General features: G+C 34.2%; 3 protein-coding genes across 4 annotated transcripts in view; 1 reads left to right on the top strand and 2 right to left on the bottom strand.

Moving 5' to 3' along the window:
• Positions 1–18,810, top strand: part of LOC145663210 (glutamyl aminopeptidase-like) — a 133,571-nt gene extending 114,761 nt beyond the window's left edge. For both annotated transcript variants that reach the window (XM_081729564.1, XM_081729565.1), the window contains exons 12-15: positions 5,183–5,458; positions 6,376–6,489; positions 10,918–11,026; positions 14,569–18,810. In XM_081729564.1, the coding sequence (XP_081585690.1) occupies positions 5,183–5,458; positions 6,376–6,489; positions 10,918–11,026; positions 14,569–14,802 (733 nt within the window). In that variant the 3' untranslated portion in view covers positions 14,803–18,810. The remainder of the gene's footprint in view (positions 1–5,182; positions 5,459–6,375; positions 6,490–10,917; positions 11,027–14,568) is intronic.
• A 7,316-nt stretch (positions 18,811–26,126) lies between these two features.
• LOC145663209 (glutamyl aminopeptidase-like) lies at positions 26,127–125,409 on the bottom strand. The gene is made up of 28 exons (XM_081729563.1): positions 125,282–125,409; positions 116,401–116,571; positions 114,044–114,159; positions 112,645–112,779; positions 109,514–109,818; positions 103,354–103,439; positions 98,043–98,170; positions 96,958–97,161; positions 95,937–96,016; positions 91,920–92,195; positions 88,947–89,060; positions 80,931–81,039; positions 77,716–77,896; positions 76,470–76,797; positions 72,023–72,167; positions 70,784–71,042; positions 66,543–66,713; positions 64,138–64,235; positions 58,938–59,072; positions 54,007–54,308; positions 51,557–51,642; positions 48,145–48,284; positions 43,392–43,601; positions 40,936–41,015; positions 37,847–38,122; positions 33,675–33,788; positions 31,907–32,015; positions 26,127–28,521 (listed from the first exon to the last, which is right to left on the bottom strand). The coding sequence occupies exons 2-28, from the start codon at positions 116,567–116,569 to the stop codon at positions 28,075–28,077; spliced, it is 4,803 nt and encodes a 1,600-aa protein (XP_081585689.1). The 5' UTR covers positions 116,570–116,571; positions 125,282–125,409; the 3' UTR covers positions 26,127–28,074.
• Positions 125,262–134,931, bottom strand: LOC145661929 (endoplasmic reticulum aminopeptidase 1-like). The gene is made up of 3 exons (XM_081727278.1): positions 134,422–134,931; positions 127,442–127,586; positions 125,262–125,540 (listed from the first exon to the last, which is right to left on the bottom strand). The coding sequence occupies exons 1-3, from the start codon at positions 134,916–134,918 to the stop codon at positions 125,262–125,264; spliced, it is 921 nt and encodes a 306-aa protein (XP_081583404.1). The 5' UTR covers positions 134,919–134,931.
• Positions 134,932–144,179: the final 9,248 nt, after the last annotated feature.

Below are 144,179 nucleotides of genomic sequence, written 5' to 3'. Positions count from 1 at the left end.
AACATTCGTCGTTGGTATCGCCAATATGAAGAGACAGAATGGTTGTGCAAAGGTAAGAGTCAAAGTCGGCCTTGCACTTCCCATGAAATGGCGGAATTTAGCTATCGTTTATGTGTTGTTCGTGCTGCTGGTGGTGGACACGTGGAGCATTTGTAATAGAATAACCACAAACTTGAAGATTTTGTTAGTATTTTGGTATTCATCCCATTTTTGTAGTATGTTATTATCAATACATATGAACTTTTCAAGTCAGATCATTCTTTTTGAAATACTCTGTACAATGTTTTCAAATATAAATTTATCTATATGTTATAAAAATAATAAAACACTGTTTGTATTTAATAAGTATTACATTTAAGAAGGAAACTCAGTCCGCATACATAATATTGACGACTGCGTAGCAAAACCTATAATCAAACTATGAATCAAATTAAAAATAAATATATTCGTCCTCTCCTCCAGTCTAACGTTGCTATAAATTGTAATCTTTTGCAACAATATTATTAACCTCTTACAGTGATACCAAATTGTGACAACTGTGTGGCAAATAGTTATATAAACATTGTTTTTCTTCTTTTTAACAAGACGGTGCAATTTCCCACAGCTCGCCAGAATCTGGACTTATTGCATGAAAAGTTCCCCGGACACATTCTGTCTAGAAATACTGATGTGAATTGGCCGCCCAGATCATGTTATCTCTCCCCCTGGACTATTTCTTATGGGTTTTTCTCAAATCTTAGGTCTATGGGAATAAGCCACGAACAATTCATGAACTGAAAAGGAACGTTGAACCTACCATTTGGGATTGCGCAATATGCGTGAAGTTGGATCCTCAGAATCCATTCCACCTGCAAAGCAGAGAAGAACTTTTGAACAATGTTATCTTTAAAACATAATGCTATTCATTGCTTCTCCTAATAAAGTAAAAAATATATATCACGTATAGTTTTTATTGTATCTAATTTTAAAGCACTGTTGTTCTTATTGAGAAATCTAGTACAACAAAATTGTACCATATTGAGAAATCTATATAGTACAACAGAATTGTATCATATTGAGAAATCTATATAGTACAACAGAATTGTACCATATTGAGAAATCTAGTACAACAAAATTGTACCATATTGAGAAGTCTAGTACAACAGAATTGTATCATATTGAGAAATCTATATAGTACAACAGAATTGTACCATATTGAGAAATCTAGTACAACAAAATTGTACCATATTGAGAAATCTATATAGTACAACAGAATTGTATCATATTGAGAAATCTAGTACAACAAAATTGTACCATATTGAGAAATCTAGTACAACAAAATTGTACCATATTGAAAAATCTATATAATACAACAGAATTGTATCATATTGAGAAATCTATATAGTACAACAGAATTGTACCATATTGAGAAATCTAGTACAACAAAATTGTACCATATTGAGAAGTCTAGTACAACAGAATTGTATCATATTGAGAAATCTATATAGTACAACAGAATTGTACCATATTGAGAAATCTAGTACAACAAAATTGTACCATATTGAGAAGTCTAGTACAACAGAATTGTATCATATTGAGAAATCTATATAGTACAACAGAATTGTACCATATTGAGAAATCTAGTACAACAAAATTGCACCATATTGAGAAATCTATATAGTACAACAGAATTGTATCATATTGAGAAATCTATATAGTACAACAAAATTGTACCATATTGAGAAATCTAGTACAACAAAATTGTACCATATTGAGAAATCTATATAGTACAACAGAATTGTATCATATTGAGAAATCTATATAGTACAACAGAATTGTACCATATTGAGAAATCTAGTACAACAAAATTGTACCATATTGAGAAATTTATATAGTACAACAGAATTGTACCATACTGAGAAATCTAGTACAATAAAATTGTACCATAACATAATTGTACCATAGTGAGAAATTTATATGCTACAACAGAAATGTACCATATTGAGAAATCTAGTACAACAAAATTGTACCATATTGAGAAGTCTAGTACAACAGAATTGTACCATGTTGAGCAATCTAGTACAACAGAATTGTACGATGTTGAGAAATCTAGTACAACAGAATTATACCATATTGAGAAATTTATATAGTACAACAGAATTGTACAATACTGAGAAATCTAGTACAATAAAATTGTACCATAACATAATTGTACCATAGTGAGAAATCTATATACTACAACAGAAATATACCATATTGAGAAATCTAGTACAACAAAATTGTACCATATTGAGATGTCTAGTACAACAGAATTGTACCATGTTGAGAAATCTAGTACAACAGAATTGTACCATGTTGAGAAATCTAGTACAACAAAATTATACCATATTGAGAAATCTATAGAGTACAACAGAATTGTACCACATTAAGAAATCTAGTACAACAGAATTGTACTATATTGAGAAATCTAGTACAACAGAATTGTACCATATTGAAAAATATAGTACAACAGAAATGTACCATATTGAGAAATCTAGTACAACAAAATTGTACCATATTGAGAAATCTATATAGTACAACAGAATTGTACCATATTGAGAAATCTAGTACAACAAAATTGTACCATATTGAGAAATTTATATAGTACAACAGAATTGTACCATACTGAGAAATCTAGTACAATAAAATTGTACCATAACATAATTGTACCATAGTGAGAAATCTATATAGTACAACAGAATTGTACCATATTGAGAAATCTAGTACAACAAAATTGTACCATATTGAGAAGTCTAGTACAACAGAATTGTACCATGTTGAGAAATCTAGTACAACAGAATTGTACCATGTTGAGAAATCTAGTACAACAGAATTATACCATATTGAGAAATCTATAGAGTACAACAGAATTGTACCATACTGAGAAATCTAGTACAATAAAATTGTACCATAACATAATTGTACCATAGTGAGAAATGTATATAGTACAACAGAATTGTACCATATTGAGAAATCTACTACAACAAAATTGTACCTTAACATAATTGTACCACAGTGAGAAATCTATATACTACAACAGAAATGTACCATATTGAGAAATCTAGTACAACAAAATTGTACCATATTGAGAAATTTATATAGTACAACAGAATTGTACCATACTGAGAAATCTAGTACAATAAAATTGTACCATAACATAATTGTACCATAGTGAGAAATCTATATACTACAACAGAATTGTACCATGTTGAGAAATCTAGTACAACAAAATTGTACCATATTGAGAAGTCTAGTACAACAGAATTGTACCATGTTGAGAAATCTAGTACAACAGAATTGTACCATGTTGAGAAATCTAGTACAACAGAATTATACCATATTGAGAAATCTTTAGAGTACAACAGAATTGTACCATACTGAGAAATCTAGTACAATAAAATTGTACCATAACATAATTGTACCATAGTGAGAAATCTATATAGTACAACAGAATTGTACCATATTGAGAAATCTGGTACAACAAAATTGTACCTTAACATAATTGTACCACAGTGAGAAATCTATATACTACAACAGAAATGTACCATATTGAGAAATCTAGTACAACAAAATTGTACCATATTGAGAAATTTATATAGTACAACAGAATTGTACCATACTGAGAAATCTAGTACAATAAAATTGTACCATAACGTAATTGTACCATAGTGAGAAATTTATATGCTACAACAGAAATGTACCATATTGAGAAATCTAGTACAACAAAATTGTACCATATTGAGAAGTCTAGTACAACAGAATTGTACCATGTTGAGAAATCTAGTACAACAAAATTGTACGATGTTGAGAAATCTAGTACAACAGAGTTATACCTTATTGAGAAATTTATATAGTACAACAGAATTGTACCATACTGAGAAATCTAGTACAATAAAATTGTACCATAACATAATTGTACCATAGTGAGAAATCTATATACTACAACAGAAATGTACCATATTGAGAAATCTAGTACAACAAAATTGTACCATATTGAGAAGTCTAGTACAACAGAATTGTACCATGTTGAGAAATCTAGTACAACAGAATTATACCATATTGAGAAATCTATAGAGTACAACAGAATTGTACCACATTAAGAAATCTAGTACAACAGAATTGTACTATATTGAGAAATCTAGTACAACAGAATTGTACCATATTGAAAAATATAGTACAACAGGAATGTACCATATTGAGAAATCTAGTACAACAAAATTGTACCATATTGAGAAATCTATATAGTACAACAGAATTGTACCATATTGAGAAATCTAGTACAACAAAATTGTACCATATTGAGAAATTTATATAGTACAACAGAATTGTGCCATACTGAGAAATCTAGTACAATAAAATTGTACCATAACATAATTGTACCATAGTGAGAAATCTATATAGTACAACAGAATTGTACCATATTGAGAAATCTAGTACAACAAAATTGTACCTTAACATAATTGTACCATAGTGAGAAATCTATATACTACAACAGAAATGTACCATATTGAGAAATCTAGTACAACAAAATTGTACCATATTGAGAAGTCTAGTACAACAGAATTGTACCATGTTGAGAAATCTAGTACAACAGAATTGTACTATGTTGAGAAATCTAGTACAACAGAATTATACCATATTGAGAAATGTATACAGTACAACAGAATTGTACCACATTAAGAAATCTAGTACAACGGAATTGTACTATATTGAGAAATCTAGTACAACAGAATTGTACCATATTGAAAAATATAGTACAACAGAAATGTACTATATTGAGAAATCTAGTACAACAAAATTGTACCATTTTGAGAAATCTATAGAGTACAACAGAATTGTACCACATTAAGAAATCTAGTACAACAGAATTGTATTATATTGAGAAATCTAGTACAACACAATTGTATCATATTGAGAAATATAGTACAAAAGAATTGTACCAAATATAAAGACCATACTTCTGATTTCTCGTTAGTGGCTATGGAATTCTATTGTATTGTATCTGTTGTATTCTTGAGCAATAAGTAAAAAATTAATGCTGAAATCTGTATTTTTGCATTTCATGTAATTTTTAAATCTTACTTTCGTATGTATAGAGGTCTACTAATGATCCAAAATATATTATGTATATTTCTCTTTGTAAAATTAGCTTTATTGTTTCCAGGCTTCTTCGAATGACTGTTGTAGACCTCGCGTGCTACTCTGAGATTCCTGAGTGTCTGCAAGAGGCTGGAAATCGGTTTAAACAATGGCTTGATAAGAACGAAAAGCCAACACCTAATCTCCGTTCTCTCGTCTACAAATACGGAATGAATACTGCTGGCAACCGCGAGTACTGGGACAAGGCCTGGCAAGTTTACCTAAACGAGACTAACCCTCAAGAAAAGGTAAAACTACTCCAAGGATTGGCATGGACGAAAGACACCTCTCTTTTAGAAAGGTAAAATTGGAATTACAGTATATGATTTCCTTTATTTCTATATAATTTTGATTTCGATACCAGTGTACTGTGTTTACAGTAAAAGTAATTTGTTAGTAATGAAAATATTGGTAATATAAATCGGATAGCTTTAGTATCATCAAGGTTGCAAAATTTTAACTTGAAAGAACTTCGCATCCAAACTTCTTGGAATTGTTTTATTCTTAGGCCACACATAAAAATGTTTTCACTTTTCTGAAAAGTTTGGTGATTAAGTTATTTGGTTGCATTTTCAGTTAAAATTCTTTAACCTTCACATTAACACTTGACAATGATTAGCAATTACAACTATAACTTTTATAAATATGTATATGTTGATATAGACAACAGTCCGTATCGTATGATAGCCATTTCTTCTATGGCCAGACCTGAGCATTTAACTTGTTAAGTTTTGTGGACAGACATGTATAAACTTGTTTTTCTAGACAGTTCTGATATAATATGTAAAGAATCCATTAATAGTGGATGTATTCTCAATTATAAAGAAGGAGTTTTGTGAAAAATAAAAAAGGTAAATGCAGAAAGTCTTCGGAAAATAAATCAGTTTAAGTATATTTTATCTTGAATGTTATTATTGAATATTTAGTGAGTAAACTACGTTTTAATTAGTTCCACAAATTATAAAGAACTTAGGATAATGTATAGATGTGGTAGAATTGAAATTATAAAGTTTGAAAACTGAACTACAAATAAGTTTCGTAATTGTATTAGCTTTAATATGTGTTTCTTTCGCATGATTTCAAATTAAAAGTGATTAATTAGTTCACATTTTTTTCAGCTCTAAGGACATACTACTATATACCATATACAAAATTAGCTGTTAACCATTGCATCCTCAAAGGCAGACCTGTATCTAATTTCCTAATATTTTTCTCTAGGTACATCGAGTACAGCAAAGATACTAATAACGTAAGATCACAAGATTTCTTCAATGTGTGGCAATATATAGCCTCAAACCCAGCTGGAACTCAACTTGTATGGAATACTGTCAAGTAAGTACAGTACCTTGCTATATACAATTATATTTTCTCAGACAAACTAAGAGACTAAAATTAACTTACAATAGACTTCCGAGTATCCGACTTAGTTTTCTTTTGTGGTATTAAATGAGGAAGGCAAAACGTTGCATTGGCAACATTGGCATTGAAACGGACGTCTGATATGATCCTCCTACGTGTTGTGTGCAAAATACAAGTTGTGAAAGGAAAGATCAGCGTTCTGCTCCTTGTTCATTGTTTCGTCAGTGTGTAGCGGACCTCAATACTGTATGCTTGCCGCTGTTCCTGATTATAACTGTACAGTACTGTTTTCGTAAATTGTTCTTAGGATATACTTAATGTTAATAAAGAAATGAGTTCATAAAACTCCGGCCAATCCGATCTGCCCTTCCGCCACATTAGGTCAGATACTCGGAATCTACTGTATTTGTGTGAAATTGAAGATTAAGGCTATGCTGGAAAGGAATTAAGGAGTACTATGCATGTCAGCATTAGATGTGGGAAACAAAATGCGATAGGTCCCTGGTTCGATCCAGGTCATGTGAGTTTGTGGAGGAAACATGGTATCAATGGGTTTTCTCGAGGTTTTCCTTTTCTCCCCACATTCCCATCCCACTAATTCTTTCATAATCATTCACTTCCGTAATTCTTCATCTCTTCTACCATACAGAACATAACCGTGAGATGTTAAATTTGGGATCTCACTTCATCTTTTCTTAATTCAATTTAATTGTTGCTGATTTAAGCTTTAAAGTGAAAGGTAAACAACATTAGCGAAAATGATATAAGTTAGTGATACATCAGGCATGTTCGGAAAGCAAGGTCCATTTTGAAAGAAAATACTAAAAGCGGTGGTGTTGAAACGAAACAATGCGTACTTGCCGCACACTGGCGGGATGTTTCGTTGAGGAAGGTTTAGACAAGTTGATCACCGACTCTGAGAAGTGTTTGAACATTGATGGAAACTATGTCGATAAATAGTTTAAGGTGGGTTCTTTCATCTAAAAATAAATTTAGCTTGAACAAATCTGTTTTAGTATTTTTTTTTTTCAAAACGGTACTTACTCATACTTGCACAGGAAACGAATTGTTTCTTGTTTCCACGACTTCATTCATTTGTAATGCTAATAAAATCAATAAAAAAAGAAAATGAAAAGATGAAAAATGAAATCTTTGAGTTTTACATCCCACGGTTATGCTGGTTAAGCTAAAGGAGACGGTGATGATGAGTAATGAATGAAATGGTGGAATGAAGAAAGTGAAAGGAAACGGGAGAACTCCGAGAAAACCCACGCATACTACATGTTTCAGAATATATGTTTCAAAATACATGTTTCAGAATCCTGCGGTACTCACGCAACAATTTTTATAGAGGAAGTTTGATTAAGGCCATATAATTTGAAGTACACACCAACTACCAGTAAAAACTGTTGTGGAAGTACCGCAGGATTCTGAAACATGGATATTTGGATAGGGCACATACTAGTTCTTCAGTGAAGTCTTGACCCGACCATGGTAGGCCCCAAAGTTTTGGAGCTATGAACCTTTAAAGTTCATTTTAACATGTTTTCGGTAGCCTATAACTCCGAAAGGAAGCTTTTGTGCACCCAAGTTGGTCTATACTTTTTGTCTTATTTTGGTGTCAGGAATCACATCCCAAACGTAGTCGGTGTTGTTTTGAAACATCCTGTATATAACAACAGTAACTAAGAAAATAAATTAGTCTAGTCACGTGATAGTATTGCAGATCGAAAGTAGTGAGATTTAAGTGTAGATACATGAAATTAACTTGAAGAGTTGGTATATAAGAGTAAAACAGGGAAAAAGCACATCCCTGCTCATTGATACGAGGTGCATCCAGAAAGCAACTTTCCCTCGCGTCCTATAGCTAGGAAATCGTATGTTGCGCGAAAAAACTGCATTTATGTGAAGGAGTAAGTCCTAGCATGGCGCATGCGCCAGTGGAACTTCCCTAGTACTCTCAGTAGCGGTGTGTCAGTAGTTGAAGATGGACGCTCCTAACCCAGCTCCAGCCTTGTGTGAAGTGCAAGCAATGATAAAGTTTTTGAATGCACAGGGCATAGCGCCGATTGAAATCAATTGTCAGCTGTGTCAGGTCTATGGTCGTAACTCCATGAGCAAGCAGATGGTGCGTTGCTGGTGTAGACTATTTGCAGCAGAACGCCCAAATATGCATGACGAGAAGCGCAGTGGGAGGCCAACCGTCATCACAGATGACCTTGTGGACCTTGTTCGGGAACGCATCATGGAGAATCGTCGCTTCATAATAACGGAACCCAGCGGTCAGTGCCTACAGATTTCCCGGTCCTTATTGCATACCGTTGTCACGGAACGCCAGTTGTTCAAGAAGTTGTGTACCACGTGGGCGCTGAAGCAGCTGATTCCAGAACACAAAGCAAGGCGCATGGGGTCAGCATTGACATTTGTGCAGCGATACCACAATGAGGAAGAAGAGTTTCTGGACCGGATCATCACAGGTGATGAAACATAGGTTTCTTACAGGACTAGGACTTCACACGCGGCGGGAGCTGGAATAGGAAGGTCCATCTTCTACCACTGCCACGACGCTACGGAGAGCACGAGGGAAGTTTCGCTGGCGTATGTGCCATGCTAGGACCTTACTCTCTCACGTGCACGCAGTCGCTTCGTGCAACAAACGATTTCATAGCTATGGGAAGTTACTTTCTGGATGCCCCTCGTATGTAAGCTTATCTTCAACAGAATTACTCGATTTCACGTTTTAATATATTATAATAAACGGTAATAATGGAAATAAAAAATAAATCAAAAATAATAATAAAAATAGGTATATGAGTAACTTAATAAGTGGAGTAGAATGTGTCGTCACAGATTATTAATCATGAATGAAATCTGCGGCTGTAAGATGTAATATAAATGTCTTCCCATCTCTTTCCGAGAGCCATGGAAGAGTCTACGGGAAGGTCTTTCGTGATCGAATGTAATGTGATGTGTGTGTATTCTGTGATAGATAAGTGAGTGCTTAAGCGTTGCAAGAACATCGATAATTGTTAAACGCTATTGCTAACATAGTATTTTGCTTTGTTATAACATGACATATATATTTAATATTTTTCACAATTTATTTTTGATAAGTTGTTTTCGTTCCATATATTTCTAGCATGTTTCTTTTGTAGTAGATGATTATCTTATTCGTTGCTTGCTATACTAAATAGTTTTACATCATCAGCACATATTTCGATCTTTTTGGATTGCAATTTTCCCGATGTCTTCATCACAAATAAAGAATCAGCTAATACTTATCAGCTAATCCTAGCGGCCCGTTACTAATTGCTGACGATTGTAAATTATATAAACAAATATGCTTCCATGACACGATTGCCCTGCAGGAAGACATAAATTACCTTGTAGACCGGTGTGAAATGTGGCAATTGAAACTTAACAGCAAGAAATGTGACAGTATTACAATTACTCTGAAAAAGTCTCCTGTTCCCTCTAAATACCATATTAACGATTCCCCTATAACACATTCTGCCAGTCATAATGATCTTGGTGTCATCTTTGATTTGAAACTCTCGTTCTCTGACCACATCTCCTCAATAGTTAAGAAATCAATGCATATGTTGCGGCTTCTTTACCGATTCACTGAACTACGTACTGTGGCATCATTAACAACATTCTATAAAACTCTAATAGCGCCCAAGAATACTGCTCTCCCATATGGGCCACGGCCACACCTACACATCTCTCTAGACTTGATTCTATTCTTAATTTGTTTATTGCAATAGTACGTTTTCGTGTTCCTGCACTTCGAATGTAGCTAAGGAGGAACTATTGCGACATCTTAATATCCAGACTCCGGAAGTATGCAGAAATAACTCTGATCTGAAATTTTTCCATAAGGTAATTAATGGGAACTTGAGATCGGAAACCCTTCTTCAAGAACTATCCTTACGTGTCCCTTTCCACAAAACCCAGAATACCCATCTATTCCATCTTGCCTGCCCTAGGTTGGCAATTATACAGAGGTATCTTTCCCACTATTATACAGAGGTATAGAATATCGAACTATAATAATCATCTAACAACTGATGCGGGCATTTTCTCGAGTTACCCGGTGTTTGACAGATCAATTAAACGCATGCTGCCCAAATAATATTACTTTTGTACTCTTTGTCGACATTATTGGTTTTATTGTTGTTGATATATATCGCTATTTTTATCTTTGTTTCTTTTTCCCTGCTTGTTAACATTTCATGTAAAATGGCAAAATTATGTTGAATCTGCGAATTTGTTCAATAAATAAATAAATAAATAAAAAGAAGGGATGATAAGAAAATGATAAAACAATTCATTAATGGTAATTCTGAACACAGTGTTATTTATAGAGTGATGAAATGGAGATTTTTTGTGATATTTCAGGTCTAATTGGGAGTACTTAGTGAACAGATTTACCCTCAACGAGCGCTATTTAGGTCGAATGATTCCCAGCATCACTAAAACCTTCAACACTCAAGAGCAATTAGATGATGTAAGTTGAAAATAGTGGATAACGTTCATATTTTTAATGTTAGTTTTATTCTAATTTGTATGTACGTTTTATTAGGATAATCTAAGTTACAAATTATTCCATGAAATTTTTTAGTGTTAGATCATAGTCTGTACAGACAACCTTAAAGTGTTTGATAGAGGAAATACTGGATCACTTTGTTGTTATGTGAAACGTCGTAAGGAAAGAAACGTAATATTTTTTATTTGAAGTCAATACAATAATAATAATAATAATAATAATAATAATAATAATAATAATAATAATAATAATAATAAACTTTATTTCGGTGCTGCTAACAGATTCTAGCCACAAATACAGCACTTTGTGAAAAACAATGTACAATAATTTACAGCAGACCAAAATATATTATACAAAGTCCGCCACAAAAATGTAAACACCGTTTAAGAAAAAAACTCTCTCTCTCTCTCTCTCTGTCTATATATATATATATTTCTTAATCACATTTAATAATTGTTCAAACATGTGTTACAAACCTTCAAGTAAGCATATGTTTACATTAGATGTTCAAAATGGTGGCCAAACACCTAATAGAACGACGAGCGGTTTCTGTAGCTACAGCGGTCAATGTATGAATGGAGACTGATGCACATGCCTCTGTAATCTTTTGGTGAAGGTTCTCGAGCATGCGCGGCTTACTTTGATACACTTCATCTTTCACAGTTTATGAGTGTGTAGCCCCCCTCACTCCCATTCCATTTTAAATTTTCCCGTTTTCTTTGGCTGAATTGGAATGAGGCTTCATGTACCGTACGTCGACGCAAACTGTGTTCTAGTTTTATCTTTTTCTATGAGTTGGCAGTCCTGTGAGTGGTGACTTGTGCTTTCTGTTCACCGAACAAAAGGAATGTGATGTGGCCGCGATGCTACAAAGAAATAGTACCACAGAATCGGAAACAATCTAGAAATACTTTTATTATTTTTAGTATTTTAATTATTTTATTTTAATAAAAAACACATTTAATCCTTTCTAATATATATATTCGTTGTCAAAAACACTCACAGATTTTTTAAAAATATTTTCTCTGGCGTGACTGGCGCAATCTCACTGACGCCAGAAGGACAGCGCGGGAGACCACGGTGTGTGTGTGCAAATGGACGTCGTAGTGAAGAGAAGAGGTATACGACACAGCACAAAAATCCAATGTTAATTTAACAATCTTTTGCGAAATTGTATTAATATAAGTAAGAGTGAACTGCAGAAGTTATGTTATTTTGTTATTCACGCAAGTTACAGTGAAGTTCTACGAAAATGATACAAAACGCTTTAACTTAGCTCAAACTAAGTACGAGCACACCGTTTCAGTTTCGTGCTAACGTTGTTCAGACCTAAATAATAAGTCTAATGTTGAATTTCACTCGTGTTTATGATAAAGAAATGTAGGTAAAACGAGAGATCAATTTATTTTATAGATTGTTAACCAGTGGAACCATAAGTAAGTACATGGCCAACTACACAGCTGGATAATGAAAATTGAAACTGACCTGAAAAACAGGACATCCCTTCGAAGAAAAATGGGAAGAAAATTCCAAAGAACTGCCCTCCAATATCTCTACTGACCCCCCTTTTTTTTTCTGAAATCTCCAAAACCCAAGTACGTGTGTAAATTGGTGTTTTGTTAAATAATCTGCCGGCTTCGTCGTTACAGTATAAAATTCAAGTTTTCAAAATCCTTTTTTTATTTTTTTTATTCTCCAATAAAATTCATGGGCTTGTATTTAATATGGTAAATGACAAAAGAAAATTCTAAAATATAAAACTTACAAAGGTATCGAATTAAAACATTGAAGTAAGTATGTATGCTGTATGTATAATACTTGGGTTTAAGTAAATCAATATCATACATGTATTATGTTTCAGTTGCTTCATACCAGTTTCTTACGCAAATCACTACTGGAACGGTAAGAATATTTATTTGGTGTAAAAATTGTACGGATGTGTATCGGGCGTGTCACTGAGTGTGGGTACGCGCATAAACTAACTTGGATCGAACCCATCTTAATCAATAATTATGTGCAATTCTTCCCACAATCTCTAACCACTACTGTACAGAAAAAAATCTTATACTCCATTCCATCATTCAGACTCATTACAAATGGAAACACTCAGTGTCTGAATGAAATAACTATACTCAGTAAAATCACAATACAGGCGTACCGAACAAGACACAAACCCTACCGGTCATAAAAATGGCTATCCCGAACAGGAACAGGACCCTTCCGGTCATAAGTTCCCTACAAGAAGAAGTCCATGGGGATAAGATCTGGCGAACGAGAAGGGAACTCAATGAGCCATCTGCTCGAACGTCAAGAGTACACCTGCCATTTTCTAATCTCACTAACCGTGCTGATAGTACCGACATCTGTTGAGCGAAAAACCGTACTACAACATAATTTTAACTGAAAACAATTGACAATGCTGACATCTGTTGGGCGAAAAGCCATACTACAACATACTTAAATTTCAGAACAATTGTCAATGCCAGTATCCTGATACAGGATGACAAACGGTGTATATCTTTCTGGTGGACCCTGTATTATAGTATATACCTAGGTAATAAATACAATAATACAAAATAAAAATTTAAAATCTTGTCAAATAAGCAGGTAAGGCCCTTGTCATAAGATTAAAATATTTAAATTTACAAGATTCAAGCTTTTTTTAAAAAAAATATATTAAAATGAAAATAGACATTTTTTAATAAAGCGTTTCCCAAAGAATGTAAATTAAAATTGTATTTAATTTTCATGTAAAAGACTTAATCAATATTTCTTAAAATTAAAAATCCGGCAAAGAGAAATTCAAGATCACTTTAGTGCCATATTTATAACAAAAGAAATGATTAAAGAAAAATTTTAGGAATGATAGAAAAGTTGATCTAAAGATTAGGATCTTGACCAAGAATTTTAGGAATGATAAAAAATGCATCAAAAGTTGTGATCTTCGCCAATAATTAGTTTTTGAATCGGGAGCCACAAAATTTTTGAACGGATCCTAAATTCGTATTTTCTACGGAACAAGTACGTCATACTAAGTTAAGTGGTAATTTGGGTGTGGCTACACTATATGTAGTTTTCCAGATATAAAGCCTACAAGAAAATTTTTGATTGAAATATATTGGATCCTTTGAGCCAAAAAAATATACTGCAGATATATAATGAGAATAAAATCAAGATTAACAGATAATTAGTCAATTATCATAATAATAATATAAGTAGCTTTTAATCTTGGCTTGTACAAAATTAAATGGCTTCTCAAACTTGAAGCCATAAGAACAAGAAAAGACTCCTCTAAATTTTTCCTGACCCTATAAATTATGACATGTTGGTTCAAGAGATACAGTATGCCCCTGAACGTTATTTTCCCCTCTCTCTCCCGCCCGTTAGTTAGCTACTGGCTCTATGGGTTCTTGAATATCTCTACTCATTTGATACCCTAAAGAAGAACTCAGTATGCGCAAAGTTATTTATATTTATATTGCTTTTTCTTTACTTTCTTTCAGATGGAAGCTTTCTTTAATGAATATCCCGATGCGGGCGCAGGGAAGACAGCCAGAGAACAAGCCAAGGAAACAGTTAAGAATAACATCAACTGGCTGAAGAGAAACGGAGGAGTTGTAAGAAGTTGGTTCGACAGCAAACAGACATCAGGAGTTGGCCATATTGTGGCCAATGTTAATCTCTCTCTTCTCTGTATCTTTTTTTCAGCTACACTTTTGTCTAGATTTTTAAATTGAGAACAATTCGCGAAACCACGGTTTCTAAGGATTTCACAGATCCCATCAGAAAAGTTTTAAATGTGTGTGTGTTTTTATCTACAGTTGCACGGACATACACATAATTGAAGCAGGTAATTTTGAAAGCTCATCTTAAAACTAAACACAATTATTATGTGCAATCTAGATAGTATACATGGGGTATATAAGACCCCAGCAAAGTTACACAGACGATGCATGCGCATCCGTGAAGGTAAGACGTTACGTACTTACAATTTTACATTTCTCTCTAAGTTGTTACTGGTACCAGACGTGCTGGTCTCAGAGCTCATGTGCCGTCCGTGTAATTCTTTACTTGGGTCTTATAGACCTCACTTACTGTTTATGGTTAAAAATTAAATCAAGTTATTAATTCAAAGATAATGGTGAAAGTATATGACTTGTTAATTTCTTCATTGACAATCACAACAAAAATGGTGGCTATAACCCAACAAAACACAGATTAAGAGTGTTAAGACTCCCAAAGCACACAAAGAGCAACACACTATGCTAGTCTTAGTTTTAATATTATTATCTTACGGCAGTTTGTTAAATTTTATTGCATATTGTTGAAATACTTCAAAAAAGTAAAAGATAATATTGTTAGTATTTGCCAATTACCATAATATATTGTAGATAGCACTCACAAAGCACTATAATCTATTGCATGGACAGCACTGCCAACAAGCGTCTCGTTAGATGAAAAATTAAAGAAAGAGCCGAGTTTTCATTTCACCAATGCTTCTTATACGTGAATTCAATGAAGTTCAAAGAATGAGAAATGTGCGACTGGACCCGAATCTCTTGATTACAGTTCTGGCTGCGCAATAACTCCTACGTTACTCAGTGTGCTCCCTAACCAGCTCTAAGTTTACTCTTGAGGTCGGTTCTCAGTTTTTCAAACTACATGGATACTCCTGTTGTATTTGGACAATACAATGTGTCTATTAATGAGCACCAATAATTAGGTATTATATGGTAAATAGAGGGAACAGCTATAGACCATATTTTCTTCTTTCAATCTGAATTCAGTGGGTTGGCATGCAATCCATGTGATCCGTATGGTTGAACACTGGTCTCAGGAATCAGAATGTATGACTGATCGAGAACGGATTGAGTACCGTACCAGCACGGCACGCCGTAGAACACGGTTCAATTCCTGATCCAGTCACACTTTTTCACTTCTTTCATTTGATCAAAAGATCGTATTGTTGCGAAGTACGGCCATAGGTTGATGGTGATCCCATATACTCTGCTGATGTGGTGTTCTATAACAAGGAACGTATTAAACATCTTGTCCTACAATAGAGTTTAGGGGGCCGCGGTGGCTCAGTATTAGAACGTTCACCTCTGGTGCATGGAGTGCCTGGTTCGATCCCAGCTCGCGCCTAGTGAATTTTGTGGTGGACAAACACCGTGTGTGTAGATTCTCTCGGTGTTCTCCCATTTCCTCCCACTTTCTTCATTCCACCATTTCATTCATTACTCATCATCACCGTCTCCTTTAGCCTAGTCGGCATAACTGTGGGACGTAAGTCTTAGGCCATTTGAGAAAGCGTTACCCCCTATAGTGTACGCGGCCAAGGTGGCCATTCAGTAATTTTACTTTCACCAGAGGTATAAATCATACTGTGACCCAGTCAGGGTTCCCGGGTCTTTTTGCCAGGTCCAGGTATGTAATAGCAGAGTTCCAATACTCTGCACAAACCATCTTCCAAGCAGCTGTTTCTTGCTACAATCCCTTTGCCTGGCAACACGTCTTTCCTTTTTTTTCCCTTCCTTTTGAAATCTTTTAAACAGCATGCGGTCTCGAGCCGACGTTTTCTCCGCGTTTTTATTGCTTTCACGATTGTGATTAGCCATCTACATTTAAATACATGGTCAGCGTATTCCAAGCGTACGCATGAGCAATAAATACGCTTTGCGATCGCCTCAAATAGCCGGGTACTAAGACTTAAAGATTTCTTTTCATTTCAATAGATTTTAGTGTTGTGTGAGTATTAGAATGTTACGGCGTAAATTTCTATTACTATCCTTTAGTTTTTAGCAGTATTTCAAGGAAATGTGAAAATACACTATAACAATTCAATTTCAGTTCTAGATGTTGTTCTTCTGTACCGAATGTGTTATTCCATTTCTTATTCACATATTCCATACATACGTGCTGCATTGCTTAATGTTCAGTTTATACATTGACCAATTCAAACATTTGTCTAGGGAAAAAAAGAGAATATAAGTAAATACTGCTACAATATACGATACATATTTGTTTATGAAAAATCTAATCTTGCTTATATAATAAGTTGTTATTATATCTGAAATAGAAATTATGTAAAGACGGATTTTCATGAAATCATTCATTACGTTATTTGCTTGTGATGTGACTGAATAGCCAATTGAGAAAGCTGTTTAAGTACGGTTCTACGTGCAACACAACTTTCTGTTGGCATAGATATCTCAGGCAACGAACGGAACGAACGCTTGCATGAAAATCCGACCTAATATTTGTAATATTTCCTGTATAACAATCACGAAGTATGTTCCCTTCCTCAGTCAATAAGGCTGTGTTACAGTGCTGAAACGTTATATTTATATATCGCGTTTTTTAAAATATAACATTGTATGTATTTTTATGTCTTGACTCAATAATATTCACATATTGAACGAAAAAAGACACGACAATGTAATTGTTGGAAATGTGTTATGAATTAAATATGAAATAAATTATCTCGGCAGATATTGAATAATATCTTTTCACGCTTTTCGAGAAGATATCAATACACGAAATAGATTTTGGTCGCTGAACTTCCATAAATATATGTAGAATCTAGTGTTACTTTTATTTTCTCATAAAACTGAAAGAATTTAATGTGATAAGAAACTTGTAATTAACTAATGGTTAAACAATAAATATAAACTATTCACCAATACGATGAGAAATGTATCCAGGTGCTAAGCGAATTGTCAACCGCTACAACTTTTCTAGTACAACTCTGTACTTTTTATCGGATAGACATCAAGTTAACAGTGAACATTATCTAATATATGTATATGTAAAGAGAAACAGAAAATATTGGGGAAAACATAATTTGCCATAAATTTATAAGAAACCAGTTGGAAATGCTCCAAGAACATTGCCAGAACGAACTTTAAAAGAATTATTTTTTCTTATTAACTTCTACAGGCTTTATATCAATTGTTCTATGTACTTTATTATTATACTCATTAAATAATTCTTGTAATATATCTATACATTCATAATTTCCTTGAGTACTATTTGTTTCCACATGTTTTGTTTAAGGGTTCTGTTAAAATGTTCTAAGATATGTTTTACGAAGACATGGGACCACAATTGAAAATATCATAACAAAATATCATGTTTCTATGACTTACGGTTCCGGAGATATGGTTCCTTAAATCTCCCGAAATCTGAACTTTTTGCGTCAATATCTGGGGAACGGTGGCCAGTTGGACAATGACCACTGGTTACTATTTGGTACCAAAATGTTCACCACCCTCTTAAGTATTGATCAACACCAATATCATCTCTCTATGACTTACGGTTCCCTAGATATGGCTCCTTAAATCTCCCGAAATCAGAACTTTTTTAGCCAATATCTCAAGAACAGTAAGAGTGACGCGAAAAATTCCATTACTTTTTCAGATAGTTTTTGATACTCTATCGAATGGAGGGCTCCAAATTGAAAAATTCGCAAATAACAGATACACACACACAGAGAGACATAGAGAATTCGGTAATGAGCTTTTTAAGTTCGTTGATAAAGTTATTTATTTGTCCCTTTTCGAAAATGCTGGGCTATGAGATTATACAAAATTAAGGCATGCATTTACAAAATAATTGTAAAAGTTTGTTGCTCTTTTAAGAAAATTCTCTGTTGCGAAAATAATATACACATCTGATTCTTCATATTATTGAAGAGAATTTTGATCATTAATGTTAAATTGGGTTATTAAGATACCTTGACTATTCGTATAAGATAATAGCTCTTTAAAAAAAAAAGTGAGCGACCATTTTCTTTTAAACACAAGTAAGCAATATATGTACATTTGTTAGGATTGAGTAACTTTAAAGATTTTAATGTTATTGGTATTAATAATATAATTTTGTCGAAAACGCTGGGCTTCCTGTCACTGATTATACCTGAACATGTATACCAGAGATTGTTTCTATCACTAAAGAACAAAAGGTTTTTTTATTGTATTCATATTGTTTTATTTTTGATTATTAAATTATAGCATGAACAATGTTGAAATAAATTTCATATAAATATTTTGAGTAAATCTTCGGTTATTATTTGGACTTCTTTTACCATACCATACCATATAATAATCACTTAGGAAGGAGATATTAATCAAGAAATGTATAGTATACGAGATACATGTCAAAAAGGGCCAATATTTTTTACAAGGGATTGGCAACACTGATGAAGTAGAGCATGCTCAAGACCATGCCCTAGCATTCTGTTCTTGAAACGAGGACAGAATTCTCCTCCTCCTAAGTTCCATAGATTTCACCTCTTTGCACATTTCCTTATATTTTCGCACTCTATCTAATTCTTCTATATCCTCACATTTTCTTTTGTAAAACCCTCCCTTGTTCTGTCTGTTTCCGTTCGCAACTCGTTGTTTAACTTCCTGTACATCTTTCTGCCTTCTTCTGTATCTGCTTAGAAACATGCACGCCTGTGATCATTCCGGCAGAATTTACAGCTGTTTCAGGCAAATCCTGAATATTTATATGCCAAATATTGTAATTATAAATAAAGCATGGGGCCACAACTTCCAACAAAGATATATAATAAACAAGCCCTTTCTTTTCAACACCAAAGAACGCAAAGGTACTGGAAAAGTAATTACGTATATTCCAGGAGATTTCAGAAGAATTTTCTAGCCTTGCTAAAGATCAAACTGTGATTGTGCAAGAATATATTTCAATTTTGGAGAAATTTTGATCTGCAATCTAGGAAAAATAGGGAGAAATGTTGACGAAAGATGTATTGTTTAATGCTGAGAATGTGTTCACTCATGTCTCTGCTGTTGAAATGATCAAAGTTCATGAGCATGGCTTTGAATTTGCTTCCGAAGTTCTCTATTCTGCAGATCTTGCCCCCTTTATCTATTTTTTTTTTTTTCGATACTGAAACACAATTTATTGGAAATAGGTTTTCACGTATGCTGAGGTTATGAAGTCTGTAGAGACCTTTTGAACATACAGGAAGACAGGTTCTACCCTCAGTAAACGCAGCATTAATTGCAGTTAATTAGTATTAAGTAGTAAGAAACTTGTTACCAAACACGACATATAAGTGTAATATGATCTAGTTTTCAGTCAGTCCTCGTATTATATTTAAAGTTCAAAATAGCACATTGTAGCACAAATGAAAGTTCAGTATAACTTTTGCAGAACTCATGCAATCAAGTAGTGTAATCTGTAGCTTTGCACATCAAAGAGAGAAAGAACGAACGGAAGATTTATGGAAGCTTTAAATTAAATATAGTCAAATGGGAATGGCGCTGTAATGAATTAGTTAAAATTGTGTTTTACATTAACCGAAAGTTGAGATGTTGTTGATCCAAGATTTTGAAAACATAACATTGCACTGCACAGTTATTCTTAATGGATGCTGAGTCAAAAATATATACAAGACAAATTCCTAATGTCGCAGAAAATTATTAATTTACAGTCAATATATTACTCGTATGTTACTTTGTTACATTACGACATAACCAATTGTGTTATTTTTTTTAAAATAATTTTAGTTCTACAGCAGTAAATACACGTTAGGTTCTATAAGAGTTTGTAAGGAACATGATCTGTAATGTACATTTCTTTCATTTCAGACACTAATTTTTAAAAAAACACTCAGTTTAACGTCCCACGATTAGCCCTTTAGGCTAGAGGAGACGGATGATTAAGGCAAGTGAATAATGACGGAAGAATTGGTGGAATGAGAATCTGAGAGGAAATAGGAGAACCCTGAGAAAACCCACGGACACGATGTTGTCCACCACAAACATACTTTGCTGGGTATTGAACCAGGGATCCTAGCACCATACGTAAGTGTTCTACCATTGAGAAAACGAGCCCCACTTCCTAATACAAGCAGTAAAATAACTAACTAAAGCTAAATCAATACGATTGAGAAGGTATTATTCAAAAAATGAAATGAAATCTTTGAGTTTTACGTCCCACGATTATGCCGGAAAGGCTAAAGGAGACGGTGATGATAAGTAATGAATGAAATGGTGGAATGAAGAAAGTGGGAGGAAACGGGAGAACCCCGTGGAAACCCATGCACACGGTGTTTGTCCACCACAAAGTTCACTTGGCGGGGGCTGGGATCGAACCCGGGACTCCAAGCACCAGAAGTGAACACTATCACTGAGTCACCGTGGCCCCAAGGTATTGTTCAACTAAACATTAAATATCTTTTTATATGTTTTATATTTATAGAACAGCTGCACTTCCTTTTTTATTGACTTTTTAATTACTAACAGCGAGAATAGCATTTCCGAAGTCTTGCCGTAGTTGACTTTGAACGCTTTGTTTACAAATCTTATTAAATAATGCTTCTTCCATTGCCATATTTAAACACTAATACAGAGTAACAACAAATTTCTTTTCAGGAGCTTTGTACGATATCCTTCCCCTCCTTTTTTAAATAATAAACTAAAATAATTGCGTGACATGGCATATATCTGTAACTTAGTATGGTATAGCATACAACTTACAATAACTTGCATGATTGAATTTTTAAAATATGTTTCGCCAATTGAAACATATGAGTGCATAAAACATGCATGTACGTGTATATATAATTTTTACAATTCAATACCTTTTTTATATATAATTTTTTCAGTACAATTTTTAGAGATGTTGCTGAGTACTTGAAATTATATGCCCGTAGCGAAACTGGCTCTATAAACATTATTGCGTAAGTACCTTAGGATTCTGAAACATGTATTTTTGGATAGAGCATATGTTAGTTCCTAAGTGAACTCTTGGCCCGACAACGGTAGGTTCCACAGTATTGGAGCTATGGACCTTTAAAGTTCATTTTTGCATGTTTTCGGCAACCTATAACTCCGAAATGACAGATTTCTGCACCCAGGTTGGTACATATTTTTGTCTTATCTTGGTGTCAGGAATCATCTCTGAAACGTTGTCGGTGTTGTTTTGAAACACCCTATATATATATATATTGATTTGCCTTTGTTCTAGTCTATGGTGGTTCGGTAGGTATACGCTCGACTGTTCTGAAAAATATAGCTTATATTCAACTCCCATATGTGTTCGTTCTTTCATAAATTTAAAGTGAATACCATGTATTATAAAAATATTAGATGATTATAGGCCGTGTATACCCCATTACATCCCTGGTTCTAGTGTATGGTAAATAACAATACAGTACATCGGTGACGAAGTAACGCCATCTAGGATTTCTTTGTGAAACAGATATAGTGGACTTACTGGTACTGATGAATAAACAATGCAGTGGAATGCGAGAATTGGCCTTGCCGAAAAGATTACGAATTCCATAAACAGTTGCAGAATTTTACATTAATTGCTACCGCTACATTCGGATGCACACACTTATCATATAAGCATTTGTATAACCGCTTAAATACTAAATATAATATGTTTCATACCAAGGATTTGTTACTGAAAAGTTCAATACTCTAGCGGGAGTCCCTCAAGGATCTAATCTAGGTCTCCTGTTGTTTCTTCTTGTTATTAATGATATTCCTCTGTGCATTAAAACTTCTCAAGTTCTTCTTTGTGCCGACGATCTTAAATTATACTCCAAAGTAAGTTGAATTGACGACTGCGTGAATCTTCAACAGGAACTAGAGAGAGTTCAAATATGGTGTGATAAGAATAAATTAGTCCTGAATGTGTCCAAATGTAAAATCTGTATCTTTCACGAGGAAAGAAATCCAATTAACTTTACCTATACAATAAGTGTCACTTCCTTGTCTACCCCAAATACTATCAAAGATCTAGGCGTTATGCTTGAAAGCAAACTAACCTTTGCTCAACACATTGGCGTGATAGCGAGTAGTGCATATAGAAACATAGGTTTAATTTATAGGATAGGACAGAATTTCTACAAAGAATCACATTTATAAGGTTATATTTTTCGTAAGAGAAGTTAAAATTAGAATACTGTCGCACTATTTGGGCACCAAATGTCATTAAATACTCTGATGCAGTAGAAAATATACAGTTCATATTTTTAAAATTCTTGCATACAAGAAAACCCGTTTCTATCCAAAGTTTATCCCATATGAAGACAGTAACGAACTTTAGTTTTCAAACATTAGAAAAAAGGAGATGGATTTTTGATTTGTTGTTCTTACATAAATTATTAAACGGTAAAGTTGATTGTCCAGAATTAGTTTCAGAAGTATTATTACGTGTCCCAACAGGTAAGACTAAAACAGCAAACACTGGGACATTCTATTGTAGAAAAGCAAGAACTAACATATTACATAAGTCACCTGTGTGGAGAATGTGAGCTTCATATAACGAAATAATTAGATTTCATGTAGTAGCATAGTGTTAGTATGTCCGAAAACAAGTTCAAAACAATTGTCAGGCAGTAACTTCAGCATAATTAAACGACGTATATTTGTGTATGTATAACAATTTATGTATAATACAGAAGGTCGGTCCACATTTATGGAAACGGTTTTGTGTCCTCTACGCTAGGGCGTAAAGCCGTATTTCCACCAGCGGTTGTGCTTGATATGACGACCCTGGCTATAAACTATAGCACGACACCGAAGTTTCCATTCGAGCAGGCTTCTGTTCAGAGAAATTTGACCAAATTTAGACCACTCCTACTTGCAAACTTTCCACAAGCCAGTCAATGTGTGTGGGCGACGTAAGGAAATCGCTCGCTTCAAACACCCGAAAGCACAGAAGTCCATTGGTGCAGCGTCGGGAGACTTGACAGGGATGTTTGAATATGGGATAGCATGGATTCCAGTTTCACGCGCTTTACGTGCCATGTATGCCACAGTTGTTCGAGCCGTGTGGCTGGCTGCTTTGTCTTGATGAATGAAGACTTTCGACACAGCACCATATAACGACGGAATATGCTGAAGGTATAATGGATCAAGGACGTGTTGTTGATAGTATGCTGCGTTAATTTTTACATTTCGTGCAACTCTATGCAGGAGAAGTTTTCCTTTATAGTAAAAAACTTGCAACCAACATGAAGCCACGGGGAAAACTTTCGCGGCACGTGCGAACCCAATTGGCATGATCCTTGGCATCCTTTGGATGATAGTAAATGGCTCGAACTCGCTTGGAGTTTGACAAATAGATTCAAACCTCGTCTAACGTGACCACATATATCCATTTGTCGCCCGCTAAATATCGTTCATAGAGCCGTTTGCGATGGACCCTGCGTTCCCGGATGTGTTTGGCTGTCAGTGTGTACACATGTCTTATGCTTCACTTGCAGGCGTAAATCCTAGCTGATTATCCTCTGCACAGTTGATTTGGATCTTATAACACTCCTGGCAATATCACTTTGTGTCGGCGGATTCTCCTGAATCACCAACTTCTGCACTTGTCGAACCACGTCCATTGTATGTTTGGGACGGGGGTATTGTTTTCGGGCCACTGTGCGCACACCCGCTTCCTGTGGCTGTACCTTTTTGTTGCGTTTGAGTACATTGGCAATACCCTTTTTTGAAACGGTGAAACCCTTGAACGAACACTGTTTCACAATTGCACTGTAGCTGTATCCGATGTCGGAAAGAGCGGTGATGTACCCCCTCCCAGAATGGGGTCACTTTTGGAGGCATTTTACACTCGGAGCGCTTTACTTTCTGCTACCGAATTCTCCACACAACTGGTTTCTGATTGCTCTGCTTTGCTTACTGTCTGTCCGATTGTAGTACCCCTGGCGGACGTTCCACTTCGTTCCCATAAATGTGGATCGACCTTCTGTAATGTATGTTAAATAATTATGTACACGACACTATAACTGGGCATTAAGCCTGTTGTATTGTCCTTATGAAATAAATAAATAATCTTATCACACCATCTCTTTTATCATATGAATGCAAAACAGTCAGGTATTTAAGGAAGGAAATTCATAATTGTGCATCAGATACACACGGTAAAAATGAAATCCAAAATCATTCTTTAAAAACTGTGGTGTGTGAAACACGCAATGTTACAATGTTCAAATACACTAAATTTGTAGCTAAGTACGTAAATTTGATGAGAAATTATTTTAATATGATACTATTTTATTATATTACATATTATTATTATATAATACTGAGAAATTACTTTAAGCCTTAACTGTGCTGGTGGGGTATTTAAATACCCCACGGCCTCTCTTCAGCAACGTACATTTTCTCGTTGTAGGCAGATACATTGTTGTTCAATGTAATTCGAAGGAAAGTATTTACAAGGAACATCATTGGTACGTTTGACCTGATTATGTGTACTATATCTGCAACTACTGCGCGCAATAAAACTACCTAGGTATTACTACAAGATTTATAGTGTAATATTAATGTGGGGTTTTCAGATACCCCACAAGCAAACAAACGTGACTTTTTTACCAGTACAATTAAGGGTTAATATCCAGACTTCGGAAGTACGCAGAAATAACTCTCTTCTGAAATTTCTCCATAAAATAATTAATGGGAACTTGAGATCGGAAACCTTTCTTCAAGAACTATCCTTACGTGTCCCTTTCCGCAAAACAAGGAATACCCACCTATTCCATCTTGAATGCCGTAGGTTGGCAATTACACAGAGGTCTCTTTTTCACAGAATATCGAACTATTATAATCTATGTACTTTCTGAACAAAAATTAAAAAAAAATGTGAAGTTCACGTGTGAGATTAACAGGTAAAAACAATCGCCAGCAAAAATGGATACCAGCCTAAATGAATTTATTTTCTGAAAATCTTAGTAGTAAGGGGGTCGATTCTAATAGTTTACTGTAAGGTAGAAAAAATCATGTTCTTTATAGAACAAACAAATTTATACAGTCTAAGACAAAAAAAAATTACATGACTTATATATTTTCTTTTATGGATGACGGTATTCGCGTATTGTCTGTATTTAACGTTACTGAGAAAATAAATTGTACAATCCACTATCCACTTCCGCTAGCGACTTATAATATTCTATAGAATAATACAACGAAAAAATTTAACATATTTTTATTTTCCAAAACTTTAATTTAAAGTACAATCATCAGCTATGAAGTAAACTCAACATTCCATCGTCTAAAGTCTTTCATATTTGGTAACTTTTAGGTGTAGAGTTTCAAGTGAGGAATTGCTTGGAAAAGGTAAGTTTCGTATACTTTCTTCGAAACATTCGCTTGAAAACAGAAAAATTGGTCGTCTTTTAATTCTACCATTGCAGCAACACTACAGCTAATTCCCGTAACCAAATCGTACAGAAAACTTTATCTGGGCTAACTAATGCCATGTGCACTCAGATTTAATAGAACTAACTTTAAAGCATTTATATACAATACATCATCCACACATCAACAATAAACTGCTGAGGGAGTACATATGCACCTTCTATACTCAACATGTTAATATTCTTGCTAAATAATATAAGATTCAAAAGATAGCCTTTTTGTAATCGAGCATAGCTTTATCATATGGAATTGATTTATAATAGTATTTTAAATCATAAAATAACATTTCAGTTAAATGTTACATTTAGCATCAAGAGCAGCTTGTTTTCAAAATATACTATATCAACTTTGGGAATTTTTTCAGGAAATAGAAAACACAATTATGATAATTAAATTTTACTGTAGAATGGTGATTCAATTTTATTTAGGTAGAATATTTTATAATTTATTTTACTGATATATAGTTCGGTGCATACATGTACTTTGTACTTTTTAATAAAATATTTAAAATTATAGGAATTATGGATATAATACCTTTTGGGTTTATATGTGAATATAGTATATTTTGGTATACTAAATACAATGGATATAGTATTTTTCGAAATTAAAATTATAGAAGACAGTAATACAAGATTATATTTGTAAAATACCTACTAAATAGTACACTAAAACCATACACTCTGACATTATTCTTTATATTTGCTTCCCAGAGCTCAGAATTTTGGTGTCGTTTCCGTGAATGTTCTGGTGGTGTTTCAGTACGACAGTCTCATGTGTCTTGATCACTACATTCTCCTTCTGCACTCGATAACATTACGATATTTATTAAACTAGCTTCAAACAACAAACGCATTACAGAAACAACTTGAAAAGCGTCATGTTTGAGGGAAACTAACGTGCAAAACTAGTTAAAAACTAGCATTGCTAGCAGTAAGAGTGACATCAACAATGATCTTAACAATAATGTTTACTGCAATGTTGTAGCGACGTTGCCAAATGTGATGTTGTCAAATGAAAGCATGTATCCTTTCAGTACAATTTACAAATGAAAACATATATTTCCTACTCAGAATACTTAAAAAGGAGCCTAAAAGAACTGGTTGGCTGTTTTAGTTGGATATAGTACATTTTGCCATGAAAAGGAAGACATAGGTATTAAGACAATATTGGATACAGTACGTTATGGAATGAAGGAAGGATATAGTATGTTTTAAAAGAATAACTTCTGGATATAGTACATTGGAAAAAATGTGTCTCTAAAGTTCGTTTTTTAACACGGTTTCAAAGCGTTTAGGCACAAATTATCACCATATTTATGGAGAAGTACCATTAACTTTTCTGTTCCCAATAAAATTTCAAATTCTGAAAATAATGGATATAGTACCTTTTGGAAACAAGCTCTTCTAATTTACTACTAATAGTATCTTTAAGAATGGCTTTAGTCAACATTTTAGTCAACTTCCTATGTTCAATACTAATTTGTAGATTGTCGGTCAGTGTTGGCTAAAAGAATCAACAAAGGAAAACATTAGAATTAATTTACGTATTAGATTGTAAACGGGAATATATCATGAAGGTGTGTGTATGTGTGCGTCACTAACTTCATAACGTGACTCATGAATAACCTAAATTGTGCTGATATTTATAATTGAGCTTTTTCTTTACAAAATTAACATCAAAAAATAATGTTTTGAGTGGAATTACTTCCTACACTGAAATTCAAAATATATTTCTTCTGCATCTCGTATATGCACAAGAGATTAGTCATTGTAGTTCTAAGCTTATTTTATTAATCTGAAATCATGGTTTAGAATTAATATACTAAATATTGAATAGAAAATGAATAATGCATTGGAACACAATGATCGTTGTTAATACACTTTGTATCCAATTGGACGATGCACCATTGCCGTCTGTCGTAGTCTCTGTAGCTGGAGTAGTGGAGGTTGTTGTGGGAGAAGTTGTTGTTGTGGTGGTGGAAGTTGTTGTTGTGGGAGAAGTTGTTGTTGTGGTGGTGGAAGTTGTTGTTGTAGGAGAAGTTGTTGTTGTGGTGGTGGAAGTTGTTGTTGTGGGAGAAGTTGTTGTTGTGGTGGTGGAAGTTGTAGTAGTAGTAGTGATTGGTTGGAATCCTACAGTCCTCAACCATTCATAAATCTTGTCATGGTGAATCTCCCTCCATTTCATGTTATTCTCAACTTTCTCCAAAGCCTGTTTTCTGGCTGATTCACCAGCTCCTGCTTCGGGATATTTCGAAAAGAACTGTCTCATCTGAAAGTGACAAGAATTATCATAAATTTGGATAAAACGAAGGAGCATACGTAAATTGTTAAATAAATAGAAAATATCATTTAATTGTAATTAAAAGTGGCCTCGCATAGTTTAGTCGCTAACGCTCTCGCCTTAGGTAGGAGTGGTTCTAGATTCGTTCCTGGCGGGACACTCGGTCGAAAAGTGTAAAACGCTTTTTCAAGCCAGTTACCCTGAATGAGGGTTTCCTGAGTTTTCCTCATTCACACCAGGCTAATGCTGGGGTGGTACCTAACGTATAGGTCCCAGGCCGCTTCCTTCCTTCCCCAACCCTTTCTTCCTTCCCATTCCCCAGATTGTGTGCTCGCTGAGAGACATCATCCCTCATACGTGACGGGCTAAATGGCCTTAGATGCCGAAAGCCCAGAAATCTAAATCCTAAATCCTGTAACTGCTTAAATAGCATGAAAAATAAAAGATTAGTTATCAATATCGTTCTTGTAAAAATTCGCATTATTGAAGTAAACATAAGCTAGCTTCTTCCATACGGTAAAACATGAACTTGTGTGTCTGTATGTCTGTTCCAGATCATTTTCGTAATATTAATCTGGTTTTAGTTAAGTTTCGCATTTAATGTTTTTTTTTTTTTTTTTTTTTGAAACGTGATGTCACCGTCATAGCCGTGATATTCCCATCCTTAAATAACCACATTAACATTAACATAATGGATAGTGAAAGTGAATTTTTGACGTCTAAAAAACATCAGCTTCAGAAGTAATTAATTGTTCTTGTAGTGGACTAAACGGGATATTCCCCCTTTAAGGCACTAAAATAACTCATAATTGAATATTAGCTGAAAAATAAAGCAGATTATATTTATCAATTCCCTCTATTAAAAAACTTTTTTCTATATGTCAAAAGTAATGAGTAAATAAGTATTTTAGAGAGTTGAGCACCTGGCGGATTACCTTCGCTCGTGTGGCCGACACGAAACATTTAACAAGGAAAAAGTGATTTTGACGAAAATGTGATTTTTTAGTACAGTTAGAAATAATCCTCAAAAGTGTACTATTGCAGTTCATAATATTTATAACAGATAGTGAACATATACTATTATATCGGGTTCTGAAATAATGGCGATAACGTAAATAGCCATATTGTAAGAGACTTCGAAAGATGAACTGTTTAGTGAACATAGGTCGGGCAATTTCTCCTTCAAAAGTTATAAGCTAGCGAATATGACGGAAAATAAACTTTTAAGCTCCATGGCTCGAGAACTATGGAAACTATCGTAATCTCCCAAGGAACTAGAATGCGCTCTACCTAAATATTCATGTTTCAGAAATCATTTTTAAATCACATCTTCATTAAAATTACCATTTATTCTTAATTAGTATTTAAAAGTGTCTCCCGGTACTCCAACTTCCTCTATAAAATTCGATGCGCGTTTATCACAGAATTCTGAAACATGGATATTTATATAAAGCGTATACTAGTTTTTGTGTAATTCGTTGGCCCGATTACGGTAGATTTCATAATTCTCGAGCTATGCAGCTTTTAAAGTTTACTTTCTGTCATTTTGGCAGCTTTCGACTTTGGAACAAGGCAGTTTCCGCCCTATGTTTACTAGGCGTCTGTCTCTTCCTTCAGGTCCCCTACAAGATGCCTATATAATATCCAGAGGATAGTGATTTTTACTTAGCTTATGTTGGAAAGTCGGTTTTTATAAGAGTTGTCAAAGCACAGACACAATAGATAGACAGATAGACACTCAAATTCATGCTGAATCGTATGGCAGAAGCTCACATATACTGGTTTCTAATGATCAAATTCTCTTACTTGGACATCTATAATTTGAACAATTTTTGAAGGAACCACGGGTAAATTAATGGTTCTCAAATTGTAAGGTTCCAATGTTCATTGAATATGGTTGTACATAGTAAAATGATACCTCTAAGATGAAGAAATTGGGATCATATATTATTATTATTATTATTATTATTATTATTATTATTATTATTATTATTATTATTATTATTATTATTATTATTATTATTTTCCCTTCTAACACTTTTTCTTTGTACCTTCTTTCTAAAATTGTTTATTTCCGATTGTATCGCTACTAGTATTGTTCATGTCTTCATGATATAGAATTTAATTCTCATAATCGGTTTCCTCACCTTAACTCTATTTTCATTGTTTATTTTCCTGAACTTTTGTCTGTCGGATTTAACATTACATCTTTTTCGTAACAAAATTCATATTATTTCTATGACTTTTACTTTTTTTTTTTACAGAAATTATCACAATATATAAATTATATTTAACAGGAATTTTAGGAATGATAAAAAAATGGACCAAAAGATAGTGATCTTGGCCAAGAGTTTTAGGAATGATACATCGAAATAGATCAAATCGAAATAGATCGAGTTTTAGGAATGATACATCGAAAAAAATACATCGAAAGATTGCGATCTTGGCCAATAATTAGTTTTTGGATCAGGGGTTACAAATTTTTGAACTACTCCTAATTTTTTTTTTTTTTTAACGGAATAAGCACATCATACTGAGTTAAATGATAGTTTGGGTTTGGCTACACTATATGTAGTTCTCCAATAAGACGTACAATAAGTTTTTGGATTGAAATATATTGGATCTTTTGATGTATTTTTGGATCAAAGGTCACAAAATATTTGAACGGCCTCTAAATCAATTTTCCATATTTTTTTGCGGAATACGTACATCATACTGAGTTAAGTGATAGTTTGGATTTCGCTACACTGTATGTAGTTTCCCAGATATAAGCCATACAAGAAAATTTTCGCCTGAAATTTATTGGATCTTTTGATCCAAAAAGCTAATTATATCACCTGTTATAAAATGTGATGGTAGCACCTGTTATAAAGGATAAAACGTACAAAATCTCAAGTGAGTTTCTACTGAAGTATTAAATGTATTAAGCTCTTCAATACTCGAATATTTTCACTGATCAAATCTACCAGTGTCATTCGGCTAGAAGAGATATTGAGGAAGATGTAAACAAAAAAAATAGTGGAATAACTTTTTCGACGTTAATATAAGAATCGTTTAAGATACGTGTCGTTTATTATTACTTACTGAGTCTCAGTGTTTATTTATAATGCCATACTACTTTGATTAAAATTTTCAAGAAAAGATCTTTGCATAAGTACAGTACTCTTCGCCCAATAAATACATAATTAAAACAGAATGAATATGTAAGAAAAAATTATGGTTGTTTTTATTTGAAAGAATATTATCTGTATTTTTAGTATTATTCTACGAAACATTACCTAAGTTAAGGCATGTTTGTAAGAAGTTAGAAGCTATTATGTGGTCACGAAAAGTTTAAATGTATTTATAGCGAAAGACGCCACTAATAACTTACCTCTTGGAGCTTATCTTCCGTTGAGAAACCGGAAGTAACTTGTACAATGAGTCTTCCTAAATAACGGTCGTTCAGCGTGTATCTCTCCACTAATTTCTCCCAATTCTCCCTGTTGATTGGATAATTTCATTAATATATACAAATGTATATTATAATTTTATATTATATTAATGGACTTATAGACCTATGTATTATATATCTTTAGAAATTTCCGACCTTAAATATCTATATCCTAGCAAATAACGTGACTCAATCGGGAAACACGTTGTCTCCACATCACCAACTCTCATTGGATTACTTCTGATTTTCTAGATCAGTCACACAGCTTTCCAATTGCCACAAGATACCAGAAGACGACCATGACAATTATATATTTAACTAAGTGATGAAGTACCAGGCGTTAACGAGGGTAAAATATAAGAAATTGTAGCTTTTTATATAGCAGTTCATATGTTCTATTTGTGGCGTAAATTTTTAACCTCCTTTTTAGGAGATGCATTTTAATCAATGTGCCATGACAAAAACCTAGTTTAAGCTAAGTACTAATATGTTAAAAAAAAATAACAATTTTATGCATTTCAGTCGTTTCCTGTGATGATTAGAAAGACAACGTCGATTTGAATGTGGATATAAAAATGCCTCCTTTGCCCCTTAGAAGCAGAATTTTTGAAAATGCTGGAACACGTTTCCAATTATTTTAAGTAGTTTATATACCGCGTTTCATCTCTTTAAATTGAGAGATCCCCGAGATGCTCAATTTTTTACGTATATTTTGAACTTGAGAGATACGCATTTTAATCAAAGAGACACGATAAAAATAAATTACGAAGTATTATGTTCAAAATCTCACTTCAAACAGTTCAGTCCTTTTCCGTCATAATAATATAGTACAATGCCCTTTCCTCGCACGGAAAGAATAACGTTTATGGAAACTACTTGACAAGAATACTTGAAGTTTCCTCTTCCCCCTCAGGACGTGTATAAGAGCTTCTAAGTAGCCTACGGTCCCGCTCGGGGTAGATATTAACTGTTTCCAAAGTCAATTTCAAACGGTTCATCGGTGTAGACTACTATATGGGACGAACAAGGAAACATTCAGCTTCATATAAGATAGTAATGATAACAATTTCTATTTTTATATCTAAATATTCTATATTAAATTAGTAAGAAGTAACTCTTTAATAACTAAACTGCAGGTCTACTAAATAAATTAAAGAAAAAGTCATGTATTAAAAAAAATAAAACCACTAAAAGCTGAAAAAGAAAGGACAATAGCTGCTCCTTATAAATATCTTAACAAACAAAGGTTAAAAATAATAGTTCTACACAAAAATTAGACAGTATTGATGATATTGGAGTTGAGTTGATTTTGAGTTTAACATCCGGTTCAGCAGCGTAGCTATATGAGACGTGGACCTACTGGTTAACGTGGAATCCGAACCATATGCGCTCCCGCCGGGAATTGAACCCGGGTCTCCCACGCCAAAGGCGCGTATGCTAACCGCTTAGCCACAAATAATTCTTAATATGGTCTGACATTCAAAGCAATCAACAAAACTAATTATGAACTATCTGTCAGTTACTGGAAGTATTTTTTTTTCAATATTGCTCATAATCTAAACACTACTTTCTTCAGCAGTTAGTTAATGTCCCAAAGTGTTTATTTTATTACAAATAAAAATGATCAAGAATTCATTGGTACCAATCAGATGTAAAGTGTGAGAAATAATTTTTTGTTTCTAGAACAAGAAAAAACAGTAGCATTCACCTGACATAACTCCAAACAAGCTCTGTTCCCTCTGAATTGGAAGCAATATACGAGAGTACGTTGAAGTAGTCCTGCGTTTTAATATTGTTTGGATCGAAAGCAAGCTCAATGAACCTAGAGAAGAAAGGAGAATTAATTAAATGAAACTGATAGCATTAAATGCTTCCTTTTGAAATGTTCATAATTCATTTTCAATAAAAATGTTTTTATATTATCTTACAATACAATTTCCGATGATCTCATATTGAAAATAATAAATAAATAATAGTAACCATTATAAGTATATTTTGTTAAATAATTTAATTCTTCATACTGTAAAGTGATTTAACGTTTTAACATTTTAAATTTGAATCTAAAAGTTTCATGAATATAGTATAACATGATAACATTATTTCTTTTCCTTACTTTAATTCCTATTTAAAGTCGAGACGAAAGTCAAGTTTAAAGAAAACAAGTACATCTATAAATAAATTGAGCCATGACAAACAAAAGCAAGTCTTAAAATCTAGATTTATATATACAGGGTGTTTCAAGTTGAGTTGATTTTGAGTTTAACGTCTCGTTCAGCTGCGAGGCTATATGAGACGTGGACCTACTGATTAAAGTGGAATCCGAACCACATGAGCTCCCACCGGGAATCGAACCCCCTGGTCTCTCACGCCAAAGATGCGTACACAAACCGCTTACCCACGAAGGAGCTCCAGGGTGTTTCAAACCAACACCGATAACGTTTGGAAGGTGATTCCTGACACCAAGATAAGATAAAATGTATAGACCAAACTGGGTGCACAAATGCTTCCTTTCGGAGTTATAGGCTATCGAAAACATGCAAAAATGAAGTTTAAAGGTCCATAGCTCCAAAACTATGGGACCTAATGTAGTCGGGTCAAGACTTCACTTAGGAAATAATATATGCACTATCCAAAAATACATGTTTCTGAATTCTAAAGTATTCACGCAACAATTTTTATAGAGATATTTTTCTACGGGCATATAATTTGAGATACTCACGGTAAGTTCCATAGTATTGGATCTATGGACCATTAAACTTCATTTTTTTCATGTTTTCGGTAGTCTATAACTCCGAAGGGAAGTATTTGTGCACCCAGGTTGGTTTATACTTTCTATCTTATTTTGGTGTCAGGGATCACCTCCCAAGCGTTGACGGTGTTGTTTTGAAACATCCTTAATATACAATATTACCATATTTACAGATACTTTAATTTGTATTAAAATGATTTTCAAAGTTAAAAATATCAACATCTGACAATAAACTATTATACAATGATACCTGCCTGAAATATAAGGAACGCAATATAATTGCTAGTCTGAGTGTTACATATGTTAGTAGCGTATAACTGCGAGTAAGGCGGGAAGGTAGATGAAAATTGTGGACGGAGACCAATAATTCGGAGTTAATTTTCCCATTGATAATTTTATGGAGAAGCAGCAAGTCTGCAATTATGCGTCGAGTAAATGGAGTCTGAATATTAAGTTTGTTTAGAAGCTCTGTTTTATTAAGACTACGCACTGAAAGAACTCTGTTTGACAATAGCAAGAAAAAATAGTTAAGAACAGAATCAAAACAAGATAAGTTTGAAGCACAGGCCATACTCCATGTCGTTGAGCAATATTCAATTTTAGGAGATACAAAAGCTTTGTAGAAAATACTGAGCGATTTAAGATCGTGAATTTCAGTAAATCTGTAAAGAATACCCAGTATTCTCGTAGCACTCTTCACAGTAAGGATGATGTGATCAGCGAATGTAAGTTTCTCATCGAATAATACTCCGAGATCTTTATGTGTCGTAACTCTTTCGATAGGACTGTTATTAATACAATAACTGTGATAAATTTTATTTTTCTTCAAAGAAATACTAAAAGTGCAACATTTTTTGGGGTTTAGTTTTAAATTCCAAGTCGCACACCAGTTAGTAAATTTAGCAGGAATTTGTTGAAGTCGTAGAGCATCATCTATGGTAGATATTTTATGGAAAATTTTACAATCGTCAGCAAAAAGAAGAATGTTCGTAGAAGGTAAAGATAGGAAGGAAGGGAGATCTTCTATGTAAAAAACAGAAGTGGTCCTAGAACACTACCCTGGGGAACTCCAGAAGGAACTGGGACAAATTTGGATGATGCATCTGGCCGAACAAAACGTTGCATACGATCAGTGAAATAATCCTGTACCAGATACAGGAATTTGACATGAAGATTAAATTTGTTGGATAGCTTTTAAAGAAGCAGATGGATGTCAATTTTATCGAACACTTTGGAGAAATCTAAGTATATTACGTTCAGTTGGGAAGTTTCTGAAACACAGTTTATATCATGTATAAGAAATTCTGATAAGTTGGTGAGGCATGATTCCTGTTGCAGTGTCTATGAACTTGTGAAGTCTGTCCTTAATGATTTTCTCGCAAAGAATTTACAACGGAGAAAGAAGAGAAATCGGTCTATAGGAACGTACATCAGATTTAGTGCCAAATTTATGAATTGGGATAATGTTAGCCTGTTTCCAAAGGTGGGGAAAAAAGCCTCCTGTAAAACATCTATTAAATAAAAAGGATAAGCAATTAGCGCTGCTGTATTGCGAAGGAAGATTGTATACATATTGTCATGTCCAAGAGCACGATGGTCAGGTAGAGATAGATGTGACTTGACTTTAAATTTCACTCTAGAAGTTCGTGCATGTAGTATAACATGATGACATTATTTATTTATTTTTTTTTAACTTTAATTTCTATTTAAAGTCGAGACGAAAGTCAAGTTTAAAGAAAAGAAGTTTATCTATAAGTAAATTGAGCTAAAAAAAAAAAGAAAGAAAATCTAGATTTATATATCGTAAACTGGGTTACTTGGAGAGCTTTTTTTTTTCTTTTTTATACTACCCTTTGTTATTTATTGCAACTAATTTTTCTTACTCTTGTGATGTTTCTAGGGCTTAGTCCATGTTACCCTTTCATGCAGTCATAACAAAATTTTACTGAGACTGAAACCTCCCAGGAGCCAAAATGTCCTATTTCCAAATAGCCTTGCTTTTGGGGCTACTTGGCAAATATATGTTTTTTTCATAATAGTAAGAGTTGTGTGAAAGATTGGGCTACTTGGAAAGAACCACTTGCAAGATCACACTTTTCTGAGAAGATTGATATGCAACATGCCTATGTTTCTTTCGTAGTAATGTGTTCCTAGACTGTTTTGAATAACAAAAAAAGATACTTTTAGTTTGCACAACCTTTCAGTTAAACACAATAAATTGTTGAAACAATCTAAACTAACTACAGTGGTAAGCTTGTCTTCCTCAAGGCCTACAGAACCAGTAAAACTTTTTGGGGCAATATGCTTTTATAAACGGTAGTTTTTCAAACAATGCAAGGGAAATTTTGGCAAATGCCAATACATGCATAAGCTCTTGAGACTTCATTAAGGCACTAAAACATGCCCTACATAATTTTATTAAATTTATGTATGCCTTACATTGGTTTACAAAATTAGCTGGTACCATTTTAACAAATGTACATTTACGTTAACTCTTTGCAAAAATATCGTATGGTACTGTTATAATAATAATAACGTAATACAGTACGATACAGACAAAAATTCACATATTGAAATTCTTTGCTACAAAGTCATATGCAAAAACAACTTGTTCTCTGCGGTTGTAGGTAGGTTCAGGCAAAACTTCAATAATGTCATCGTTGTCTATCCCCCGATCAATATCATCATCTTTAGTAGAAAATCGGAAGGAAATAAAAAAAAATGGCCACAGATTGTCCCAGAAAGGAAGTGGAAATGTAAAATTAATTCTTCTCCTTAGGAAACTTCTAAAATCTATGATATTTAACATAACCAAATAAAAATCACTTCCAAAAATCACCACGGAAACACAGGAATAATTTACAGAAAAATCAGAAAAAACAAAAAAAGTATCAATTGCTGTGAGAATTTTTAGACCAATCACAGCCATAAATAAGACACAGCATTTATGACCATCCATATTGTTTCTTTTAGGTGTATACTTTTCATTGGTCTGGAAGAAAACGAGGCATCTGTTATAGTTCTCTCATTATTATACGATATAACACAAAAATGTCAGTTTTCCAAATAACCCCAGATTTTTCAAGTAACCTCAGTTTACGGTATATATTAAGAATGTCTTCTCTACTTACCTAGTTAAAACCTTAGGATCTTTGATTTTAGCTAAACCTTGCAACAGTTTCGTTTTCTCTTGAGCATTGTTCTCTTTTAGATATAAATCCCACATTTTGTCCCAAACACTTTCATTGCCCACTGTCTGCATGCCATAATTGTACACTAAAGAACGGAGATTAGGTTTCGGTTTGCTTCCTCCGTTGATCCATGTTTCAAACTGCTTCGAAGCCTGTTGCAGGCAGTCTTCATTGTCCGATACACATGCGAGGCCTGCAACCGTCACTCTCAGGCGTCTGTAAAACAAGATTTACATTTGTTGTTACGCAGATGATATGTTATTAATTTACAATTAACCTTTTTAGATGCGAGTCTTTGTTGGCGATTTTTGAGTGATTTTTCGATTAATATTGTAGCTTTATTCTGAATTATTTAATTGCATCGGTTCATCTGAACCGATTGTTAAAATTTCTCAGGCTTTTTTAAGCGATTCTTAAAACTATCTCTCCCTCCACCTGTAGATCCACTACTTTTGAAAAAAAAATCTCTATATTTTTGAGAATCTAGTACATACTTTTTCCTTTCCACCTTTGAAAGATACAAATAAAGGATGCTGCAGTTGGCAAAAGGAGCTTCAATTTTCTACATCTTACGAATGAACAAACAGTTCTGTCGATGTGCTGACACAGCTTTGTTCCTGTAACGTATCTTGTTTCCTATTAGAAAAAAATGCATTTGCTAAAGAAAACATATGCGAAATGGTACCCTTAATACACTTCTGTTCTGGCAGTCATATAGGAGTAGGTGCTATGTTTCAATAGCCAAGGAAATGTCTATTTTAGTCAGTAGGAAGTTTGGCATCAAATTGAAATTGGCTTCGGACGAGAAATTTGCTGTTACGAAATTGACACTATGTTACAGCTCTGCATATCATTTGTGACCAGTGGTTTTCCCATAACGAGGATCTCTTCTTTAATTATAGGCCTATCCTAACTTCGTGAGTTTTGCCGGTGAAATGTCAATATAAGCACGCTGGATGATTTAATTCTGGTCACGTTACTAATATGTTTGGAATAAATAATAATAATAGACAAATACATAATAATATCAAACTCTTGCCCGAATCACGTTCTAGGAGTGAACCAAAAAAGAACATGATGGGCTCAGGCACTTCGTGATGCATCGTAACATTTATTTTTACTTCTGCCAAATATTCCATACATAGAGTCACAAACAACAACAAACTGGCCCTTTATAGGGTCAGGTTGCGGGTTTGCCCGTGATTTGAAAATGGGTTCGTACTTCTCGTACCAAGAGCTTTCAGACGATGTATAGTTTTTTTCCCAGGTAGTTGGCCTCGGTATGGAATCATCCCCTAGTAAGTAAATTACTAAAAATAAAAATTTCCAACTTTAGAGTGGTTTTATAGGGAACTGAAAAATCTTTCCCATGTTACTTATATGGAACATCTACACTCCAAAATGTTTAGGCACTTTCGGCAGGATTGGAATGATGAAATTTGGCATGATTGTAGCCTTCCGGGACTAATCTACAGGAAAATTTCCAAAAGTGAATATTTTTAGTTTCTAAGGGGTCTAAAGGAGGATGAAGAAATTCCCATGTTTCAATTGGGCGTTTTCTTGGGATACAAAATCTTATCTTTTAGACAGTTGAAATAGAAAAAGAAACTTGAAATTCCGCAGAATTTGGGGATTTAAGAGGTACGAGGCAAACGCGGCAGTCTGGGATCGGAGCCCCAGCTAGCCTTATTATAAAAGCAAGACTAATCAGTCTTTTATCACGCTCATGATAGCTCACAATCAGGTTACTTTTATCTAAAACCATACCAAGTGGGTTTCAAAGAAAATTTTGTTGTACTACTATACATTAAACATAACAAAATCTTATAGGGTCCACGGTGGCTTAGGTGTAGAGCGCTCACTCCTTGTTCATTTGGTCCATGATTCAATCTCAGCTCTTGCCAAGTGAACTTTGTGGTGGACAAATACAGTGTGTATGGGTTGTCCCACTTTCTTTATTCCACTATTATTATCTATGTCATTGTCACCGTCTTTTTAGTTTCGGTGCATAATCATAGGACTTTTAACTTTAAAATCTTATCAATAAATTCAGAATTTCCTCACTTTTGCTCCTCCAAATTATTTCATTATAGATTGTTGTAAAAATTATATTAAAACGCTTGGTTGGCAACACTGACGAACTAAGGTAGTTGGGAGAGGAATACGTTCACAATATATTTCCTCTAGTGACGAATGATGTTTATTCCACGTTTCATGGATATACATCGAGTGGTACAGAAACAATCTGCCACATTGTATTTACAATTAGTTGGCAACACTGATCAAATGGGTACGTCTGGGTGCAAAGTGATATTATCAAACTCTTGCCCGAATCATGTTTTAGCAATGAGTCAAAAGGGAACATGATGGGCTCAGGCACTTACGCGTGATGCATCGTAACATTCAATTTTACTTTTGTCGAATATGCCATACATAGAGTCACAAACACCAACAAATTGGCCCCTTATAGTGTCAGGTTGCGGGTTTGCCCGTGATTTGAAAACGATATCGTGTTTCTCATGGCAAGAGCTTTCAGACGATATATAGATTTTCCCCAGATACTTGGGCCTGTTATGGAATCATCCCTAGTTAGATACCGTTAACGAAAACGTACAAACATACAGAATTTCAAGTTTTTATTCCAATTCCAAATACCTAAAATATGAGATTATAGGTTTAAAGGTTTAAAAAAGCCCATTTAAATAATATGAGGAATTTCTTCATTCCCCCTTTAGTTCCCTTAAAAATTATATATATATATATATATATATATATATATATATATATATATATATATATATATATATTGATATTCACTTTTGGCAATTTTCCTGTGGGTTAGCCCAGGAAAACTACAATCTTGCCAAATTTCATCTTTCCACGTCAATCAAAAATATTCCCTTATTTTATGTCAGTCAGTTCTTGTAGTTTTATATACAGTATAGTTAGAACTATTAGAAGTTATCACGAAGAAGGAATGAACAAAGTCTATATATATCTGAAAATAGGTATTAGTTGCTATAACTTACTTTGTCAGGTGATCATCCTCAGCTCCTTCATTGAATGTGACCAAATTGTAGACAGGGGTTACCAACTGTCCCACGTACTCCTAACAGAGAAGAAGAGAAATGTGTATGTAAAATGTATATCACTAACTTCTTGTATGGAATTGAATAATGTCAAACTTTCATCGGAAAGATATTCTGAATTCCTTTTGATGGTAATTTCGTCAATCAACAAGAGGAAATAAAATAATATCAACATAAGATGAGATTATTTATTTATTTACCGTTAATAAAATATTGTAATAGACAAGGTAAATACTTAAATAAGCGTATGCATTACCGCTCTTCACAATTATGGTATGACGAGTGCATACCCATTTAATATATCATAAATATTGTAGAATTTAAGATGTTCAATTACTTTCTACTCTTACTTGTAAAGATGTATTCTTAAAATTCTGTATACACACACTTATCTATTGGGTACTTTTTTCAAAACAGAAACATTCAATATAAATCCTAATATCGTTAATACTATTGGGCAGCAAGGTAACATTTTAGACAAAGATCTTAAGATAAGCTGTCACGGGCTATATTTCGTGACCATTCTATATACACCTGGGTTCTTGATTCAATTCTCATTAACTTTATTGGAAACAAAATTTTATAATTTCTTTCTTTGTTCTACATATGCATTGCTTATAGGAACAACAATCTTAATGTTTGATTGCTATTTCCTTTAAATTGTCCAATTTACCTCCAAGGAGTGAGTGATTCAAGGAGAGAGGAAATAGAGAGATAACGGTTGGTTGACTAATGCATTCTAGTTTCATCCAAACCTGGAAATTATATAAACACTTCGTTTTCTTCCTCACGCAAAGGCATCGGATGACTAGTCAAGAAAACACAAACAACAAACAACTCAAGGTTATGTTGCACGACCAGTGCATACGTGACCTAGTTTGCAAGAAACAGGACATTGGCTCGATATGAATCAAGTAATGCCACAATTCAGGAAATGTCAGTATGATAATGTCATAAAGTTTGGGATAGGAGTGATGTGATGCTTCCGATCAAGTGAGATACCATCTCCCGAATATCCGATTTCTCCCTCTCCCTCCTTAGACAATCACTTATTTTGATTGTTGAAGAAAACAGATTCCGGATAAGCAATTGCGTATGTCTCTTGTCCTATCTTTCTTCCCTCCTCACACTGACACGTGAAGAGGAGACTCATCCTTGTTCTCGAAAAATCCAGAATATCACACCACCACATGCGTCACCAATGACGGAGTCGGGCATAATAAAATGACCAAACCCGTGAAACATAGTGTGAGATAGTTGAGTGCGATTGAAAGTATAGTGTTCGTCAAGTGTCAACACCTTGTACGAAGCCTAACATCAGTTTTCAGGTAAATATGTTTCTGTTTTAAGTTTTTTTTTTTTCTTTCGGCAGGCAGCCTCGGAACAAATTCAATATGGCAAAGTTTTAGTGGAGAACTCTCAACTAAAATCATTATCTTTCAAATGTTAGAATAACTTAACTCTTTAATTGATTGGAAATGATTGCAATTAATATCTGTCAGTGTAATTGGTAATTTTGATTTTTATTGTATTCTGTTATAACTTAAACTTGAAGACAGACAAGATGTCATAATTTGTCAAGGCTTTCAAAATATTGTCTCAGTACTCCTCTGATATATTCTGAGTTTTGCAAACTATGTTTTCTTGTTTCTCTTTTCTTGTTATCTTTATTTTATTTTAATAAATTGTATATTGTTAAATGAAGAAGGAGAGTTCTTCCTTTATACTAGATCTAAACCCATCCTTTCTAGGATAGCAGTGTAGGGTACAACTAGATGGGTGTATCTTGATCCCTATATCCCTAGACACAATTTGACCTGTAGTATCTCATGTTTTTCTGCCTTCTGGTCGGGAAAACAGAGCCGTGAAAAAGCGAAAAAGCTAAATGGCTTAAAGATGGATGTTCAGAGGAAAGGAATACAATTTATCTTGTCATAGGAAAAGATACAATGCAACATGATTTCTATGTCAATGAATGTTTAGCTTCCTTGAGCTATTAACTAGTTACTTCATGTCCTAATGATCACAAGTTTATTGGTTTCCTTTAGGATAAGGTGTGTGATCATTAGAACATGAAATAACTAGTTTATAGCTCTAGAAAACTTATACATAATACTCTGGAAACCTTCTCCTCTTTCACGCATTGAGATCAGTTTTTTCCAGGCATGTTTTTTGGGGGCACTGCTCCGGAGCTCTGAGAGTGTCCCCCGGAGAAGACCAAAATAATACGTCTATAATGCAATAATAAATAGAATTGTATCGCAGTGCCTCCCCGGAATGCTAAGGGTGCCCCCCCAGAATTTTTTTTTTTTTTTTCTGAAAGAACTACTGATTGAGATTAAACGCAGATATGATTTAGAGAAAATCTAAGAAGAGTTGCATCCATTTTCACTTACCTTCAAAAGAGTGTGACTCTCTTCAGAAATACTTTGTAATCGTGTAAGCAACGCATTGAACTTGTTGGCAGCTGTTGCCCACGGAACGTATTCTTGTTCAATTTGAAGATAGTGTGTGACGTTCAGAGCGATGTCGAAGTCCAGTTGTCGAGCCTCAGCGAGACTCCAGGAGTCGTCAATCAAGCTAGCACGATCAGCTGGACCAAAGATCTGATTCAAAATAGAATGCACTTAATAGTGTAGACACATATATTTACCAATAGATGATAGGGTACATCTTAAATTACTAAAATAATAAAGCTTACCTTAGCACGCGTGGTCCTATTTCATTTTAGTTTTATGTTAATATTTCGACTCACTTGGGAGTCATATTTGCCACCATTTGAAATGCCTTAAGGATGGAACTCCTATAATACCATCATTGACTGCTTATGTAAGTTCTATAAGGAAAATGAACCCCGAATTTTCGGATATACGAGATTTATATATATCCCACTTTTAGACTTTACTTGCAATTATTATCCGTCCACTAAGATACAAATCAAGAATTGCTATCTATTATAATGGCTTTTGCGACAAATTTTATTTCTTAATACGGAATAGTTTTGGAATTGGGGAGCCAAAATCAGGTAAGATCACCATGTTTACAGGAGAAATGAGTTGATGTTATGCAAGGGTAATTACTAAGTACTAACATATTAACCTAACGTAACCTAATCTAAACTAACCTAGCCTAAACAATCAAAAACACAGAAAATACAGGAAGAAAATACAAATTTTAAGAAAAGAATTCTGGACCCCCAAATCCAAAGAATTCTAATCTAACCTAACCTTTAGTAGCTCCAACTAACCTAAACTGATCTAATCTAATCTAAACTATCAAAAAATACAGAAAATATAGCAGGAAAGGACAAAATTTAAGCAAAATATTCTGACCCCCAAATCCAAAAATATGCCATTTTTATTTGTCAATTTTCATACAAGTTCTCATGCATAGTACTGGTATATTCACTGTTAATAAAAGAAATTTAATATATTTACAAGTATGTACAAATTCTTTTGTTTTGTTTTGTTTTAAATATTCCTCTCATACTAGTTCAAGAATCTGAAAATAAAAATCAAAGTCAACATTCAACATCGTGTGGATCACTGTAGCCAGATCAAAATATTTTCAACTTAAATTGTGATAAGCCTTGAATTTGGTAATTTTAAAAGTTCCTGAAAATGAACCTGTGAAACTCTATATCATGAAAATAGAACTCTTAAATTTAATTTATATTTTTCTTTTGATTTGATATTATACAATTCCAACTATGATCAAGATTTTTGCTATCTAAGTTGAGTTTTGGGTTTTTTGACCTAATAAAAAATTATTCCAAAACATTTCTTTCAGTGAAGCAAGAATGTTGTACCTCCACTTTTTCAATTTTCAATTCTGACTCCTGTGGATGTCTTGATAAGCCTGAAGTGGAGGTGTCTTCTCTTCTTGCATCTCTTATGTTCTTTAACTTTTGTAGAGATATTTCTTTAAATCATTCCTATGTAGCATTCATTACCAATGCATGTCGCAGCGTAAAATTCCTGGAAGAGCCAATTTCCCTCTACAGTATTTTTTGCAAGAGAGATGGATAATGGATTTTCAAAGCTACGGTAGTTGAGGATCCTGGTACGATGGTGGACAGTTATGTAGCAGAGTTTTATACTCACCTTTAAAATATATTTTATACTTTTTGAACAAATTTATTTTAGACTTTATGGGCCTTATGCAGAGTCGTTTTGAAGGGTGATTAGTGCCATACTAAAGAGTTCGACTAGCATAATTTTCCTGCAGTAGTCAGGTCTTTAGTATGACGCTAATGTTACGTCAAAACGACTCTGCATAAGGCGGTACATGTTTTGCTACGATTTTTTATAATATGGAGTTTAAGTAAAATATAGCAAACGCAAGTACAAGGATATCTTATAACAATTTAAGTATTTGCACATATCGCTCGAAAACAGCAATCTCGGATCTATGCCTATGCCACTTCAGTTACAGTATGTGCTGTAACTACTACAAAAAAAATTAACAACTTAATATAATTAAACTTTAATACAGGCTGCTTGGACTTAAGTCTGCAATCATGTCGTTACACCTCATGGTGTAACAAATGGAAATGGAAATGGAAAACGTTACAGAATTGTTTGTTTATTTCGCTGAGAATTGAAATTCTCTCTCTCATCACAATTAATCGTTGATTGTAATGAATTTCATATTAGAAATAGAACTTTGTACGCGTTATTTTAGTTGTTAACGAGAATATTAAATTTTCTGTTGTGAGAAGATATAGTAAAATGTATATGGATTATTAGATTGTCTTTCCAAAATCCAGGATGATTGCATTACGAAACCCTTCGCAGTTGTATATGTAACATCTTGTCCCAATATAGAAGTAGTTCCATCTTTTGCCAGTAATTATGCCATCTGAATTATCATTAAATATTATTATAATTGATATATTGTTCGAAGCACAGCAATAGTGTTCCTATAGACAATAGTTCCACGAGTAGTACACAGGGACAATGATGCTGATGAATATACAGACTTTGTCTGTAATTGAGAGAGAGAGAGAGGGTGCAATTTATAAATAATACTATGATTACTAGATTATTAAGAATTTATATGAGAATGCTGAATTAATGTCTACATGTTTGGCTATGTACGGAAACTGTGTTGTCTTTGTGTTGTGTGAATCTTCACTAATCAGATGGTATATTAAGCATATTGTTTACGTAGTTTTGCATCAACAGTTTGTAATTCCTTTAGAAGTCATGTTCGTCTTGTTGAGGTTCCTGTTGTGCCTTTCTTAGGGGTTCTCGCTCGTTGCCCACTATCCTACAATCCTGCCTTATACATTCTCGCACGTCTTTCAAGCATGTTTCTGCTAAAAAGCTTACGTAACATCTCAAAGAAATCGTAGCGAAGGCATACCGTACAAGAAAAGCTTTAGACGACGAAAGGCAACGCATGGCAAACAAACACCTTTCTCATAGAAATCAATAAATTAAGAATTAGATGTGATATTGGTGTTTAGAAATCTTGAGCCGTGAAGGTCTTCAGTTTAGTGTCATGTAATTGTATTATTTCGATAGTTGCTTTCTAAAACTTTATCACCTAGACGACAATAATCTCATTTATACAGGGGAAGCCAAAATGATGGGCCTGATTTCAGAAATTTATTCTGTGAAATACAATAAACACATGTTATTGTGAGACATGCGCTTTGAAAGGTTAATATTCAAAGTTTAGTTTCCACGCAGTCTTTCCATTTTCTAACGCTAGGAGTCAGCAGCGAGCAGTTAAGGAAACGGGCGTTCCTGTTTGCTCTCTGTTTGCTTGATTACCTTGTAAACAAGTCTGTGATTAGTGTGCAATGGCATTTCCGTATGAAATATCAGAGAGATCCACCTACGGGGAAGGTCATTTATAAGTGGTCCAACAACATTGGACGAGTTGCGTGCCCGCATCACAGCAGCCATTACTGATATTGAGTTCAACATGCTACAAAAGATATGACAGGAGATAGACAATCAGTTTCATGTGAGTGCGCTGATATAGAACATTTGTGGGAGATAGACAATCAGTTTCATGTGTGTGCGCTGATATAGAACATTTGTGGGAGATAGACAATCAGTATCATGTGTGTGCGCTGATATAGAACATTTGTGGGAGATAGACAATCAGTTTCATGTGTGTGCGCTGATATAGAACATTTGTGGGAGATAGACAATCAGTTTCATGTGTGTGCGCTGATATAGAACATTTGTGGGAGATAGACAATCAGTTTCATGTGTGTGTGCTGATATAGAACATTTGTGGGAGATAGACAATCAGTTTCATGTGTGTGTGCTGCTATAGAAAATTTGTGGGAAGTAGACAATCAGTTTCATATGTGTGCGCTGATATAGAACATTTGTGGGAGATAGACAATCAGTTTCATGTGTGTGCGCTGATATAGAACATTTGTGGGAGATAGACAATCAGTTTCATGTATGTGCGCTGATATAGAACATTTGTGGGAGATAGACAATCAGTTTCATGTATGTGCGCTGATATAGAACATTTGTGAGAGATAGACAATCAGTTTCATGTGTATGCGCTGATATAGAACATTTGTGGGAGATAGACAATCAGTTTCATGTTTGTGCGCTGATATAGAATATTTGTGGGAGATAGACAATCAGTTTCATGAGTGTGCGCTGATATAGAACATTTGTGGGAGATAGACAATCAGTTTCATGAGTGTGCGCTGATATAGAACATTTGTGGGAGATAGACAATCAGTTTCATGTGTGTGCGCTGATATAGAACATTTGTGGGAGATAGACAATCAGTTTCATGTGTGTGTGCTGCTATAGAAAATTTGTGGGAAGTAGACAATCAGTTTCATATGTGTGCGCTGATATAGAACATTTGTGGGAGATAGACAATCAGTTTCATGTGTGTGCGCTGATATAGAACATTTGTGGGAGATAGACAATCAGTTTCATGTGTGTGCGCTGATATAGAACATTTGTGCTTGAAGAAAACTTTGACAGGTTACCTCTCTTAGCACATGTTTCACAATAACATAGATTTCTCAGAATAACTTTCTGATATTGGGTCCGCCATTTTGACTTGCTCTGTATATATGTTATTTGCTGAATTTGATTCTTGAAGAACTCAAAGAGTCATATCTTGTAATGCGTTGAGATGGAATATTAATGTACTTACATTATGTCTAGGCCTAGGGGCATGAATGCCTTTCAGTTCATTGGTTAGCAGCTCCCAGAGATCGGGGGAGTAGTTAACTCTATAGAAGCCAACTTGATGACTGTTGCCTTTGATCCAAGGTTCGTTGGATTCAATATCAGCTATAAAGAACGAACAAAATAAAGCTGTTAAAGGGGTAAATCACTTGATAGTTAAATATAATAAAAGTAAGCTTGTATCTAAAGTAAACTTTTATCCAATTTAATTAAAATTATTTGTATATAAAAAAAAATAAGTGTTTGTAAGCCTCCATAATTAAATTTTACTGCATATTTCTAGAAAAAAATGAAAGCAAGGTAAAATTAGGTTAATAACAGAGATATATTATAGAATTATTTTCCAAACAAAAGGACTGAACTTGTGATTCCAGTATGTATAATATAGTAGAAATGAATTATCTGTAGTAGATATGGGAAGCTTTGTTCATTTGTGAAATTTATCTCCATCTTTCAGTGGAGCCTTTAGAAGGTAGGCTGGGTAGGAACGAGCCTACTCAAAAATTTTTAAAAATACATAAACGTTGAAAGATACAATAAAGAGTAAATATATTTTCCACTATTTATATTAATGGTAAATAATTACTTAACAAATAGCATCAACCACTACTGTAAAAGTAATTTCCTACTGTCATTAATCAATCAAATGTGTATATATATCCATAAGTGAGGAAGCGGGTCTACCAAAAATTAAAATCCTAAAGCCGTCCCTGCATCGTTTTAAATCAGTTACAAGAGTTGTTCAAAACTATTTAATTTCGTTGATTTAGTTTCTGACAAGATAAAGTTTGAAGTTTTCCAGTTAAGAACGTGTTCGTTGGCCGAAGAAAGCAAGAGGTTGCAACGGCATGGTGCTGGAAACATCAATAACAAAACATGTAAATTTTAGATAAAAAAAAAGGGGGGAACCAAATCAGGGTTCACACTTCTTCAGCTATTAGCGATATGTTTTATCTTTTACTGTTTGCTACGAAAGCAAGAGGGAAGAGCTTTTCAATTGGAAAGTACTCAAGACAACAGGAAGATTTCATCTTCACTAGCAGACGATGCTTTTGTCCTATTTGAGCACGCCTGAATGTCCTTCTAGAGAAGTTACACATAAAGGAAACAGAGACTACCTCATTTAGTTCAACAAACAAAATTATTGATTTGCGAATAATACCTTCTCTAATTTGAAGATAATTATCATGTCTCTTCTTTTCATATAAATCATTATTCTTTTTTGGACTTAATTTTATTAAATGTTGTTTTGGTTTACATTATTTAATTTTCATCTTAATTAAAATGTTTGTTCCTCATTCTTTTCTGCTTTACTTTCTGTCCATATCTCCACGTTAGTGCCTTCAATAAGAGTAGATCCAATGACGAATAATTTACATTAGTGTGAAATATTGAAGTTTAACTAGTTATAATCCCAACACAATTATCCTAGAAGTAAATCAATTAGGTCTTTTGCTTTTAGTACATGTGAAAAGTTGGTCAAAGTCGCACAATAGTGTTCGACATTAAAGTTTTGTCCTGATTCCTTGAAGCCAAGCATAATTAGTTCATGGCAATGAAAGAAAATGGTAACCATGATTTTTCCTGTAGACTCTTGTGAATTAAATTTCTTGGAGGGGAGTTCAGCGGTGACCTTGTGTTAGTGTCAACATCTCTTGTAGTGTTGTGGAGAAGAGGAAGTGATTAAAGTGAAAAGCGTTCATCTTACATTTAACATCCACATCCACATTTACTCATAAACACATATACTTTCATCCACAACTATTCTTTTCATCTATATTTAATTTATTTTCACTTTTTTCAACTTTTGCACCCTGATCAACTGGGTAGCTGGCCCTCTTCGTCCCGCTGAACCTCCTTCCCGATTTTGACTTTGATACTTCCCTACTATGGCAATTTTATACTTCTCCCGATGTTGACATACTACACACTTCTTTCACGATTATACTGAATTTATTTTTTTAAAACTTATTTCAAGTTTTAAGAATATAAATCAAGCAATTCGACTCTCAAGTCGGCCAATAATTGCAAATGGCGGCGTCCGCCATTTGTAAATTTTTATACAAATCTATATAAATAATTCATTTCTACACAAATAATTCAGTATTTCTACATTTGTAGCACATACAACCTTAGTTGTTGGTGCATCAAATAATTAAACACCATTAATGGTGATGAAGACAAGACAAGACAAGAATTTCTTGGAGTGTGAGGATGAAGGACGTTTCCATTGCATATTGGAAGATTTTGGATTTGGTTCGAAATAGTAGCACTAGGATTCATTCGCAGGAACAATATGCAACAAGTAGTCATTTTTCTATAACTGGTACAGCGACAATTTTACTCTAAATACATAATAGTAACTTCTTATATTTTCATTATATAATACGATAGTAAGATGCTTTGACTTTAGATTTTTAAAGTAAGGAATGAAGATTTTAATGTTGAAGAAAAATACTATTTCAATGAATTTATTTTTTAAAGTGGATTTACATAATTCACAGAAAAACTTAATTTTATCAAATCGCTTGTATTCGCAAGTTACTGTATTTATAAAACATAATGGTTCTAAGTAAAAATAAAATGTATCATATCTATAATGTTTAGTAAGAACTTCAGTCATTGTTTTTAATCTATTTTTTCTCTTACATTACATAAATATTAAAAATTGGAATAAATAACAAAGGAGTCTTAATGAAGCAATTTTTCATAAAACATCTTTCTACCATTAACACACACACATACACACAGATATATATATATATATATATTGTCCTAAGTTCATTATTTCAGAATTTCTGGAACTAATTAAAACGTAGTTTACTCACTAAATGTTCAATAATAACACTCAAGATAAAATATATTTAAGTTTATGTATTTTTCGATTTTCTGCATTTATCTTTCTATTTTTACAAAATTCCTTCTTTACGTATTATATCAGAACTATCTAGAAAAATATGTTTATACCTATCTGGTCACAAAACTTAACACGTTAAATGTTCAGGTCTGGCCATAAGAAAAATTATCATACGATATCACAGGATACGGACTGTTGTCCATATCATCATACAGTATATATATTTATAAATGTTATCGTTATAACCGAAAGAAATATTCCTCACATCCTCTAACAAATATAAGATATAATTAAAATCCACGTTCTATTTGTCTTTCAGCACTACAAATCCAGTTGTCAATTTATCCATAAAATATTCTGAAAAAATTATTACTACTTATCGTGCAAGTTGAAGCGTTATCGTGGTGTTGATTGAGATATCTCTACAGACCATTTATTCATGAGGAATAATAAAAAGACGAAATAAAGCAAGAAAATGTTTTATTCTACTTTACTTGCAGCAGTAGGTATTTTGACATACCTGTTTTCCCGGCATTCAACCACATGAATTGTGGTACTGCTGTTTGACTTCTTGTATAATAATTAAAAGGAATTTCCCACTGATACCTGTCAATGAAAATAATAATAGTAAAAATATTATTCTTCAATAACGGAACAAGCTATACTTACGATAAATGTTTCGTAATGATAATGAAACTTGGGTAACAATATTTACTGTTAATGAATACATATTTTTAACCTTTCTACGACCGTCAGAGAGTTGAACGAAATCCTAGACTCTCACATTGGAAGCGCTGGTGACCCCTCTAATTATCACAAAGTCATTATTTATGCATCGTTGCAAAGCTTATAAAACACAGATTACAAGAGGTAATAGACCCTATTTGTGTAATTTCCACCCTATTTGTAGAAGAAGAAGAAGAAACAAAAAATGTAATTTGCATCAAAAACTGAGACAAAAAATTAGCTAAATTTGCCCCCCCCCCCATATAAACAACGAGTACACATGCAGGGTATTACCATGTAGTGGATTATTTTATTGCTTCATATACCAATTTTTATGAGCGTACCCTCAAGAGGCGGGAATATCCCCCAGAAAATCCTGAATCAAAAAATACCAAAAACACAAACTTTACCCTCCCCCCATCCGCCGTGGTATACCTCCACATACATAAAATACATATCAGCGGAAAGCTTCATTTTTCAGGAACACACTGATACCAAGATTATCTTCCTAACTTAATCAGAGGTTCAGCTATTCATGTTTAAAGCCTTCACGCAACGATTGCGTCAATGAGCGTTTAAAGTGAACAATGTTGATTAAATTCGCCAACTTTAATTTATTTTCTGTTTGCTTTGAAACGAATTCGAATTTTAATTGTTTGATTTTACTGATTTCTTTTTCAGGTTTAGTTAAATGTCCGTTGATTTTTCACAATAAACTTGCATTACATAGAAATTTAATACTTGTATTATGCACATTAGATTTCATTATTAGTAGAGGCACGAGTTTTTCGCAATGTGCGATAAAACGAAATGCGTCAGAATTAAGTAATTTTCAGTTTCTTGACATTTTATGATATTCTATATGTATTTTCATTGGTTTCCGTTGCGCGATAAAAAGCGAAATTGGCAGTTTTGCGCGAAATTTCTAACAATACGCGATATAACGCGAAATTTTAAAAATACATTTTCATTACTTTAAAAACGCTAGTTTTCTGCTGATGGAACGGTAGAACGTGGCATGAACTGTGCATTTTAAGTGATTAGGACACGACTATAGGGAACATGTTGCCCGTTAGCTATTACCATCGCAGCTGGATGGGGAGTTCCGAAGTGATGATTGTTTGAAGTTTGTTGTAAATGCACTTACATATGTATGGCTTCCAACAAGCAATGCCAATTGTGAGAGACTTTTTTCCAAGTATGAAAAGTGAGAAACATACAACAATGAAGGAGGAAAATGTGGAAACATGTAACATGCTTATATTTAATGCTTAAATGCAACTTGTGCCTATGTGTTTTCAAAAGTCAGCAAAACTTTCCTACTCATAGTAAGTTGAGTTACTGATTTTCCTTCAGTTTGATTTAAAAACTATAATTTTCCACAAGTGAAATTTACAATACTAAGTGAAATATTCAGCGTGTTTTGTTTTTAGGTAATTAATGTTTTATTTCCATAGTGATCAATGAATAAAAGGAACAATTGTAAAAATGTTAGGAAATATCTTTTCCACAACGGTTACAAAATGAGAAACTTTATTTGGAAAATGCGACAAAATGCGAAATATGAAAAGCGAAACGCGAAATTTTTAAATTCTTAGTGCGAAAAACTTGTGCCCCTAATTATTAGATATAACAGTATTATATATATTCCACAAAGTAAAGGACATTCACAGGAATTGTTGAATTTAATTTAAATACTTTTACTCAGCACAAAGATTTCAATCTATTTAAGAAAAAAAACTGCTTGATTTACTCGAAAATAATTTGTGTTGCCAATACTGCTCAACCTATTTCTTGAATTTGAATTTGTCATCGATTGTGGAAAAAGCTCCAAGACATGCGTCCAAGAACTCTAAACCATGCGTCAAATTCCGTAGGGCTAGCGGGGATCGAATTTGCTAAACCCTAGTTCCGTTTATATTATTAATAAACTTTCCTGTCTGACAGTACATGAACGATTATGGTCAGCCAGATGGCTTTTAGTTTGGTGATGATGTGATTGGGCAGTGGTTCCATTACGTTATTTCTAGCTTTACCTTTTCATTTAAGTATCCTCATCCGCAATTGCCTCACTTTATTGGGTTAATACCAAAAGAATCAGCGTCTCCACCGAAAATCGAACTCAGAACTAGTCGGTTAACCATTCGATAGCACGTGAGAACTTGATTATTAATAAATAATAGATAAATATTGATAAGTAAGACAGAGAATAGCAAAGTAAGTATTGAAAGCAAAAGTCGTTACCTATAGGGTGACTCATTATTGTCATATTCTCCACCTCTGAGATCAGCCACAAATCTCTTCTGTTCGAGATGAAATCCGTTCTCTGTTTTGTGGATGTTAACTACTGGATAGCCCATCTGTTTTGTCCAGGTGTCCATAATATTAGTGATATTGTACTCAGTTCCTACAACGTTCTGAAGGCTGTCCCACAAGTCCTGGGTCTCAGCATTCTTAAAAGAATATTTGGTAAGGAACTGCTTAAGGCCTTGACGGAACTTCTCTTCTCCCATAAAATTCTCAAGCATTCGAATTACAGATGCACCCTATATAATAAGAAATAACAGAAAGGAATAATATTAACTTTTACTTAATTGAGGTAAGGTTTCTCGGTAGCGTGATATTTATAGGTTGAGCATGGATGAAGCATGGATGATTAATGAAAGGCTATGTTTATGAAAGAATATTTAGAACAAAATGTGGAGGGAAATCGGAGGACCCCGAGAAAACTCATGGAGCGAGACGTGAGCGCTCTACCACTGACCACCCTCAGTTCATTAAAGTAAGCAGTTTCTGTCAGCATAGCAAGAAAGGGAGTTGCATGTCCGGCCTTTCTCTTGAAGCAAAATATTAGGTAGTTTAACTATTACTCGAAATGGAAAAATATACAGTAAAACTTGTCTTTAGCGGAATCGAACACAACTCACAAAAATTTCCGTTAGTTATAAGTTTCCGGTTACAGAAGGTATACTTATGCAAAAAAAAAAAAAAAAAAAAAAAAAAAGTGCATGCATATAATGGACATACTGAGATAAATAAGTTACTGTACGTATCTTGATCAATTTCCAGTATTTATTTCTACTATGAATTAGTACACGCAAAACTTACAATGAACAGAAAAATACTGTACAACATACGTTAACTTAATTTTTCCAATAGTCAAGGAGCGTTTTCTATATACATCGCATATCAGTGTCATTTAGACGTAAGGCAAATGTTTCAGTTCCTTTAAACTTGTGGCAGATTCTTTATAAGTCTTTAGACTACACCTACCTTCCAACTCAATGCCTTATTCGGGGGAGCGGTGGCTCAGTGGCAGAGCGTTCACCTTCGGTGCTTGCGGTCCCTGGTTCGATCCCAGCTCGCGCCGTGTGAACTTTGTGGTGGACAAACATCGTGCTCGTGGGTTTTATCGGGGTTTTCCCGTTTCCTCCCACTTTCTTCATTCCACCATTTCATTCATCTCTCTACTTCACCGGCTCCTTTAGCCTAACCGGCATAATCGTGGGACGTAAAACTTAAAGATTTCATTTCATTTTCAATGTCTTATTTCGCGTCTTCCTCTTCTTTTATATTTTCGGATAATTCTCAATTAAAGCATGTATAGTATATCCGTCGTGTCTGCTTCAGTTTGCACATTACTGTCTATTCTGCTAAAAATACATCTAACCTATCATAGGATGTCCAAAAACTTTCTAAATTTTGCACTCCGAAACTTGAAATTTTCCGTTAAAAAGCTTATTTTGATTTCGCTGTCCGCGTAATACAGTTTCTGTTTAATGAAGTAAAATTAACACGATTTTTTCCAGTAAATTTACGGGACCGTGAAATATTTCCGTTCAATACAAGTTTTCGTTTAATAAAGAGTGCGTTGAAGGCAGGTTTTACTGTATATGAGAATCAAGTTTTAAATACGTATTGTTCCCCTATATAGTATTACGAAACTGTAAGTTTAATCCAGATTCCAGCTAATACATGTTTCAGAACCGACCCTTCATATATACTACGTTTTTTGTTTGCGCCTTCATCATAATTTGAAATTTCAATATTGGTATGCACAAAAAGCAAAATATATCCTGTAAATGTATATAATTCTTCGAAATGTTCGAATATATTGCTTCTTAAGTCATATGCGATTTAGGAAAAAAAATACTAATTTTATACAGTTACAAGTACACCTAGTAAATGGTATGTGAAACTTCACATCAAAATGTCTGTAAATTTTGAAATTTTGAGATTTATAACCGTTTATGATACTTAGAAATTCATATAGGAATGATACAACATATACTGTAATGATATGCAGAAATATTACACAATTAATTATTCGGAAAAGTGCAGGAATTCCTATCAGAGAACTCCCAAATTATGAGTAATAAGTAACTTTTTTCTTGTCATATATATTTTATTATATTCAGTTCCAGTGTACATTAACTTAGATCCCAGGAACATGTAAAATAGAGCGGAAGTGAGACACAATGTAGAAAATCGAAATAAAGATTCAGGTTAATAGATGACATTCTAAAATAAATGTATTAGTAACTTTAAAAATAGATCTGACACCAGCAAATAAAACTTAAGGTATTACGAAGTAATTTCGATCATAAACTGCATTTCAATATCAATAAATGTATTGCAGTAACTTTTTCAAGATAAAATAGTCCCACTTATTTTGATTATAAGATTAATAACTTAAAAGATGCCAAGAGGTAAATTATTTGAGAATTCTCATCAATAATAGGATGCCTTTTAATGTACATGTAGAAAAAGTATGTAATGATGATTTTAAGGTTTTAGGATTCACAATAAGGAACAGCAGAGATTTTCACAATGTTCATGTTTTAATAACTGTATTTAACACCCTTGTTAGAAGTCGACTTGATTATGCTTCTACAGTTTGGGCTCCTTATTACGAAAACTATATTAACAAGTTTGAAGGTATCCAAAATAAATTTGAGATATCTGTATTATAAGGTTTTTAATGTTAATTCTTAAGAAGCAAAGGTACCGTACTAAATTCTTCTGAGTATTTTTGATTCGCAGCTAAGTTTCCTTTACAAGTTAGTAAATGGAATTGTCGACAGTTCAGAATGTCTAAGACTATTGAATTTTAATACAAAATAAAAAAAAAAAAATAAGAAATCGGTTACCTTTTATTTTCAACAGATCTCAAACTCTGACACATTTAAACTCGTCTATTACAAGAGTTTGTCGATTATACAACAAGCTAATACAGGAGAATGTCGACTTAGATTTTGCTATACCTTATTCACTCTATGAAAAAATTTTTAAAAATAATTATTGATTATAAGAGATTTTTAATTCGAAACCGACATTGATTGTAGTGTTTTGAAATTAAAAGAGTATTTCTATTACGTGTGCTTTTTGACAGAAATCTTATTTAAACATTTATATTTTGGGTATTTATATTCTTGTTATGTTCTGTTTGCTTTACTGTCATTTGTATCATGAAGGGCTGGGTTTATAGTCTTTACAAGGATCTATTTGTATATTTCTATATATTGTTGGAGGAGTTATTACAAATATCTCTTACTTGTGTTTTCTCATGTTTGTATTGTTAATTGTATGTTTATTTTTAATTTTCTCTCTCTCTTGTTGTGTGTCTTAATATTTATAAAGCTTGTAATTATGTAAGCCTACTGTAAACAGAAATATTCTTTTCTTGTAATAGGTATCCAATAAATAAATAAACAAATAAATAAATAAATTACATACATAATAACGTATCATTTTGATCTTCAATAGATTATCCTAGTTTTTAAAAATTACAAAAAGAAAGTCACAAAATGATAGACTAGGCTAAGAGATTACCACTTTCTACGTAGTTTTTCTCTTCTTTAATGTGTTTTCGATTTTTTGATAAAGTATTATGGAGGATTAATAGTTCATATTAATATTAATAGTTGTAATAGTACATTATTGATGCAATAGAAGCTGAGAAAAGTAGGCTTAACCTTTCAAATTCATATGGCTTCCGAAAATACTGAAACTCTTCTTTTAATATGTTTTTATAAAAAGCGAATAACTGTATATAATGTTGGGAGAGCAAAGTAAAATAAACAGTTAACAAAAAATTGGCTACTTACCAATGGATCCTCCCTTGAAAAATTTAAAGATTTTGACGTTTCGGAACTCTCAGCTGGTTCCTTCCTCAGTGGCAAGGTAAAAAGGATTAAAACGGAAAGAAGATAAAAGGGGTAAAACCAGGAATACATGTGAGTGGTATGTATTCTTGGTTTTACTCATTTTATCTTCTTTCCGTTTTAATCCTTTTCACCTTGCCACTGAGGAAGGAACCAGCTGAGAGTTCCGAAACGTCAAAATCTTTAAATTTTTCAAGGGAGGATCCATTGGTAAGTAGCCAATTTTTTGTTAATTTTGAATATCCCCCCATGCGCCCATGTAATTATAATAAACATATAATAAACAGCGTTGTACTTGAATGAAGATTATTTCTGTTGGAGCGACAAGTCTTCATGTAAAAGGATACCATCCAAAGTTTGTATTGTCTTTCGTTTCATAAGATTACATAAAGGATTTCATGGCTTTGAGATTACAAGATGGCGTGAACGCACGGAATAGAACTTGAACGTACGACTCGGACTATTCACTAAGAAACAAATATATCCCCCATGAAAGATAGTATAATTCAATGCAATTACTCACATATGTAGAATATAAAATTATGTAATTTTGCGTTTTGAAGTAACATTAAAGATGTTACTGGAATCCATGATGAGGACTTATTGAAAAGGTTCGAGTATTGGATTTTGTGGAAAGATCAGGAAATAGGATCTTGCAGTAGATAGAAGTGTATAAAAATATTCTTCAAAATGATTATAAAGTTTAATAATAATGCTTCATGAGTACTTATTTTAGGCCTATCTTTCAAAAGACAGCTGCACAATACTTGTATATATCCTTTAAATACAAAGCATATCGATTAATATATCTTCTCTACTATTTGATGATCTATGCCTTTTATCATCTACTAAACAACTGCTTTAAAGAAACAGATAGTATCGTAGAATATTAAATATATAGTTAATAAACTCAAAATTTCTTAAAATAATGTTAGAAACGATAGACAACAGTAGACAAAGTCATTAAAAATTCAGTTTCTGTAGAGACTTTTCTAATAGTCCTTTACTCACTTTGCTATATGAAATTGTATCGAAGAGTTCTGAGATCTCGTCTGGGTGAGAAACTGGTTGGAGAATAGGATGAGATGTAAGCGATGCATCAAGTTCCAGGACATTGTGCAAATCCGAAGTTAGAAATTGATCCATCTGAAATCAAAAGCAAAATTATTAATATTGTATATATTAATGAAATTTTAGAAGTCAGTTAACGACAAGCACATCAAATTTATTAAAAGATTATCTTGTATATTGAAGTAATTTGAAGTAATTACTTTCTGGAGAGATGAAGAGAAAATATTAAAATTTACAAGTTAAGAATAAGCTGATAGTATTTCAAGCTTTTTCTTAAACACATAATTATGTTCCACATTTTATTCATGTTTACTTCATTTTAAAATGATTTTTATTATGAACAAATATCTAGAACATTCATTTTATTTTGTAATGATCTTAAAGAAATGCATTTTGTTTCATTTCTGCGTTTTTTTTTTTTTTTTTTCATTTTACGTTACAATGGACTCTTCATTCACGTTTGAACCTCATCTATGGGAACTGCTGTAATAACGTACTCTCATATACTTTCCTTATACGTCACGATAATGCTCCAGTCAATGAGAGTACAATGTACAGACGAAATGAGTAAAAGTTCGTATGATATGAGGTTTCGGAGACTTCGTTTTACGCCTGGGTTTTAGACCCGTCGGCGGACTTCGTATGAGAAGCAGGAAGAATGACGCAGCAGTGTTCAAGATGGATACGATGAAGTGAGACCTGAGTAACTTTTGAACTCAAATATTTACGAACATTTTTTCTTTTTCTTTTTTTTAGCGTTTGTGTATGTAGAATCTTATACAGGGTCTTTCAAAACAACACCGACAACGTTTGGGAGGTGATTCCTGACACCAAGATAAGACGAAAAGTATAGACCAACCTGGTAGACGAAAAGTATAAACAATATCCATGTTTCAGAATCCTGCGGTACTTCCGCAACAATTTTTATAGAGGTAGTTGGTCAGTACTTCAAATTATATGCCCGTAGCCAAACTGCCTCCATAAAAATTGTTGCGTGAGTACCTTAGGATTCTGAAATATATTTTTGGATGGCGCACATATTAGTTCCTAAGTGAAGTCTTGACCCGTCTATGGTAGGTCTCACAATTTTGGAGCTATGGACTTTTAAAGTTGATTATTTCATGTTTTCGGCAGCCTATAACTCCGAAAGGAAGCATTTGTACACCCAAATTGGTCTATACTTTTTGTCTTATCTTGGTGTCAGGAGTAACACCCTCTATATAAAAGTATACAATACATTGAATTGAATCATATATGTAATTTCTTTTCAATATTTTCCTCGGGATCATCATGTGCATAGTTCGCTTGGTATAAGTTTGTTTATACTATGTTCCCTATAAGAGAATCGAATTGCTGAAGTATATTGCTTTGAATATAACTCCTAATATTGTGGTTGTATATGGTAAAATTGGTTTATGGTGAATATAACTTCTAATATTGTGGTTTATTGTGGTTGTTTATGGTGAAGTTGAAATAAAACTTCGTTTTGTTTTAATCACATCACAATTTGCATTGCTAACAGCGGTTGTGTGTCGACAGGTTTATATGCGTTCTGGTTATTATTGCAAAGCTGTCAATGCGCGGGCACTGGACGGATTCCAAGTTCGATTCCCGATCTTGGTTATTATGTTAGTATCCTTTGCCATCCGCAGTAATCATAATAATGTTTATGCCTGTAATGTTTTAAATTAACAACTCAATTATTCCGACTTCTACTTGTAGCAAAGTTCAATCTTTCTGTAAAAGTAAATATTTGTTTGGATCTGCCTGTAGTAGAGACTCACCTTAATCACAAATAAATATACGAATATCATTGTGTCGGATCTGAACTACAGAATATAATGAGATTATAAGTATAGAGAGTAAAACTATAAAGTACAAAAATACCAAAAATAGCTGTGGAAAGAAGTTCAATTAAATTTGATATTATTGCATGCTTAGATCATTTACATGATACTAACTAACTCCATGGCCTATAGAACTCGGAGGTTGAATGCCGCGTTCACAAAAGCTCTCCATTGACTTCTGTTCTTAGCCAACAAGATCCAGTTTATACTTCGTATTCATATTTCTGCAAGATTCATCTTAATATTTTCCTCCCATCTCCACCTAGGTCTTTCTAATGGTCGTTTTCCGGTTGGATTTCCAGTTGAAACTTTGAAAGCATTTCTACTTTCTTCCATTCTGGCTACATGACCTGCTCACCTGGGCCTCCTAGATTTGATGACCCTAACAATGTTGGGTAAACCGTATAGATTATGTAAACCGTATAAACCGTATAAGTTATGTAGTTCCTCGCTATGAAGATTCTGCCATTCACCATTTCCGTTCCTCTTGGGTCCGAATATTCGTCTTAGGATCTTGTCCTCAAACATTTTCAGTCTGCGTTCTTCCCTCAGAGTAAGCGACCATGATTCCCAACCATACAGCACAACAGGCATGATTATCGTTTTATATATTTTAAGCTTCAAATTCCGCAACAGAATTCGCGACGACAAGAGATTTTGAATCGAATAATAACACGAATTTCCTGCTTTTAGTTGACATTTAATTTCTTCGTGAATATGATTTTCGTCTGTTAATATTGATCCTAGATATTTAAAAGTATTCACTTTGTCGAAAGTATTATTTTATATTTTAACACATCCATAATTTGCAGTATTACGAATTTCATGTGTTTAGTTTTCTCTGCATTTACTTCTAAACCCATGTTCCTGCAAGCGTTTAACACAATGCTTACATGATAATGGATTTGTAAAATTTCATATATAATTATATGTCACTGTAGCTACAATTACACAACTCAACAATATCATGAAAATAATTTTCCAGGAAAGTTTGAGCAGTTTCTTAAGTTTAAGAATATTTTCCTCATATTTCCCACAGTAGGTAACATGTTATATGTTACTTACAGTTGTAAGTTGAAATGCGTGTCTGTTTTCATGATAATTTTTATTTAACATTGTTTGTTTTAAGAAAAGCAGCAAATCTATTACCTGAAATATTTCATGTCTGCTAATATAACAGATCCAAAAGTAATGATAACGAATATGTAATACAACGGCTATGATTCAAAATTATATCTATTTTTCTACATAGTCTACTAACAAGTCGATATATTTAGTCCATATTTTCTCTAAACCCTGAATATTCTTAGAAAAAGATCTTTGTCTTGACTCTCCCAAAATGTTTCCACAACGGCCATCAATTTCGCTATCAAGTTCAAATTTCTTCCCCCCTCAGCTTTCCCTTGAGCTTGGAAAAGAGGTAAAAGTCATGGGACTAGGTTTGGAGAATATGGCGGGTGTGCGAGCAGTTCGAATCTTGTTTCCCGGATGATACTTAATGACAACTCTCAATTCGTTTTTTCCCATTTTTGTGTTATTACCTCGAATGTTCGTATTCAAATGAATATATATATATAGGGTGTCCGAGAAGTCCTTCCCTGATTACAGAAATTGATAACTCAGGCTAGAAATAAGATATAAATATGAAACTGGTGTTGAATTGTTTACAAACTATAAAAGTTTTGGTCACATCAGTACACTTCCACATGAGCACCCTTGGTAGCACGTAGCACATCTAGGCGATATTCAATTTCCAACCACACATTAGCCAACATCACTGGAGGGATCGATGCAACGACTGTGGTTATTCGTTGCTGCAGGGTTTCAAGATCTGGTACACGTGTTCGGTAGACCTAACACAGACAAAAACTTTTATAGTTTGTAAACAATTCAACACCAGTTTCATATTTCTATCTTATTTCTAGCCTGAGTTATCAATTTCTGTAATCAGGGAAGGACTTCTCGGACACCCTGTATATTTTACAAGGAACTATTGAGGGTATAGAGAAGCAAAATTATTTTATTTAACTTTTATACATATTCCGATAGTCATTACTTTTGAATCATTCGTCATATAGCCCACTAGACGAGTGAAGTTACATCAATACCTAAAGGGAAAACCTTACGTAATGTTCCAATTCTTGTGAGCCGCCACTTCAATTAAATAAATCTCCTAAATTTTTGATTAAATATAAAATAATGGGAATCAGAAACTCCAACTGGAAAGTTTTCAATATAAAAACAGAAAGAAGAAAAAAGAAGGAATGAAAGAAACCTGTATTATGTATTATTATTGTAGTACTGTTACCAGTATTTTGTTTGTTAATGGCAGACATACTCATGAATGAGAAACACAAGCAATAGAATGATGTAGTGGATAAAAACCAGGTTATCTACAATTAAAACATTTTAGTACGTAGATTCAAATTATCTACAGTTAAAACATTTTAGTACATAGATTCAAGTTATCTACAGTTAAAAGATTTTAGTACGTCGATTCAGGATATCTGCAGTTAAAACATTTTAGTACGTAGATTCAGGATATCTGCAGTTAAAACACTTTAGTACGTAGATTCAGGATATCTACAGTTAAAACATTTTAGTACGTAGATTCAAGTTATCCACAGTTAAAACATTTTAGTAGGTAGATTCAGGTTATCTAGTTAAAACATTTTAGTACGTAGATTCAGGTTATCTATAGTTAAAATATTTTAGTACTTGGATTCAACTTATCTTCAATTAAAATATTTTAGTACGTAGATTCAGGTTATCTACAGTTAAAACATTTTAGTACGTAGATTAAGGTTATCTATAGTTAAAATATTTTAGTACGTGAATTCAACTTATCTTCAATTAAAATATTTTAGTACGTAGATTCAGATTATCTCAGTTAAAATATTTTAGTACATAGATTCAAGTTATCTACAGTTAAAACATTTTAGTACGTAGATTCAAGTTATCTACAATTAAAACATTGTAGTACGTAGATTCTATTTTTCAATTGAAAGTATTTTATTGTTAGAAAGTATTTCAATATAAGACCAAAATGTATGGAAAATGTTTTCTATAATCACGGATCAGTTCTGTTTACTTTATAAACTTCGAATTAATATAATTTATCATTACATCACAAAATCCTTTCGTAAGGATGTAAACAGTTTTACCATGTTCCAAAATGTATGGGAAATGTTTCCTATAGTCACAGATCAGTTGTGTTTACTTTATGAACTTCGAATTAATATAATTTATCATTACATCACAAAATCTTTTCGTCAGGATGTAAAAAGTCTTACCATGTTCCAATCGGGGTGTGCGCTGTTAACTCCTTTGTATTCTATGTAACTGGCAAATCCTTCATTAAGCCACAAATCCTGCCACCATGATAATGTCACTGTTTCAATAGAAATAAAATACAATATAATATCAATATCAGTTGTTATACATAAATCACGGATACCATACCATAAATAAATGCTGTAACTTGTGCATTATTTATGAACAGGTATCGCTGAACTAATCATAATTGTATTTAGTAAATTGCTCACTATAGTGACTTCAAGAGCGTATTGAATATTTATTTAAATTTTTCATACTTATCGTCATGTTCCCTGAAGAAGTGCAACGTCTACAATATTTAAAAATACTACTTAGTTTTCCTTCTTCTGACAGGAAGGATTGCGTCGTTTCTTATATGTTCCTATTTCTTACATACATGATGGTGCAAAATCCCGTTTACAACGCTTGGGAGAAGAATCTACACATGAAAACAAACAAACAAAAAAGCGTGGGACGTTAAACTTAAAGATTTCATTTCATTTTCATTTTCGGAAAATCAATAAATATCTATAGAAAATAACGAATTTCATAATAATGTTTCCCATTGTCCTGATTTAAACTACTTGCTGAGCAAAACAATAAAGTGTCTGATGAAGCTAAGTGGATAGTTGGCGAAATTGTTACACGTTAATATTTTTTACAATAAACGTATTGTTTTGCTTAGCGAGTAGTTGAAATCAGATTTAAGTCTGTTAAAACAAAGCTTCTACAATGGAAAATATTACAGGGAATAAAAAAATTAAGAGAATAATTATTAACGTGTAACAGTTTCATCAACTATCTAGATAGTGTCTGATGAAGCTAAGTGGATAGTTGGCGAAATTGTTACACGTTAATATTTTTTACAATAAACGTATTGTTTTGCTTAGCGAGTAGTTGAAATCAGATTTAAGTCTGTTAAAACAAAGCTTCTACAATGGAAAATATTACAGGGAATAAAAAAATTAAGAGAATAATTATTAACGTGTAACAGTTTCGTCAACTATCTAGATAGTGTCTGATGAAGCTAAGTGGATAGTTGGCGAAATTGTTACACGTTAATATTTTTTACAATAAACGTATTGTTTTGCTTAGCGAGTAGTTGAAATCAGATTTAAGTCTGTTAAAACAAAGCTTCTACAATGGAAAATATTACAGGGAATAAAAAAATTAAGAGAATAATTATTAACGTGTAACAGTTTCGTCAACTATCTAGATAGTGTCTGATGAAGCTAAGTGGATAGTTGGCGAAATTGTTACACGTTAATATTTTTTACAATAAACGTATTGTTTTGCTTAGCGAGTAGTTGAAATCAGATTTAAGTCTGTTAAAACAAAGCTTCTACAATGGAAAATATTACAGGGAATAAAAAAATTAAGAGAATAATTATTAACGTGTAACAGTTTCGTCAACTATCTAGATAGAGTCTGATGAAGCTAAGTGGATAGTTGGCGAAATTGTTACACGTTAATATTTTTTACCATAAACGTATTGTTTTGCTCAGCAAATAGTTTAAATCAAATTTGCGAATTTCATTATTTCTTTTTTATATATTTTTATTTATTTATATATTTATTACTCTAATAAATTATGAGAAAATGCTAATTCTTTCCACCGGTTTCAAATACCATAAAACGTTAATTGCCAGTTGTATTAAGTTATTCAATTATCATTATATATATATACTGGCGGATCCAAGGGGGGGATATAGGGGCTATAGCCCCCCTTCCTTGACGCTCAGGTATACACTGGATAAAATGGGCTTCAATCCTGCTTTACACTGGATAAAACGACAAAATATGGTTTAGCCCCTCCCTTGATCATATCCTGGATCCGCCCCTGTGTATATATATATATACACCATATATATAAGAATTGAACAATATGCAGTTTCTTTCTTGTTACGCCATTGTATTATAAAAGAAAAAACGTTTCCTCATCATGATGTTAATGCTACTCCATACATTATCGTTTGGAGCGTATTTTCAATATTTCAAACAAAAATAGATAAAATTTTATAATTAATACTTCGTAGTAAAAAGTTTACAATCTAAAATTAGATATTTCCAAGAAGCTTTCTCATCATTGAACAGTTCGTATATAAGTTATGAATTTTCGTGTCGTATTTCCAAAAAGTCACGTTCTATATGCTTCTTTTCAGTAACATATTCTTCAACTGCCTGTTCTCCAACTTAGAGAAAAAGTAGATTAGTGCGAAATCAAGGTTAAAATGTACTAAAATTTATATAACTAGAAATAAATGAAACTATTCAATGGTTATTTTCTATAGTAACTTCGCTCGTTACCAAAAGGAATGTAAACTTCTCCTGAATTCTTTACTCATCTTTTCTAGTAAATAAAAATAAAAATATATGTACTCACTCAAGTTTCCGAACCACATATGAGCCAATTCGTGTCCGATAACAGCAGCTACACTCTGTTGATTAGCAGAAGAACTTGTTTCTGGATCGTATATAAGATTCGATTCCCGGTAAGTGATAAGTCCCCAGTTTTCCATTGCTCCGGCTCTAAAGTCAGGTACAGCAATCATATCTAAAGAAAAAAATATCAATGTGTTAAGATATAACCGCAGTAGCAAGTTCTATTTTTATAGATTATAACAAATGAGATGTGCTGTCTTGTTCGAAAAGTCATGGCCACCTACTTCTTCTTACAACCGTAAGTACAAAAATTCAATATTTTCTCATAAATTAAAGATCTTAAACAGCTAAAGAAGACACATTTCTTTGATGTGTATCCGTTAATAACTATATAAGAAAAGTATTCTTTTTCTTTAATTAGTGTATGGCATAAATTGAATTCTGTATGTTGCGGTCGCTATATTTAGATGCAAAGCTTAACTAATCTATTGGAACTTCACTGATTACGTTTTGATGGTTAATACGAAAAAAAATCTAATAGCCCCCTCACGGGAAAATTAAAATATTGCTAATTTTACAGTAATTATGTGATATCTACAAATAGATAAAAGATAATCGAAAAGTGGAAAAAGAGCTCGCTAGACGATATTATTTTACATGAGATACCATTATCACGACTCACTTATCTGCTTTCGATTTACAACCATTTAGAAAATTGGCATTTATTTTCCCGTTTATAAATGGCTGCAAACGAAAGTCTACTAATGACTCGTGATAACGGTATCTCATGTAAAATAATCTTGTCGAGCGCGCTCTTGTTTCAAAATCCTAAGCGCGACTTCTAAGCTCAGATATCCTAACGTTTCTATTTGTTCTCGTTTTGTCTGAGCTATTTAGGCTGAGAAGTGGAGGCTGCACAATACTACTATGGAAGGTACCTAATCACGAAGTTACATATTTTTAAATCGGTGAATTTTAAATGCATTCTTTCTAGTGTTCGAAGTGGAAAAAAACCAGAGGCGGTATGTTTTATTACGATTTTGACTCGACATACCGGTTATCTAAATGTTGAAATACAGTGAGTTTAGTTGTTACTTAAAAGATAGCATTTCTATTTACATAATGACTGAAAACCATTGGAGAGCTTCTCTATTGTTATGGGGGGACATGGAGAGACTTTGATCCCCGCCAACAACTTTCTGGAAAAACAAAATTAAAAAAGTGCCCCCTTATGTTATATTATAGAGAATTATACACAAAAATGATCAAAAACCGAGTTTTCGTATTAACAATTTGCTGCGAAAAATTTTTCGCATCCCCCACTTGACTGAGGAATATTCCAAACCCCCGGAAGAGCGCCCCTACAGCAGACAATTCCTAAATCCGACCATGTTCTTAACCGACGTTTATATGCATTAAGGCAAGAAGACACACACACACACACACATAAGAAATTAACAATTCAATATGGCACATCAAAATATAAACTAGATGAAGTTCTTTCAAGACATCTTATTTTGAAAACAAAAGGTAGGAAAAAGATAACAAAAATGTCGGTGTTGTCAACTTAGAAATTATTTCTGCATAAGAAATAAAATATTTTTACGTCATATTTAATATATTCGTCAATTACTGTGTATAAAAATGGATTTAATATAGATATTTAACATCTACTCTCCAGTGACGTTGTATCTTAATTACTGAAAAACCAGAGGCGGTATGCCTTCGTCACTAAAATACCAGAGGTGGTATGGCATAATTAAGATACACCTCACGTCTCACTTCTACCACTGATTATTTCGATATAATGTCTATTTATACTGCATCATGATTAACAATCTTCAGCATTAACTAACTCAAACTGATATTAAAACATATTAGTGACATTGATACCTACAACAGGGGAAATGAAAATGAACTTGCTATTCTAAAATATGCCATTACAGCCTACCAAACGAGAGCCAAATATAAGAATAGTCTTCCATAATATCCTTCGAACCAATAGAAGAAGCATAAGTTCTAAATAAACTTTCAATAGCAACTAACGAACTACGCATTACAACATTTATTTTGCTCTGTGAGTGCATTTCATGAGTTGGAGGGTGCACAGACCATGAAGCAAGATCAGCTGCCAAAATATAGACAGTTTTCCACCAAACTATCTCTTATCGAAGACATCCGGATTACTGAACTCGCCACGGATCCGACTTCACGAACGTACAGAAATAAAAACATTTTTAAATACATAAGATATTCATTAAATAAATGTTAAACTTGAGGTTTATTTACGTATAAAATAATGTTGGAAGCATGTAAAGGCAAATATTAAAACCAATAATTTGTTTTTGTTTATTTTAATTATTTTGCTTTTCACTTTGCAATAGTAAGCTTTTGAAAAATCTGGGAAGTTAAAATGGCGCTGGATCCGACTTTTCTCTGTTAATGTTGTTTTCAATAACATTATTCCTTACTACTACTACTACTACTACTACTACTACTACTACTACTACTACTACTACTACCACTACCACCACTACTACTACTACTACTACTACTACTACTACCATCTCCCGTCTGATAAAATATCAGCGAAAGTACTTATTTTGATTAATTTATTTATATTTATTCTTCTTATAATGACTCTATCTGATTAGGTTTAACACTATCCATCACAACTCTGAAACTCAATTGATGATTAAAGAACTTTCTGACCAGAGTAGTAAATTATTTATTATACCCAAAATGATGTGTAAAAGTTTCAACAACTTGACTTTGTCTTCCTCAGAAATTCAATCTGAGGAAGACAACGTTAAGTTGTTGAAACTGTTACACACTATTTTTATCTTTAAAAAATAGTCTGGTAAGAAAGTACTAGGGTAAATCAATAAGTAAATGCAATATTTTTCTATTTTTTTTTTCAGGTTGGTTCTACGGCATTGTGTGTTCACCAGACACTAGATGTTACCGTTGGCTTCGTCTGTGGTAGGTTGCAGCGTTATCACACCAGTCCACTTTGCGCTGTTGTGAAACAAATATGCCGCGCCACTCTCTGTGTACACCATTTTTTGTAGTCTGAAGATGTAACCCCAGAGCGGAAATTCATAGAAGACGGAGACAATGTGTTGCCACAGTGAAGTGTTTACCAGTGAATTGAATAGATCAAAAGTGGTCAAACGAGCGTGAAGGATGAGGATTGAGCAGGGTGACAAGAACTGATGACATTATTGAACGAATTCGTTCCTTGTTTCTGAATAATAGACGAGTGACTGTTGATGAAGTGGAAACCCATTTGCAGATTAGTCATGGTTTTGCATATGACATCATGCATAACAGGCTCAACTTTCACAAAATCTATGCGAGACGGCTTCCGAAAAAACTCGATGAAGAGCACAAGCGAAACCGGGTGAGAACCTGTCAGCACCTACTGGACCGTTATACGAAAGAAAGTGAAGCGTTTCTCAGGCGAATCATTACTGGAGACGAAAGGTGGATTCATCACTTTCAACAAGAAAGCCAACACGAGAGCATGAAATGGAAGCACCCCAGATTTTCCGTCAAGAAGAAATTCAAGAGCCATCCTTCTGCAAAGAAAGTGATGCTCACATTGTTTTGGGACTGACAAGGGCCAATCCTGGAACATTACCTGAAAAAAGGGTCAAATAAGCAGTAGAAGAAACAGTGATATGCTGGTAACCAAGTTGAAAACTGCAATTCATAATAAACGCAGAGGTCGATTGTCGGAAGTCGTTCTTGTAATGCATGGTAATGTGCGTCCACATACAGTCGCCCACACTGCTCACACTCTTCAGACGCTGCATTTCGATATTACTATTACGCTGCATTTCGATATTACGTATTTCGCTGCATTTCGTTGGAGCATCCTGCATAGAGTCCCGATTTCATTCCATCGGATTATCATCTGTTTGGTACTCTTAAAGATGCTCTCAGAGGCCGTCAATTCAGCTTCGATCAACAGGTGAAGGAAGCAGTGCATTTGTGGCTTGCTGCGCAACCAAAAACCTTTTTTGCAGAGAGTATCGGAAAACTTTTGCAACGGTGGACTAGGTGCATTTAAAAGTAGGGAGAATATGTTGAAAAATGGTGTAAGTAAAAACATTATACTCTTGTGGTAATAGATTAAAAAATGATTGCAGATACTTATTGACTTATCTTCGTATTTGAATCACTGGTTAAATTTTTAAATTTAGCAGAAGGGAAGAATATAATTTTTCAATGACTCACCTAGTTTTGGCAATGGATAGGGAATTCCAAAATAATCAATGTAGTAATTGACAATATTGACTCCAGTTTCAAGTGCGTACTGCATATGTTCCACATGCTGCTTCGATGAGAAAACTTTAAACGGTAAATTATTGCTGAACTGTGAGCTTTTGCTCTCGAAATCACAAACAATAAAACAAGCGAGGTATGTTGGCATCTGGACACTCGTTGAAAACTGAACTTCCGATAGTCCTTCGGCTGGATTATTTTCCTTTTCATCCTAAAACAGAAAACAAATATTTTCAGAAATATCCTATACAAGAAAATATTATTCATGGTTTTAGTCACAGCCATAAATAAAAGTTGAGCATTGACCTTTCCTTCAGAAGCTTTGTACTTTTAACCAAGTAGAATTGCAGCAAACAAAATTGTACAAACTTTCTCCTTTCCTTTTGAAGCCATATATATAAACAGTGACGTAACTACAATAGAGCGAGTAGAGCACTTGCTCCAGAGCACAAGGGCGAAAAAAAAAATAAATAAATAAATAAAAGAATACGGAAAACTGTTCCTTATGCAAAGCACGTTTGAAAACAATTTAAAAGGTACGCTATGACTATTAGCAGTTCATTGGCAACAGCCGATACCGGCAACAGCCGGATCCAGGAATTTTGGAGAAGAGGTACAGGTCTGAAAAATAAACTTGAGACATTTTTCGATATTTGGTTCTCTAACTAAAAATGTGAACTGCAGCACTTCATAATACGTATCTATCTCCGCCCTTCTGGAGGCGGCATTGAAAAAAGCCATGTTGTTCAATCATCTATAACGAACCATATACATAAAAAACAAGAATCGGGCAAAGTATGTATTGTATTATTATTGTATTATTTTATTTTATTATTATCGTTATTTTTTATTAAATTGGAATAAATACTATTATTAATTTAATTTCCTATAAACATAATTTATATTAAGTATGTAATGATAACTTAGGAAATAGATAAGTAAAAACTTTAGGTTTCTTGATAAAAATAACTTTGTATACTGTTAGTATATATATAACGCAGCAGCTGAAATGCATGGGGCTGGGCGAGTATGAGTAAATCGATGATCGATCGCAGTAAAACTAGTTACGCCAATGTATATAAAGTTTAAAAAATGTAAAAATTCCGGAGTTTCTTAGATCATAAGCACTTCATTTGAACTGACTTATAACTCACCTTGTATTTCAAAAATTTTCTTTTGTGGTAAACTTACTTTGATATTCATATTAGATAAAGCGATGTATTCATTCGTAGGTCTAACCAAGGTCACAGTGAAGTTTGATTTAAAACTAGGTTCATCGAAACAAGGGAAGGCACGCCTGGCATCCGTTGGCTGGAACTGTGTTGTTGCTATGTATCTATCCAAAAGAAAGTAAAGTGCAATTCAGTTAGTAACCTTAGAAACATAATTATAGATATTTCACCATAAGTTTCAGATAGGAAGTACACTGATAGCCCAGTTTACATTCTTATTTTTAGTTTTAGTTTTTATTTATTTTATTTATTTTTTTATTAGGCTTTGCTTATTTGGGAGTTAAATCACATTTACATTAGAATACTTTTAGATTTGATGAAGAAATTAGAAGTATTCATTGATAAAGACGAAAATAAATACAATACAATTATTGCATCTATTTGAAAAATAACAATAACGCAATCCGAGCACAATTGCCAGGCAGTTTCAGCACGCAGAAATACACTGTTGCTTTCCCTTGGAGTAAGGCTTCTAATTATAATGTATATATATATATATATATATATATATATATATATATATATATATTTGCGTAATATTATATAAAGGTGGGGATACCGTAGTCTAGTGGTTAGAGGTTGGACTCATGTCTGCGTGGTCCCGGGTTCGATTCCTGGCTAATGCTTCCCAATTTTCGGCGTCCACCAAGCGTCGTGGAGCAACCTGGGAAGTCACGTGGATGAAAGACGTGACGGTCACTAGATATAGAAAGTTTCCGATACGACGGCGACGCAGCGCACTGACCACGTCGCTAGGTTGGATATAGTTCAGCCGGTTGCTGGCAGATGGCGTTGGAGCGGTTCATGCCCTCAAATGGTCTGTTACACCAAGTGGCAGTATTACAGGGTGTCTACTAAAATCCCAAAATGAAATTTCGTGATTTTTTCGTGACCTTTTCTTTCCCAAACCGTAAAATTTAGTAACATTCTCAAGAGCGAATTTGGGTGCGAATTGGGCCAAATTTTCACGCATGCAATAGAAGCGTGTTTTGCTTGCGATTTGGTAGCGTCTAAAGCCGAAAATAGACACTTTTTGGTGGTGACGTTTGACGTTTTATAGAACAAAATTTTCCAGTTTATACTTATATTTGCACAGAGAAAAAAAATCGTGCCCTAAAAGCTAAATTTCGTGAGTTTTTCCTGACTTTCGTGACTGTTTTCTGATTTCGTGACTTTCGTGACCGATAGGCACCCTGTATTATATAAAGGTTCATTTGCATTAATTTCGTATTACATGTCATATATATCCATTCAAACATTATACTTTGTTTTACTTTGTTGTCTTTCTGTGCAGCATGTTAGGTTAGGTTATGTGGGATTAGCAAGTTACTAAGATTCAAATGTGTTACGTTAGTGCTACATTTCATTCACAAAACTGTATTTTCTATTATTTTATGTTTCTTTTAGTAAAGTGAGTTACCTAAGCTTACTTTAGAATATGTAGTTAATTAGTTACTTTAAAAAAATAAAAAAAGATCAAATCAGTATATCAATTCTTAGGTAAAATTCTACATTTCTCGGATACGTAAAACACAAGTAAATCTTTGATGTGTTACGTCAATACAAATTACAGATAAAACGTCGAGTGCTTATAAAATAGAAACAGTTGCAAATAAAATGAAACGAAATGTGAAATAGATAAACCAGAGGGTATATCGAACAGAGAAGTCTACTTACCCATGAATCTCATTATTATAAAATCCCAGGGAGTCACCCAAAAATTTTAAAAGACGTCATTAAAAATATCATGTAAAATCAAATCAGTTTTGTGGCAGAACGTTTTTTGTGTGAGTCATTGTTAGTGAAATGGTCGCCATTTAATTGTGGATTCAGATAAAATTCGCAAATGGTGGTATACAAGAAAACAAAAGTTGTTTGTTTTCAGTTATCCTTTCAATGATGTATTGAATTGCGTACATACTACAGTGAGAACTCCCTTAACGGACATCTCTATAATACGGACAGATTTTTTTTTTTTTTTTTTTTTTGTCCCGGCAAAAATATATCTTACAGAACAAAACCCTCCCTTTTACGAACACTTTCAGATACGGACGCGGACAGTTCTTTTTTTCCTCAAACGTTTCAATAACCTCTTCATAATGGACAGGAATTATTCTCAGTTCTGCGATATATTACAGTAGACAGAAAAGTCTTTTCCGCACAAGTCTATCTATCATGAGTCTAGACCTGGTGAACCATCGAACAGAACAGCTTCAAGCTGAACTTGACTTTTTTTTTCCGCAACAAACTGCTTTCTAGTGGAAATCCTAGAAAACCTTCAATAACACTCATGTAGGGTCAGTCGTAAGGCCAAGAATTTTATGCGAAATATCTTCCCTTCCCTAACAAATTTAGTCCTTTTTCCTCTGGGCCTTGCATCTTTCCCGACAATTTCATAGATAACAAAACAAACATTGTTTTACATTTTCAACGAACAGTGTTTCCTCTCTTACTTTATTTGTGGAAAAGCAACATTTTTCTTATGATACTAGAACAAGTCTGGGTTGGAGTTTTCCTGGCTTCCTTTTTCACTTTTTCTAAGAGGATATTCTTTGTGATTGGGACTGGGTCAATAAACATATGCACTACCAATAACTTGCCTTTTCATCCATTTCGCCAACGAAGATACCGCGCCAGTACACAAACACACACGTTCCTTCCGCAACCGTACTGAGGGTTCTCAGAGGACACTTGCTAATAAGTTTTATTACCCTTGTAGAGGAAAAAGCATGACTTTTTCGCTAAACAAAAGAGTTTAGGCGATTGCAGTATACGAATATATTAATATATCCCCCAGTAATAATTATTTAGTACATATTTGAATTACGCGAAGGGATGAAGGAGAAATTCTCTTCTGTTAAATAATGAGTATTTTCATATTGAATTTTACATATTTACGCTCATGTACTTACTGTATATTACTACATACAATTACAGTTGTGAAAAATTAATTTCTGTAACCTCTCTGTAACGGATACCCTTCAGTAACGGACAAAAATTCATGTCCCATTGGTGTCTGTTATTCAGAGGTTTCACTGTATTTACAGTTTTCGGGTGATCCCCGGGACCATATGATAGGGAACCTTGCAGGACAAGCACAGCACACCATTTGATGCACCTTCTGACATTTCCTATCCCATTTTTCGTCTCACCCTTTTGTCTCCAACCGTTTCTGATATATATGCGCTGGACGTTTTATCTGAAACACTGATAGTTTGTGCGTACTAATGCTCGGTCGAATATATATGATAAAAATATTTGTTATTTAATGCTTGGTTGAATACATGTGATAAAAATATGTGTTATTTAACGCTTACAATACTAATGCTTGGTCGAATATATGTGATAAAAATATTTGTTATTTAATGCTTACAATACTAATGCTTGGTCGAATATATGTGATAAAAATATTTGTTATTTAATGCTTACAATACTAATGCTTGGTCGATTATATGTGATAAAAATATTTGTTATTTAATGCTTACAATACTAATGCTTGGTCGAATATATGTGATAAAAATATTTGTTATTTAATGCTTACAATACTAATGCTTGGTCGAATATATGTGATAAAAATATTTGTTATTTAATGCTTACAATACTAATGCTTGGTCGAATATATATGATAAAAATATTTATTATTTAATGCTCACAATACTAATGCTTGGTCGAATATATATGATAAAAATGTTTGTTATTTAATGCTTGGTTGAATACATGTGATAAAAATATTTGTTATTTAATGCTCACAATACTAATGCTTGGTCGAATATATGTGATAAAAATATTTGTTATTTAATGCTTACAATACTAATGCTTGGTCGAATATATGTGATAAAAATATTTGTTATTTAATGCTTACAATACTAATGCTTGGTCGATTATATGTGATAAAAATATTTGTTATTTAATGCTTACAATACTAATGCTTGGTCGAATATATGTGATAAAAATATTTGTTATTTAATGCTTACAATACTAATGCTTGGTCGAATATATGTGATAAAAATATTTGTTATTTAATGCTTACAATACTAATGCTTGGTCGAATATATATGATAAAAATATTTATTATTTAATGCTCACAATACTAATGCTTGGTCGAATATATATGATAAAAATGTTTGTTATTTAATGCTTGGTTGAATACATGTGATAAAAATATTTGTTATTTAATGCTCACAATACTAATGCTTGGTCGAATATATGTGATAAAAATATTTGTTATTTAATGCTTACAATATTGTGTAAATGTCATCAACGTGCTCTTTTCAGTAAGGACTGTTCTTTGTTTATATTATTGGTCTAAGTAACTTTATTTAAAATTTCTACATGTTTTATGCAACGAACATTTAAGAAACCCGTAACCTATTGTAACACAGATGCTAAGAAAGGACAGATAATACCTTGTGTTTCCATTTTCATCCTTGTATTCGCTTCTGTAGATGCTGACAATTCGACCAGTGAGGTTTCCGCTAAATTCAAAGTGTAAAGTATATTTTCCAGGTGAAATGATCTTCGATTTTGGTTTGACAATTTGGAACTCGTGTTTTGGGTATTCGCGTGAGCTGATGGCTATTTCTCCATTCTCATTAGTCAGTCTGCTTCCTGATATTCTTAGATCTTTTGCATGGACGGCGAGGAATGATCTCTGACTTCTCACATCCAAAGAAATGTCCACACTTCCTTTAAAGCTTCCAGCTTCGATGTCAGGGTGCAAGTATATCGCGTATTCTGTCAATGAAAATAAAAGACTTAGTATATCAAATCGACGAGTATGACACTGCAATTAGAATTAGTGTGACATACGGACTGAGACGTTCGTCGTCAGTTATTAAGATTAAATTGTATTATGAAATATCAAAATTATTTATATTATACAGGGTGACCCAAAAGTAGGTATAAAGTCGTAGTACTGCCATAACTTGTTTATAATTTCTTTTCTCGTTTTCTTTTCAGCTACCTTGATTCCTCGAACGATGGATGTTAACTTGAATAAAGATTGAAGAAAATGGATTATTAAAGACTATGGGAAAAGTGAAAATACTCACCATGTTCATACCTCATCAAGAAACGAATTTAACGCTCTGAGTCAGCACGTTTTACAATTTATCGCATCAATTAAAAAGTGCAAATTTAAAAATGCAATTAAGAAAAAACAGATTTAGTGGTTAATACACCGAATGCCTCAAGACCGCAATGACAGAGGATAATAAAGTGAAAGTTGCACTGACATTTGTCAACAGCCCAAAAAAGGTTTTCATATCTAGAACGTCGTTACAATGCTCAATGCGTAAATTGAACTTGAAGTTTGTTTCGTAATGTGTGCCGCAGCCTTCTGGGTAGACTTAATAATGTTGCAGTGTTGATGGAGGGCACTTCGAAAACTTGTGTGAATGAAAATTGTGATTAAAATTAAAATTTAGGTGCCACTGTATACCTACTTTTGGGCCACCCTGTATAACAAAATGTAATTTTCACGAAGTAAGAGACATTTCATTTCAAAGAAAAGAGAAAAATACTTCCTCATAGAAGGTAAGATTTAAAAACAAAGATGGCGCATGTTTTCTGCACCGTTAACAGTGACCTAATCATCTGAACTAAACAAGCACAGTGAAAAGTAAAAACACAGCATCCACCTCCTAATTATACCTAGTGGTACGGTGTCTGTGGGAAGTCTGTAATTAATTCTCCAATGGTTCTTCAACCAAGCGTCAATTATTCCTTGGTGGTTCTGCAACCACTGAATGTTGTTTCGGATTTGTTCCTCTGCCTGCTTACGCGATGAAGCTCCTGCTCCGGCTTCCGTATTCGCAGCGAAAAAGTCTTGTAGCTGAAATAAATTATAATTATTTATTATTCTCTAAACCTTACACTTTCAGTTCTTCTCATACATATTAACAAATTCTTCAAGTATAGTTCCGTGTGCATCTTGGTTGAAGTCTAATTTGGATGCTAATATGCACAATCTAAATTTGCATCTACAGTACTGGCCTGTGAGCTAAAACTGTGGTAGGTTCTACATTACGTTGCTGTTTCTGAATATTCCAACATCAAAGAAGATATGTGAAATTTATACCAAATATCCACTACATTACTATACAGGAATGATTACAATTTCAAACCTTTACACCTATAACCACGGTGAATCATTATGGTGTGAAGTATCGATGTGCCGCAAATAGAATCGCTAAACTTCGTAATATCGAATTAAATAAGTGTTCGATATGTTCCGCCTTCCTTGCTGTTCCTATAAGTGTCGAGAAACCTTATCCCATACATGTTTGATAGGACAGGACAGAAAACCAGCGATATCCCCCTCCCTTCCTCCAAGAAGAATTGCATATTTCGAGATATATATATGTGATCGGGCAATGTCGTGCTGAAATATGCGTCCGATTGTCTGAAAGGTGGGTAGTACCTAAGCCGTTGGAACTTCTTTAACATAACGGTCACTGGAGAAGTTACCTTGAGTGCCCAGCAACCGAGATCACGTGTTGTGCCCAATGGTGCCCACACATTATACCTATCGTTCGAGCTCTATGACGTTCGACAACACGCTGGAAGATCATGCGACCACGATAGCGGTTATCACTGTAGAACAAGTCGAAGTTGGACTCCTTCTAAAACACGAGTTCTCCACTCAATGACTCCAACGATGGTGTTCACATACTCGCTGTGTCTAGAAGCATTTGTGGTTCTGGATCAGTGAAAGCCGGAAGAAAGGCAGTCCAGCGTTTATGAGATGCATCGAGAGGCCATTGCAGACAAACTCAAAGTCAACATTGCAAAAATAGAGTATCAATCTGAGCTTCAAATAATTTCAAGCATTTGCTGTCACCTTCTGAACAACGAAGTTTACAGTTTTCCTAACTTTTTCATAGAGTGCGTCCATGTCAGTTTTGCCATTCAACTATGTATATATATACATTTATAACTTTACATGCTACTTTCAGTGTGTTATTCATTAATACACAAAACATTTTTTTAAAAGACACAATAAGTAAAGTATAGAACGGATCAAGATTATTCTTACGCTATGGAGAGAAAAACTCCCCAATCTTTTCCATTATGAAACGACAATTTCGAGCAGAATCTCAGAATGCATCACCTCTTTTCAACAATGTTGAGGGGCAGCATTCAAAATTAAATTCAGGGATGAAAGTTGTCTGTACACAAGTCCTTGGTCCAGGATTTAAAAAAAAAAAAAAAAAAAAAAACTGTAAATTACGTTAGAGAAATTACTGTAAATTACTATACGAGTAAGCTGGTTAGTTGATTTGATAGGAATTTAGCACCTCTTTCAGCAGCGAGGCTCTTTGGTCCTACTGCTTGAAGTGAGATCCGAAACACCTGACTTCCCAATGGGAATGGAACCCAATTCTCCTGCGCCACAGTCGCGTGCCCTAACAATATACCCACAAGAGACTATACGAGCAACTCTAGAACTCGCTTTAAGTATGGCATATTCTTCCGAGAGACTGATGTGTAAACCTTTCAGGCTTTCTTGCATCAGCAATAGTGATAAATACATTATTCTTCTACGTTGAAATGGAATAGAGATGTGAAACTGCCGGTTTCGCAGACTTGCTCATCTTTATTCACAAAGCATATTTCCATCTTTCTGGAAAGATAAATCGGTATAAGGTTCCCATCTGGTCACTGAAAATTCGCATGAAGTCAATCAGCATGAAGCCAACTCAGCTAAAATGAATGTCTTCTGCGTAATTTCAAAAACAAGGTGTATTGGCCATTTCTGTTTGAAGAACCCACCGTCAACAAAATAGATTGCGTGAATATGTTTAAAGCTGGCAGATGCTACAGTTCAGTGGAGACAGTAATGATTGATCTTTCAACAAAACGATTATCTGGCTCATTGTTATAAAAATGTGCGATGGGTCTGAATCGAAATTAACCATGAAGCTGGAAACGACGTACAGGACAAGAAGATGTCTCATTAATGCAGTGTCCACCGCGTTCCCCCGTAACTTTCTATTCTGAGGATTTGGGAAAGATATTGTCTATATACCTGCGCGGCCGGCCTATCTTTAGATCTCCCTCGTAGCTTAATGGGTGGTTAGCGTCCTTAGGAATGGGATATCCGGGTTCGATTCCCGACTGGAGCTCATGTGATTCGGATTCCAAGTTAAGCTGTAGGTCCACGTTTTATATAGTCTCGTTGCTGAAAAAGACCCTAAACTGAAAATCAAATCAAATTAGAACTCGTTAATCTTTGAGATTACTGCACCAGTATTATCGCTCTGGTCAGGCGTGATCTGCTGGCACGACACACATATATGTGATAATCTAGTTTTTCGAAATGTAGACAGTTTTGCAGAATTATATGTCATATTTTATTCGGACATGTCTACTTTCTTCTTCTGGATAAATGTGTCCTAATGAATTTTTAAAATAGAGTAGTATGTTCGAGTTTTAAAAAATCAAAATAAAGGTATTTATTAGTAATTACAAGTAATTTCCTAAGTGAGTGTTTAAAGGAATAGTACTCTCTTTGCTTTGAGGTTAATACTGGTGAAAACGTCATACGACTTCATTTGTCTTATCTTTCTCTTTGGCATTGTTAGCATTAAGTTGAGCTTATCTCCTTGTAGCGTTTTGATTAAATACCAGTACGTATTTGAAATGAGGATTCCTGTTTTTAGCTGTAAGAAGTTTGGCAACCTTACACTTAAGCATCCGTAAAATATGAAACAGAAACTTGGTAAAAGGATAACAGAAATAAAAGAAAGATTCTTGATCTATGAATAACTCGATATTTCTACACAACTCAATATACGTTTAACTTCTGCAACATTCAATCATTTTTGTGACTTTGAACTTGTTCCTTGAATTAATTATAAACTTACTTGTTTTAACCTTTGTTCCGTTGAGAACGTTGCTGTAATCTGCGGAATGAGTAGTCCCAGGTAACGGTTTTCCAGCGTAAATCGACCTACCAGGTACTCCCACTGCTCCCTTTAAGTTTAAGAAAGCAAAAATAAATAAATAAATAAATAAATAAATAAATAAATAAATAAATGTAGGGTTGAATAAAAATTATTGACAACACGTAGCATCTCTAAAATGAACTAATAACTTTTCCCGTCTTCTTCTTATAGATTCTAAACTCTCGATACAACTACTCTACTTCTACAACAACTACTACTACCACTAGCATTATTATTATTATTATTATTATTATTATTATTATTATTATTATTATTATTATTATTATTATTATTATTATTATTATTATTATTATACGTAGTAGTAGCAGTATACATTTACGTCTTAATTGTTGGGTCTCTTTTTGAAGTATATGCAAGATTTTGGAAATAATGTTGAACACTTAATAGCATTTTGTAGGTGTTAAATGGCTTAAACCCAAAAGTTCTCATACTTCATGTTTTCTCAGTTATTTATAAACGTAACTAAATAATAAATAAATAAATAAATAAATAAATAAATAAGTGGAATTGACGACTTTATCACATTTAGAAAAGTTGACGCTGCATATCTGACATATTTTGTTTTACATATACTAAAGCCTTATATATATCTATCTATATCTATATCTATATCTATATCTATATCTATATCTATATCTATATCTATATCTATATCTATATCTATATCTATATCTATATCTATATACAGAGCGTTCAAAAAGTCTCTATACACCTGAATCGTATGCAAGCATGTTTGGAGGCTCATGGGGAACATTTCCAACATTTGCTGTGAAAATGTGTGTGTATATGCTACGCCCTGTACATAGTGCTTTTATGCCATAAAATATAATAAATTTTGAGTAAAATAATTTTCTCATTGCTTTGAATATGTGACAATTCAGGTGTATAGAAACTTTTTGAACGCTCTGATATATATACAAATTGACAACAGTCATAATTTTCAACTTACAGAACAAAGGTTCACAGTATTTTTTATATGATATACCACTGATTATTCTAGTAACTTTCTTTTGTAGTAGTGGAACCTTATTTATGTAGTTACTGTTACAGCAAGATAATATTCCATATCCTATGGTACTTTGAAAAAAAAAAAAAGCATAATATGCTGAACTTATGTAGTTGTTAGGGACTATATCTCTTAAATTTTGTATTAAATTTATTATTCTCGAAAGTTTTACACATACATATTTTACATCTGCTTTCCATGTTAATTGCCAATCCAGAATGATACCAAGAATTTACATTCTGTGACGCTAACGAACACTCATTCAATAAAATTATTTGTCTAGTAGTTTTATTTTCATTAAGAAGAAATCCGTTTGCCTTAAACAATTCCTTGGTTTTTATAAAGGTTTCCTCATTCAATATCATTATCTCTGTAAGATTATTGCTGGTGTTTAGCAAGGTTGTGTCATCAGCATAAAGAAAGGATTCACCTGAGATATTCAGTGGTAAATTATTTATCATCAATATAAACAACAGTCCCAGTACAGAACCTTGAGGAACCACATATTTTATTGGAATACTATCCGATTTCATTCCATTGACGTTAACAATGTGAGTGGGACATTTTAGGTATGTTTTTTAATAAAGTTCAGACTTCGTATTGCCAACCTGGGTTGCTCTTGATAAAATTTAGTAAAACTTGAATATGTAGAGCACTCTGAGCTCCCCAGATTGATCTAATTTGCATGAAGCAAATCTATATCTACTTGCATTTATATGAGAGGTAAGTTTGGGGATACTCCACCACTGGTTGCATTGATTGAGGGCCAACCAGAGCCCTATTAAAATGATAACAACAATGTCTACTTAAACATGTGTATTTTAAGAGAATTAGTAATCATTTATGTGTAAAGTGTTGTTTGTGTAATGAAGACTTAAGAAAGTGTAATTTAATGTGTAACTCATGTATAACGAATTGGGTTAGCACAGAATTTGGTTGTGACACATACCTGTTGTTGATGATTTGTTGAACCAAGCACTGAATGATCGTATACCAGTAACAGCAGTCGGTTGTATTTTAACGTTGAAACTTCTTAGACTGTTCTCTTAGTATTTGAAGTTAATAATGTTTTAACTTGACGAATTGTAGAACTTTAAATGAAACTTCTCTAATATTGATCCTCTGACAGTGATCCTCTGATAATGCTACTCTGATAATGATCTCATTGAATAAAATAAAAGGTTTTTTATACAACTCAAACTGCTGACGATCCAGTAATACGGTTTCAGCACTCGGGCCGATTTTCGTCCACGTGCGTCCCAGATCTAAAAAGATCTTATTCAACCAAATTCTCATAACCTCAATTCAATCATGATGACACGAAACAATGTCACTTTCTTGATGTCCTCATTGTCCGAAGAAAAGTGTGGATGTTAACAAATTTATTACATAACATTACAAGCTCTTGTTGATAGACTAGAATTCATACAATTTGAAGTATACACATACTGTATTCTTTGCACATATCTCTTTAGAGATAAACAAGAGTAAATTAGGTCTCCTGAAACTCAAGACCATACTACAATTAAACTAAACAAATTAAACCAATAATTAATAATTATCTATGGTCTTGACACCCCCGCCGACAAGACTCCAGCTTGCCGTCGCAAGTGGACGCCAAGAGCTATATATGAAACATCAAATCTTTAAGATATATGTAAAACAGTATTAATAAATTGAAAATAAGTTACTAAAATACAATATTGCGTAAGATAAAACCCATAACCTCAAAATTAAGTCAAAATTTATCAAAAGTGTATAAATATTGAGATTTTACTGTATAAAATTTACAATGAAAATCAAATCATTACTTGATTTCTAAAAAAAAAATATTTGGTACTATATTTACATAAATTTTGCAGTACTGCTAAGTATCTGCGTGAAAAGGTTGGAAACCAATAACCAATACATAACATTTAGTATATATATATATATATATATATATATATATATATATATATATATATATATATATATATATATATATAGCATATAATATTTTGAAAAATAAACAGTTTATTAAATGCATTGAAACATCTTTTCCATCCATGGCTCTCTCATTTGATTTAAAACCAAGTCTTTTAAAGAATAAGCTTGAGCCATCTGTTGATTCTTTGTCGTATTATGTTCGTCGAACAATAACTCACACATATCACACTTGTTGCTGTTAATTCTTCCTCTTAAAAGAAAGAAAGAAATGCAGTTTATGCAAGAGAGACAAAGATGTGTATATATCTCAGTTACTCTTCTCCTTGCTGATGAAAGGGAAAAGAAGTGCAATGAAGAACAAGAGATCCGACAAAGTCTCTGATAACATAGGTGTGGTTTTGCACTTTGTACCGATGTGGTCTGACTGAGTTACTGCTGACTAAGGGATCTCATGCTATAACTCCACCAGAGTAGAAAGCTCATTTATTTTTTCACTACGTTTAGACACAAATGAACACAGTGGGAAATAAAATTTCACTTTTCCCTCTTCTTCTATTTTTAACATAACTAGGTACACTACACAGAAACAAAATATAGTACATATTATTCTTCACTATAATGAATGTAATAAGCTATACAGGGTGGCTGAAAACACTAGTTTATTTTCGCTCATTGTCCCCCTGTAATTACATTAACTCTCATCATATTTAGCAACACTAGTTCACATCCGGTCACTCTGGATGATGAAATACTTCGGAAGCGTCACTTCAACATGGGGCTTCTTCCGTTATAGACTCCATGCTACTCGAAAGTCTGATTTTTAGCGTTTTTTGTAGAATAACTGGACTATATTAATCGTATATTGCACAGGATTATCGCACTTCCGTGTTGTAACTGGAGAAGTTCCCTTTGAATTACGTTATTGTAAAATTTTACATATTTCGGGGTGTTTCTCGAAACACACTTCTCCACTAAGTCCAGTTCGGGCGTGGAAATCAGCTCGGGGACGGTGTTCTGGCTCGACTTCTTTGCTTGTGCTGTGCTCATAGTGCTTTCATCGTGTGTCACTTCTGTGCTTTTTGTAAAATTTTTGTTTTCAGAGTTAAGTGTATACAGGAAATTAAGAGTGTCTAATTTTGCTTGAGTAAGAGGGGAGGGGGGTGGTGGAAATGAATTTGAAATATTGCTGTGTCAAACCCTGATCTATCAACTCCTGATCTTCAACATAATCTTCTGCTTTTCCGATTTCTGTATTACGAGTTAACCATACCCGTTTCTGAGTAGGATTTACTATTTCCAACAACGTTTGATTTGGTGCTAATAGCGCCCTAGGAATAAAAATATTTTTCCTCTGTTCCGTTTCTCTATTAGGTTCCAATAAATATTCTTGATTTGTCCACGAATTTACCAATTTTAATGGAACAATTACTCTACTTCTGGGAGCTAAAAATGTTTTCTTTGCTACAACAAATTTCGGAACCATGCATACCCTTAGAATATGCGATATTCTTTCAGAAACATTTAGTGGATTATTATTATTATTCCTATTTTTGTTTGGAGGTCGACCAAATCTTTGCAAAATAATCTGTCTCTTGCCGTAATGAATTTGACAATTGTGCGGGTGTAAAAAGTCATTACCAATTAAAATTTGATTAGGGAAATCCTTAATAACTCTAAATCTATGGTGAAAATTGCTACCATTTATTGTAAATTGAACAATTGCTACTTTATCAATTGTCAATGAATTTTGCGTGATGCCTCTAATTTGGGTTTTCTCCGGAATGACTATTGCGTTTGTCGGTAATAATTTATCACTTATTATTGACAATTGTGATCCCGTATCAATTGTCGATCTTATTCTTCGGTTTGCTATGTAAACTGGTAAAAATACCATTTCATTGTCACAATCTATTGAGGCTACTATTTCTCTAATCTTCCTAACTCTATTACCTGTAAATGTGCCTCGTTCATTTACAGTTTGTTTCAGTTTAAAGACTGAGTAGTTGGATTATAATATGTCACTCCATTTAGTTGTTGTGGAACCATTGTTGGTACCGCAGACTGAGACTGTGGAGGTTGTTGAGATACCATTGGTATCTGTTGATAATATTGCGGCGGAAAATTATGCTGAAATTGCGGATTATATTGATAATTATTCGGGAAATTATTTTGAAAACCTCTTCCGCGCCAATTTCTCCTGAAATTCCTTTGTCCTCTTCCGTTACCAGATCTGTAATTGTTTCCACGACCTCTATTATTTCCATTATTATATTTGCCATTATACGACTGATTATTGTCATAGTTTCTATTGTTTCCCCGAAATTTCTGATTTCTAAAATTTCTTCCTCTAAATCCTTTTCCTCGATCTGACTTATGTTCTCTATTTTGGCCTTGATCCTGACTACCGTTTGACTCCTGACCTTGATCCTTATTATGATTGAACTGTGATGCATTCGTTAATGCTACTTGTAAATCCTCAATTTTCTTTTCTAATTTTGAAATTTGCGCAACACTAATTGGCTCTTTCTTAATTTCTTTGTCTTCTTTCTTTCTGATTAATAGCTTATCTATTTCTATGTCACTATCGTCACTTTCTACTTGTTCTTTCATTTTCTTTAATAAATCTTTCACCGTTACTTTCCTATCTTTATTATCTCTCTTCTGTCTCCTTTCTATTTTACACTTATTTTTCTCTACTTTTTGTAATTCTTCTAAGAATTCTTCTAATGATACAAAAGTTTTTGTTCCTACTTTTTCCATAAAATATGGCAAAAGTCCTGCTGCTATTAATCCTATTTTCTTTGTATCGTTCATTTTCTCGTCTATTCTATCTGCTAATGTAAGAATATCATACGCGAAATTTATCACAGGTTCATCTTCTCTCTGTAACCTGTCTCTAATCCTGTCTTCTAAATCTAGGTTAAAATTAGAATTTGTAAATTCTTCTATCAAATCCTTTTGTAGATCTTTATAGGAAATGTCAGCTACATTTTTTCTTTTCAAAAATAGCTTTACCCATTGTCTACCTACACCTTTGAAAACTGTGGTTAGGAGTGTTTTCCTTTTGTCTTCATCGTACCCTGCTATTTCGCAAGCGTCATCGAACTCATCAAAGAACGCAACTATGTCTTGATCCTTTATTAAGTCAAACTTTGGTAATCTACTCATATCCGTAAATATTGCTACTCTTCTATCTGATGTCGCCATATCTTTATTTTCTAATCCTATTTTAGGTTCTTCCTGTTCCTTATTTATTTTTACTTGTTTTTCTTCTTTTATATCTGGATTTATTTCTTCAACTTCACGTGGGAAATCAAACGTTTTTACCGATACAGGACTACCTGGAAAATTTGAAACTGGACCCGGTCTAAAACTTGGTGTTCCTATTGTCTGATCTACTACACAGTCCTCGTTTAACTTCTTGCGTCCCCGCGGTGGTGTTAATAAACGTACTAACTTATCGACTCCTACGTCTACACCTTCTAATGCTTTCTGTGCTCTAGTTATAATTCGTCTTTCCGTCATTAAACTATTTTAAAATATGTATACACACATTATATAATTCTAAACCCTTCGTATAAGCTTGTACACAAACACCTTTTGTATTAATCATGTAATAAGGCAAATATACTTTTATAACACAACCATTTCTTAATAATTCATAAGGAATTCTTATGTTTACTTCTAACTTATTAACTACACACATAATTATTGTTACCAAATGGAAAAATTAGTCATTATTATTATTATTTAACTTCATCACCGGTTTACACATTTCGCGAGGGTGGGCGGGAGGGTTTAGCAACTCTCAAGCAAGAATGCGGGATGTAAACAATCATGCTTTGGTGGTTATATAATCTTATGATAAACTAGTTTCGCCGAGAATCTAACCCTAAGCATACTTCACCATGCCTTGGTGGTGGGTTGGGTGGGAACTTAATATTTACTGAGATCAAACCCTAAGCATCTGCACCATGCCAACCTGGGTTGCTCTTGATAAAATTTAGTAAAACTTGAATATGTAGAGCACTCTGAGCTCCCCAGATTGATCTAATTTGCATGAAGCAAATCTATATCTACTTGCATTTATATGAGAGGTAAGTTTGGGGATACTCCACCACTGGTTGCATTGATTGAGGGCCAACCAGAGCCCTATTAAAATGATAACAACAATGTCTACTTAAACATGTGTATTTTAAGAGAATTAGTAATCATTTATGTGTAAAGTGTTGTTTGTGTAATGAAGACTTAAGAAAGTGTAATTTAATGTGTAACTCATGTATAACGAATTGGGTTAGCACAGAATTTGGTTGTGACACATACCTGTTGTTGATGATTTGTTGAACCAAGCACTGAATGATCGTATACCAGTAACAGCAGTCGGTTGTATTTTAACGTTGAAACTTCTTAGACTGTTCTCTTAGTATTTGAAGTTAATAATGTTTTAACTTGACGAATTGTAGAACTTTAAATGAAACTTCTCTAATATTGATCCTCTGACAGTGATCCTCTGATAATGCTACTCTGATAATGATCTCATTGAATAAAATAAAAGGTTTTTTATACAACTCAAACTGCTGACGATCCAGTAATACGGTTTCAGCACTCGGGCCGATTTTCGTCCACGTGCGTCCCAGATCTAAAAAGATCTTATTCAACCAAATTCTCATAACCTCAATTCAATCATGATGACACGAAACAATGTCACTTTCTTGATGTCCTCATTGTCCGAAGAAAAGTGTGGATGTTAACAAATTTATTACATAACATTACAAGCTCTTGTTGATAGACTAGAATTCATACAATTTGAAGTATACACATACTGTATTCTTTGCACATATCTCTTTAGAGATAAACAAGAGTAAATTAGGTCTCCTGAAACTCAAGACCATACTACAATTAAACTAAACAAATTAAACCAATAATTAATAATTATCTATGGTCTTGACAGTATTAAAATGGTGACTCAGTTTCCTTACCTTACAAAGTCCCACACGATGTCTGTTCCTGATGGATTGTCAGCAATGTAACGAAGCACAGAGAAGTAGTCTTGGCCTTTGACATAATTCTCATCCTTGGCAAACTCTATGTACCTGGAAACAATAATAATAACATTTTGCTTTGAGGGCTCTTTAATACATAACTTTTAAATTTCATTTCGCATAATGTTCACCAAATTGAAGCTCAAACCAGGTTTATATTATTTAAAAGAAGAATTGATGTAAACTATTTCTTGGAACTATATTTGGATTAATAGAATATATCGCCTGTCCAAAATTACCTTCGTACAACTTCAATATTATAAGAAAAACAATTAGGTATAGAAAATCCAAAAAAGTTTTAAAAATTTTGAAATTAAATGGTATTGATTTTGTGCCGTTTTCTTAGAAAAGTTTACCTTATATCATTGAATGCGATAGATGCAAGTGAGGACAACGTAATTAAGATTACTTGTTGGATTTTACAGGTGCTGCACATTTAAATAAACACGGCAGAGAATTAAAGATACAATTACACAACGTAATGTCTATATACTTAAAAAAAATATATTTAAAAAACTATGTAGTGATGTAGGGAAAAGCTACTGCACTGCGAAGGAAAAATGTTATTGGGCACAGACGTGAATAATTCTTTTGGAAAGGCAAAATACAAAATATTTCTTTTAGGTTTGCAATCAATTTAGTGCCCAGACTGTCGGAAAAACAAAAGAATACACTGCTATTTAAGAAAATTGTAAGCTACACGTTAGAAGAATGACATTTATACACAGGACTAGTTCTACCATATGTGCCACACATGCATTTGCACGGAGCAGCAAGTTTCAAGGGGCGACAAAATCTGTCATAACTATATTATTTAAAATAAATATTTCTTGTTGGAAACAGACTTCATGATGATGGTAGTTAAGTTTACTAAGCTGACCTTTTATTTGAATACTACATTCACAAATCATACTTAGTTTAAGGTCATATGGACAGTGCTAAAGCAAATGGGTCAAACAAATCCCAGCTTGAATTGCTTGATTGTTGTCAAATACAAGAACTCAATTTTCGAACAGTAGCGAGCACCTGTTCCATTTAATTAGTTATCACAGTTTTGATATGAAAACTAGTCTTGTCTTTGTCATAAACAAGGTTCCTTATCATTGAAGGTAGAAACAAGTTTTAAAAGATTAACAGATATAGAAGGAAAATCAAGAAATAGAGATAAAAGAGCTAGTTGCACTGGATTTGCAAACTGATATATTGAGATTGAAGCTCGATATTGAATTCTATAAAAATAATTACCATCTTTTCTCTGCAGGTGTGTTTGCTTTATCTTTCACTAATATAATTGATTACTATTTAAAAAAGAAAAAGCAGACACAATGAGGTTGTATTTGTAGTGTTTAGGTCTTTCTGAGTGCGAGTGATCTCCCCATTCGTTGTTTATGATGGGATAGGATACTTAAAATCGTGGCTTTTAAGATTTGTTCTTTCTGGAGAAAGAGAGGCGGAAAATGAATGCCATTGCACGGGGCGGCAAATTGCTTATACAATGCAGTTATTACATCACTATGCAAAAATCACTACACTTTCAGAACTGTGCACTTCCAATCTTGAAATCAATATGGCGGCTATCGAATCAAACAGGCGTTGGATTTGTTCTTGAAGAATCGCCTACCACGTTTCTTGTGTGCAAGTTCACAATACGTCTATATTGTCTGCTAGAGGACACTGGAGAGCAAGATAACGACTAACTAGAATTCCTCGCATATTTAATTAGGCTGGCGTGAAGATCAGGAAAGCAGTGATACTCACCATACCTTAAAGAAGGCTTGGACGTTCCATGATATATGAAAAGGGTATAATCCTGCTAAAATCAGGTGTCCAGAGTACACTGAACAGAAGATATGACCTTGACCTCTAGAATTCCCTGATGTAGCTGATGATGGTGAAGTTGTCTTCAATCCTGTAGCCGAGGTCGTACCCAATGGCACATCACACCAGCATACCTGGCGCTATGATGCTTGATAATGCATCTAATAGATTGTGGCCAGCACAATACGTCTAACGTGTATGCAGCCATTACTGTACGATAAGCTGAAGTTGGAATAGTCCGGAAATACGACTGATCTCAAGTCATATGTCCAGCGAAGTCTCTAGATAAGATCTACGACAGATTTAATAACGTTACGAATGTGTGATGCACTGATTATATGTCCTGAATGAAGACCAAAGATGTGTGGAATATCTAGCTAATTGCATCAATAGCAGAATATCTAAGTGTGTTTCTATATAGCAAATGAGGACACACGCTGGACGTTTTCATCTGCACGTTTGTGAAAATACACACGGACGTAACTGTGACTGAAACAGCAACAGTTCTTGTTTCGAAAAAGTATCGTCTTCCATTCGCCTCGCGCTACAGTCTCTCCCGCTACCAGAAGACGTCCTCTGCGATAAGAAGGTAACCATGCCAGACAAAAAAGGGAGAGCAAATCTGTCAATTCTTTAGTATTTTTGTGCTTGGAGCCCATGGCGGTTCAGATTGCACTGGTGTTCTTCGGGAGAACGGGGAAATGTCTGCTGTTGGAATCTTCTATCTTCTGTCGTGTACCCCATCGATTACGTGACAGCCCACACGAGAGCCAACTCTGAAGAACATCGACACGTTTTCTGGCAGCTCTATTATGCGGCTTATTCTGTAAACATGGGAGTGATGAATTGTTTCTAACCAGCTTTCTGAATAGCGAAAGGTTACACATAATTTTGTGTATTGCCATTTAGAACTGAAAAGAAACACAGAGCAGTAATAAATTCTGAAAATAAGATAAACAGAATTTCAGGGGGAAAAAACCATTATAATGAGCGATTCTTGTCCTTGTTCAGTTACCTCTGTTGAAGGTGTTTTACTTAGAAGTATAGATTCTACGATATTTTCTTGTTTAAATTTCATGCAAACTGTCTTACCTCTTTAATACTTGAGTGTCCTTAATCCAAGCCAACCCTTGCTGCAACTTGATCTTTTCCTGTGCATTTTCCTCTTTCACATACTCATCCCACGCTGCATTCCAAAGAGTTTCGTTGCCAACAGAATTCATTCCGTATTTATAAACTAACGACCTTAAATTTGGTTTTGGTTTCTCTTTTGTTTCGAGCCAGTTGATGAACAGTTCTCCTGCTTTCTTGAGACATCCATCGTGATTAGAGCTGCAGGCTAAGTCAATCACAATCACACGTAACAATCTACAAATAAATGAATATTTTGAACAATTAGCTAACAAAAGAGGAGTTTGGCAGTGGCAGCTGAAGCATAAACATCGTATTAGTGTGGTGCTGCGTAAAGGAAGGGTTAAATGGGATATCTCACACTTTACGTTACATATACATCTTCTCACTACTCAGAAATACATGTACAGACATCCAAATCCTTTATACTTTATTCTTTCTTACAAATTTTTCACATTTCCCCAACTTTTTTGCTCCGACCATCTGGGCAACAGGCCCTCTCTCACTGCTCGAATTCGTTTCCCGAGTTTGACTTCCGGTGAGGGCACTCGGCCGAAAAAAGTGTAAAATGCTTTTTCAGGCCAGCCACCTTGAATGAGGTTTTCCTGGTTTTTCTCATTCACACCAGGCAAATGCCGAGGTGGTACCTAGCATATAGGTCCCAGGCCGATTCCTTTCATCCCCAATCCTTTGTTCCTCCCCTTTTCCCGGATAGTGTGCTCGCCAAGGGACGTCATCTCTCAAACGTGACTGGCTAACATGGCCACAGATGCCGACAGTCCAGAAATTTAAAATCCTAAAAATCCTTCGTTTCTTGGTCATGACAGTTGCCCAATTTTGACTATTTATATCATTCTCGACTATGACATTCTTTTTTTTTCTGATTATGATTCAATTATACGCAACATTCTTATCACTCATATATGCTAATACTTCAGGCAAATCGTCATTTTGATCTGGTATACCTATTAATAACATCAATAATGGTGATAATGCCAGACAAACTAACAAGAGACCTTAAATTTAAAACTTAATATACATATATATACGGTATATATATATTGTCTGCAATACACATCTACACCGTTGAACTATTTGCAATGAATTTTGAAACATAGTGCCTACCCCAAACTGAAGTTTTATCATACCAAATTTATTAACACTGACCTTGAAAGTCAGGGAAGAACAGGAAAAATCAGGGGAATTAAAATGAAACAAGGAATGTCGAGAGAATGCTTCAAAATATGCCGAAAGACAGAGAAATCTATTATATTTCAGAGAAGAGTCAAAGAGCTTATATCGTCTGTTTATAAAATTGTGTTATTATATTTTTTCAATGTTTCGGCTAATTTTGGCAGCTATGTTCATGAAGTATGGCCGATGTTTTAATTTGAGGAATGAAATAGTAAATAGTGGTGTTCAGTTTAGCATTGTCAAAAGCTATAAGATCCTGATAAGCGATCTTAGAAACGTCATGACTGGTGAAGAGGATATTATTAATTCAGGACTGCCAATCACTATTTATTTTTACTGTATAAATTGTAGTTATTCAGCGAAAGTATACCTGTTTTATATAATTTCTTTGGTCGATTTAATTTTGGAGTTTTTAAACTTAAATAGATTGAGAACTTTCATTTTCCTCTTGTTTTTGAAAAAGTGCAGATTTCTGATTTGTGCAAGGCATGATTTGTAATCTTAAATGATTACAGAGAATTTATATATTTTATTTTTTAAAAGCACCATAATGAGTTTATTCATTCTAGTTTTAATATTAAGCTTAACTATACCAAGATACAACTATTACAACAGAGTACATCGTATACTGCAGATGAAGAGGAAACATCCCTGAAAAAGCTTTTATAAGGTAATATGAATTTTTCAACGTTTTTCGGGAGAAGAACGTGGTGCTACTTTAATGTTCTATGTGCGGAATATATGTCTTAATTTCTTACTTATTTCTGAATAGACTGAAACACCAACCAATAGTTTTGAAATGAAATGAAATATTTAAGTTTTACGTCCCACGATTATGCCGGTTATTCTAAAGGAGACGGTGATGATGAGAAATGAATGAAATGGTGGAATGAAGAAAGTGGGAGGACATGGGAGAACCCCGAGAAAGTCCACGCACACGGTGTTTGTTCACCACAAAGCTTACTTGGCAAGAGTTGGGATTGAACCAAGGATCCCATGCACCAAAGGTGAATGGTCTACCACTGAGCCACCTTGGCCCCTTCAAAGTTTTGGTTAACACTTGATTGTATGTGTTAATTATTAATATTATTGCATATTTCAGCACACCATATTTCCAGTACGTAATTTCACTGTTTATTCTTTTGACCTAAAGACTGAAACACAAATATCATTTAATTTGGACATTTGGACTACAAATCATTTTGATCAGAGAAAATATTTATATCTTTTTTTTTTTTTAACAAACGTTGGTTTTTGTTATGGAAATGTGTGTGATGCTTCATACTTGATCTTTCATCTACATATTGCATTGTATATTGATCTGAATATTGAACTTTCTGGCACTCCTATGAATCTATGTGATATATACCGGGTGAGTCAAAATGACGTTCCCGATTTCGTTTATTCATTATTCGAACGGTAATGAGCTTTTCTTGCCAATAATTTTCTGTTTCTGGAATATAGTCTCATAAAGGTTTTTTTTTTTTTCTCTTTCTATTGCAGAGACGTAATTAGCAGATGTCCACCAGGAGGCAACTTAGTCGAAATGAGCAATATGACTTCTACAAACCTGCAGAAAGCATTCTGTGTGCTTGATTTTAATACGACTAAGCCATGCTGCAAGTTCAATGGTATTTCCGTGGAAAATTTTGAGTATTTGTGTCCCCACTTGCTATTCCGTGACCGCATCATTGCAACTGTGGCCGATATTGACCCTGACATGCTACGAAGAGTTCAGCAGAAATTTCATTATAGACTGGGCGTGTGTCTTGTAATTTGAGGATTGCACATTGAACATTTAAAATATATTAGAAAGAAACTTTTTGAATTGATCAATCAATGTGTGTAATCAGTGTTTATATAGTGTTATCAAAAGCAAAAAAAAAAAAAAAAAAAAAAAAAAAAAAAAAAAAAAAAAGTTGAAACCAGGAACATAATTTTGACTCATCCTACATGTAGTGCTTGAACTATGTCTTCAACATTCAGTTGCAAGATTGCTGCTATGGATAAAGTGTACATGTCCACAATGTCAATGAAAGTCAATTAGCATCGTTAATATTACCTACATTACAAATGTCTGTTTTAATGAATACACTATTACCTACTACATATTACGCAACACGCATATCATTTATATATACAAGGTATTTCAAAAGAATGTTTAGGAGGTGATTCCTGACACCAAGATAAGACAAAAAGTATAGACCAACCTGGGTGCACAAATGCTTCCTTTCGGAGATATAGACTGCCAAAAAACATGAAAAAATGAACTTTAAAGGTCCATAGCTCTAATACTATGGGAGCTACCGTAGGCGGGTCAACACTTTATTTAGGAACTAGTATGTGTTTCATCCAAATATCTATGTTTCAGAATCCTGCGGTACTTCCGCAACAATCTTTATAGAGGTAGTTGGTCAGTACTTCAAATTGTATGCCTGTAGCCAAACTGCCTCTATAAAAATTGTTGCGTGAGCACCTTAAGATTCTGAAACATATATTTTTGGATAGCGCACATATTAGTTTTTAAGTAAAATCTTGACCCGACTACGGTAGGTTCCATAATATTGGAGCTGTGGACCTTTTAAGTTCATTTTTTCATGTTTTCAGCAGCCTATAACTCCGAAAGGAAGCATTTGTGCACCCAGATTGGTCTATACTTTTTGTTTTATCTTGGTGTGAGGAATTACCTCCCAAACGTTGTCGGTGTTGTTTTGAAACACCCTCTATATTATTTAACAAAAATAAATAAATAAATAAATAAATCATAGGTGTTTAACACTGTACCTGTCTAAATGTGCTTCTGAATCATCGTCATTCCATTGCAAAGTTTCATAAATTGGAGTCACCAAGTCGAGGATGTATTGCTATGAATAAAAGGAACAAAAGGAAAAGTAATTAATTTTTGTTGTGGTTTACTTTACTCTTACAAAGTTAATGATTTAATGCTTTCACACCAATGCTGATACGAAACGAAGGGCACGGTAATTCAACATACAGAAAATTATTTTTAATTCTCCTGAGGAAATCATTGTTAATATCAAACATACAGGGACGCAACTAGGTTACTTGTAGTACGGGACAAGAACCCCCCCCCCTCCCCTCCGAAAAACCGAACCAAAACGCTCCCTGACTACATCTGATATTGGCATCACACAGTAATTCTAGTATTCTATTTTTTGTTCAAGTGGTCAAGGTTTACTTCAAAATTGCAGTAAATAATTTAATTTTAACTACAAGATAAAACACTAAACTGATTACTATTTGATTGCCATATAGTCTTATCATAATAACCGAAAATCACAATGTTTTTTTAATTATATCGGGATGTGCATATGTGTAGAATGAATCAACAGTCTACTGCTTTAGAATAGAATATTTAATTATGACAAACAGTCAAGCTGTTGTCTCGAGTATTATATTCGGAAAGTTTGCATACGTCTTAAATCAATGAACGTTAAATGAAAACGCAAAAAACTGCAACTAAAATGTAACTTTCTGGGCTCTATTGGCTGCAAAAGTTTTTATTTCAATGTTCTCAAAAGATAGCTTTGAAGCTAACTTGTGCTCTATGAATATGATTCTAAGATTGTTGTGCTTTTAAGTTTGTGAGTTTTTTTTTTTTTTTTTTAGTTTACTAAAACTCCTTCCCTTGCCTTATATTGAAAATAAATATTTACCCAATTTTGCGCCCTCCTCCCAATCCGGCGCCCGGGGCACAAGCCCCGTTCCCCCCTTCTTAGTTACGTCACTGCAAAGACAAACTCAGGTTAGGAGATTTAGAAGTAACATTTATGTCGTTACTTACTGTTAAGTCCGAATGAACAGAAGTCTCCCGCAGTTTTTTGAGAAGTGAGAGTAGTTTGCTTGCTGCTGTTGACCAGGGCAGATATTCCACCTCGTTTTCCAGATAATTCGTCAGTTCCAATGCTATCTCATACTTCAAGTATCCCGCATCGGCTAAACTAAAAGCGTCGTCAAGTAGATTGGCTCTGTCTGTTGCAGAAAGTTGCTGAAAACAAGACAAGTAATACATTCAATAATCACATGATTTAAAAGATATGCATTGTAGCATATGCTTACGTGTTGACTATTTGATAATACGTAAATTAAGGACACTAAACAAATTCCATTTTTAACTTTTATCGTTAAATTACTTTACATATAAAGGACCTATCCAGTTTGCCATAGGGACCAGACTGTGCCACACGATCAGGTCAAAGGTCACGTTGCGTGCTAAATCAAGTGTGGAGATTCCAAATACAGATGTGAGATTTTTCAAGCACTTAACCTCCGTGTGGGATGCCCTGAATAATTCGCAATAGATGCATATACTTTATCATTATTATTAATTTTACTCAAACAATTTGTCTTTTGACAATGTTCTATCCATATTTACCTTACGTGCTATAAATCGTTTTTAAGCTCTTTATTATGTCTTTGCAATCAGCTTTCAATTAGCCATCTCCTTATTATAGTTTTTGAGATATGTGGACGCCTTCAGTTTTTAATGTCTTATCCATATTTACCTTACGTCCTATACATCGTTTTTAAGCTTTTCATTATGTCTTTGCAATAAGCTTTCAATTAGCCGTCTCCTTATTATAGTTTTTGAGATATCTGGACGACTTCCGTTTTTTAATGGATTTTCCATTGACTTCAATGTTCTTGTTTCGTGATTTTTGACTATGTTCCATCCATTTTAGAACAATTGCTTTTGGAATATAGAATCTACATAGCCTCTTCTATATTTGAGCTGAATTTCAGCCATCTCCCCAAAGTCTGTTCACATCATTGCAAATGGATAGGCTCTTAAATTGTCATTTTCTGACAGATTCAACTGGTATATATTTGATATTATAAATATTTGATTAGTTGTCCATCTTATCTTACCGATGTACTTTGTTCCAGAACTCCTTGCAATGTGACCCAATCATCTTCTTCATAGTTCACTCGATAATATCCAACTTGGTGGGAGTTAAATTTCACCCAATCCACTCCTGATGGAATGTTAATTCTTACTAAACAAAGAAAATCAAGATACATTAATTTAAAAAAAAAAAAAAAAAAAAAAAAAAAAAAAGGAAAGGCATTCTGAAATTTTAATATTAACAATTAACTACTGATTTCTGACATATTACGATCAGATACTCACTTTAGAAAAATATTCATGCAAACGATTGACATCACAGTTGTAAACATTTTAATATTTGAAAAAAAAAAAAAAGTATGTTTACTGTTTAAGAATTCCAAATCTATATAGAAGCAGAAATGATGTATTTCAAGTAATACTTAAGTTGTAGAATAAATAACAAATTTATAATTTCTTCAGGTTGTATAATACTGTATTTTTATATATATACATATATATAGTAAGACTATTCATGGCTTTGGATTAATTGTTTTAACAAAAGAGACACTGACCAAAGCTTAAAACTTTACTTTATTTTAAATTATAATTTGTAACTGTTTCGGATATCTAGCATATCCTTCTTCAGACACGATCGAAATTAATGAAAATACAGACATATATATAAATGTTGTTATAACAGAGTTTAAATTCTTTAACCGTCATATATATATTCATTGTTATAAAAATTTTTAAATTCTTTTAACAGTCATATATAGAGTCATTGTTGTACTTTTTTATTTTTATTTATTTATTTATTTTTCTTATTTACCGAGGCCTTCAGCACATCCTATAAGTCTTCGTGTTCACTTTCCATTTAATCACTTCCTTTATTTTTGGTTCTTATAAGGGCCTTTTATTTTTATTTTTTATTTTTTTATTTTTATTTATTTATTTTTTTTTCTCTATGTTATTCAAACTTCCTTGCCATGATTCATTAATTGGTAATCCCCCTGTCCAGTTCATCAGTTTATCTCTTCCTACCTTCTTTATCCAATCCGCTTCTTTCCACTTCCTTATTATCATTCTTTTCTCCATCTCCAATACTTCCGTCTTATCCCAATTAATTGCGTGATTCGTCTCCTTAACATGTTTGTATATGGCATGGCAGTTAGAGAAGAACGGTTACAGCAAGAAAGAGTTAGAGAAGGAAGAAGAACGCAGGAAGAGGAAGAGAGGGAGAAAGAAGAATGAAGAAGATGAGAGTGGAAAATGGCATGGCATAGAAAGTATGGGAGAAGAAACGGAGAAACTGAAGAATTTATTGAAGAAAGGAGGGGTCAGAACTTATAGAAAGAGTGGAGAAACTTTATTAAGATCAATAAAGAAGAAGAATAGAAAAGGAACTAAAAAGATTAAAGAAGAGGAAGAAGGGGTCATACAGGGTATGGTGTGAGGACTGCGATATGTCATATATAGGAGAGACAGGAAAGAGAATGAAAGAAAGGATAAAACAACATGAAGATGATGTTAGGAAGAAAAAAGATACCAATGCCATATACAAACATGTTAAGGAGACGAATCACGCAATTAATTGGGATAAGACGGAAGTATTGGAGATGGAGAAAAGAATGATAATAAGGAAGTGGAAAGAAGCGGATTGGATAAAGAAGGTAGGAAGAGATAAACTGATGAACTGGACAGGGGGATTACCAATTAATGAATCATGGCAAGGAAGTTTGAATAACATAGAGAAAAAAAAAATAAATAAATAAAAATAAAAAAAATAAAAAATAAAAATAAAAGGCCCTTATAAGAACCAAAAATAAAGGAAGTGATTAAATGGAAAGTGAACACGAAGACTTATAGGATGTGCTGAAGGCCTCGGTAAATAAGAAAAATAAATAAATAAATAAAAATAAAAAAGTACAACAATGACTCTATATATGACTGTTAAAAGAATTTAAAAATTTTTATAACAATGAATATATATACGACGGTTAAAGAATTTAAACTCTGTTATAACAACATTTATATATATGTCTGTATTTTCATTAATTTCGATCGTGTCTGAAGAAGGATATGCTAGATATCCGAAACAGTTACAAATTATAATTTAAAATAAAGTAAAGTTTTAAGCTTTGGTCAGTGTCTCTTTTGTTAATACATATATATGTTTATTTTTTTGTGTGACTGTCTAACCTTTCTATAATTACATTCCTGTCGAGTTCGATATATCTGTACTAAGTGTATATTATATATATATATCATGAACGTAATAAATTATTATTATTATTATTATTTTACTATTTTCTATTTATGTTTTAATATTACTATTTATACTTTTTAATGAATAAAATTATAAGAAAGAAAAGTTTAAATATTTTGCCCATTTTTATCGAAAACCAACATTTATTTATGGCTGGGTTACCCAAAGTAGTAAACTTGCAATTTCTTTTTTTTTTTTTTTATATTCTAAAAATGATTCAAGTCAATCGCAGACAACTATTTTGTTATTTACTAATCTCACAATAACTATGCCAAGCTCTACAAATCATAATAATATCGTGTCTGTCGCCCCACGTCAGCCATTTTCTACTTATCAGGATGTTAACAATTAACAGTTAATATATATGTTTCTCCTTTTCTATTCTATAAAGAACTTCTACAAACATTTCATGTCCAACCTACTTCCTATTCTTATCAATATATTAACCTTAGAAAAGATTGTGTATTGTTTTCTATCAGTGATCGCCAAACTTATGAAGCTACTAAGCTACCGTATCGTTTTTTAAATCCTACTGTGAGCTTAAAAAAAGAGGAGAAATAAAGAAAAGGAACTACAAACTTTCTTCTAAAAGAAATCTTTCATTTGTTTATTGCCCATAAACTTGCATTTCTAGTAAATCTGAACTGGAGCGTAACGTGATATACCAAAAATATCCCCGCGAGCTACTATTAGCTTGCGATCGACGGTTTAGCGATCAATATTTTCTATGGTTCATTAGATAACGTTATTTACATGAAAAATTTTAACTTTCATGTTGAACTTAAAACAAATCATCAGTTTATATTGAGAAACATGTCAATCTTCAGATATTAACTGTTACTATTTAATACTTGGAGGAAATTAATGGTAACAGTACAAATACAAATATTATGCTCTAGTTATTAACCTGATACATATATATATATAATAGAGTATTAGTAGAGTGTTTTGTACCTTAACGTCATACATCTATTCTTAATTATTATTAAAGAAATAGCCCACTATTAAAGGAATAGCCTACAATTTTATTGGGAAGACAGTGACTACAAATACTTATTAAATTTTGGTAATTGTTCTTTAAAAATCTCACTGTTGATACAAAAATAATATAAAGATTTTATGATGAAAAATGACTTAAGCTTGCATTTATTCCTGAAGAGGAATTCTCGAAGGTTAGCGCTCGAAATATTTTAAGAAAAATTGACTGAATGACAGTAATGGGTGTGTAATTCTTTATCTTATATTTATAATTACCATACCTGATGCCTTCAGAACATCATTCTCTTGTTTTCTGCGCAATACAAGGAGCACCAGAGTCAGAGTAATATGAAATGAAATGAAATCTTTCAGTTTTACGTCCCACGATTACACCGGCTAGGCTAAATGAGAAATGAATGAAATGAATAAAGTGGGAGGAAACGGGAGAACTTCGAGAAAACTCACGAACACGGTGTTTGTCCACCACAAACCCACATAGGGATCGAACCAGGGACCCCATGTACCAGAGATGAAAGCTCTACCACTGAGCCACTGTGCCCCCAGAGTCAGAGTAAATAGTTATTTTGTCAACTCACCGTTCTCTGAAAAGACTCTTAAAAAGTTGTTTCGTCAACTAAAAGTTTAAAACCAATAAGTTCAGGAAAAATGGTGGAACAAATTCCAGGAGAAGCTTTATTATAACTTGTTGAAAATCTTCAGAACACAGACAAAATATTGTAGTTTTCCATAGGAATTCGATCCCAAGTGAACTTTGAGAAGGACAAACACCTTGTGCATAGGTTTTCTCCCATTTCCTCCTACTTTCATCATTCCACCATTTCATTCATTTCTCATCATCACAATCTCCTTTAGCGTAGACGGCATAACCATGGGACGTAAAACTTAAAACCTTAATTTCTTCCATAGGAATTAGGGAGTGTCGAATAATCTGTTCAGAAAGGCTCGAGAATAACTTCATAACATTCTGAAGCATATACTATTCCCTATTCCAAGTAGGGCTCTTTTGAGCATGTACTCATTTCTTCTAAACCAATAATGTGTATTTTATTTTTGTCAAGTGTCACGTTCATTTCCTACATATTGTAAGACTCGAAGCACAGAAAAAAAAAAAAAAACGTTTTACACTTTTTCCTTCATACAAAGATTGTTACTTGTCTTTCTAAGAAGAATTTCTTTCTGAATATAGTAATGGAATTATAGAACACTTTTAGATTATGAATATAAATATGTGTTACGCAAACAGTTGAAATTCTAGTATTTAGTAACGATGTTTTGATAATTTTATCTGTTTCCTATGATATAGTATTGTAGCAAGTTCTACATCATTTGAACTTCTGTACAGCTATATCATATGCTATGATAGAATCTAATAAAATTTAATCTAATCTAATCTACATTATATTAGAAAATAAAAATTGGGATAACATAAAAAGATATGGCCTTAATTCTCTTCTCCATTATTTTGTTTTTTTACAGAATATTAAATAAGACAACTGTAAACCAATGTTTCTTTACGGAATAAAAAATAAGGCAACTGTAAACCAATGTTTTTTTTACGGAATAGGAAATAAAACAACTGTAAACCAATGTTTCTTTACGGAATAGGAAATAAAACAACTGTAAACCAGTGTTTCTTTACGGAATAGGAAATAAGACAACTGTAAACCAATGTTTCTTTACGGAATAGGAAATAAAACAACTGTAAACCGATGTTTCTTTACGGAATAGGAAATAAGACAACTGTAAACCAATGTTTCTTTACGGAATAGGAAATAAGACAACTGTAAACCAATGTTTCTTTACGGAATAGGAAATAAGACAACTGTAAACCAATGTGTCTTTACGAAATAGGAAATAAGACAACTGTAAACCAATGTTTCTTTACAGAATAGGAAATAAGACAACTGTAAGCCAATGTTTCTTTACGGAATAGGAATAAGACAACTGTAAACCAATGTTTCTTTACGGAATAAGAAATAAGACAACTGTAAACCAATGTTTCTTTACGGAACAGGAAATAAGACAACTATAAACCAATAATTTATTTTCATATGAGAAATATGGCAAGTATGAAAAGGATGGCTTACATTGGTCCTGATCCGAAAGAAGCCATTGAAGCTGAGGAACATCATTTTCTGAAGTGAAATACGTCACGGGAATGTCCCATTTGTACCTGTAAACATAAAAAAAATTGCGTTGGTAAAAAACAATCATGTTAGTAAGAGAAAGAACAAAAAGTGGAGCAGAGGACCCAAGCCTCTTACCCCTAAATGGAGCTTATAACATACTACTGCCTAATTACAGAGATATATGAATTAAGGGCATCACTTAATTTTCCTTTTGTGAATCCGCTATTGAAAATCACAGAACATAAAAAAATGGACCCGTTGCTTACAACATCTAAATTTATTTTTAGGATATTACAAAGAAAAATTTAGCAAAAAGCACCCATTTTAAAGGGATGTTTAACAACTTTTTCTTTAATAATAAGCAATTATAAAAATTAATATTATTAAAAGTTACTCAACATTTTATTGAATATTTTCAAAAGTATGTTGGTGCTCAATGTTTCCTTCAAATTTAAAACAAAGTTTTAGTAAATTACTTCATATTAAAGTTTCTGAAAACTTGATTCAATAGCTCACTTGCTCATAATTCAATCGTGGCACTAACAAGGTAAGAAACTTTAGTGGAAATACTGCTCATATTAAATATCTTGATGATAATAATTAATAACTTAAATAAATTTTTATTCTATTAGGTCAGTGCGAATGAAATGTCCGCTGTGACATTCTGGTGGGAAACTTATCTCAGCATCACAACACAGGGATGGACTACGCTCACACGTGTAATGTCACCAACTCTCTCTATATATTTAGTATATCGAGCAATCATGCTGAGAAAGCCATATAGTCACTAGGCAGCGCATTATAGAACAGAAACGTATGAAACTGTACCATAGAAAATACACAATTATGAGTAAATTTCCTTCACGATTTCAAACTGGAACATTCTACATAGCCCCAGTCTTAAGAAAATATTAACAACATATTTGGGCTAGAAATGGCGAATGAACACACCATTCGCTGTTGTTTTGTAAAAATTTCGTTCAGATGATACAGTATTGCAAAATGATCCCTTGGACACCGACCAACACCATGTTCGGATGCGCTCTTCAGGAATTCTGTCGAAGCGGACCCTCATGAAAGTATTTGTTCTTTTGCAGATGAGTTAGGGATACACCACAGCACTGCCGTACGGCGGCTCCATACAATCGGTCAGATGTAAAAGCTGGACTCATGGATGTTACAAAAGTTGACACTTGTCAACAAAAATTGCTGTCTCTAAGTCTGCAATTCTTTGAGTATAAGGGATAACCGGGAAAGTTTTCTGTATCGGATTATCACTTCAGATGCAAAATAGATCTGCTGTGACAACCGTTAACGGTGAAGAAAGTGGTTGGACTATAATCAGCATCTACGACGATTTCCTTAACTGCTTCTCCATCCACAGAAGGTCTTGTTGCTATGATATGGTAGCCTATTGTAGGAATGATCTAACATATCTTTCTCAGGCGAGGTGAAACCATCAATGCATGAAATGCACGGCAAACTTGTCTGCGTACAACAACGGTCAATAGGCATGCCGTCCTCATGTTGTACGACATTTTGAACAGAGGATGGTGCACATTCTCCATGAGTTGCAGTATGGAACCCTTCCTCACCCACCATATTCCCCTGAAATACCTCTCCCTGATTATCACCTCTTCCTGCATCTGGATCCCTTCTTGGGAGCAATGATCTTCCTTGGTAATCGGGCGGTGGGTGAGAAAGGCCTGCTTTGTATTACAACCTTCTGACTTCTTTCATCACGGAATTCAACTATTAGTCGACCGATGACAAAAGTATGTGATTGCAGATAGATGATTATTTTGATTCAAGAGGTATCGTAGTTTTGATTTTCTTCACCTTTAGAAATCACGCGTGAACCCGTGCTGCTTCATTTAATGACCCTTCAATGGTGGCAGGAATCATATGGCGATGATGCACAATAAATAAATAAATGAGTACGACATGAAGACTTGTAGAGGGATCGCCTAGCACGGTGTGATAGCTATTCGCAATTATTGATGCTCTTATCTAAGCAAATTATTATTGTGATGGAAGTGTAGTTGAACTTACTTATTATGAAGACTTGCAGTTAGATTCCGTTTGCTCTTTTAAATGACACGGAAACATCTAATCTCTTGTATCATAAATCTGTAAACTATTTTCTCAAGTTAGTTGTTTTGGCTGTGATGAGAAAGGGTTAAAGAAATGATTAGGAACTATAGTTAAGAATGTGATCATTCATTTGATGAGAAATGGTTAAAGAAATGATTAGGAACTATAGTTAAGAATGTGATCATTCATTTGATGAGAAATGGTTAAAGAAATGATTAGGAACTATAGTTAAGAATGTGATCATTCATTTGATGAGAAAGGGTTAAAGAAATGATTAGGAACTATAGTTAAGAATGTGATCATTCATTTGATGAGAAATGGTTAAAGAAATGATTAGGAACTATAGTTAAGAATGTGATCATTCATTTGATGAGAAAGGGTTAAAGAAATGATTAGGAACTATAGTTAAGAATGTGATCATTCATTTGATGAGAAAGGGTTAAAGAAATGATTAGGAACTATAGTTAAGAATGTGATCATTCATTTGATGAGAAATGGTTAAAGAAATGATTAGGAACTATAGTTAAGAATGTGATCATTCATTTGATGAGAAAGGGTTAAAGAAATGATTAGGAACTATAGTTAAGAATGTGATCATTCATTTGATGAGAAAGGGTTAAAGAAATGATTAGGAACTATAGTTAAGAATGTGATCATTCATTTGATGAGAAATGGTTAAAGAAATGATTAGGAACTATAGTTAAGAATGTGATCATTCATTTGATGAGAAAGGGTTAAAGAAATGATTAGGAACTATAGTTAAGAATGTGATCATTCATTTGATGAGAAAGGGTTAAAGAAATGATTAGGAACTATAGTTAAGAATGTGATCATTCATTTGATGAGAAATGGTTAAAGAAATGATTAGGAACTATAGTTAAGAATGTGATCATTCATTTGATGAGAAAGGGTTAAAGAAATGATTAGGAACTATAGTTAAGAATGTGATCATTCATTTGATGAGAAAGGGTTAAAGAAATGATTAGGAACTATAGTTAAGAATGTGATCATTCATTTGATGAGAAATGGTTAAAGAAATGATTAGGAACTATAGTTAAGAATGTGATCATTCATTTGATGAGAAAGGGTTAAAGAAATGATTAGGAACTATAGTTAAGAATGTGATCATTCATTTGATGAGAAAGGGTTAAAGAAATGATTAGGAACTATAGTTAAGAATGTGATCATTCATTTGATGAGAAAGGGTTAAAGAAATGATTAGGAACTATAGTTAAGAATGTGATCATTCATTTGATGAGAAAGGGTTAAAGAAATGATTAGGAACTATAGTTAAGAATGTGATCATTCATTTTATGAGAAAGGGTTAAAGAAATGATTAGGAACTATAGTTAAGAATGTGATCATTCATTTGATGAGAAATGGTTAAAGAAATGATTAGGAACTATAGTTAAGAATGTGATCATTCATTTGATGAGAAAGGGTTAAAGAAATGATTAGGAACTATAGTTAAGAATGTGATCATTCATTTGATGAGAAAGGGTTAAAGAAATGATTAGGAACTATAGTTAAGAATGTGATCATTCATTTGATGAGAAAGGGTTAAAGAAATGATTAGGAACTATAGTTAAGAATGTGATCATTCATTTGATGAGAAAGGGTTAAAGAAATGATTAGGAACTATAGTTAAGAATGTGATCATTCATTTGATGAGAAATGGTTAAAGAAATGATTAGGAACTATAGTTAAGAATGTGATCATTCATTTGATGAGAAAGGGTTAAAGAAATGATTAGGAACTATAGTTAAGAATGTGATCATTCATTTGATGAGAAAGGGTTAAAGAAATGATTAGGAACTATAGTTAAGAATGTGATCATTCATTTGATGAGAAATGGTTAAAGAAATGATTAGGAACTATAGTTAAGAATGTGATCATTCATTTGATGAGAAAGGGTTAAAGAAATGATTAGGAACTATAGTTAAGAATGTGATCATTCATTTGATGAGAAAGGGTTAAAGAAATGATTAGGAACTATAGTTAAGAATGTGATCATTCATTTGATGAGAAATGGTTAAAGAAATGATTAGGAACTATAGTTAAGAATGTGATCATTCATTTGATGAGAAAGGGTTAAAGAAATGATTAGGAACTATAGTTAAGAATGTGATCATTCATTTGATGAGAAAGGGTTAAAGAAATGATTAGGAACTATAGTTAAGAATGTGATCATTTATTTGATGAGAAAGGGTTAAAGAAATGATTAGGAACTATAGTTAAGAATGTGATCATTCATTTGATGAGAAAGGGTTAAAGAAATGATTAGGAATTATAGTTAAGAATGTGATCATTCATTTGATGAGAAAGGGTTAAAGAAACGATTAGGAACTAGAGTTAAGAATGTGATCATTCATTTGATGAGAAAGGGTTAAAGAAACGATTAGGAACTATAGTTAAGAATGTGATCATTCATTTGATGAGAAAGGGTTAAAGAAATGATTAGGAACTATAGTTAAGAATATGATCATTCATTTGATGAGAAAGGGTTAAAAAAATGATTAGGAACTATAGTTAAGAAGGTGATTATTTATTTGAAGATAAAGTGTTAAAGAAATGATTAGGAACTATAGTTAAGAATGTGATCATTTATTTGATGAGAAAGAGTTAAAGAAATGATTAGGAACTATAGTTAAGAATGTGATCATTCATTTGATGAGAAAGGGTTAAAGAAATGATTAGGAACTATAGTTAAGAATGTGATCATTCATTTTATTTTGTTGTAGAGATCCGTCTTAATTATGTTATTTGTTCCATAGAAACATAAAATGGAAAATCTTTCACTACAGTTGGACTGGTAATAAGTCAAAAGAAGGTAGATTTTCTTCAATTTAGAATTCCTTTCCTAAAATAAACTGCACAATATTAATTTTGCAGATGTAGCAGAAAAATTGCAGAAAGTATTATTTTCGATATGTAAGTCGTATTATTAGTGAAGACATGAAGAACTACTAGATATAAAACATGGATAGGGATAACGGAAGAAACATTTAGGGAAAGAAAAGCGTATTTTAAATAATAAATATATAAGTGACGATAATAAAAAAAAATAGTAAGTAAAAACAAATTTACTAAGTATTTTGAATGCAGTAATTTTTTGTGCGAAGGAAAAATTGTAGACACTAAAATAAATGCTTAGTAACAGCTTGAAGTCTTCGAAATATGAGTAGGAAAAAGGGAAAAAAAGTTGGATGAAACATAAAACACAATAAAGTGTTGCAAAAAGGTGAATAAAAGTACAATTTTGAAGATACTTATGTAGAAACCAGTTATGACACTGTTTCAAGGAAAATTGTGTTCCGTGCAATGTGACAGAGGAAATGGTGCGATGAAAGACGAGCAAGATGAGGAAGAAAATTATCACATGATTGACAACATATATATTCTATATAATTTCCATGGAGATATCTACAATAAAATAAATTAAACTTTTGATTTTCCTTCTGTGTTTTATTTATTTTAACAGACTTACTGCCTTCATCGGAAACAAAACTATTTAGCCGTTTGCGAGATTTTACTTGGTGGATGCAACTAAAGAGAGAATAGTTGTTACGTAAATGAAGAGTGTGGCCCCACACAGCGTAGTTTCTAACGCTTTCGTCTCTGGTGCGAACAGAATCGGGTTCAATTTTCAGTGAGTTTTCGGGCCAAACCCTCTGAGTAAAGATTTTCCTGAGCTTTCCTCATTCATACTAGCAAATATCAAGATGGTACCTAACACACTAATCCCAGGTCGCTTCCTCCCATCCCCATTTCTTTCTTCCTCCCCAATTCCCAGGACAGTGTGACCACCGAGAGACGTCATACATCATACTTCACGAGCTTAAGGTCATATACCCTGGTAATGTCCAGAAATATGTACAAATAAATAAATTTAAAAAATTAAACGTAAGTGAAGAAATTAGCAATTAGTAGTGTAAGGAAATTTTACCTAATTGGTAATGATTTTAATGGATTAGGAAAATAGTTAAAAATAAGCAACTAAAGAATGTGTAAAGAACAAACTTACCCAAATGGTGATTCTGTTTCGTCATTCTCTGCATTTTGATCTGCCAAGAATCTTTCTTGAGTCAAAACATAGCTTCCGCCATCTTTCTGAACTCTGAGGACTGGGAAACCCTTTTGACGAGTCCACGTGTCCATTATATGAGCAATGTCAATTTTGTTTTCAGCTTCCAAAACTTCTTCCAGTTTCTGCCAGAGGTCGTTAGTCTCCGCGTTCTTGTAACTGAAGGCCGTCAAAAAGTTTTGGATTCCCTTTCGAAAGTTCTCCTCACCAATAAAACCTTCCAACATGCGAATGACTGAGCCACCCTGGAAGTTCCACAAATAATCAGTGTTCATTTATTTGTAGAATATTTTCATAAATTATGAAGTACAATCTATCTCTATATTTGAAAATTTTTATTAGACTTTATTTCGGAGCCACAAGATTAATTCAAACTGTAATTAGTCGCTTCTATTTCAAAGTTTACAAATTTAATATGTAACTTACTTTTTAATCAAGTAAAAAAATTAAAAAAAAAAAATAAAAAAAACTTTTAGTCAAAAAATCGTTTCTTTATTTCAAAAAATCTGGTACTTATAGACATGGGATTCTTTGTTCCCCATACAGAAGAGTCCCAAGAGTTTGAAAACCAGATGGCAAATTTGAGTTTCATTTATGTATGTATTTCGCTTTTAAAAGAATATAAATGTAAAATGCAATAAAATGTGTTCAATATAATACACTAAAATTACTAACTAACTAACTAACTAACTAACTCTATAGCCTATGGAACCCGGAGATTCAATGCCGTGTTTACAAAAGCTCTCCATTGACTTCTGTCCTTTTGCCAACTACTGTCCAGTTTCTACTTTGTATTCCTATTTCTGCGAAATTCATTTTAATATTGTGCTCCCATTTGCGCCTAGGTCCTCTTAATGGTCGTTTTCCGATAGGATTCCCAGTTAAAACTTTAAAACTGTTCCTATTTTCTTCCATTCTGACTACATGACCTGTCCACGTAAGTCTTCTAGACTTGATGACCGTAACAGTATTTGGTAAACAGTATAAATTATGCAGTTCCGCGTTATGAAGTTTCCATGTTATGCATTCCCGTTCCTCTTGGGTCCAAATATTCATTTCAGGATTTTATTCTCAAATACTTTCAGTCTACATTCTTCCCTCAGAGTAAGCGACAATGTTTCGCAACCACATAGCACAACAGGCATTATTATCGTTTTATATATTTTAAGCTTCAAATTCCTCGACAGAATTCGTATATATATATATATAAACGGGTCAAATTGAGAACCTCTTTCATTTTTAATGAAGTCGGTCAAAAACAATTGACATCACAGTAAATATTGGAACAGGAACATTAATATATTGAAAGTGTTATATTTCTTTACAAAATGTCCATCAAGGCATGGTTTCTTATTTTGTTTTAAGAATGTTAACGGTAAAGTTTTTTTTTTTTTTTCTTTTTTCATTTTATAATTGATGCCGTGAGATGTGATTTAAATAGGATTGAGTCTTTGTTAATTTAAAAGAAAAAGTGCTGACGAAGATGAGAGTTTTCATTGAAACTTTCATCATTTAATAAATACAGTTCTGGGAATACGGTATTTTTTAGAGATTGGTGCCAAGCTTTCTTTTCTTTGTTTTCTTTCAGTACGAGAAGACATCAAAGGGCCCGACTAGTTTAAAGCTAGCAACACTCTGGAGAGAGCTAATTATTCTTTTTTTGAAGACAAGAAAAGAAAGGGAATTTTGTACAGTCAGTGACAAAAGTTCTTTCTGTTTGATTAAATTAGTTTAGTAATTAACTAATCTATTACGAATCTATTACTGTTCTGAAAGAGCTAATCTATTACGAACGTCTGCTAAGCTTCTCTTCAAAACCAAAAAGAGATTGTGGATATGGTTTAGGTACATTATTTTACAATACAAATTTTATATAAATAACATCAACCTTCGAAAGTGTGTATTTCAAAGTTACACCCACGCTCATATTTATGCACGGGCTACAGAGAGGCATATTAGAGAAAAAAAAATGAGATAGAAGTATAGTATGAGGAGAAAACATGGTCTTCATGGGATAGAAATTTAAGGGAGATCTATTCCCTGTTCAGCGTAAGCTCTAAACTCCGAGAAACAAAATATTTGTATCCTTTCGCTTGTCATAAATACGATTGGCTAGTGATGTATCACTCCTACTCCCCAAGGGGAGGAGCAAATTATACACGTGCATTTTCACAATACCGTCTCGCGTTGACCAGATACTTACAGCAGCAGCAGAAAAGAAAGGAAAAAATACCTCGAAGGATTAAAAATATATATATATATATTTGAATTTCGCTGGTAAACAATTGTTGCTTAGTGAATAAAGGTGTACCTTGTTGGTGTTTCACCACAACACTCGCAGAACCGGGATTCATGCCAGCCATCTTTCAGACTTGGAAATGGAACACGCGTCTACAGTTGAATTGGCGCCATAATTACTGCGCATGCTTAGTGTTTATTTGTATTGTTTCATTAACCACACTCGATTGCAGTATTATTAGATAATCCGTATTATATTTTTGTCATTTATAATAATAGGAGTTTTATATGGAGCTTCAAAGTAAAAGTAATAATCCAATCATATGAAATATTTTGCGGAGGAGTACCAGCGTCGGTAGGTCAACAGCAAATCAGCGAGATTTAGTTTCACGTGGCATTGTTTATCGCAGTTTAGAGCTTACGCCGAACAGGGATTACATTGAAAATAATGTTGGCACCACAACGTAACCGACTTTTTTCGTTACGACTCTTCTGGCGCTACAAGTAGCAGATGATATTACTTATTGGTTGGCAGCGTAATCCGTTGTTCTTTGCGCGCCACCACATTGCTGGTGAGACATAACAGAATACGAACACATAAGTGGGGGAGAAAATTTTTGGGAGTTCAGGACGTAAAATGCCTAAATACGGGTCTGGTTACGCCTAATATGTTTTTCTTAATTATGCTAAGCATTTCTACGGAAGTTTCATCAAAATAAGTTCAATAGCTCCAAAGATAAGAGTAAACATCGTCAGAGTAATATCAATTCATGTTGAACATTGATTTTTCAGTTTGATTACTAAGTACAAAAGTTCATATATATAATTCTAACCTTACTGTACGTGATGGTATCAAACAATTCAGCAATCTCATAGGGTGTAGTAACATCTTGGACGATGGGATGAGAACTTTGAGTGGCGTCCAATGCCATCACCTTGTGAAGGTGCTCCGTTAGAAACTGGTCCATCTGAAAAATACAAACATCTCTATTAAAAACATATGTTCAATTTTATTAACGTTTAGCAAACACTTTTACAGTTATTTGTGGACTTGATGCAGGGGAACAATAGATTATATTATATGGTGATACAGACTTAAATGTAACAGACTATCAGTTTAGTGAATTCAATATTAATCCTCGTAGCAGATTAGGAAGTTTCTACAGTTTCTACAGGAAGTTTTCAGACATTTCCTATTATTCAGTAATTTCTCACCCGCTGATAACTAACGTTTAGATTAGAATAGATTAGAATTATTGCGTTTATGTAACTATTACATAGTATTTTGAAATATAAAAAAGGTTTAGAAGATGCCAGTCTTGAATACATAAAAGCACAAAAAATACATAGTGTAATATTATGTTGGTACATAAATTTTAATAAACTTCAAAATTACCCGTACATTAAATCCAAATTAACTTCTTGTAAACATTCTTCAGTTGAGTATTACGAGGATTGTACCAAAAGTAAGGTTCCCATATTTTTTACCAATAGAAAAAATGTTTATTGTTACTAATTTATACATCGTTCGAAAGCTTAGACTGTTGTCTATTTTTCAACGTAGTCTCCATTTTTTCAACACACTTTTGAAGACGGTACTCCAGCTTTCACTTCGGGCCCGGGCCGGGCTCGGGTCGTAAATTTTTAAATATATAACCATATTTCTCGGGTCTAACTTTGTAAATATACTGTACAACGATATATATTGCACCGTTCTTTCTGGAGAACTTTTAAAACACCGAACTTTTAAAACACAACTACAAAATTAAATCTCTAATTGCTATAAATAAAAATACAATTTTACGTTAATTATTAAGTTTCTGTAATTCGGGCTTATTTGATTATCACATAAGCTCGGGTCTAAATGCTAAAACATATTTCGGACTTGGGTCGGGCCTCATATTGTAAATTCACGGGCCGGGCCCGGGCTAAAAATTCCGACCCGCGCAGATCTCTACCGTCTTCCTATTCTTCTGGGCATGGTCTTCATTAACATGTGTTGTTCTTGTTTAAATTACAAACTCTTTAAGATAAGTAATTTTAGTTTATTTCAGTGTTTCAACTAATTTCTTCTCTTCTTGTTCTCCCAAAATTTCAGAGACGCAATTTGCGCAATGACCTTTCCCTTGTGACACAGTTGCCACATAGTATCCGGTTCCATTTGCCACTTAACTGACAGTAACCTTTTATAGTCTGTGGCATTACGGATATAGTAAATAGACTACTAATTACCATCTTCCAATCTTCGCCTGATTGTGATGGACCATGAATAGCGTGAACTCCTTTGTGTTCCATGTAGGAAGCGAATCCTTCGTTCAACCAGAGGTCACTCCACCATTTCAGGGTCACTGCAACAAACAAAGATTATCAATTTATTTTCATACTTAGTTATTACCATCGCGGTTATCAATGTGATTGTAGATAGAAGTTGCTCATCCTTAGGGACACTTCGTATTTGTGAAAGGCTAAAGAAAAAATGTATTACTCATAGCTTGATATTCCAGCTTCGTATTGCAAAAGTTACATGGGAATCTACCAATAAGAAGAATACCAGAGCATTTTTTGTTGGGGAAATCATTTTGTCCGTTGGTACATACCAAGTACGTACCAAGGACAGTGGTTGTTGTGCTTGGGAATGTTATTAAATCTAATGATAATTGATTGTTTACAAAGACTAATTTATTAATTACGCAACAAGTGATAAAAAAATAATATGGAGAATTCATAGCCAGGTTTCCTCTTCCTCATTAGAATTGGAACTTTTGCTCAATAAAGTAGCTTTAATAAAGAAGGGACAAATGCGTTTAAAAATAAATATTGCAGTGTTACCAGATCATTTGTTGAAAGAACATGCTATGAATATGAAATTAGGCATCTTGATTTCAAAACTACGTTATTTATAACTTCGTTATAACGAGTAGTGCTCATTATATCCAAAAGTATTGTTCCCTGATGCATTAAGACGCATGCTCCTTGGTACGACGGCCATCGTCCAAATGGAACAAAATCCAAGTTTAGAAAAGAAGTGCATAATCAATTAAAATATCCTATACATTTGTACGCAGGAACAAAATAGTCCCGAATGTCGAATTTACGTGTTTATACATGAAAAATAAAAAGGACTTCTCGTTAACTTATTTCGTTAACAATGCAATTATTTCATAGTACGGTACGCAAATCACTTTTGGAAAATGGATTCACGCGAATGAAGAAAGAAGTGTCTAGGAAATTCAAGAGGCCTGTAGGTGCCATATTCCCTGGTACACACTCTCCCTGGGAATGAGCAACTTCACCTGATCACTGAATTGGCTGCAAAAACATTATAATTGATAAACTGTCAAGTTTATAAACACGGTGTGACCCTAAACTCTTGAGACAACTCTCATAAAACGCAGATAAGTTCTAAAAGGGGCATACATAATTTATTTTTACTCTTCAAAATACATTCCTTCTTGATGAATGTATTTGTTTGCGTGTTCCTCCAACTTCTTCATGGCATGTAGAAAAGCAGTTTTGTGGATGTTCCGAAGCTCCTTTATCACGATACGCAGATAGTGTGATTCATAAAGAGTTTGTCTCAGCAAGGCAGACAGTGCATGTAGATTTCTACCTGGGCGTTTTGGATTGACTATTAGTTGACTGCCATGAGCATCATATGTGGTGCTCACCTTATTTTTCTGTGGGGCCATGAGCACCATATATGATGCTCATGCTCGATATCACAAATTACTAACCTATTCAGGTTCTTAAGCATCATATATGATGCTCATTGTCACAAATTAGTGTGAGATCATGAGCATGACATATGATGCTCGGCTCCCATTGGTACATTTTCGGGAGAAGCAAAATATCGCGACAAAAATGTAACATGACTATCCATAATTGAGCCAAAGGTAAGAATAAATTTATGGCCTCCTGGGAGCAGTACCCTCAAATCACCTTGGCAGTCAACCTGTTAAATGAGAACAGCCAAGTTTGCAACAGCTGTGGTTCCTTTCCACGTTAACGCAGCATCTCATAACCTGCTATTATAAAGAGGTCTCTGGCAAAGAAGAAAGTTTCTACTCTCTACTATCCACTCTACTCACAAAATCTTCCTTCCGCCGATTACTTTCTCTTCCCGAAATTGAAATTTGCCTTGAAAGGATGCCATTTCAAATCAGTGGAAGTCATTCAAAATACCGTAACGAAAGAGCTTTGCAAAATACTAAATCTCCTTTTCTACAGGCCATGATAAAGTTGGAGGAATGTGCAAACCGGCACATCGTTTTCGGAGGAATGCACAGTATTTTGAAGAATAAAAATAAATTATTTCCTTATCAGAATTTATCTGTGTTTTATTATAGTTGTCTCAAGAGTTTTGGGTCACACCTTATAGACACAGGAAAGAACATGGTAATACTCTGCACCTCAAACTATCGTCAAAACATTCACAAATCATGATCATGATTTTTTTTAAAAGGAAAGAAAAAGAAAGAAAAGAAAAAAGAAAAGGAAACCAGGAACAAGTATGGTATGCTCAATTTTGAAATAAAGCGAGTACATTACATCTTTGCAATGTGAAGAGTTCCTGACTACGGTGTACTTACTGAGGTTCCCGAACCACATGTGGGAGAGCTCGTGTGCCACAATCACTGCGATCCTTTGTAGGTTGGAGGATGAACTGATTTCCGGGTTGTGAAGCAGGTAGGCCTCTCGGAAGGTAATTAGTCCCCAATTCTCCATGGCTCCTGCTCTGAAGTCAGGAACTGCAATCATATCTGGAAATGGATTTTCATTATTGTCACAAGTCACTTAGAAACTTGTATTTTGAAAATAATAATTTCTTCGTTGCCAATACAGTTGAAAAGCACGTTATTTAAAATTGCAGTACCACTAGTACTACTTGCGTAAGTATTGACAATAATTACAGGACACGTTCTCTTTCTCTGAAAACCACCGAAAAGAATAACAAAGAAAATCCGACACAGTTGCAAAAACCTGTTAAGTACGTAGCGTCTATGAAAGTTAATTACAATATGTAACTTTTGAATGAAATGCGTGTAAAATTCTATACCACGTACATAACTAATCATTGTTATTAGGATATACAACAGCACCTCTATTGGAATAAAACAGAAACTCTTGACTCCTTTACGTTTACTACCGACAGCGGCGACACCACACAATGCAGTTGCAAAACTTTTGTTTCCACCGGAATCAACGGTGACATTAACGCTTAGCTGATTATATATAATTAGAGTTACAAATTTACTGAAACATTATTATTATTATTATTATTTATTTATTTATTTATTTATTTATTTTCTCCACTCCTTATCTAAGTTAGTGATACCATAAGACAAGGAATTTTAAGGAAAACAGCATGTAGTTTACAAATGTAATGATTTAGGATACTGTATTTTAAACATATAATAGTTAGATATATAAGGAAAACATTCGTGTAAGTGCATTAATAAAGATTCAGTATGACCATAGTTATTGAAATATAAGCTTTGGTGCAAAGTAACGCCATAGGTGAGGATACTTTACACCACATACAAAAGGGTATGTTTAACATACTGTATCAACATAATGTTTCTATGCAATATTTTCCCTCCAGTGTTTATACATTTCACTTCCTACCAGAGTTGGAGTGGGTCAGTGGGTCAAGTGGGTCAAGTTTTCTGGGTGGGTCAGTGGGTCGTGGGTCTACAGCATGTGACCACTGTGACCCACCACCCACCGTAACCCATTGTGACCCACTACCCACCATGACCCACTTCGACCCACCACCCACCATGACCCACTGTGACCCACCACCCACCGTGACCCACTGTGACCCACTACCCACCATGATCCACTGCGACCCACCACCCACCGTGACCCACTGCGACCCACCGACTCAGTATGATCTACCGACCCTCCCTGCTCACTGCATTGTAGACAGTATCTTCTGAAGACTGGTAAATTTGTCTCCGTTTTACTTTCAAGACCTTCACTTCCCTTTCTTTTCCACTTGTTTCTGTCTACTTACCTGAAGTGAGTATATCTAACCAAGTGAAAAAAGAACTTCACGCACTTTTGGATATTGATATTTTTAATAGCAATAATAGCAATAGGACTTACACTACTACTTGGCTTTCGAGACCTGTGAGTTTTTAGAGCTAACTACTGGAAAAAATACATTTTTGAATCACTGTAATATATAAATTATTATATAAAAAATTGAATGTAACTATGTGTGCCTGATCATCACGGTCAAATTGCAAAGTCAAATGAAAATTGGGATGTTATATTGCCTTTAATAATAATGCACAATATCCTAAGGAGGTAGTGAGGATCCGAATTTTTTGCGAAAAAAATGAGTATCTCGCAAGCCGTTAAACTTACGGAGATGAAATTCAGTGTATTAACACTTTATTGAAAATAAACAGTGTGTGTCCTAGCATTTTTTAAAATTCTCCTTTATGTGGGGGGGGGGGGCACTTTCTATATATGGAAAATTGGTAGTGAGTTGGTTTGTAAAAATGATCGAAAACGATCGATGTTATTTAAGAAAAAAATTAGAAACAAAAAATACAGTGCTTGGCTTCATATATCCATTGCTTTCTGCTATAATTATTGCTGAAGCTTATGTTTATTATTTGGAGCGCTTACAGCACAGGGCAATCAACCCATAAAGTTGTGAGAAAAATTGGCATAAAATTTGTACTGTAAACTTAAGTACACGGAAATTTGAAGTTTGGATTGTACGCATAATTTTATGGAAAATTGTACACTTTTTTCCCCTTTACGTTGGTCTACTTACTTTGATTTGGAACTTTGAAATTTCATTCTTTTTTCCACTGAAAAGTATTGATAATTCAACAAGGAAATAATTATACTATGATAATTTAATTGAAATTCATCGTAATTTGGCACATGGCAAACAGCAGTGTGGTAATTGAAGTTGAAGAAGGAGGGAAACTCCCATTCAACTCTGAACACTTTCCAGGAACCTCGTTCCCTTTCGCTTTCTAGACGGGGGAGGGAACTTGGTAATGGTATCAAACCTTCATGTGTAATTTCAAAAATTAAATTTATAAACAAATAAAGAAATCATCAGTTTATCAGGTTTTAATTGATAATTTATTCACAAGATTCCCTATCAAAGGCGTGGTAGATGAAGTTTCTGTTCTACATGGGTCGACATTACCAACTGACATGGTCGATGATGGTGATAGAGAGATGATATACTTCTTGCTGAGTATTTCAAACCTAACCAAGAAAAATCGTTATCAGACTTAAGTCTAACAAGTAGATTGTCGATGAGAAGTTGCAGAAATCGGGTAGAAATAATTATCAATTTCCACGACAGAGTGCGAACGGAAATTTCCCCTTATGAATTTACTGATGACTAATATTAGAAATACACTAAGTGCTCAAACATTGTCTAACTTGTTGCTCATCAATGTTAATGGCCCACTTCTAAACAAGCTCAAAGTAGACGAGCTAGTTATTTCTTGGCTGAAGGACGGACATCATTCCACTGCGGATGATTTACCGCCAAAAAGTTACCAACAGGGAATAAATCCGATTTCAGATTTGTTTTAAGGTTGAAAATTACGAGTTACGGAAAATGTATACTTGTATCACTAATGACTTATTTGTGTTATTCAACTTTGTACCTAATTTTTAGTAAGTCTCTTCTTTGCTTTAGGTAAACTACTTTGAATAAATATTCATAATAATTGCAGTTATGCATATTTGTAACTTAAGTTTAACATGGTGTTTTAGTGATTACACAAATTACAATTATGAGCATACTCTATGGAGATGCTCTCACAGAGGGTAACCGAGCACCTTTATACCCTATAAACAACTGATTTTTCAAGTCTTTTGTGAGAAAAATACTGTGAACTGAGAAACCATAACCTTTTCCATATTGTACAGGGGTATTTTCCTGCGAATAGAAGTTTCTTGTGGAATGCGTTCAGAAATTAACACTTGAAAGAATACTCTCTTAGTACAAGTATATTTTAGGCACACACTAATTTCCCCCCACCTCGAACTGTTTCAATTTGCTCACTGACAAACATTTTACCATTTTATATCGTAAAGGTCAGATCCACTGTTATTGTAACAGAGTGGTGCTTGAGCGATTGACTAGAAATTCGAACTCCGATTAGTGACAATTTCACAGTCTTGTTTTATTACAAGTGTAAACTGTTTAGTCAGTTTAGAAGAGGCCGTGGATCGTGTTCAGCGTTGATGACGATGGATTTTGGTGAGTCAGAGTAGATGAAAGTGCATGAGAGTGGTTCATGGTGGGTGGTGTGTCAGAGTGGGTCACCGTGGGTGGTGGGTCAGAGTGGGTTACCGTGGGTGGTGGGTCAGTGGGTCGTGGGTCAAGTTTTCATTGACCCACGCCAACTCTGCTTCCTACACAAAATTGCATGCAGTCTACAAATATTGATATTAGAATGATGGTACCAGTATCGGTACTTAATATGAATTATCGATATTTGTAAAGAAAATTATGTATTTTCTGGTACCGGCACAGGAACCACATTCTGATAGTTTAGCATATGTTCTACAAAAATGCCAACTCAGGAACGGAAAAAATCCCCGTGAATTGATTTGCCTTGGTTGCTCTTTATGTCCGAGAATATCATCCCAAACGTAATCAATTGAATATTTTCGAGGTTTGGGGCTTTCAGGCTGAAGTTCACCAAAATTGCACGATTTTCTTTAAATAAAAAACAAAATACAATAAACTAATGTTAGTGATTCCTATGCGTATAAGCTTCCTAAAAGTTTAGTGACTTCTAAAAAGCGAAGCCTTTCTAAGTGAAGCCCCTCTCAGACTACTTTTCTGGATCTGCCACTGTTTGTAACTTTTTTCCCAAGAAGAAATCCATTCCGGCATCTACCTAAATAGGCAGGAGGTACCGGTAGTAATAATTTCCTATCTAAGAGGTTACTCTGGAATGGTGCAAAGTAACTCCAAGTAGAGGCTGAAACAGTCTTTTCCCAGCTTTAATTTTTCTATGACTTTAAAACTTTTCATACTTCAATTTCAACTATTGCTTCAAAGTCCCAGTATACACAGTAGTATTCTACGAAACTGACTTACCCTGGACGGAAATTCTTGTAGGTGATATCTTTCAAATTTTGTCGGTCTTTGCAATGACTGCTTTCCATACCTCTACGACAACAAACCCTCTGGGTAATTAGAACTGATGTTAACCGCCAACATTATAGCCAAAATACAGTTAGATGTTCTATCTTACGGTGGCAGTTGAAACTTTCTCTTTACAATTCATGGTTTTACCGACAGAAGACTGTACAACTCTTTTCATATTTTGTGCAAAGTAACCCCTGAAGGTGCAAAGCAATTCCGTCTTATGAGATATTAATATACGGGTCACCGAAGCATTATTTTTTCTCTTTTTTCTTTGTTGTGGGGTTTGCAGGAAGTTTCTTACACTTATGTATGTGTCCAATATTACACTTTTCTGTATTCTTTTATGATTTTTTCTTCAGTTCTAATTGTTTCAATGTCTTGTGAACCACTTCAGTATCAGATATTACTACTGATAGTATTTTGACATTTTTGGTCTTTCGTTCTTCTTTTATGTTTCGGACTAGCTTAATATGTTTTACTATTTTTTTTTCTCTATGTGCTTTCTGCAGGTTTGTTATGTTCAGTGTGCGAATTAGATAATCTATATTGGGGGGGGGGGATAAAATTAGGCCAAAGGACATAGTCTGAAGGTTCAAATTTCAAAATGAGACAATAAATGCCTTACCCCATATATATATATATATATATATATATATATATATATATGTGTGTGTGTGTGTGTGTGTGTGTGTATGTGTGTGTGTGTGTGACATCTGTAATAAATAAGAGATTTATTAATTTAATAAATCTACCGACAATAACTATGCACATATATATTGTCTGACATACACATACCCCACTAATCCTTTCTGAACGTGTTTTAATGTTGTACTCACTCTTGTCCCCGTAGCTCTCTAAGGTTTATTTAGTTAATAATTCGGCTCGAGCGATAGCCATGATCACAAGCATATGTTAATTTTTCCACTCATATTGAAAGCTTCCACTTTGCATTAATACATACAGGTTGCGAAAAGAAACCTACTTCAGTCTTGTGAAAACCACTAAAATTATCAGTTAAACCGGACATATCTTTTTTTTTTTTTTTTTTTTTAAAGAAAATCTAGATATTAGCCTATCAAATAAGAAATGGATTGTTGGTGGTCCCGATTTCTCACATCAAGGTCAAATCGAAGGCCAAATATTTAAAATCTCTCAATTCAAATTTCGAGCTTGTGCTTCTACTTCGCGCTAAAGCTGTGCTCATCACGACTTTTTTTCTCCAAATATCGATTCCGTGATGGGCACAGAAAGTCAACACTTAAAAATTACTTTACTGTTAGGTAGAAGATGAGTTGATTCACTATGGGCTACGTTATTCAAATAAAGTAAAACATTACACTGAAGTTTTTCAGACAACATTAATTGCGTGGACAGCAAACTGTACAGCGAAAAGATGGAAAAATGAAGGTTTAACTTTTAAAAAACCCGCTCCAGTTGAAATGCTTATGCAGACACGGACAATGACACGGAGAACCAGTCGTATTAACAAATGCTGAAACAAATCTTGAATTATTCGCTTATTCACCTAAAAATCACCTTCATTAACATGTCTGCTCACTAGGAGCGTATCCCCCAGCGTGTACGTTAACATATACTTACGAGAGAGTACCTATATCTCAGATTTTGAGTACAGTTTCAAAAGTTCATTTCCGTAAACTGTAAAAGCAGTGATTACTATGCTAATTATCACAAATTAAATGCAACTTTTGAGTTGCATACACACAACCTACTAGGGAATGAAGACCATGTGCTAACAAAGAGTACACTGGAAAATGAAATAACATGTTATAACAAAAATTAAAATAAGATGATAATCGATACAAATATAGAGGATGAATATGACATATCCGAACTTCGCCAAGTATGGTAGAAGAAGCTATTTGCTTACTTCTTCTTGGCCAACCGCTAAGAACATTTATAAATCTATATGTGGCTTTGTTATACGCAATTAGTACATTCAAATTCACAAACGATGACGAACTGAAGGGTACGAAGGTACAGTTGCAAGTAACAACCGTAGTCATAATAATATAGTTCTACTAAACAACGTTGAAAATAGTGGGTAATTAGGTGGTAAGTAGAAATGACCAAAACTGAACAGTTTACATCGATCATTTCGAAATACAGCTAGAAGATTAAATTTACAAGAAATAACAAAAATCAGTGAAACTTGGAGTTATACTAAGCATAGTTTGAGGGGGAAAGCGAGCATCCCCGGTGGGGATACTTCAGCTGACTTCTTTGGGGGGGAACAAAATGTGATTGAGGGGGAAAATCCCCCTCATCCCCCTCGGTAATTCGCACCCTGGTTATGTTTGATATTGTGATGTCTATTAAATGTACCTTTCCCTTCTCTTTGTTTAATACTGTGATGTCCAGCCTGTTATGATGCACTTCATTATCGGTCCAGTATTATTGTTCCAGTAAAGTTTATGTTTGCCTGTTTCTAGTATGGCTACCGCTTGGTATTTGCCAGTGGCGTATTTACGATTTTGTTTCGGGGAGGGGCTTTGCTAACTTTCGGGGGGCTTTGCCTGAAAATATGAAAATTCTGCAAGACATTTCATATACTTTACTATAGTAAGATTTCGGGGGGGGGAGGACTTAAGCCCGGAAGCCACCCCCCTAAATACGCCACTGGCATTTGCAATGCATTACTTCTTCTGGTGCCATTTTCCGTTTCGTTGCTATTTCTTGATGTTGATGTTGATTTTGATTGTTAGAATATGGGATGAAAACAAATGTTAGAAAGACAAAAGCCATAGTGATTGGAACGAAGGGGTCTGTGTCAAATATAAAAGTAGGACAAATATACTAGTAGGACAAATATAAAAGTAAGTGCGAACGTGAAATAAATGTAAGGATAGAAATGGCGGAAGAAGCCTTTAGGAGGAAGAAAAGTCAGTTTTGTGGGATCTTGAATAAAGAGTTGAGAAAAAGATTCATAAAAAGCTTCGTGTGGAGTGTTGTACTGTATGGGGCGGAAACGTGGACATTACGTAAAGGTGATGAAAATCGACTGGAAGCCTTCGAAATGTGGGTATGGAGAAGAATGGAAAGAATGGAATGAAAACGAATGAGAGAGTGTTAGAAATGGTGGGGGAGAAAAGAACACTTTTAGATGTTGGGAAGAGGAAGAGAAAGTGGTTGGGACATTGCCTAAGAAGAAATTGTATCATGAGGGACGTCCTACAGGGTATGGTGGCGGGAAAGAGAGGGAGGGGGCGAAGGAGACTACAATTAATGGATGATATTAAAACAGAAAGATCATACGCGAAGACGAAGAGGTTAGCGGAGGACCGTGGAGCATGGAAGCTTCTCAGCTGCGGCAAGTGACCTGCCAATAAAGGCAGAATACCTATGATGATGATGATGATTTTGCCACTTTATCGGTGCTGGATCGAAATCTACGTCGACAACGGCTTGCAAAACTCGCAGAATATGTTGTTTCTGAAATGGTGGGAATGATCCAAATTGTCTTTCTTATTTGAGGTAAAATTATCTATGCATATAGTTACAGCTGAACCTCATGAAAGGTACTTCAAGCGTCCATCAACGGTCAATAGGGAGTTGCATGACAATGCTCGGCCACATGTCGCAGTATGAAACCCTTTCTCAATTCTCACTCACCATATTTCCCCGATAATTCTGCCACCGACTACTCCGTCTTCCGTCATCTTGCTCACTTCTTAGGGGGAAAGGTCACCCTGAGGATTGGGCGATGCTACGTGCGGTTGAGGTTATATCTTTCGCACGGAATCCAATGGATGACCGTTGATGAAGGTATGTTTGCAGAGGGTAATTATCAAGTATTTTGATTAGTCAGGTAATAAAGTTTGGTCTTTTGAAATGACACGTTTGGAGCCAACATTTCATTCGCGCGTCAGTGGTCCATGCAAGGGGAAGGGGGTTCTAGATTTAGCCCCCTTTTAAATCTATATGAATGAAGAAATAAACGTTTAATATTAAAATATAAATACAAAAAATCACACTCGTCTTGAAAGGATATGAGATTCAGTGGTTAAACCCCCTTTGATGAAATTCTGCGTACGCTATTGTTGCACCTATCTAATATATTCATTCTTGTTTCCTCTTAAGCTATTGAGTAAGGGAGCGAAACGAGATGGAAGTTGTAATAAACTATATTCTTCATGTGATGTCCAATATATTCCACTTCACTGATTATTTTCTTACCTTCTTATTCTCAGAAGGTTTTCTAAAAAACGATGAATGTATTTGTTGTAATTGTAATATGTAATTGTTTAAACTTTAAAACATTACAGAACTACAAAAAAGTTAATTTTAAAATGTGAAAGTCTCACCTAATTTTGGCAGAGGGTAATCGATGCCGAAATAGTTAATGAAATGAGAAGTGATGTTGATCCCAGCCTGGAGAGCGTAATCGACGTATTGTACTTGTTTCGGTGAGGCGTACACGCTGAAATTTATATTTTCGTTCACATTTCCAGAGTTAGACTGGAAGTCAGAGACTATGAAAGAAACGAGATAAGTCGACATTGGAACTGATGTGGCGAACTCCACTGTTGTAAGGCCTGGCTGTGGAGAGTCATCCTGATAGTCCTGCAAAAATAAGAAACAGAATCAAATTAAAACAGGATAAATCCATTCTTCCTATACCATTTAGGGTCTATTCCAACTGACCAATGTATGACCGCACTGACACAACAGAAGTGAAAAAAGTTACTGGTTAAAATAGGGCTGGCCATCGACATGTTAGCGTTCATTCCCATATGTTGTGGGTCCAGATAAATCACAACGTTGCATTTTCATTTAACATTGTGTGCATAAAGATTGTACAGCCCAAATGGCTCGTCCCATTTAAAAAAAAAAAAAAAATCCTTCACTTTAGATTGAAAACATTGAAATGGTCTTCCTTTTTACATTTTGTTGTAACTCTGATAATAACAGAGTTACCCTACGTCAGAGGGCTTATATATATAAATTAAAATATATATAAGCGAAAGAGTGGCTCCGCGTAGAGTAGTCGCGCTAACGCTTTGCCTTCCGTGCGAACGGTTCCCCGGGTTCGATTCCCGGTGAGACCACTCGGTCGAAAAAGTGTAAAACGTTTTTTCAGCCCAGCCACCCTGAATGTCCGAGTGGTACCTAACTTATAGGGCGCTTCCTTCCTTCCCCAATCCTTTCTTCCTTCCCTTTCCCCGGATTGTGTGCTCGCCGAGGGACGTCTTCCCTCAAACGTGACAGGCTAAATGGCCATAGATGTCGAAAGCCCAGAAAGCTAAAATATTAAAAATGAAAATGTCTATGTTTGTTACGTGAACCACCCGACCGATCTCGATCAAATTTTCAATATAGATGAGGTTCAGGCCTGGGATGTTTTTTTATCATTTTACTTTGACGATGCAACTTTGAGGAGGGCTATATATAAATGATCGAAAATAACCGATATTAGCGTTGAATCCATAGTTTTCGGGGTCACTGAGACTGAACAAACAGTAACACTTCCAATGCCGTTTAAATCTAAATTCAGCCCTCTTTGTGCTCCTAAGGGGGGATAGTAACCTGTAAAAATGATCGAAATTGACCGATATTAGTGTCGAATTCATAGTTTTTGGGGCCCATAATTTACCTGGTGATAGTTTTGGTATCCTTTAAGTCCAAAATGAAACGTATTCTTCCCGTTTGAAGGACGGGAATTCTGCTTTAGTTATAAAGAGCTCGGAAAAGTGTAACGTTATTGAAACATTTCATTCACACTAAATAAAATATGTTGTAGTCCTGATTTACCAAAATTGGTACAGCAGGGCGGAGAATGTAATGGATAATAAATGAAACTCGTAAACTTTGCATTACAATTCTTTCAAATACACCCTTGTGCTATCTACAGTGTTACCAGCTATTGAATAAGACAGATTCAACAGAGGGGAAATAAAGTATCCTATTGGAATTGATTATCTGAAGTTTAATGTCCCTGTCAGAAACGAGGCATTATGAGACATATCTGTTGCTCAAAGTAGAATCTGAATTATTATTCGGGCTTTATTCAAGGGTTGACACACTTGCTGGAGATTGAGCCCGTGAATGTATCCACAGAAAGCATGTGCTTTAGTTACTTGGGAATACGCGGGATACAAAAATGCTACGGGCAAGAATGGAGTTAAAAAAAATTAAAAGAGGAAATGACAGCTGTAAGATGATAATACATAAATATTTTTAATTTTAAACAATTTATTTCGAAACTATCGAGATGAGATCGAGGCTAGGTGCTCGAAATCGAGATCTAAACAAGCATCTGTTGACCAAAACGAGACCGAGACGACGATTTTACAAATGCTATTTGTTGTCTGAGACTCGTCTCGTCTCGATTCCATCCAAAACATCGCACAATATAACACCGATTCTTCACTCACTGAATATGATTTTATTATAGTAGTGTGTTATAGCAATATAACTTGCATAAAATGAAGAAAATATGATAGGAAATTAAAATAATTTCTTACCACTTCATTCATACTGGATAATGCGACGTAGCCTGTCGTAGGTCTCACAACTTTAACAGAGAAACTGGCTTTGAACCCTGGTTCATCAAAGCAAGGAAAGGCCTTCCTAGCATCCGTAGATTGGAATTGAGTGGTGGCCAAATACCTAGAAAGAAAACAATCCTTTCTTAACATTTACTACTTATATTAGTGTACAGGGTGCGTGATTTCTGCTATACAGCATAATTAACATTTTCTGAACAAGTATAAGATGCTTTTATTGATTGAATGATTTGCTTGACGTTCTCATGCAACAACGAAATCAACACTTTCTGAACAAGTATAAGATGCTGCTTTTATTCATTGAATGATTTGCTTGACGTTCTCATGCAACAACGAAATCAACATTTTCTGAACAAGTATAAGATGCTGCTTTTATTCATTGAATGATTTGCTTGACGTTCTCATGCAACAACGAAATCAACACTTTCTGAACAAGTATAAGATGCTTTTATTCATTGAGTGATTTGCTTGACGTTCTCATGCAACAACGAAATCAACATTTTCTGAACAAGTATAAGATGCTTTTATTCATTGAATGATTTGCTTGACATTCTCATGCAACAACGAAATCAACACTTTCTGAACAAGTATAAGATGCTTTTATTCATTGAATGATTTGCTTGACGTTCTCATGCAACAACGAAATCAACACTTTCTGAACAAGTATAAGATGCTTTTATTCATTGAATGATTTGCTTGACGTTCTCATGCAACAACGAAATCAACACTTTCTGAACAAGTATAAGATGCTTTTATTCATTGAATGATTTGCTTGACGTTCTCATGCAACAACGAAATCATGAACTTGGTGGAGGTTCTGCAATTAGGTACGATTAGCAGGTACACAGACCATCATCCAAGATCACCTCGCACAGAAGAGATCCTTCGTCGCCTTATCGTGATATCTCTGACGGTGTTGGACAAAACAAATTCTAGTCCTACTACTAACGAAATGATGTTAGAGCGTAAAATCTGAAGGGAAAATCCAGTTTTAATTCAATAAGATTGCTCAAAAGAATAACGCTGTCATACTGACAAACCAGATCATTACCAGGGCTATTTATTAGTGTCACCACAATAAAAAGACGATTACAGGTATGACTAATGAAGATGAGTGCTAATGAAGTCTCTGCATATCCTCAGATTGAAACTGTACGAAACTGTTTTGCAGCTTTGTCATATTGTTTAGTGACTGATTAATTTATACGAGGTATTTTTTTAAAGTAACGGATTTAATTCGTTTATAGAATTTCTAACTGAAGATCTATTTTGAAGGCTAAGCCGTTAGCATACGCGTCTTTGGAGTGGAAGAGCCGGGTTCGATTCTCGGCGGGAACTCATGTGATTCGGATTCTACGTTAATCAGTAGGTCCCGTCTCATATAGCCTCGCTGCTCAAAGGGAAGTTAAACTCAAAATCAATTCAATGAATTGAAAGTCCGATTTTCAAAGATTTTTGGAAAATTATTAAAAACAAATATTTATACAATTAAAGGCTCGCTGTAGAAAACAGTGTAAGTACCAAAAAAAAGTTACTGCAACAGTAGTGACAAATGATAGTAACTTAAATTGTGCCCAAGCGTCACAAAAATAGGAAATATTATTGCTCAGAAATGTAACCTAGCCATAATGTATGAAAATCTAAGGCATAAACGTATTAAAATATAAAAATAAGTGAAACAATTGCAAGATGCCACTCACGTTGTTTTCTAGAGCGAGCCTTCAATTATGTTTACTTGTTTAATATCATCCAAAATAACATAGGTAACATCTCAAGAAAAACAATAATTAGCCACCAGTGTTCCTTATAATTAGAAGAAGCTTTTGAGCTTTTGAAGTGGAATTATCAGATGTTGACGTCTGACAAATACTCCCTAGTTAAAGTGGAATTATTAGATGTTGACGTCTGACAAATACTCCCTAGTTAAAGTGGAATTATCAGATGTTGACGTCTGACAAATACTCCCTAGTTAAAGTGAAATTATTAGATGTTGACGTCTGACAAATACTCCCTAGTTAAAGTGGAATTATTAGATATTGACGTCTGACAAATACTCTCTAGTTAAAGTGGAATTATCAGATGTTGACGTCTGACAAATATTCCCTAGTTAAAGTTCGCAACGCTTCAACATTTCCAGAATTGTTGATTTGTTTCTGTACACACTTTCTTTCATGTAGCCTCATAGAAAGAATTTACATAGAACGGCCTATTTGATTTTGCCTACAAGAAGGAGGCGGACATTTTCATCTTTTTAAATGTAACATGTTATATGCCTTCTTTTGTTTCATTAATGATAATGTAATATAATAATCTTTATGTTTAGACACGTTATCACTAACATTTAATTCTTAATTTTAATTTAATTTCTCAATCGCCATTGAAAATCCAAAAATATATTCCAAATTGGACCAATTGTAAGATACACCGATGGATATTTACTGTTTTTCTTGAGACGTTGACTACATTACTCGAGATGAATTTAAACTAGTAAACATATAGATCCATAAATATTCCATCCTTTCTTGATCATTTGCCATAAACTTAATGGGAATCGGACCTTAGGAACTCTACAAATGAAGTCCGTTCATCATCTATGTATTTACGTCCTTTGGTGGTCTGTAATGGGTTTGATACTCTCCCACCGGGAAGTGACGTGGCTATATGGATTTCACATGCGGCTTCGGCACAGGAGACCTGGATTCAATTTCCGGTGGGAACTGGCGTGGTTGGAATTCCATGTCAAGCTATAGGTCTACGTCTCACATAGCCTCGGTTTGAACCAAACGTTAAACAAAAACACAAAACATACAATAAAGTACTTTGTGTACCACAAACACTCACCATAACCACTAGACCAGTAGTTCTCAAACTTTCCGATCAGTAAGTACGCCAGAAATTTTTACTTAGGGGGTGTTCAAAATAAAAGGAGGGGTGTGCTCAAACTCAAACAAGAAATCAGTATATTTTGTTAAGCAACTATTGAAATAATAATAATAATAATAATAATAATAATAATAATAATAATAATAATAATAATAATAATAATAATAATAATAATAATAATAATAATAATAATATCAGCTCTTCGCAGTGGTAGGTTCAATAAAGTAAGTTCACACATTTGAGCATTTATTATTATTATTATTATTAAACTAAGTAATACAGTAAAACCTCTCAAAACGGACATCTGTGGAACCGATTATTTGTCCGTAAATGAGCAGTGTCCCTAAAAAGAAGTGTTCTCTCTCATAACACTACACCACACATATTTATGGCATGGAAGAATAAGAAAGTTTGTCCTCTTATGAAGATGTCCACTATTGAGAGATGCCCGTTAAGAGGGATTCACTGTATTAGGAATTAACCTCCATTATTTTATCCACTAATTACATGTGAATTGATTACATACGAATTCTTGTAATTATTTTGCAAAATTCTGCTATTATTTCAATTTATTACCCCAACAAATTTTAGTGGGTGTTTTCTTTTCAAAATATTAATTGGGAAAAATTCCCTCCTTCCATGCTGAAATCACATTCGTTTAGTAATTAATACTGTACATAGTTCCAATTTCATTATTTTAATATTCTAACTCTGTTGTTAACATTAATTGTTGTCTTGTAATATTATTTGATCTCTTAATATCCGTTTCTGCCCCTTCCTGGCTACGTTATTGGCTCTAAATATCTTTCATAAGAAAATTATTCATTGATTTAGTTGTTTTCTAGAAATCCAGTTTTTCAATTTACAAATATTTTGTATCTTTCTGTTTTGTCTTCTTTAATATACCCTAATTTTAATAATCCCAGGGCTCTCAGTGGTCTGGTCTCTTGTAAATAGTTGAAAAGTGACCAAAAATGGTCAAAAGCACGCGAAAAAGTTACCAAAATCTCACCATACCCCTTTTTCTCTTTGTCAATTTCTCCATCACCTCTCTCTTTGTTTGTTGTTTTGCTTCTTCTTTACTTCCTCTTTTTGAGCTTCCTCCTTTCTTAGGTTTTCAAAGTAAGCTTTGTGGTTACCGTAAGCATACTTAGCAGATTTAAAAAGCTTCTGAGTAAGTGGAACCAGTTCTGGCCTATTTCCGAATTTCTTCATCCCAGACATTATATTTAATTTCGCATTAATAGTTCTCAAAAACGTGAAATATTCAAATTCATCACCTACTCTTAAGAAGAACATACAAGAAGCATAACACAAGACGAACATGATGAACCACAAACACACACACACACACACACACAACGTTGAACGGAGCGTTAACTATTACGAGAGAAAACTAAAAGATTATTATGATAGAAGAAAGAATAGACACAGAAGGGTTCTCAACCCAGGAGCGAATCCACGGGGGGCAATCGCCCTCCCAGAAGAGGAACCTTTCTTGTTTTATAAATATAAATAAAATCCATTCCAGAGTATGGATCCCTTAAAAGTAGCATTATGACACCCCCCAGAAGTCGGGCCTAGATCCGCCCCTGTCTCAACCCCACCTTGAGAGCTTAAGCATCCACCAACTTTTGGTGACAAATTTGATAAAAAATTAAGTTTTAGAGACCACTTGAAGAAAAGTAAATTTTAGTTAAAAAAGTGACTCGCTACGAGCCCTGTTCCGCTCAATGAATTTACGTGAATAAAAATATACTTTACAAAAAATTAAGGTAGCGCCAAATGCGTTCCTGTATAACACTAGACAGTCTAAAATATATATAATTCTTACTTCGATCGATCTCTTCATTTCTAAAAACGTTTTGATTGGTCCTTCTAACGTCCGTCCGTTGATACACCACTTGCAGAGCAGGCTCGAAACCAGCCACACAGCTTTGGGGGGCCATGAACATATTAGGTGGGGCCAAGTCATTAAAAATTCTCTTACAAATATCTAAATTGTGCATTTTGTATTGAGGTCTGTAGGGGACATGAAAAATTTAGGGAGGGGGCCATCTGCATCTGTCCATTAAATCTCTTTTCTCGGAAACGACCTCGAAACCCAGGAGGGTAGGTATCAGCGGTCTGTTTTGTCAATTGTTTCGATCGAAACACCGCCCAAAACAATAAGGTCATGTGGTTCTCAAAGCCGTACATGAGAACGAGGTCGCTTCGTACTATTTTGAAGTGAAATAAATAAATAAGAATATTGCCTTCCTTCCTAAACGCTAAACCTTTTTTTAACTTGATGTAATAAATAACCTATATGATACTGATTGATACAATTGGATTTGGGGGAGTATGGCTTTTCCATCCAGGGGTGTGTGTAAAGAAATTTGGAGGGGTGTTAGGGGGGTGTTGGGGGGGTGTAGATTACTCCCTGTTTCCGATAACGCGGATCCCCTGTTCATTTAGAAAGTGATCTGCGGACCCCCTTGCAATGCTATCTGAAATTTCACATGGTATTAAAATATACAGGTATACTGATTAGAATTACCACTGATAAGAAAAAGATGAAGAAGAATAATGCAATAAGTAGACCTAATTTATTCTAAAGTAACATGATTGTTTCTTAGTGAATGAAATTTTGATTGAAAATACAGTAACTTTCATGACTGAAAATTAATTTCTTTTCTTTTTTTATTTTTGTTCAAAGGAAATTCGCTTGATAATCAATGTTCTCATATGTGGAGACACTAATGTGAGGAATGAAATTCTTTGTGCTTTTCCATAATTGCATTGAAATCTGGAATAAATTTTATATGTCCTATTCCATATTAAGACGATTTCGCTTTAAGGTTTTAATGCTGCAAAGAGCAGAAAAGTTTTGCTCACATAAGTAAGTGGTAGGGAAAGGCATCAAATGTTGCAATGCCATTTTAGACAAGTCTTCATATTCACAGGGCTAAAATTTAGTAAAGTAGGAAAACATTTAAATTTATAAACTTAGGTATAATTTCTAATTGCTTTCTTTTTAGGAACTGAAAAAATACTTCTTGCATAACAGCTGTAAGTTCCATTTTGTTATAACACATTTTAATTTTTAGGCGTCGCAGACCCGCAGGGGTTCCCGGACTCCACTTTGAGAACTACTGCATTATACCAACAAAAACGACCTGTGCAGTGATTGCGTACAGTACTCAGCAATTGTTTCGTGATGACATGAAATGACAGAGGAGGTAGGATTACGCTCAGATTGACTTTTTTTTTTTTTCAAGGCTGCAATGGGAGCTAAAGAGTGTAAAGAAAGTGGAAAGACAAGTTTTCCCAATTGTGCTATCACAAATAAAAAAAAGAAAAAGGAAACAGCAACCGTACGGGCAATTTCAATTGATGTGCATAATAAGTTATAGCCTATACCAAATATTGGTATCGCTTGTGAAAAGTCAGTGAGTGAAGAAACCTCAAACAAACCGTGTATCAATCATAATTCCTGAAACAAACCCTTAGATAGCCACAAGATATTTCGGATGCAATGAACTATCCTATTTTGATCTCTCTTTATATTTTTTTAATAAGTGGATACATGTATGTATATGATTTTTTTTTCAGTTTGTGACATTTGCAAATTTAAAAAAATGTGTTTAGTAATACACAAAAGATAAGAAGATACAAAAAGATACATAGACATAAAAGATACAACCTCCAATATGGCTATTGTACTTTCTTTTATCTTTAAGTTTAACGTCCCACGGTTATGCCGGTTTGGCTAAAGGAGACGGTGATTATGAGAAATGAATGAAATGGTGGAATGAAGAAAGTGGGAGGAAACGGGAGAACCCCGAGAAAACCCACGCACACGGTGTTTGTTCACCACAAAGTTTACTTGGTGGGAGCAGGGTTTGAACCCGGGACCCCAAGCACCAGAGGTGAACGCTCTACCACTGAGCCACCGCGGCCCATATTGTACTTTCTATTTTATGTTTATATCTTCCCAGTAGGATCTAAGATTAACTTTCGTGTTGATGTACTTAGAGTAATAAATAGAGAATCCAAAAAAGAACTACCGGTACCTTTTCTTCCCATCCTCCGTATATTGGCTGAGATAGAATCCCGCATTGTCATTGGCAAGCTGTCCATCGAATTCAACATTTAAAATATAATTCTCGGGATTGATAGGTGTACTCAGAGTCACTACGAGAAGCTCAAATTGTGTTGATAAACAAACATCTTTCAGCGGTAACTGTTCCCCTCCTTCATCAGTCAGTTCAACAGAAGAAATGCGTAGTTTCTTCGAGTGAACCAAAAGAGACGACAGCGTGGTTGATGTCTCCAAATGGATACCCACATTGCCGGAGAAATCAAATGTTGTTAAATTTGGCCGAATATAAAGCTCATAAAGGTGTGGGACCGTGTGGTCTGGTAAACGATGGTTGTAGCCAACTAGAACAGGTTCGTCTGGGTTGCACTCAGCTACATCGTTTCCCGGGACATAATCACTACGAACATTTCTGCCAGCGATCAGAAACAAGATAGATAACCACTGTAACGCACTCAATGTTGACACCATATTGCACTGCACATATCCTTCAAACAAGAGAAAAATTGTTATTGTAAACGTATCTTATACTTAGGAAACGTTTCACTAAGTCGTGAATCACATGACTTAACAATCAGAATTGTAAAGTGTTTAATCCAACACGAATAGGAATTAGATAATATACAATTAATTGACAAGGTCTCAGGTAATCTCCATTTCTATTACTTCCCTTAGATAAAGTGATTAAGTAATGATGCCGCTGAATTTAATATTTGATACTATTAATCTACGTATCAGGAAAGAATTCGTATTTGACAAGGTTTTGTCAACACTGTAAAAAGTACTTATCGAAAAATGAAAAAGAAACATTTGTTCTGATTCTAGTTCCAACTAAACTAAACCAAAAACAGAAGATAGATGTTTCTAAAATGAACTTATTCAAGCATTTTAAATAAAATTATCCAATTTTGATATGAAGTTTTTAATTTTAAATTTTCTCTATTTTCTTAATTTTAGTCTTAAAGAGTTAGTGATCGTTCTTTACACCCAATTTGTAAAGTTTAGAAGTTTAGAACAGAGGGCGCTAACCACTAGCTTACCCTGAGAACTGGTAGAAATTCATTTTAGTAATTCTCATTGAGCTCCCTTCTCTTCCCGTCATGATTCTTTACTTATTTTGTTTAATGTTCTATGATTTCTGTGCTTCAAATATTTTCATGAGGAATGTGTTGTATTAGTTTGGAAACTATTCTGTTCGCAATATTCTTTACGAAATTCTTGAAAGATAATGTTATATTCTGACAATACTTTTGAGACATTTTTATTTTCTTGGCTATGCTCTTTGGAACTACTTTTACCAGAAACTATTTTTTTTCACTCGTTTATTTTGCGAATTACGCATGAAAACTATAGCAATGAAAATCATCAAATAACTTATTAGACTGATATTTTTGTTCACCATTATACCGCGCTCTTGTAAATAATAGCATGAAAATAATTAGTTTGCAAATTCAAAAAGTGAATACCGACTTGGCAACACGGCATTACTTACAGTGGTTGATGGTAATGCTTTAGGATAGCCACTATGATATAAATAATAATAATAATAATAATAATAATAATAATAATAATAATAATAATAATAATAATAATAATAATAATAATAATAATAATAATAAATATTTTGCCATTATTGGCAGGTCACTTGCAGCAACTGAGAAGCTTCCATGCTCCACGGCCTTCCACTAACCTCTTCGTCTTCACGTATGATTTTTCTGTTTTGATATCATCCATTAATTGTAGTATTTGCTACCACCATACCCTCTAGCACTTCCCTCATGGTACAGTTCCTTCTTAGTCAATGTCGTAACCAGTTCCCTTCCTCTTCTTAATAATATCTAAAATTGTTCTTTTCTCCCCCACCATTCCTAAGACCCTCTCTCATTCGTATTCCTCTCGACCCATAACATTTCTCATAGATTTGAAGTTATTTAAATTTAACTTAAAATTGTGCTATTATGTGGGTTCACTTTTCTCAAATCTTTACTGTACCGTAACTTCATTCTATGTCCATTGTGAACTACAACTTTGGAATATGTTACATCTTTGGATGCGCTACAATAAATCTATTTCCAGATTATGCCAAATACATTTTACAGTTGAGAAGTATTCCTCGTGAGACATACCTGCAAAATGTTATTAAAATAAATTGAAAACTGTTTCCAGACTTTTACTTACAGGCCAGACATTTATGACGTGATAATTGGTTAATCACTATTCAAAAGGTCTTGAAAGCAATTACTAGTTCATGGGATAGTAATTTGCAGATACTTTCTACATTTATATATATATATATATATATATATATATATATATATATATATATATATATATTCTTCATTAAGGGGCAACGTGGCTCAGCGGTAGAGTGCTTACCTCTAGAGCGTGGTACCCCTGGTTCAATCCTTGACCAAGTAAGGTTGTGGTGGACGACATCGTGCTCGTAGTCTTTCTCGGGGTGCTCCCATTTCCTCTCACTTTTTCATTCCACCAATTCTTTCATCGTCATTCACTGCGTCATCGTCATCCGTCTCCCTTAACCTAAGGACATAATCGTAGGACGTTAAACTAAAAGATTTCATTTCTTTTTTCGTATTCTTGATTTTCTTCAAGTTATTTATTAGAATTCTACAAATGACGCTGAGTGTAACCAGGAGACTTTCACGAAATATACAGAACTTTTATTGGTGACAGTTCAAAATATCTTCGAGGACAAACTGTGATAAAAATGAAATGAAATCTTTCAGTTTAACGTCCCACGATTACGCTCGTTAGGCTAAGAAACACGATGATTAAGGCAAGTGAATGATGATGGAAGAATTGCCAGAATGAGAAAGAGGAAGGAAACGGAGGCACCCGGAGAAAACCCAAGGACACGATATTATCCACCACTTACTTGCCCGGGTTTCGAACCAGGGACCCCATGCACCTGAGCTAAGACCTCTACCACTCAGACACCGTTCCCCACCCCAAAATGTGATAAATACAAGGTCAGGGAGACATAACGTAAACAAATAATATGTAATTTTAACATCTTGTGATCTGGAATATTATTTCTTTGTAGGATAGAATCGTGTAAAATTAGTTGGTTTACTTGGTTTCCAACCAGTCATCAAACGTTTGTCTCTGTAGAAATAACTGTTTGTGATAAACTTGGCACTACAAAACCACTTTTCCAATAATAATCAGACGATAACGAACCCTAGTGTACAAGATAATCCTTAACGATTTATTGTTATGCATTTTCTTGTCTTATTACATTTTCTTAGATAAATGATGAAGCAAAATTAATAAATTTATAACCTTTAATTATCTTTGAAATACGATAGAAACATAAATTATGTGGAGTTAATATATTTTCCCATTTTTTCCCCCAAGGATATTTCATAACAAAAACTGGTTAGTTTGCTTTTGCTCTTTCAGATTAATTTCCATCAGCGATAAGAAGTAGATTTCATGCTAACAGTCAGACCTTATCATTCACAAATGAAAGGTACTATTCCATGAAAGTGTCGTACTTCGAATCAGTGGACTGCTTTGTCCTTAATATTCACAATTCCTAATAAAACTCCAACTGACCAAAGCAGTGTGTATATATAAAATTATACAGGGTGTTTCAAAACAACACCGACAACGTTTGGGAGGTGATTCCTGACACCAATATAAGACGAAAAGTATAGACCAATTTGCGTGCATAAATGCTTCCTTTCGGAGTTATAGGTTGCCGAAGACATGAAAAAGTGAACTTTAAAAGCCCATAGGTCCAAAACTATGAGACGTACCGTGGTCGGGTCAAGACTTCACTTAGAACTAATATGTGCCCTATCCAAAAATAAATATTTCAGAATCCTGCAGTACTTCCGCAACAGTTTTTATAGAGGGAGTTTGGATACGGGCGCTTAATTGGAAGTACTCACCAACTACCTCTATAAAAACTCTTCCGAAAGTACTGCAGGATTCTGAAACATGGATAGTTGGATAGGGCACATACTAGTTTCTCAGTGAAGTCTTGACCCGACTTTGGTATGTCCCATGGTGTTGGACCTATGGGCTTTTAAAGTTCACTTTTTCATGTTTTCGGCAACCTATAACTCCGAAAGGAAGCATTTGTGCACCCAAATTGGTCTATACTTTTCGTCTTATCTTGGTGTCAGGAATCATCTCCCAAACGTTGTCGGTGTTGTTTTGAAACACCCTGTATATCCGTGTTTCTGTTTTGGCTATGTAAAATAGCCTTGCTCAGACACATTATGAGGAGCTCAATTTTGACAGCTAATGTGTTCGAGGAAGGCTATATTACATAGCCGAAACTGTAACACAAATATATAATCTTAATATAATATATTAATAATCTTAATATAATATAATATAATATATAATATATTATATTATAGTGTTTTGGTGTGTTCGAGTTTTATTAGCAATTTTGAATTCTGCAAATCTGTAATTAATAATTACAAGTTAATATTCACAGTAATCAAGATGTTATTGGCCCAATAATAAGTCGCTATTTTCATCCATACTTGAACTGTATAAAGAACAAGTGTGGTTTGTATTTGTGGTCGTACAAAAGTAGGTTTTACGGTATTTCATCATGTTCCATGCTGTTTAAAATTATATTCATTTCCCATTTTGAACCCTCATTCCTCACCTTTTGGTATTACCTATGTCCAGGGCCGGGTGTGGAACATGTGCATTTGTACGAGGCGGCAAAATCTGTCATAACTATATTATTTGGTCTAGGAATTAATTCGTGCGGGTGGACAAGAGATGGCGCAACGAACGGAGCGTCCCACAGTTCCGTGTATCCACACATGTATTGCAAACCCCTGTCATCGCGTATCGTTCGTAGTATAGGGCAGTGGATTAAAGCGTCAACAACACCAGTTTGTAGTTAAGTGAACATGGCGCAATTTGTGCCTGATAAAGTGTTTTTGCGGGGTGTCCTGCTGCATTACTTTAACATGCAGAAAAGTGCGACTGAAAGTCATCGTATTTTGGTGGAAGTGTATGGTGACCATGCTCTAGCTGAACGAACGTGTCAGAAGTGGTTTGCACGGTTTAGAAGTGATGATTTCGGCTTGGCAGACCAAGAGCGAGCTGGACAGCCCAAAAAAATTTCAAGACGAAGAATTGACAGCATTGCTCGAGCAGGATTCGTGTCAAACGCAGGAACAACTTGCAGCAGCATTAGGCGTTGATCAAACAACAGTCTCCAAACGCTTGAAAGCCGTGGGAATGATTCAAAAGATGTCACATTGGGTTCCACATGAATTGAAAGACAGAGACGTTGAAAGACGAAAAACCATTTGCGAATTGCTGCTTCAACGACAGAGCAGAAAGGGGTTTCTGCATCGAATTATTACGGGTGATGAGAAGTGGATCCATTACAAGAACCCTAAACGAAAAAAGGCCTGGGTGAAACCAGGTGAACCAGGTCCATCACAACCAAAACGAGATATTCACTGTGCAAAGGTTATGCTGTGCATATGGTGGGATATGAAAGGTGTGGTGTACTATGAGCTGCTGCAACCGGGTGAAACTATGAATGGAGAACGTTATCGACGACAATTAATACGTTTGAAGCAAGCTCTGGCCAGAACACGACCAGAATGGGAGAACAGACATGATAAACTTATTGTTCAACATGATAACGCTCGCCCACATGTCGCAAAACCGGTCAAAACCTATTTAGAAAATGTCGGATGGGAAGTTTTACCCCACCCGCCGTATTCACCAGACGTTGCTCCTTCGGACTACTACTTGTTCGATTGCATGAACAACGATTTGATTGAACAGCGGTTTACTTCTTCAGAAGATATCGAAACATGGGTCTCTGACTGGATCGCTTCCAAGGATGAGGACTTCTTTCGCCACGGAATCCGTACATTGCCTGACAGATGGGCGAAAGTGGTGGCTAGCGATGGACAATATTTTTCTTAAGGTATTTATGTATTTTGTGTTTGTACTACAGCTTCAATGTGTGCGTACCAACCGCACGAATTAATTCCTAGACCAAATATTTAAAATAAATATAACTTGTTGGAAATAGACTTCATGATGATGGTAGTTAAATTTACTAAGCTGACCTTCTATTTGAATACTACATTGATAAATCGTGTATAGGTCTCATTAGTTTAAGATAACAGGGACAGTACTAAAGTAAATAGGCAAGCAAATCCCTGCATGAATTGGTTGATTGTTGTCAAATACAAGAACTCAATTCTCGAACAGCAGCGAACACATGTTCCATTTAGTTAGTTATCACAGTTTTGATATCAAAACTAGTCTTGTCTTTGTCACAAACAAGTTCCTTATCATCAAAGGTGGAAACAAGTTATTTTTTAATTAACAGATATAGAAGGAAAACCAAGAAATAAAGATAAAAGAGTTAGTTCCACTGGAATTGCTAATTGATTGAGATTGAAACACGATATTGAATTGTATAAAAAGGATTACAGTCTTTCCTCTGGAGGTGTGTTTGCTTTATCTTTTACTAACGTAATAGATTATTATTTAAAGAACGAAAAAGACAGACACAAATATATTGTATTTGTAGTGTTTATGTCTTTCTGAGTGCGAGTGCACTTTTCCTCCCCTTCGTTGTTCATGATGAGGTTGAGGTAGCATACTTAAAATCATGGCTTTAAAATTTGTTCTTTCTGGAGAAGGGGGAGGCGACAAATTGCCGAAGGCCGGCGCTGCCCATATCTCCCCTCCCCTCCTCCCCCCTCTGACACACTAATGTTTTGTAGGACTATATTGTTTTCCAAACTAGATGATGAAATGAACTCTACTAAAAACAGTACAGAATATAACATGAAACGTATTTATGAATGATTGGGGCATGGATGGCCACCGTTGAAGTCAAAGTTACCCGTGAGTATGTTAACAGGTTGACTTCATTAATGAACGCGGCCGATACAATAGCTCTGTCCAGCCATTACAAAAGCACAATTCAAAATTTCACTTTCGTTTAGGAATTATCGTCTGGAGTGACGTATGCATTGACGTTACAATCTCAGACTACTAATATGATCCTAATAAAATCACATTTTTGCCTCGATCTTGAATTGACTTCTCCCTTTTCTTTTTCAAATTATAAGTCATTGGCTAATATTAGAATGCTGTTTTTCTCTCCTAGAATTTTAAAGGTACAACTTATTTCCAGACTAATATTACTACTATTTCTGACATTGTAGGATGCCTCAAAAGTCTCTTACCACTCTGAATAAAATACAAAGGAACTACCCACAAGCAGTTATGATACAAACACCTGAGCAATGATGTTTTACTGTTAGTCGACCTCCATGTTACTGGTCTGCATCTTAAAGGGGTTCAATACTAAAACAAAGTCCTGCCCGGTAGTCTCGTGGCTAAGCGTCTGCCTTTGATGTACGGGATTGCGAGCTAGATTCCCTGTGGAATTGTATTACGGAGATTTGAATTCCACTTTAAATTATAGGTTTACGTTTCATATAGCTTCCATACAGAGAAAAGGGAGGCTAAATGTCAGCAAACAAACAAACAAACAACAGACTCAAACAGGAATAGAACTTTAAAAGAACTTCAACGATGAAGATTTCATTGACCTAACTTTAATCAGCAAAAAGTTGTAAATTGATTAGTATTACAAAATTAAGTTTCTGCTGTCGTTTCAACGCTGCTATGAAAGCAAAAACTTCCTAAACCAGACAGATCGCCAAATTTCACGCCTGGTCAAGGCAAGTAGTTTCGAATCCCCACAGGAAGTTGTATAGTAATTGAATGGTGGTCCATTCCAATCAATTTCTCCAGAAATTCCGAAGGGAACTTCATGCAACTTACATTGGGAGCCAGATGCCAGGAAGGGTCCATTGTTAATGCAGTACATAAAGATGCACGTCTTCGATGAACTCAGACACTGGACTGAATCTGGCTTCGAAGTTTATTGTAACCCATTTAGCGGTATTCCAATTATGTAAGGCGTCGAGTTCACCGAAAACCCAATAAAACATTTTATCAGCAGGATCTGGGGTATGTAGTCCAAATAGAGGTAATTTTATGTACCATGACTTCTGCTTATCAATTTCGCGAATACCAATATAAATCATCATGACTGACAAATGAACAGAATAACCCATTTTATATCATACCAATTCCTCTATGAATGAACAGCCATTTCTATTTGGACATTCCAAACAACCAGAGGCCAGATTTCTCAATACTATTAACATTGTAATATACTGTTTACAAGTCATAAAATATCATGAACTAGAAATACTAGAATAATAATACAAGTCATTTATAAATACTAATGCTATAAAGGTAACCAAAAAAGTTCTATTGATTCTTCACCCACCACCTTCGAACATCGGTATGTCACCTAAGACGTACCTGGAAGATCAAAAATAGTCCCCATCAGCATCGAAGATCTTCTGCCAACGTTCTGGAAGACCATGGATTTCATCGCGGTAGAACTTGAGCCATGAAACGGAGAATGTGTCAAATGCATTTTGCACCTCTACTAGGGATTTAAACTGGCGTCCTCTAAGGTGATTGTCCAAGGAATGGAATAGGTGATAATCGGGACGGTGCAATGTACGGGGAGTGTGGCAGAGGCAATAGTGTTTCCAATCCAAGGCGTAGAATGGTGTTCCGGGTCATCTTAGGTTAGCCACGTGGGGGCTTAGCGTTGCCCTATAACAGGAGGACCCCTTTGTGATTCAGAAGTGCTGGCTCCAGAATTTTGCGTTTTTCTTGAAAACGGCTCAACTGCTGAGAGTACACAGTTGCATTGATGCTCTGACCAGCTGGTAGCAGTTCCCGATGCACGATGCCGCGAGCAGTCCACCAAACACACAGGAGGACCTTCTTCTGGTGCAGTGCTGGTTTTGGCTGTTTTTGAAACCGGTTCATGGAATGCTAACCAATGATCACGGCGCTGTGAGCTTCGTACAAGACCCACTTCTCAACACATGTTAACACTCTGTCCAGAAACGACTTCTTCCTCAGACGAGACAGCAAACAACACAGGTGTCTGCTCCCGTTGCCAAGAACACAGGTGTCTGTTCGCCTCAATTGCTATCTGAAGATCTTCATTTTGTACATGTGTTTCTCTTCCGGCACCTGGTGCGTCTTCGAGTGTTTCATCACCGTCCTTAAACTTGTTAAACCACCCGTGCACCACCCGTGACCAAAGGCCTGGCATGTCTTCCGCCCCGCTGCAGCGGCTTTTGATCCCAGTTTGAACTCGCACAACATACACATCCTTATAACGCTCTGTGGAGGTCCCATATTCAGTCTGTCCTTACACAAGTTCACGGTGTAACTGAACTTCTACAACCAGGTAGTATGTTGGATATATCCACATCAACAACTGACCTACACTTCATCTCCATTCGCATTCAACTTAGGGTGTGAGGGCCAATTAAAGACAGATCTCCATAAAAAGCGACAGAACTTTCTTGGTTACCTTTATAATACCTCTAATTTGTCAAGATTTTATGGTACATGCAATTCTAAGATGTTTGATTTTGAAAAGTTTTGAGTAGTATTACAATACTAATTGGTTTGAGAAATGGGTTCCAGATGTTGCCACTTCTCCAATCATTATGATGATTATGCACTATTCATGACAACTGTCAGGTTCCCAGGGCTCAAAGGATTCGTACATGGACTGATATACATTTAGTCACCCTGTTGCACCTGGTCTGGTCTACAAAGTTCCAGATTTAAACATAATTAAACATC

The sequence above is a fragment of the Thermobia domestica genome, chromosome 10 (genome assembly GCF_964235325.1).
Source record: "Thermobia domestica chromosome 10, izTheDome1.hap1.1, whole genome shotgun sequence".
Lineage (NCBI taxonomy): Eukaryota > Metazoa > Arthropoda > Insecta > Zygentoma > Lepismatidae > Thermobia > Thermobia domestica.
The sequence above is the reverse complement of the archived record's forward strand: the minus strand, read 5'-3'. Positions and strand labels throughout refer to the sequence as shown.

Coding starts and splice junctions, on each gene's coding strand:
- LOC145663209 (XM_081729563.1), bottom strand. CDS start 116,569: ATGATTGCAGTTCCTGACTTCAGAGCAGGAGCCATGGAGAATTGGGGA. Junction 103,440..109,513: donor GAAACAGAATCACCATTTGG/GTAAGTTTGTTC, acceptor TTATGTTTACAG/GTACAAATGGGACATTCCCG. Junction 77,897..80,930: donor CGGAACAAAGGTTAAAACAA/GTAAGTTTATAA, acceptor AATTTATTTCAG/CTACAAGACTTTTTCGCTGC.
- LOC145661929 (XM_081727278.1), bottom strand. CDS start 134,918: ATGGTGTCAACATTGAGTGCGTTACAGTGGTTATCTATCTTGTTTCTG. Junction 127,587..134,421: donor ACGGAGGATGGGAAGAAAAG/GTACCGGTAGTT, acceptor TTTTCTTTCTAG/GTATTTGGCCACCACTCAAT. Junction 125,541..127,441: donor TATCCAGTATGAATGAAGTG/GTAAGAAATTAT, acceptor TTATTTTTGCAG/GACTATCAGGATGACTCTCC.